This window comes from Molothrus aeneus, chromosome 4 (genome assembly GCF_037042795.1).
Source record: "Molothrus aeneus isolate 106 chromosome 4, BPBGC_Maene_1.0, whole genome shotgun sequence".
In the NCBI taxonomy this organism is placed as follows: Eukaryota; Metazoa; Chordata; class Aves; order Passeriformes; family Icteridae; genus Molothrus; species Molothrus aeneus.
In genome coordinates, this window is record NC_089649.1 from 32,237,742 (window position 1) to 32,378,145 (window position 140,404).

Below are 140,404 nucleotides of genomic sequence, written 5' to 3' on the forward strand. Positions count from 1 at the left end.
GGATATGTGATGCTTCAAGTAATGAAGAAATCATGAAAGAAAATCAGATTATTGTGGATAACTTACTCTTTATAACTCTCTATGCAAACCTGTTAGTACTTCAATATTAAATATCTCCTGGTTTTTCTAGATATGCCAGTAAAGTCTGTGAATAATGATAGTACATGAGGACATGTTTGCAGCAGAGAGGTTTCAAAAAGCAATGCTTCTCGTTCTCTGTACAGGAATCACTTTTCAAGGAATTTCTGGACATTACACTTATTTTCTGGTTAGAGATATAAAAAGCAATTCTACAGTGCTTTACTGAGAATTCTTATCTGAACAGATTCCTGCTACTTTGGGATATTAGTAATTGAGGGGACCTTACTGAGTTTATTATGGAGTCCTCAGCTGTGTATCTAAGGCTGTTTTGTTGTGGTCTCTCAATAATTGGCATTAACAATATTCACTGCAGTGATGAATGGGGTTAAGATAACCTTCTGTAAGGCTCCTATTTATGCAATTTTTTATTACTTTTCTATAGGAGTTTGTACTAGATCAGATACAATTTCTGAGATTTTAGTTGAGGGGGAAATGTAGTTTTGATTCTATATTTCTGGAGTGATTGTGACTGAAATCAAAAGCTAAAACTTGCATTTCACCAAAGTGTGGATTGTCGTGTTGAATTTTTCTGGCACAGAAAACTACAGTTACTCAAGTAATTCCAAATACTCACTCTCAACTGCTCAAAGTCCTTCAAATAAAAACTGGTGTAATTTTTACATAGTCTAGTTTTTATTGAAAAAGGAAGAAAACTAGCTCACATATTTTAAACTTCACCTCCATTTCTACTATAGGGTTAATGATATTTCCATCTTTCTGGAAATTGTATTCCTCCCTCAGCTGAGCTAATAGGCAGGAGTTTTTAGTTTAACTTGTTTGCTAATCATCAGTCATGTAGAAGTAATCTTTTTCTCAAGATCCTTAATTGTAAGTTTCACACTCAATATGCTGAATCTGATAATGAATTATATTCAGGCAATTTAATGTTCTTTATCAATTCTGTGTTGTTGAGGATTTAAAAACTAAAATAGCCCCATCAGAATTCTTGTACTTAATGTCCTAGCTTGAAAACTTTCCATTTTTATGGACTAATAGGGCGGTGTGTTTTCTTGTACTTTGTCAAATATCTCAGAGCAACACCACTACAATTTCAAGAATCTTAAACCATGAAAGTGCTGCCATCTGCTTTGTATCAACATCATTTTATGGGGTTTTAGAACAGAGGACAGTTTCCTGGGAAAATGAATATGCAGTTTTAGCCTGTGAATGTCAAAGTCTAGTTTGACCTACATTATGGCTAATGGTGATGGTTTTCTATTACGTCTGGCAGAAACTTGATCCCACTTCTGTGAATGATGTTCAGAATTTTACTGCACTTCTACATATTGCATAGCTCACTTGTTCAAGATGGAGAATGTAGTTCTTGAATCCCTTGCCTATCCTGTTTCATGAAATAAAGCAATGAATTTCATTCCACTGGGATTAATTGGCAGCAACAGAGTTTCTACAGAATGTTATGCGCTCTTAAACAGTTCTCGCTTTATCAGTCTCTGCAAAACCAACATGCTGCACAATTCCATTCTTATAGCTCTTTTATGCTTGAAATGGAGGAAATATTATGCAATTTTTGTTTATTTCAGTAATTATTCAAGGATCTTTGAGAGTTTGCTGGAAAAAAAATCTTCTGAAGGATTTACTCTTCCCAGCAAATCACACTCTGCCCAGTTTGTTTTGTCATGCCTTTGGGTAAACAACTGAATGAGGATGTTGTTAGAAGATGTTAGAAGATTCTCAAGCAATTCCTCACCACATGGTATGGCTCAAGGAGACAGCTTGATCCCAAGCTGTACAGGAGGACAGTGACTTTACAGTAAAACTAATAAAATAATTTTTTTAAACATAGATCTCAGATTGATTTGAAGATCATAACTCTGAATAAAATTGTGCTAATTTTTTTTTTTACCTGCTAGCCAATTTTTTTCCATATTGTGAGGTAGGAGTTCCCAAGGAATTTTTTTGGGGGGAGGGGAGAATCTCCTCTAAAATATTGTGTGTTGTGCAGAAAATTACCTCAAGAAAAATACCCTCTAACTTCCTTGCAATTATGAGGTTCCACAAGTTGTTCTGTTCTTTGGAAGACACCAGCCTATTTCTCTCAGTGCTGTTTGCTTTCTCTGTAGGTTGCCATGAAGGTAGTACAGCCATCATCCTGCTTCATTCTTATTTGTGACTGAAATTCATTTTTCTTTTACATGTCTATGACAAGAATAAGCTGTTTGCCCCTCTTTTCAGCTCCAATCTGTCTTAAAACATATACTACCAAAGCTCAAATCTTTTATGGTCCATAAAAGGTTTTCTGTCTCAGCCATTCTGTCACTGCAATTATTTTCAACTAAGGGACATCAACTCTTTTGTTGATAACTTTTGTTGACTGTCTTGCTTTTTACTGTGAACCTTGCAAGCCTTGAGTGAGAAGTATGAAATATAAAGTGAGGATGATTTTAGATAACAGAAACTAAAAATTAAACAAAAAGAAAAATCAGGCTATGCTTCAAGGTCAGTTTGCCACTGGCTTTAAAAATAAGTAATAACATTGCTGCAAATCTAAGTTGAGCTCCCTCACCATGACTTTTTTTTTATTTAGACACATATTCACAACATAAATTTCATTCTATTTCTGGACATTACCGCTTCCCAAAACTGTGGTTTAGTTACCCTGCTCCTGTACATCCTAAGAGTCACTGCTGACAGTATCATGAGTGCAGCATTTTTCACTGCTACCACCTTATGGTCACTTGGGGTTCATAAATCAGTTCTACAGGACAAATCAGGTGAAGCAAATAATTCAAGGCTTTAAGGATAACTCTTTTTTTATTATTTCTGAGAATTATATTATTAAATCTCTAAATAATCATGCCTCACGCAAAAGGAAAAATCCTGAAAGAGATGCAAAATATCTGTATATGGTCCCCATGTAATTTCCCTTATCTGTTCTGATCATTTCAGACAGGTCAGTCATCTTCCCTCCTCTCGCCTCTGTGAGCTCACAGAAACTCCTGTCTCTTTCTGCAGTTGTGTCACAGTCTGGTTTTACAGACTTCTGTTATGAAACGTGCACCTCGCTCTTTCATTCTCTCCCCAAGCACTAGAGACACCTTCCCAACTGTCTCAAAACTTGAGAGCCTTGAAATAAGAATTCTTGAAGTCCTGATTTGGCAGGTGTCCCCTTTGTTCTCCTTCCAAGGAAATACCACCATTTTCTAGAACTGGAGTAGGCTGGACAGTTTTCCCTAATCCCTACCATTCCATTGCTCATATAAATCCTTTTGACAAGTGCCAAAGTTTTGGTGAGCTTTCTCTTTGCCTGGTTTCCAATGGTGAAAGAGATGTGACAACCATGGCTTTGCTTGATTGCATTAATAAATAATGTACTCAAAAATTTAGCAGTTTAATATCCTCCCCCAGAACTAATAAAGTGCACACAGGTGATTCTTTTTTAGCTGACAACCCCAGTAGGTTACCTTTTCAGTATTTTTTTTAAATAGTATTTTGTTATTGTGAGGAAAAGAAAAAATGTATAATTTGATTTTTTTCCATGTTTAACCTGATTTTACAGTGAGTTATCTTAGAAGAGACAATCAGCAATTCTAAGTCCCTGCAGAAAAAAAAAACGAAAAAAACTATTAAAATCATGTCTGCAGTCTTTAATGGGTAGATATAAATGTGCTAATCAGTCTAGCTCCAAATCCATCAAAGCAAAAGCACATCAAGTAGCAGAGGTTCATAAGGTCTAGATAAAAATCCCTTTCAAATATTCTGTTAGTCTATGTATATGAATTTACATTCATTAATAGACTTAAATATGCACAAGGAAAATGGATTCAGCTCTGGGCTATTATCATGAAATATTGTGGCACATCTATTAGTAGAGAGTAATTTCAATATCTCACTATCTAAATTCAGTACCTGAATAACTCAGCTTCAGCACAAGACTCTTAACAGTGTTAGCAGCATGATTTAGTGGGTGTGGAGGGACTCTCTTTGTTTCTCTTTACATCTAGGGGCACTTTTGCAACATATGGGTGACTATTGGATTTGAGAAGAAAAAGCACCCTTTATTTCCACATTCCCATCCAGGAAAGCATGTTTGGAATATCTTTTGTTAGAACTTGATGCAATAAAGGATTTATGATCTTGATTATATCTGAGTATTCAGGTTACACATTAAAAATATATAAAAGAGACCCCTCTGTGACACTCACCTCAACTTTTCAAATTCAGGTTGTTCTGGGGTGTCACAAAGATGCTAACTGACCTGAATCGTTCAGAATTCCTTCTAAGACTAGACCTGCAGCATCCTGGCAATCCTACAAATACATCTGCATTGCAGTAATGTGAAAAATCATTCTTTGCACCTAAGTGCTACTTCAAAAAAATGAGGTCATCTATACCTGAGACACATGCTATAGAAAACCTGAGAATAAAAAAATCATCCATTTATCACAAGCCCCTGTAAAGAACTTTGAGGTAATAATTGACTAAAAGCTTATTTTTCTGTCACCAAGACTCTGCCTTCTGTTTTGTCATATTCAATGCCTTTTCATTTTGCCATCAGAGGCCAAATGGTGTGTCTCTTCTTCCAGTCAGAATAGTATTTTCCTGCTCTGAATGGACCAGCTCCCAGGGAGTTCACAGCTACAGGATTATTAGCTAATGCCTATTTCAACAGTGTCTGGAAAGATACAGCTACTTTAGACATTGAGTTATGAGGGCAGCATCCCTTTCACTTTCAGGTTTTGGTGAAATTTCAGGAAAAGATTCTTGGTCAAATCCTTTAATTCATAGACAGGGAATCTGAAAAACAAATTTAATTTTTCAGCCTATGTACATGACCTCAAAATCTCATGACACTCAGAAGGAGTATCATAGAATTATAGAATGGTTCAACTTGGAAAGGACATTAAGAATCAACCCCTTCCACTGGGACACTGAAGGAGAGGAAGAATCTTGTTTGCAGTTAAAGACCAACTTTCAAAAAATCATTTTTTTTTTAATAATATTTAAAGTATTATTCTATTGTATTTCTTCTGACAATAGTAAGAAGCAGCCTGTACTACTTAATGTGGCTATTGCCAAGTGGGTACTGCTCCTGCATTCCTTTTTATAATGTTGTTTGCATATGCATACCGTTTCTCTCTATTAACTACTCCATTATATATTTTCATTCTGTATAAGCAATCAAAAGAGGGCACTGTTAAGTGGTAACAACCAAAAAAATTAACTGCACAAAATTCCATGTCCCCTCAAGCTTTATGTCTTGTATAAGGTAGTGGTTTTTCACTAATTTTCCTTTGAAAAACTGCTATAATACTACAGATCAGAAGAAAACCTAGGAGGAAGGGCCTGAAAAAAAAATGGCATTAGAGATCTGAAGCTGATGGGAGCCACTTTCTGCTGTAATTTTTTTTCTACAAAGCCTTGGTACAAAATAAGTTAGCAGTGCTACTCAAAAAAAAAAATCTACTGATGCTATGTAATGTTGTTTTCTGACAGAAGAGCCTTTTATAAGTGACATAAAACCTGGGAGTTTCATAGTGGAAATGGGAACTGCTAGTTTGTTCAGTATTAAATTTGTAGCTGATTTTCTTTTAAGACTCAAAGTTAAAGTTGCTTTCAAGGCCTTTCAGATATTTTATTTACTTCTTTACTTTTTTTACTCTCATCTTCATCTTAAAATCACATTATAATTTAACATACAGCTTCATCCACTTATAAATTGGCTATCCATGTCCTATAACTCTGGGGATATGTCTCAGAGAAGGGGAGAGCACAGGTCCTGAAGCTTTCTGGGATGGAAAGCTCAAAGGCCAAGAGCTTGCAGACCTGAGAGGGCTCTGGCAGCTTTGTTTTCTGTGTGGCAATACAAACCCCTCCACAGAGAGCAAAAGGAAACAAGGGGGGGAAAATATAAGAGAGGCAGGGGCATAAAAAGGCAAGATAGTATGGGAAAAGGGGCAACAGAGGAGGATGTTTAGGCACTGGTAAAAATCTGGGGGAAAGAGAAAAAAGGTTTAAAATGTAAGGAAGTAGAATAAGAAAAAGAGCAAATGGAAAGGAAAAAGGTTTCAATGGTAAAGTGTACCACTGCTATAAATTTTCTGGGAACTATAAGAGAGGTAAGAAGAACAGTCTGTGATCTGGTGTTCAGGAGTCAGAGCTGAATAAAGGGAAAATTAATCATTCATGAAAAACAAATACTTTATTCAAAGCATAGAATTGTAATAAATAGTCACATTGGTCACTAGATATCTTGTGCATTTAGGGCTGGCACAAGTCTTTGTGTAGAAACCATTTTGTTAAGCTGTTATTAACTTTTGACTGTTGGGCTCTGAGAGGTAATATTAAGAGGGGAATAGGAGACCAGTCTTATGTTCTGTGTCAGTGCCAATGGGCTGTGCAAAGCTCAGCTGCTGACATTATAAATTGCAAGCTGGCCAAATGGCAACTATGTCTGCTCTTTTTGCTTTCTCCCTCCCTTCTCCCCATGCTTTTTAAGGTTAGAAATTGCACAGCAGAAGGATTTATTTATGGAGACCACAGTTTCATACATCCTCATTAGTTTCCATTCCTTCTGAGAATATTCAGTAGGTGCTGCAGAAGGTCAATGTCTTCTGAGAATAGTTCAATGTCTTCTGGCCCCTCTACTAAGTGTCCTGTACCCCTAGACATCCAACAAACAGCAAGACAGTTTGTTAGAAAGGGCTTTTTGTTTCACCTTGAGAACTAGGATGTGTTTTGGAGTGAATATTTGAACATGCATAAATTCCACATTTAACATTCCATATGTGGGGGGCAGGGGTGTCAAAAAGCATAGACTCTTAATTCATTTATTCTTACTGTACTAATGTTACACCATATTTCAAAACATTGTATTAACATGCAGCTGCTGAGCTACACAGTTTTTAATGCTAAGCTTTTTTTGTATTTCAATGGGGTCAAGAGAAAAGGAAGAGAAAATTAAATAGTTATCTTCAAAGCCCACCTTGCATAGAGCCAATATGTGACCTGAAGCCTGCTTTGGGGAAGTTGATGAGTAAAAAGGATGAAAGTTGCTTATATTATTTCTTATGGTAAAGTTAAATTAATTACAGAACTAAATATATGCAAATAAAGAATCTTATACTAGCATTGGTATGTAGGCAGATGGTGCAATAAGTGCATTTTCATAACATTGTTGTATGATCTCAAAGCACAGAATTATCCACAGCTTTGTATACTGGGGTATATGTCTGGCTTGAAACATGTAGACAGCTCTATATTGTTTGAAGAACTCAGAACATAAGGAACCAAGTAAACATTAGAATATGAATTATGTAAAAATATTTTCAGATAAATATTTGTTGAAACTCTTCATCTTTGTTAGCAGAGACATGCTGTTAAGTGCAGTCAGACTAGATTCAGACTCTGAAAGAAATTGAATACTAGGAGAAAAAAATGTTCTATCTTTTATGTCCTAACCATAGGATAGCAATCAGTGAGGTTATAATTTAATTCTACAAAATATGATTATACATTTTCCCTAGAGTCAGATGAGTTCATTCAGATGAATCTTTCATTCTAAGAATGCCTTGAATGTGCCTGAGTATTTCTACCTGAGGTTCTTGCTATTCTGTTCACTCTTGCACCAAAATAAAGCATAAATCAAAACTATCTGCATATACCAGAAGTCTTCATCACCTACATCCACTACCTCCATTTTCTTTTAAAATTAAAGAGCTGTAATTGCTAAATGACATTCAAATTATTATCCACACACCTTGCAGAGACAATAGGATGAATGTCACACTAAAATATCTTTATTCACTTCACAGACTTATACAGATACCTGACCATCATTATAGTAAATTACCAAAGCTAAAAGTCTTTGTCATTTTAATGCACAAGCCTTTTCTTAATGCATTTTTTTGCCTTTTTCAGTCCCAGGACTATGAACTGCATCATACCACCTTCAGAGCACTTTTTTTCCCTCTGTTTCTATGAACAAAGGAGAAGGGGAAACAAGGTTTGAAAATGTCAAGGTTTTGAGGCTTAGTGTAGATAGAAAACATTCTTGTCTGAAAGGTGGTCTCTTGCATGGCTGGTGTGGTAGACACTGAAATCAGGGATGAATCCTGCTCAGCTAAGGACTGGCAATGTGTTGCTCCACTTGTGCAGGTGACAAGGAAACAGAAAACAAGTCTGTTATAAGATGAAGTACTATGGAAAGGTGGAAAGAGCTGCAGAAAAATTTAAAAAGTGTCAGTGTAAGCTAATCTTATTAGGTATGCTTATAGTAATTGACTAATTGGGAGAGAGGATTCATCGTCTAAGGGGAAGCTTGAGGTAATTAAAAGATGTTAATATGCAGTGAATATGATAGTGTGTCCCAGAAGGAAAAAAGAGAAGACTTTAAGAGCATTTTCAGTGCATATTAACATCTTTTAATTACCTCAAACTTCCCCTTAGACAATGAAACCCCTTTCTCAATTAAATGAGGCTTCTGAGTGCAATAAACTTTTAGCAGGTAGCTAGAAATTCAGAGGAAAATGAAAAGAACAAGGTTTTTATCTTGTCTGATTTCAGTCCCTTGACTTAGTTGGAAAAATTTCAGAGACTTTAAACAGAATTTCTGGGATGAGCAAGGAAAAGGAGTGTTATTACTCCTGGCAAAATGTCACATTAATTGTAAGATAAACCTTGGGGACTGCAAATCTGTGAATGGTTTAGTGGAAAGGTTATGATGGGAAGGAAAAAAAAAACTGTTCAAGAAGAGCTTTTCAAGTCTGACTTATCAAATCGTTGAACTGTATTTTTTTCCCTTTTAATGATGTATTGACACCTTCTATAACACTGTGTATCAGTATATTTCCCATACACTACTTCAATGAAGGGATTTAAGGGAGAAGCTGAAATTAAAATTCCTGTGTAAATCACAACCTTCACCTCCTATTCCTTTATATAAGTGAAATTGCAAGTGAAATCTGGCAAGCCAAGCATGGCTAACACAGAGATGGATAGTTCACATAGCCAAACCAGAATTCTTTCTGTTCATCAGTTATGATAACAAGCTTTGGTCATATACTCTCTATATGCATACTTGTCCATGCCTGAGTCAGAATATAGGAATTCAATCTCCTTTTCTTCTTTCCCTTTGAAGCCATATTCAGGTACTGAATTATGAGCCCTTTCCAGCTACCAATGTTTCATATGCTACTAAGTAGGTTACAAACAAAATTGATCAGTCTACATACATAAAACATACATATTCTTGCCATACAAATAACTAATTTGGGATAATTCTGACCATTCTTTCAATAGGCAAAGATGTCATTTTTCTGGACGAGATAGTCATCATTGCTATTCACCAGTAAACTGAAGGAAACTGCAGCACCTCAGCTAAATAAAATAATAAATGTGGATTTAATAGCTACTTCTGGGATTATCACAAACATCTGTTTGCACTGTTGTGTAGGTATGTGTAAAAATTTGTTCCTCTGGAAAATATCTGCTACTTTTATTTTTTTATTTTAAGTATTGGCAAAGAAACTGTACTACATTATTAGGTGCTTCTTATACCCAGAGGCACTTATACCCTATCTAAATTTGTGCAGCAAAATGTGAATTTATGAGTAACTTTGAGCAGGATTCTGACACAGAACTTGAATTTCGCTTTCCCTAAGCAGATGGCAGAAAAATAGTTGCTGTGGCCATCAACCACAAGCACAAGGCTTTAGGCTGATATTTTTTTTCTCTGTTCCCAGTGGCTGTTCTGCAAAATGCATGTTAGCTCCTGTTCTCCCTCTGTGCAGGTCATGCAAGGTTTTAGGGAGTAGGGTGGGAGATTGATCATCTTAACTTCATCAGAAATAGCTGCTGCTTTCCACCATGAGAGCAACAAACACAGTTTTATTAAGGACTCATGTCAGTATTCCCCATTTTTCAGCCTAATGTGGATGAGGAATGTTACAGGAGCAGACTGCTTGGGGAAGTGCTTGCATTGCTCTCTAAAATGTTGGGTGATATCAAAAGCTGTCTACTACAGGGGAAATAAAACACTCTTCAATGCAACAGCCTTTATTTGCATATCAGTCAAAGGAAAGTTAATCAAAATAACATAACTACTTTAGGTTTAACAATATTCAGACAAAGTGTGCAATTATCAGATGCTCAATATTCCTGGTTCATGATCTTTCATTTTAATTATCTCCATTACTGGAAGTTACTCTGTTTAAAGTATATTCTGATGTCAGACACTGTGCATTAAACAGTTATTAGAGATCTATAACTGCAGGATAGCCACTAAATGATATGAACTGTCAGTGACTTGAAGCAGCAATTGTCCAGAAAATACAAGGGAAATCTTATTGAAGGAAATACTGATCAGAAAATGGTTTCCTTCAGACCTTTTCCTGTAAGAGTTGCAAATATAATCATTCTTCTCCAATAGCTTTACATGTTAATGTACTCAAAAGTTGTGCAAGAAGTGGTTTTAAAAAGCTTTGCTTATTAATGGCCCTTTGACTTTTAACTGAAGACCCACATGGATTTGGGATTTTGCACCTTTTGTTTCATGTTTCCTCTGTGGTCTGAGATAATTTAATCACTTGCATGTCAAGTTGGTGCTATTTAGCTTTCAGTTTTAACTAAGCACAAGAAAACTGTTTTTATTTTAGGTTTGAGTAATAGTAAAAATATGTAAACAATTATTAATGTCAGTGTCTTCTTTCCAGGTATTACCTCATTGCTCAGACTAAAGAAATGTTAAGTTTGGCTAATGACATGCACTATTACTCAAAATTATTTTAACAAAAAAGAGATTTTTTAATAACCATTCTACCTTACCATTCTACCTTACCACAAGTATTGAAAATTTTAGAATGTAAAACGAATAGGATTATCTGTTTGTATTCATTTGGAAGATAAATTGCAGTAAATTATATTTTCCTCAGAATATTTGTTAATTAGTGTGAGAGAGATTTTTATATCAGGTGTCCTGTGAAAATTAAATTGCTTACATTTTACAAGTGATTAGTATTCAGCATGGATGCTGAATCTTTTTGCTGTTAGCAAATCAGTACAGTTTTTCATAAACCATATTGTCAGCAGTTTTGTTGTAGTAACAGGTTGAGACACATTGTATTCTGCATTTATGAAACAACTAAATATTTTGTGATTCCCTATTAAAAACAGCATGAGTACAGAAAGATTTTATGCAGACAAATGCTAAAATGCTGAAGCAATCTTAACGTGTTTTCTTTTTTTCCCCTCTCACTTCTGTTAAGGTGAACAGAGTAGTCATGGAGTCCAGTTGAAATTGCAACCACTAAACCCAGCAGCTGGATCACAGTAAAGGATTTGAACTAGGGAGATCAAGACTGGGTCATGATGAGTTGATTTTTGATCACTAAGAAAACCTATAGAATTTGTGAAGGCAAGAAAAGAAGGTTCTGTGGAAAAGACATGTAAGTAACAATAAAAGAGATAAAAAGAATAACAGCACTGCCTCTTCCTTGAGATGGTAATGAAATTACAGAAGTGTGGGCACCATTTTCAGTTAGTCTTGTACATCAGGACAACATACTTGCTATCTTTCTATTGAAATAATGCAATAAAAATCAATGTTCCCCGAGTCCATAAAGCTGATCTCTGAAATTCCTGTACCAAGGAGGCTTCTTTGCTTCCTTAGGGTAATTTATATTATGTCATATTTTAAAAGAATACTAAAAAAAAGGAAATTCCATTAACTCCTTGTAATATTGGAAGGGATTATTCTAAGAAGGAAGCAAAAAAAACCGAAGTATTTCACACCTCTGCCAGAAGCAAAATATATTTAGCCATTTGAATCTTGATCATTAAATCTGGAAGAATGGTTCAGTAAACCCTGATGGTCCATCTCTAGCAGTGCTGACTGTCCAGCATTCTGAAAGACAGACAACATAGGGATTTTTCTTCATGGCTTTTCTTTAGTCTTAGAAAAAATTGGCTGATGAAAATGTCTGTGCAGGAGAGTGCTGTGCTTTTTAAAGAAGAGTCCAAAACAAATCTATTTTCCTCTTCTACAGTTTTGTATTGTTGCCCATCTGTTTGCTAGCTAGAATTTCATGCTGTCAAATCTGATTGTAGCATCAAAGTCATAATTGTATAACCTTCCCCAGAGGAAAAGGACTGCACAAGATGTAATCTTCTTCATTCATCGATCCCTTGCACTGGTGGTGTGTTCTACAAAAGTAAGGAATTTTTTTTAAAAAAAAATCAAATCTCCAGGGAACTCACTGAAACTCAAAAATTTCCTCAGCTAAGTCAGAGCAGCTCATGGCATTTTTCACTTGCAGACCCCAATATAATTTCAAGAAAACCCTAATACTGTTGCTGTGTTTTTAGGGAAGCAATTGCTACCTGTGAATCGTTCCTTTTTTTCCCTACTATTTCCTATTCTTAATTTGCACAGAGAGACCCAACAAAGAATTGAACAACAAACTAGCATAAGACACCTGCTCCTGGTCTGAATGCCCCCAGAAACTAATTATTCTTAAAAAGAAAATATAAACTACACTGCACTGTATTCTTACATTCTTTTTTTACTTGCCATTAAAATAATTATGTGCACCCAAATATTTTAAAACCTAAATTTCAATAAGTTATATTACTCAATATGTATTTTAAAAAGAACTTCAAAGTTAACTCAATTGATCTTTTTTAAGCAATATACTTGATTTAAATGTAATTCTGGGGAAGAGCTTGTATGGTTTCCAACACAAGGAGACTGCAAGGCTTGCTAAACAGCAGTTCTATCTCTAGGAAAATAGATGTGGCATGTAATAAAGGAGGCCATAAGTGGAGAGAAGGAAAAAAGAAGAACCATCACAGGAATGCTGAGATGGTTGTTTTCATCAAACAGATTATCTCAAGCCAAATTGAAAGCAATCTGGCAGACTTAAAACAGGATGCTAGCAAGAATACTTGGTGACTATGAGTAAAAATGTAAGCATCAGTCTTCAGCAGTCTCCAACATTTTATAATGGCTGTTTAGAACTTCTGGGAGTGCATATATAGAGGCTAACTCCAAGTACCCTATAACAGCTCCCTATTGTCAGTAGAGCTTTTCAAAAGAATGGTGAAATTTAGAATAATCCTTGTAAGTTTCACTGGAAACACAGGAACATGGGCTTCCTATCACAGACATCTAGATTAGGTGCCTAAATGTAGAATATATGAATTAGGTTTTTCTGTTTCATTAATTTGCCTTTTTTTTTTTTTTAAATAAGGCACTACAAAGAAGCAATCTTCTCATTGTTTCTTTACATAAGTAATCAGGGACACTAGGAAGCCTCCTACCCACATTTTTTGGCTGAGCTGTGTTTGTTTTCTAATCAAATTGCCTGGATGAAACATCTAAATTGATCCAGTACCTTTACTCTCTAAAAAAGAAAAAGGGTTTAGGGCCCAGTGAGGATCATGTGACACAGTTTCACCTCTAGTCTTGCACAAGTGATGGGAACCCCTCTGAGTGTTGCGCTCTCAATCATTACAGAACAAATGAGTAAATGAGCATCCCTTGATGAAGAAGCTTAGTGAAGGCCTTAGTGAAGAAGCTATGGGAGGGTCACATGTGACCTTCAGAGGCATTGCTGGTGTGCAGAGTCTTTATGACAAAGCCTGAGATCTCTTCAGAAGTGTCACATGAGAGCAGCCCAGCTTTTTGTGCTGGTTGTTTGGGGAATTTACCAACCAAATAGATGGCAAGGATGCTGACATTAAACATACAAAGGAATGCTGAAAGTAGGGATTTCTACTTTAAGTCCACATATAAAGTGGCAGTTCTTTATTAAGGCAGGCCTAATGGCTGTCCTATCATCTCATAGATCAGGAACACTCGCCCTCTGTGACCCACAAGATAAACCCAATTAGGAAACCACACAAGGCTTAGCAGTCTCAGAGCTGTGCTCAGGTCAGTTTTGCTGCAGCAAGCAAATACAAAACTTGTATTTATTCTCCTGCTGGGGGGGAAGGCCTGGCTCTGTTTGAGGTGGCACACATCAGCTGACTAAACAACCCTTCTAACACGACCAACAAACACATTTGGGAGCAGCTTCATGCACATGCCATGGAAAGTCCATGAGCTTTCATGGAAATCACTGGACAGCGCACAACAGCAGGAGCATGAGGAAACAAAGCACACGAGAAATGGCAAAAGTTTTCTCAGTGCCTGTGGTATGCTACACCTCCCAGTGTCCTTGTTCTAGCCATAAGGGAGTCTCAGGGTGGCAGAGGAAATGGGATATGCAGCACATAATCACTGGCCACACCACATGGGGAGATTTTGAATGATCAGCTCCTATGTCACGTGCAATTTTCCCAATCTGGAAATATGGCAAAGTACATTGTTCTAACACACTTTGGAGCATTCAAAGTGCCTGCTGATTGTATTTTATTGTGCCCCTACAGAGAGGGAACTGCCAATCTGCATGGGGCATATTGTACCCAGCTAATTTTATAGGACACGTGGAAGAGGGGCACGTGTCCCTGCTGAATAAAATTTCAACTTAAATGTAACTCTCTGCTTGTTGTCTAGAGATGTGGAGTCACATTTAATTGGCTTGCATTGATCGTTTGAAACTGCTTATTAGTGTTAATGCAGTGTTTTGACAAAACTGTAGCCTTCACATAAATGGAAAGAGGTTGCTACTGGCAATTGTATTCAAATTTTCCATTTACCAATATATCAATTTATGAAAAGCACATCTATAATCTCCAAGATTTGCTGGGGTTTTTTTGACTATATACAAAAGTGGAATCTCAACAAAATTAAAAGGTGGAGACTGACAGAAAAGCATTACTGTTTCTTCTATATGTAGCTCTTAATCTGTGTCCCAAGGGAATACAAATGGCTTTAAACAGGGGTAAGAGTAGTGCAGCACTACTGGAATGGAAGTCTGCACTATCCTTTACAGGTAGTTAAGCATTTACAAAGGTACTTTACAGGACCAAAGACAAATAAATTAGTTGCTCTATTTGCATAAAGGTTTTTTAAACCTGCTGACCATTGTTAGTGCCGTGCTCAAGTAAAAATTGCCTTGCCAGTTTATGAAGGAATTAAATATTTTGCAAATAGCACCTGTCAAAGTAGGGTGAAAAAAATCCCGAGCATAAAACAAATGAAATAACTACTGCTTGACTTGGACTTCCTTTGGTTTCAATCTCAAAACTTTGGATGAAGAAGAGAAACAAAACCTGACTGATCTGACGATTGCTGCTGGTTTATCTTAGGAAAAGCTGCAATAAACAGCTGAAACAAGCAGGGTTTGTTGACTGTTTCCAAGGGAAGGAACCACTCCCATGAAGGCACAAGCTTTGCTAGTGTTCAGTAACTCCTTCATCATGCTGCATAGCAAAACCTTTATATTTAAGTCTTTGAGGTATATACAAGGGAAAAAAGACTTCTTTCCGCCTCGGTGGTCTGGTTAATAGCCATTATCAGAGCTCTTATAATGGTAAACTCTGCTTCAAAATAAACTTTCAATAGCTCTATTTTGACTTGATTAAATCTATTCTATTTTTACAGCAGTCTTGCCTGCTGGGTCCAAATATATTGCACATTCACACCTGAAGATGCCCTTATCTTTTCTTGATCTCTTGTTCACACTTTTAATTTACAACTTTTGAACTATTGAGTAGCAATACCCACGAAGTTGCTAGGTGGGCTGTGCTAAACTTTAGCTTGCAGTTTCATGTACGGAGTTAGACTTTTGCTGAAAAGGGCTTTTAAATTCCACACTGGAAAAACCCATGATTTTTTGGGGGAGTATTATGATGTTTTCAGTCTTTAAAATAAAGGAGCAGAGTTTTCCCAAATTCTCTGTGGCATCTATGCAACACCTGTGAATGGATGCAATTCTGCATTTCAGTGTTTGCTGTGCCACAAACTATGTATGTTTACATAAAAAATTACATTTCTGGCTTTTATAAACTCATTCTTATCCAAAAAAAGTATGCATGTCTTAGCTGTAAAGCATTCAAATTCTGATCAGGCAATAGGTAATAAATATATATTCTCTGTTCTGAGATGTAGCCTAGGGCTTCTGTGTGCCATCATGCTTCCAAATGGAAAGTGTATTATGTCATTTTTGGCCATGTGGATAAATGAAAAGAATTTTCTGAGTTTAAGTCTTCAAACAATAGCTGAAGGGAAAAGGGAAGGAATAGCCCACAAAATTCTACAGAAATTTCCCCCAAATGAGCCCAAACTGCTAATGGGTAAAGCACAGTGTATCTAGTGTTTCCTCTGGTCATTTATTCCACTGACTAACTATACCCATTATTAGAAAGTCATGAATTATTTCTTGTTTGTGCTTATCTGGCTTTCAGCTCCTCATTGCTGCTTCATATTACATCTTTCTCTGTTATATTAAATATCCCATTAGTACCCAGCAGAAGTAACTCTGCAGGAAAGTGCTTATAACCTATAATCAAATTACCTTTTGAACTCTATTTTGAGAAAGTAGAGCAAGCAACTCACTAAAGATATTGTATTATTTTTTAGTATGTTCTCAGCATTTTTTCCTAGTTTTTAACTTCCCTTTTCACTAATTTAAATTTATAGAAAACTGTCAGGAAAGTAGGTCAACTATTCGTGAACCTGACTGTGTGTAAAGATAATCATTAAACTCTGTAATTGACTTAGCCAGAGGTTTGAGGCACTCTAGAGTGAAGCTCATTGGTCCAAAGCAGTAGAAAGATGTTGGACTTGTTTACATGTATCCCAAAATGTTATTTACCTGCTTGCCTCTGTTTGTTGCTCTTATGTTGGCCAGCTGATCATCCTAAAGTTTTGAGAGAAAACATCGATATAAAGAGCATTAAAAACTCTTAAATGCTATTACACTACAGAGCCTTTACAGGACATTTAAAGCCCAATTTTGTCCTTTCTTTTAAATTATGTGTCCTGCAATTTCTTGTTCCTCTTGATGTCCCTTGCTAAGGGACACCTTGGTTTGCACCTTGGTTTTGTCCTTTGGTGATTTGATTTTGGCCAGCATGCCTGATCTATACCTTTGTAAGTATAGATCATTTCCAAGAATCTGATTTCATTTGAATGTCCAGTATGGCTCTTTCCTGCACTAGAGAATTAAAAATTACTGGTTGAACCTATCTGATTTTTCCCTACTCTGTCTTTCTTCCCCCCAGAATAGTATTGTTTACACTTTAGTTCTAAATACTGCATTGCTAGGGAACTGCCAGATTTCCTCAGGAGCTTTTTTTAGATCAGCATCCCAGAAGACTTCACCTATGAAACCTCTGATTTATGAGGTCTGCTTTTTGAAGCCTGCTATTTTTATTTTTTGTACTGCACCAACTTTTCAAGCCAAAACTTTCCCACAGCTGTATTTTGTCCAAACATGTCACAAGTTTCAGACCATTTGAGGGTTTGTTAAACCACATGCAGATGCTATAAAAAAGAAATAAAAATCACGTACATGCAATAAGCATGCAGGGAATAATGACTGCCTAAAGGTGGCAGCTTGTCAAAGGATTTTGTGGTATTTTATTTCCTCTCATGAGAACATTAACAGGAGAGGAAAGCTTTCCCCAAAGGAAAAATTTGTGCATCATTGCAGCCAAGATGCAACTTTTTTAAAATGCATGCAGTAGCACACAGCTAAAACCATATGACCAAAACGGAAATCTTATGCCAAAAGAAACACCAAACTGATTTAAAGCAAAACAAAAGAAGTATTTCAAAAATTGTTGGAAAATTGCCTGCCTCACCTTGATTTTCCATAGCTTCTATCATCCAGCCATGAAGAAAACACCTGAAGAAAATCTTGTGGCTGGCTTACTTTTAGTAAAAATTACCCAGACTTTTATCTTGCTTGATGGTGAAGGATTTGACCTGTAACACTTGTCAGTGAAAGGGATTCCACAGAATGAGAACCAGCAGATAGCTCAAAGCGTGACTGCTGTTGATTGCAGCAGTATTAAAATCTGGCTCTCTGATTTTAATACCAGGTAGATGTTGCATGGATTCCCACCATGGGTTCAGATCGCAGGTTGCAAGTTTGTTTAAAAAAGTACAAATTTCCCACCTTGTTCTGTAAGGACACCAGCATACCTCCTGCTGCGCTCAGTGTGGATGGGCTCTATGCAGAAAGAACTCCTCCTGCTCTGGGCTTTTGAATTATATGCTCTATCATTGGAATGCAACTATTTAAACTAAAACTAATTCAGCACACAGTTATTGATTCATCTTTTATAGTAGAAAATTCAAAGGCTTTATAAATTTATATAGAAATAGAGACCTAGAGGAAGATAACACTACTAGGCATTTGAATGATACCTGAATAAAGCATGAGAAATGTAATAATTGTTGCTTCTCAGAATTCTACCCATCAGTTCCTATTTATTTGTTTTAACATTTTGGGCAATTACAAAATCAGAAAACTAATACTTATTAATTATTAATTTATTATAAATAATAAATATTATTTATTATATCTGGTTTTCCTCAGAGACCTGATGATTAAAGCTGATGGCTAGAAATGTAGATAATCAAAACACATACATTAAGTTGTGTGAGATCAAGACCTTTAGATATAGACCACATCTTTTAAGCAAGCAATAAAGGCTAAAAACTGTATCAGCTTTTTGAAATCCCAGAGCATTTATACAAGTAAAATTCATTGCTAAATTGCTGCTTTCAGGCCACTGGAGATACAGTTCATTATCTGCAAGTTTTATTTCACTTTACTTCAACAGAATGCAGAAACTAGGTATTCATCTGCCTGAGCCCTCTGAAGACAATTTCAGAGCACACCTGTAGGACAAAAAAACTCCATACAGAACATAATGATGGCCCCTGCTGTTTCCTCTAATATGAGCATGTGTCAGCACCAAGCAGTACTGATTGTGTTGCCTCCTTTCATGGCAGAGCCCAGCATTTAAGGCTTTTGAGCCAGGTGAGAAAAATTTCATTCAATGCTCTCATGTCTGACAGGAGTACACAAGGGAGCAAGGGTAGCAGAATGAGCTGTTTCTTTTAACGAATCTGCTTTCCTGAACAAAAAATAATCCCAGACTCAGCCAGAAAGGGAGCACAAAACACAGTGTGCCACTAAAATTCTAGATGCTCAAGCACTTGTCTAGAATTTTTATTATCCCTATCACAAAAATATTTCCTATAATTAACATAGAAATCATCCTGGGATAAAATACAAAGCTAGGCTACATGCATTCTTTGATATTATCTTACTCTTCATTAGATTCTACTTTATATTCTCAAAGATATTCGAAAATTCAAGAATATTGGAAATAAATACCATCAACAGTAAAAAAATTATTTTTATAGCGTTAGTCAGCCAGACACTTGGCAAAAGCATCAAATATTTTTACTTGAAATGTAAAACTGTTACTTAGTCTTGCAAACCTGTAAACTTCTGCTATGTTTCAAAACAAAATAAGGAAACAAAATCAGAAAAAAAAAAAAAACAAACCTGGACCATAGGTCGTAGCTTCCTATGGTTTAACCATACATTCTGCATGGTTATGTTGAAAAGATTTTCTCTACTTGTAATATCCCAGGGCTTTAGAACTGTATGCTTAATATTGAAATCAATTCTCATTCTAGTTCAAGCTGGTCACAGAAATATTGATTTTTTTTTTCATGCACAATTTATTTGAAGGGAACGTAGCAAAGCTCACCTAAATAAAAAATCTTCTGCTAATTTAAGCTCCTTCATGGCAGGGTATCAGCCAAACCAGACATCTTTGCTAGCTCTTTCAAGGAATTTTCCTTTCATACTTCTCAAAAGGTGCAATATTAGATACAGATAAATGTTATACTTATTTGCTGATTGCATCCAATGTGTATCTGTGTAAAAGAACAATCTAAATAGTACCCCAAACAATGAACTCAAAGCCCCAGTGAATTTAGGTCCTAAATGTTTGCCAGCATTAGGAGAATGTTATGATACTGATCACTTGCAATTACCTAGCAATGACCGTGGGATTTCTGAATTTCACAGCTCCTTCTGCTGTCTCTGTTGGTTTGTTTGTTTGTTTGTTTGTTTGGGGGGTTTTGATTTTTGGTTTTTTTTTTTTTCAGGCTGTTTTGGAAATACAAAACTAGAATTGTAAATTAAGGCATTATATAAAGGCACTGGATTGGAAACCATACCTACTTCCCAAAATACGGGTTCATGTTAGAGAATTTATTTTCTCCCCAACAGTGCAGTGGGTATGGATAGTCTTACATTTAATGTCCCAAATTCATTCTTCATTTCAGTGACTCCAACTTTTGTTAGTGTCTTCTTATATTACATATTTGCCCTCTAATAAGCCCTGCTTCCTCATACTGTAACTTTCATCCTCTTCCTCCTCACTTCTTTTGCATTTTGGGAGATGTTATTGGGCTCTTTTTGGGTTTGGGTTTTTTTTTTTTTTTGGAGTGGGGGGAGCAGGGTGTTCACCTTTTTTTTGGTGGGGAGGGGAGTGTTCACTTCGACATATGTTTGTCCCACATGTCTAGTTGTTCCTTTTCTTGATTTTAGGTTAAATATTTCCTCAATTCAGCAATTTCCTTAAAGGGAGCATTGTGGATTCACATGTAAAGGCATTGATGAGTAAGCAAAGTGTAAACAGTTCAGAAGGGTCCTGGTGTCCTCTGAGGATAATTTCTTAATCTGGGAGATAGCCCAAATGTACTGCTGTTCTGCTACCACACATCAATTTCTCTCTGACTTCAAAGTTGACTTTGATAATTCTTTAACACAAAGGTTTCATAGCTGAGTTACGGAAAGACCTTCAGTTCTCAAAACTTTATGTACTATATCTCTTTAGAGTACATTTTATCAAAGTGGGACTTAATTGTCAATGTTTATGTCTGGTACCATCTCATGTTCAAATGTATAAATAAATTCCTAGTGAACATTTTATGAACTTTTCACTTTGGATATTCAGCTATTCATACTTGGGAGGTCTGCCTTTTCTTCTAGAATCTTAAGTGCTATAAAACAAAAATTGCACTGCCCCAAATATGAAGAACAGAGGCAACATGGAAAGAGCCATATTGAAAAATCAAAATACAGTTAATCTTGCATCTTTCAGTCATAGGCAGTTACTATAATGTTCCCAAATGGTATAATGATTTACCAAAGCCATTAACATCATACCTGTAATCATACAGTCATAAAAATACTGTTACAATCTTTAATCAGTCAAAAGACTGGTTGGTTAGGAAGAGATATCATTAGCAAAGTTTATATGTTTGGTTGTTTTTAGAAATGTACTTTCAGTATTTCAGTGGCAGCTTTGAGTCAGGCACGCTGGTGAGGTTTTATTTAATTTAGTCAAAACACCCAGTTGAAAGAAACAGCTGGAGAAAACTGGGGAATGAGGGAGGAAATAAGCAAGTTTGCTCTGACTGTGGCCTTCTTCCACAGCAGCTGTAGAAGGACAGCTGGGCAGGGTCACCAAAGCACCCAGTGGCTGAGGGTACTTTTGTAGGAGAGAGGAAAGTGTTTCAGTGAGCTCAGAGCTAAATTACTGCTGCTTGTACACCATTGTCTTCAGGCAATATACTGTCCTATCCACAAAGAAAAGACAAGTAAGGGAAAAATGGTCATCCAGTAAGGTCTCCTCTTCTGTCTGCCTGTTTCTTGTGGAAAACTGAAACTCATTGTCTGTGTTGCCCTTGTAGCTGCAGCCTGAGACCTAGCAAGGGAGTTATGATCACCCTGCAGCTGGGAGCTGCCACTAGAGGCAAATTTTGTACAATATCTTTAGCTTAGAATAACTTGGCAGAACTGATTTCTGTTTTAAGGCTTTTGGTGGATATACATTTCCACTGAAGAAAAAGCCTTCCAGGTGAGAATATCTAGCTCAGTTTTTCCAAGAGAGGAATATCTCTCCCCTTTCTCCAATGCAAGTGTCAGTAATCCCAGCTTAGCTGCAGCTGTGCTGATAAAAAGGGTCTGGAGAAGGAAGTGAGAAGTCAGAAGGTCCTGCAGCAGAGGTGCCTGCACAGTTAGCCTGGCCCATTAGGTCAGGTGTCCCAGGCTCTTCAGGTTTCGAGAGATAGACCCTATTAAATCACTGTAATTGTGAAATGGGAAGAGTAATCTTTTCCAAAAAAGTAGTCCATTTTTACAGCACTGCTTGAGGCACAAGGGTATGAGATAGAGAGGTAGATAAAGGTACTGTACTGCAGCTTAATGTTTGGAAAGAGCTGCTGTAAATGAGGTCTTTTCTATCTTTCTGAGCTTAGACATTCTTGTGCTTCTCTTAAGAGGTCCTTTAGTTTGCTTTGCTCTGAACTCAGGGAACCTGGATGTGGGTGTTAAATGAGGAATAAATCCTCTGAAGGTAAGAGTTGCCCTGTAAAATACGAATGTCTTATTCTCAGTTGTACTGTCTGCAAAGTACACTGACAGAGCTTTGAATGCAGTGTAAATTAAATATAATTAAGCCAATTATGTTCATTTTCACAGCTAAGTCTTTTGGACTGTGGGATTGATGGACATAATGAAGGATTTAGATTTTAAATGCTGTGTTCTGGAGCCTTATCTGTCCATTAGTTATTCACATAACTATAATACAAACCTTAGATTTTGGTCATCAAATGGCTGAGAAAACAAGAGGGTCATTTCTGGGGCTGTCATTTTTAAGTATGAACTGCTGTAATACATAATCTTCATGATGCAGGTGGCAACATGGGCCCAGTTTTACTCTCAGTGCTTCATCCTGCACTGTTCTGTTTTTTACTAGAAACACAGCAAAACAGCTGACAAGTTAATGAGCATTTTCAGCTGAAAATTTGCTTTGCCTTATGAGCAACTCTTAGTAATAAATGCACCATTGGCATAGCAATTGTCTTGTGGGGCTTCAATTTGATGCATGACATAAAACATCTTTGAAAGCACTCCTAACTAAACCAAGGAAAATACCAGCATTAGGAAAGAGCAGAAGTATATCCATACAGTGAGATCCATACTACTCACTACTTGGAGAAGCATGGCATCAGGCAGACTTTGGCTGAATCCATTTGCCTCATTTAGGCTAAAACTTAGAGATACAACTTTTCTCCTACCTCTACTGCATCTGCCTGAAGCTTATCAGTTGTAGCATTGAGCCAGTTTGGTGTACAGTGTTTGTTAACCTTCAAAGGAGAAGCTGCAGCCTGCAGATAAGTAAACCTTTTTTCTTCAAGCTGAAAAGGAATTCTAATTTATTTCCTTTGTAGCAGATTTACAGCTTAATATATTTTTATTTTAAATAATGAAAATTACAATGATGATGCATGCAGCTATGATTTCTTTACTTTTGTGAAGTTCCTTCTACCTAGCACCTAAGGGGAACTATAGAAAAAAGACTACAAGGTGCTGGAACTTCACTAGCAACTTATTTGAAAGTGTCTAATAATTGCAGTTATTTAATTCTTAGTTCAAAATTTGACTATGAGCACTTTGTCATAGACACATGAGGTGCTCTTCTGGGTGGCAAATGGCAATTATTTGGATTTAGTGAAACATTAATGTATTCTGAAAATTTGTGGTTTGGTGTCACAATGTTTTTTGAATGTTTGGGGGGGGGGGGGGTTTGCCCCCACAGATATGACAATTAAGTTCCTTCAGTTTAGATACTCTTTAGACTGAATTTCAATTTTAGAACTCCTGTAAGTAGAAATAAAAGCAAATACTAACTATCCCAATGAAGTCCAATGTCTTCTCAAAGCTGTTTGAAAATATGCAATTCTGATGATTTATTTCTTTGCTGTGTAAGGAATTAGTCTATCAAACCTATTGTTTTCTTGAAAAGAGCTCTTAAATGCCAACATGCCATAACTTTTTACATTTTAGTCAGGAGGGAAACACTTACTGACTTTCTAATACACAGCCACGTTTCTTCTAATAAGAAGCAAAAATGCATTCAACTAAGGTAGGCCAAAACTACTTTTCAAAATCTAGTCTCTCCTCCTTTTCCTGCTCTGCATTCCACAGTTCAGCAATGCATGTGTTTGTAACTCTAGCTTCTTGATTTAAATACAATTATACTGACAATGGGCCGGAAACTGCTGCTGCTTCTGTTTGTGATCTTATGAATGTGTAAGAAGTTTAGAAGAGGGAAGATCTCAGTGGATTTTCAATAGAGCAAGTGTTTATTTGCAGCAAAATTAACTTTAATGAGTATCCTTGCTAAAGGTCCTTAAAAAAGAGGAAGGCTGAAAAGTGACAACTCCCACTGGGGCTGAGCTTCAGAAAATATGTGAGTGGTATGTACCACATTTGGGGGTTTTCCCTGTTTACTCTGAGGTAGAATACCTTCAACTTTTGTAGTGGGTCAGACTGCTTTTAAAGAAGCAGTTTGCTTGATTTATTACGTTATCGGGTGAAAGGATCTGTTCCAAACACGTGTATGGTTCTTACACTTCTCAAGTAATTATGACTAGATCAGGAGCAGAAAGCTACAGAGGAATCTATACAAGAAAGAAAATTCTTTCTTTATAATGTAAGTTCTCTCTCACCCTGCACTGAAGAGGTAAAGCTTTTACTTTGCTTTCCATTGAAAGAGTATTTCACTTTTTATTACTTTCTTGGTTCAGTTTCTTCTTCTGTTGCATCACCTTAGAAGAGTTTTCAGCTGAGACATTAGCCCTAGAGTATGTAGGAGTTAGATTAACTCTTAAGCAGTTGTTTGAAGCATGTGTGATCTTAACTGATACGCTTAAAAGCTAGTCCCCACCTTATAAAAGAAATATTTTATGTCTAATCCTTTTGATCCATATTTGCCTGTACATTGCCTATTACTGGTGCTGTTTGTTACAGTAGATGTCAAAGTATTTCTTGAGGTTTCCATAGACAACCACCTTTTTGTAAACCCCTCTCTGTTCTGTATTCTTTTATACCAGAAATCAGGAGGCTGGCAGTTCATAATGCCTATTTTGTAGACAACTTTGCCATAGCAACAATGTGGACTTAGATTTTGACTGTGATAAAGGTCTTTCTATTTTTCTAAATTCACCATTTTGTGGATGTGTTCTTGTATGCACCTGTTTCCTTAGTCAGAGAAGCTCTTTTCCTTCAGTACCTGACATAACTGCTCACAGGTTACCAGTGCTTTCTGACTCATTGGTATCCTGACCAGCTGGTTTTTTTGAAAAAAAAGAAAAAAAACTTAAAAGTCTGAAATTCTTTGAGTCCACATAAAATTTAACTCCTCTCTCAAGTTCATTTCAACTGCCCAACTTGTTTTGAAGCATGTGTTGCTGTGCTGCTAAATGTTTAGCCTTCACATCATAAAACAGATTTTAACTTGTGATTGTTTATGTAATGGGGAATACCAGGATCTACTGGTGACAGTAAAATCAAGGGCCAGATAGGAATGTCTCAAAGTGTTCAAGTAAGACAAAAATCTGTGAAAAAACTTTTCCTCAAAAAGAATACATTTTTGAACACTCCTCTTTGTTCTTTCAGATTGCTTTCCTTAGCATTAGTCTTGAAGAGTGGTTAGTGTGTAAAAGTACTGACACGCTGATACTGGAAATAAATTACATTGTGCATTTTTCTATATTTCAATGAGTGTCTGGATTGCTACAAAGGGACTGTATTTATAAATTTCACTTCCCCTTAGTTGAAAAACCTCCAGTTTTTATCTAAACTACAGAAAACATTTGGTTTCAAACAGATTAGACTAAATAAAACTGTGTTTCTCAGACCTCTTGCAGGATTGAAATTTTAGGAAGAGAAAAAAAAAGAGAAGGAAGAATGATTGGGCTATTGATGACAGCTCTTGGGACCTGTCTGTGTTTTGTGCAGCAGCAGCAGCAGCAGCTTTGCTTGGGGCAGAGCCGTGTCCATGCACACAGCCCAGCCTTTGCCTGCCACAGAGCACATCCCAGCCTGCAAGGCAGCGCTGAGTGTGATCCTGGAAACTCTCATGTGCCTGTGTGCCAGAGAGGGGGAGAGAGGGAGAGCAAAGACGAGTAGGGAGGAAGGCAGGGAGAGAAAGGAACTCTCCTGACACACTGCTGAGGGCTCTCAGAGGCAGGCTGTGCGTGCAGCTCTCTGCCTGGTGTGCACTTCGAAGGACAGCATTCACTGACTTTATCCATTGAATCCCTGAAGGACAGATATGACACCCAACTGCTGCTTCTACATGCTCTTGCTTATTGGCACCAAGGGTAAGTGCCCCTGGCTTCCTTTCTTGTTTTGAACATTGCAAAGCAGAGAGCTGATAAACTTCAGGAGCGGATTTCTTTTAAAAACCGTGGTATCTCATGTTATTTTACATTTCTTCATGTCAATTATTTTTCAATAGAATCTAAGTGTAATGCAGTCTCTCAAGGTTACTAGCTACATGTCAGGATCAGATGTTTTTTGCACTTAATGCCTTGAGTGTTACTATTAATAGTTGTGAGCTGAAATTTTAGAATGAGAGAGAGCTTAAAGATTGCATAAATACTTGCTGTAAATATTTATTGAAGGTACCTGCAGAACGGACTTTACTCAGATGCCACGAAATCCGCATTTTAGACTCAGTTCAGTAGTTTGAAGTGATACTGTGCAAGTGCTACTAGAATAGGTAATTCTCAGAGAGCAGAATGTGTTCAGGTAATGGGAATTTTTAGCATGATAGGCAGTATAACATGCAAGAGGGAGACTGAATTCAATTTTAGTTTTCCTTCAGATGCAAATCACTTCAGTGTGATGAGAGTCACACAAGACACACTGCTTACTTTAACTGTGTTTTCTTCATTTCATTTGAGTACTCTGTTTGGAAGTGCTTCTTATGACTTGGTAAAGCTGTCCCTTTGAAGCTGCTGGTGCTGATCTATATGCTGAAAGTTCCTAATGATTATCATTTTCTTTAGTTGTAATTTTTATTGCGCAACGCCAATACTAAAATAGTGTTTCATTAATTGCATAGATGAAAATAGCTACTCTTTATAATATGAACAGTTTTGTTAAAATAATAGGAGCAAAAGGTCCAATTCTGTAATCTTCTTTTGTATTGTGCAACAGCTTGTTCTCCTTCCTGTTTTTAAATGAAATAACTTTGGGTTCATGTGTTCATAGGATGGTGCTTAAGATAAGATTTGTAAGGGGTATTGCCCCCACTAGGAGCTTGGGAAATAGAGCTCCATACACAGCTATTTTTCTAGTTGCAAAACTCCGTTAAATCAGTGGAAAAACTCTAAGCAATTCCTCTATGGTTTAGAGGAATACATAATTGCAAGCTGCATGCATGAAAAAACCAGTGATATTTGGAATTTGGAATTAAGAAAGCAACAATAGTGACATAGTATCAAACCTGTGAGCAAGGTCTGGTTTCATATGCACCTGCATTTTCTGTGAGCTATAATTCAATATTTAAAGTAGTACTTCCAGTTATGCAGAATAAAGGCTAAGTGTTTTCAACAAATTTAGCCTTTCACATTACTGTTTTCTATGCCAAAACATTAAAACATAAAATATGTGCCAATTGTTGCTATAATTTCTGCTGTTAAATTCATCTCTGCTATGGAGTTTATTAAACATATTGGAATATATTAAAGCATACTGCAAGATAGGATAGCAAGGGAGGACTGTAAATTACTACAAACCTACTAATTATGATGACCATTACCTTTTTAGGTTTATACATCATATATAGTGTATTACAATAAAACCACATGGCTCATCTAGGTTTGTTAAAGTGAGGATTGAATTCATAGATTTAAGCACATCTATGCCCAGAGTCTCTGGCACCTGTTAGTGCTCTGTTTTGCACCAAAATTAGCTCCTGTTACTGTCACATCTCCTCACTGGGCACAGTTACAGCTTCACTGCCTTTCAGAGTTTTAGCCAACAATACAAATTATAACCACACCTACAAGCTGACTGATTTCATCTGCTCAATAGACATCAGCTCTGCTCAAGCCTTTAGGCTAGCTGGTATTAAACATTCCTGGAGTAAGGATAGCTGTCCTTAGAAATTGGATTTTTTTTTCTTTTTCTGTGGATGGCTGCAAGTTCAGCTGCATTTTGTCATGGAGATTTTTATGTTTGGTGCTGGTATATTTTTTTTAATTTCTACAAAGTCACGTATCCTTCTAATTCTCTTAAAAGTAAAATAAGGAGTATGTATTGTACAAAAGCTATTAGTTTGATTTACCTGGATGCATTCAAGCTGTGTCCCTTTAGTTTTCCATTCAACAGCTGAAGTTCAATCACTGTTTTTACTCTCTTCCTTGAGATTCTTCATTAAATTTTTCATTTTCCCTCCAAAATCTAAATAATCAAATTAATTCAAGCTATCAAGCTTTGTACGTACTGGCAACCACCTGAGTATCTTCCCAAGTGGAATACACTGTCCCAGGCAGAGCTTTCTATGAAAACAAAGCAGCATCTCTATCATGTTTTTCGTCCACACAACAGCAGTGGTTATAACATGGAGATAAGTAAATTCAGACTCCAGCTATGGAACTGGTGGCTCTGGATGTGTAGCCAGGATGAACTTCTGCCTGGGTGGGTCACCCCCCTTGCAAAGCTAGCAGGTAACTTCAGGTGTGTGGCTGGCATTGCTCTGGCTGCTGCTACATCTTAGCAAAATACTCAGCTGTAACTGCTGCAACCTCTGGAGTGCACGTTTGTGCCCCTAGAGTGCCTTTGATTTTCTTTCTGGGGACAAAGGCTATTTTATCCTCCTGGACCTTGGCTAAGTGACAGGATCTCAAACAATTCATTTATCAATCATTAAGCAAAACAGAGGAGCATTCGTATTGAAAGTGAGTTCCAAAAGGGATTTGGCAGGCTCCTTGTGAAAAACAATTACAACTCTTTCAATTTTAACCCTTTATGCTCTGTGCCTCTGCCTGATGCTCCCAATCCTATTTCTGTTTGTACCTCCAGCTCCTTTAGTCTCCTCCTTCTGTTCTTTCCTCATATTTTTTCCATCCTTTACCCTCACTTTAAAATGCCAAGGAAAACTTTCTTTAAACTATCTGAATCTCATTACTTGTTCTGGTACTTCATGCAGGTGACAGCTGTTTTCAAGGCCAAGATCTTTTATACCAAATGCTTTCTGTCAAATGTGGGAAAGAGACATTCCTGAATCCTTCAGAAAATTGCAAGTTTATGATTGTGCTCCTGTTTACATAGTTTGTAACATATTTTAAGATTCCTTCCAGATTTGTAAATAGGAAAGTGAAATTACTTCAGCCTTTGCACAAGCTGAAATAATCATTTTGTAATAATAATATTTGGTTATTTCTTTCATTTAACTTGGGCATTAATCTGTCTGGCTTTCCTGTAGTTAGAAGAACAGTGTGCATCTTGTGAATCTACATGTGCATAACAGTATATTTACAGAAAACTGGGGATTCAAGCTGCATTTCCTGAGGAAAATTTACTCTAGTATCAGTTAGAGGGTAGTGAAAAATCTACACAATGGTAAAATGAAGCTTTGAAAGTTAGATCCTGCAGCTGCCGCTTGGGCAAGAATGTTTTCACCTCTTTGTTAGCAGCCCCAGGAGCTACCCAAGTTGAAAACTTGAGCGTTTAAAACTTGAGTTGCTCTCTTGAGTGAGAGCAACTCTACCAGACTTGAACCATTTGCTCTGAAATTTTATGTGCAGTCTGTGGACCTTGAGCAAGAAGACAAGCAAAACTTTACTGCATTTTTTTCTGAGGAATATGAGGAATCATTATTTTGCCTACAGAGATGAATTTGGATAATCTTGTATTGAGCAAAGCATTTTCTTAAACTGTACTTTTGTAGTATCCCTGTACAATATCACTGTGCTGAGAGACAATCCTCTGATTGAGCCATCCCACTAGAGCTGATGAGGCTGCTCAAGCCTGGTTGCAGAAAAGTAAAAATAACCCTTTCTAATAGATGTTACTTGCTGCTAGAAACCAGTGTGACACTCAGAGGATCTGTCACCAGCCATCTCAGCATGAGTTTTCTCTTGAGTGCCATGACTTTGAAGCCATCAAATCAGACTTTGAAATGGCTGGTGCAAGGCTGGGAGGCACAGGAAGCTGAGGGGATCAGGAACTCATAATTGTGTGTCTGTAAGACAGAGGAGGTGACAATGTATTGGTAAGGACTGGAAAAGGACAACGAAAGCAGGGACAAAAGGGACAGGTAGATGGGACAATGGAACAGAGAATTGAGGGGAAAGGCTGGTGCTGCTTAGAAAGGGAAAATGGAAATCAGGAGGACTATTAATCCAGGAGAATAGAGACTGAGGAAAGGGATGTGAGAGAGGGAGCCATCAGGGAACAGAAAGTTAATTAAAGAAGAAGGACAGGGAGTTCTGAGAGAAGGGAGTGAGCATCTGAAGAATGAAGTCAGAGGATGGTGAGATCAGAACTAGGATTCTGTATGGAAAGAAGGGGATGAGATAATGGGAAGCAGACAAAAATGATGGGAGTGAAGCAGCTGGGTTGAGCCTGAGCAGAAAAAGAAGCTGTGCTTGGTAGGGTGAGCTCTGTATTACAAAGTCAGAATGAAGCCCAAGATTGTCCTGTGACTTACTGACTTCTTTCAAAATGTCTCCTCCTGAGTAGCACTTCTGCTCAGAGGCTGGTAATCACTCTACCCTCTCAAAAAACAAAGGTCTGGAGAGCTAAAGGATCTGAACTAGTGATGCAGCGTGCTGTCCTATTATAAAATGCTGGAGGAAAACTGATTTCCTCTTCTAATAGTAAATGTTACATATTTCAGAGAAAGTTATTAATTTTGTAAACTCAGTGCTTAGGAATTTAGGCAAGAGACACAATCTTAATTTGTGCTGTGTTCCCATACTGAATTTTCTTCATGTTATAACTGCACAAAAACACATGCTTTGTGTCGTGCATTAAAAGGATGAATCAAAAGTTATGGTAAATTATGCTGCCTGTGTGATCCCTCCTTCATTTACTGGAGAAGATTAAGATAAAATGTGGATGAGGCTGGGGATTACAAAATGAAGGCCATTTCATGAAAGCAACTGAACTCCGCTGTGGAAAACTTTTCCTGTTTTTTTGCTCTAAAAGCCTTACAATTGGATAATAATTATATAGCAGATTTTCTGGGGTTTTTGGTTTGATCATTCTGATGTGGCAGCATTCATTGCATGGCTGCCACTGACATCTGTAAAAGCTGTGCTCTAAGTACTCTGTGAAACTGACTGATTCAGAAAGTAAAAACCTCAAATTAGCAGAAACCTTTGCCATGCATATGTTAATGTCTCAGCTCCCCATCTGAGCAGTAATATCATATTCTAAACTGTAATCTAAGTAATCTCTGAAGACTTAAAAATGGGAAGTCTATTGTAGCAGTACAAGGAAATAATCAGGAATTTAATATGATAGCTTCGAAGTGGTTAAACTGTAGATTAAAGAGCATGATGCCAGTAATACACTAGAAAACTAATCAAAGCATAGATAAAATGCCTTTAGTAATATATGGAGGTGTTATCAGAAATGTATGAAATATAAGGATGTGGCACATAAAGTGGCTGTGGATAAGCAAAGAAGTATTGCAGAGTCTTGTGCTCACTGCCTGCTTTGTCTCCCCCAATGCTCATGAGGGATCCAGCATGCAGCTGATGGTGTGACAGGGCAAGACAAATACACCAGGAAGAGAGACTGATGGGAAAACAAGGGTTTGGACGAGTCTAAGGAGCCACCAGCTGTGGCCTGATGGGGAGATCCAGGCTGAATTCATGTCCTGGTGTGAGGGTGAGCTGGCAGTGGGAGGAAGAGCCCAGCAGCAGTGACTCTGATCCTGGGGGATCTGTGCATGGGAGATGACTTAGCTGAGCTTATCCAGAGAGGATGTTAAATCACCCAGTCCCCTGTAGCACAGCTCATTGTGCTCCACCCAGCTGTTCTGTATCAGTCCTAAGGCTTTATTTGGTCACAATGGTTTATCTCAGTCAAGTCAGTGCTTCCTCCAGAGAAGGGCAAGTGTCAATATGGCACTGGGAGTGGGAGAGGCTGTGCAGTCACTGGGGCTCAAAGGAATGCACAAGTCTGTCAAAGCAGGTGAACATTACCTCTTTCTCCTCTGGTCTGCAGGAGAAATAACTGGCTTGACCTGGGAGAAGAGACTTTCCCATCACAGACCTGATTGTCAATGTTATGCTCAACATAGGGAAAAAGGGATAGTGCTTGGGAGGGTAGAAGTGGTATTTTTAAACTTAGAAATATATTTTTGCCCTGTTTTTTTAGTTTTGTTTTGTTTTTAATAGATAGGAATAGATCAGCACTTCTTTGGAGTAGGCTAAGAGCAGAATCCATTAATGAAACTGCCCACATCATAGTTAAGCCAAAATTTGTGTGTATGGGGAAGAAAATCATTAAATTATTGAATTTAAAAGCCACATGATTGAATACCTTGATTAGTCTGGAGTACTTAATAGCAATACAGTTGACAAAGATAATCTACATTTTTAGAAGTTTTATTCAAGAAGGCCCATCTACTGTAAAAATATGCTTCTTGACCTCATTTTTTTTGACTCAAATTCCATGTAAAACATGTGAATCAACTGTTATGTAGTCTTACCTAGAAATTATAGACACTGGTTTTCAGACAGGAATTCTTTTCTAGTAATCAAGTAACACTGCAAACATGCATTTATAAATCCTGCTATTTCTTCAGTATGGATTCTCAGCACCATGCACAAAGAGTACAGCCACTTTCTACTTTTTCCAAAAACATATCAGAAACAGGTATTAAATAGTTGTTTTTTCTACACCCCTAAGACTTAGATGTCATATGAGGTCTTAAAATGGTTTAGCAAAAATAAAACACCTTGTATATCTTTCTGTTCTATCACTATTTGGTTAAATTTTCATTTTTTCTTTTAAAATCTTTCATTTTTATATGCATTGCTTTCACACTATCATTTAACTAGGTTGGTTTCTTGGTTTCTAGATTGGCTCCACAGAGCGCAGAGCACTCCACTGCTGGCAATGAGAAAACAGTGTCAGGAGCAGACACCATTCTCTTTTAGGTTAGATGAAGTGGCATAAAATGAAGAGAAGCAGGAACTATAGACTGTGTGAAGGTTAAATCCACAGCAATCCACACAAAAATATTGCTTAGCCAAAGTGCATCCAAAACAGAGCCACACTTCTGAATGCTGTTTCTTGTTATATTTTCTAATTTGGATATACAAACTTCCAAATATGTGCTGCTAATGTGACATTTCTTTATGTACATTAATAAATGCATAAAATCTACAAGTTATAATTTAAAGATCTATTGTTCTTAATCTGCATGCACATGTTGATACAACCTGCAGAAGAAGAAACAAGTCAGATGTCTCTGGTCATTGGGTCCAGCAGCTGGATGACATGATCTCAGAGGCTTTTTTCCAACCTAAACAAGTCCCCAGTTCTGTGGTTTAACCACCTAACATTATTCACTTCACGGAGGTCAGAAATCCTATTAACTTGAGATAATTTCTGTTTTATGCACATAACTGGAGTGTCACAACTTTTAGTGGTGAGTTATGTGTACTCATAGTGGAATACAGTTGAGATTGGAAAACTTGTCATATTTAAATCGAAGCAAAGATTAATGAGTCAGAATCCAACAATAATGCATTTATTTAAGCACATTCTGCAAATTGATTTTTACAAAATAGGTCTGAGAGGTCTTAGAAAACATATTTTCTAAAATATTTAACTTCAAAACAGAACAACAAAGGGTTCCATATTTTATAATATCTAAGGAGGGTAGAATCTCATAGGGCAGAGGGCAGAGCCATCTCCCAAATCTGAACTTGTAGTTCTATATTCTATTTAAATTCTTAATAGTTATAAATGGTTCTTAGTAACAAAGGTATATGAATTAATAAAATATATCAGACAGCCCTGTCTCCAGCTGACCAAGAAATAATGTATTTTCATTGTTGCAAGATTAATCTTGAGTGTGCTTCAGAGCTTCACTTCAAATTATGCTGGCTTAGTTCCATTGTAAGAACTATTATTGCAATCCTTTTGGTCTTTACTAAAGCCACAATAAAGGGAGAAAAAAAAAGAAAAAGAGGGAAAAAAAACCCAGATTATGTTTTATATTTCAAATACAGCATTAGGGCTCCCAGACTTTTTCTCTGTCTGGAGTCTTAGAAAAAGCATAACTGAGATTATTTTTTAAAGACTTACTTGGGATTGTGCTACTTGGGAGAAGAGGAAAAATAGTGGAATCTGAAATTGTGGCTGATGTCCAGCTTGCTTAGCTCTAGTGCCTCTGTAGCAAAATAAGAGGCTAGAGAGCAAAAGAAGACAAAGATAATAGAATCTCCCACTGCCACCCTTCAGGTTCTTTCCCTCAGACTGTTTGGGCTGGCTGTTCTCAAAGCTATTTTTCTATCATCAGCACTGCAAGATGCTCATTCTACCATGTTATTGGGGTTTTGTGGGGTTTTTTCTCCATCACAAGAACATACCAAAGTTGGAATAAATTGCATAACTTAGCTATAACTGCTGTTTTGGGGTGGGGGTGAGAGTGTAAATACTTCACAGGAAAAAAATGGAAGACAGGTTTGCCCTTTTTGACAGAAGAAAAGTTAGGCAATTGGTTATGATCTTTTAGATTGTTTCTGCCTTGAGGACAATTAATGATACCCAGGTAATTCTTTTCTGTTCTGTTTTTTTGCAAAATAGTGTGTTCCTACAATCTGAATATCAGCATGTAATTTCCATGTTCATTGCCTCTCTAGTTTCATTCCCCTTTCTCATTGCAGCTTTCTCTTAAGGCTTTGCTGCAAGTACTTTCTGTCTGATCTGCTGGATTTCTTTTTGCTTCCATGCATGAATGCGCATGTACACAAACTTCCTCCTGTATATGACATTGTGTCATGAAGTCACTTAAATCTGCCTTTTGTTTATGGAAACTTAAGAAAAATATTACAAATGTCTGTTGTTTGTAATTTAAATAATTTAGTTTTCACTAGTCAGTGTTTCACTTTTGCTTACTTTATGCATGGCTGACTGGATTAACTCGCTGAAAGCAGCAAGTCAGAAATTAATTTCCTTATAGTAATCTCTACCTACTGTCCTTATGTATTGAAATTCAGAATTATCTAGATGAGGTGAATGACTGTTGCTTGAGGGACACTAGTTTATTGATAAACATATGTCCTTAATTTTTTTGGCTAAAGCATATTTTCAATTATTGGATTGCTCAGATTTTAAAAAATAAAGAACATTCACTAGCATACTACTATGTTATAAGATACAAAAATAATTGTAAGGTACCTGGCAAATACTGCAGTAGAAGAAACCTCTTACCCTAGGATTACAAAACTTCAGCAATGCCATTCCAGGTATGAAACTTCAGAGGTCTTTTTAAATTTTTTTTTATTACATGTGTTTAAATTGTTACCTTATAAATGCTGCTTTTCAAATGAGAGGGGAAAAATTACTTACAACAAACTTCTTTTCTCTTTGGAGCTCAAAGAACCAGGCCAAACACACTTAATAGTGGTTGTGAGAAAGAATTAACTCCTGGGAGAGCAGTTTCCTTTTTTTTGATGGCTAACCCTTCCCTTTCCAGGCCTTCCAGGTGGGATGGTACTGACTGGTACAGTGTATTTAACACATTTGGATTGGTGCCTTCATTTCTACTCAATACCAAACACCATTTGAACAAAACCCCAGTGTTTCGCATAGCCAGCTTTCAACTTGATATTGCCCTGCTGTGAAAAAGAAATTAGTGAAATTGAGGAGTAACACTGAGGCCAAAAACACAGGGGCAAAGGAAAGCTTACCTTGATGTATTTTCTATTGGAAAATCATGTCAGAATATGGAGCCAGAACTTTTTTCTAAACAGAAATAAGAGTCAGATATCATTTAAATTCTGTTTATTTGGGGAGAGAAAGAAGAGGGGAAATGGAGCAATAGAAAGGTTTGGCCCTGTTCATTAATTTGTGTCTTTGTTAGGTATTATGCTGAACTCTCATCCTCTGGGAAAGCCCTACAAAATTTGAGGGTTTGGATTGAACTTATTTTACTTCATATTGGGGCTTTTAGAGGTATTATCTCTTTCAGTTCTTTATGCACTTATTCTAAATTCTGTACAATCAGAACAAAACAACAAATTAATAAAAGGTGTAAAAGTCAAATGCTGTGGCAATGTGCCATGTCACCAGTCTGAGTTGTTCTACTGGCAGTTTCCTGCCCTGGAGTGGATTTATCTGGCAGCTAGACAGAAAGGATCTTCCAACCTTATAACTGCATTAATTAGACTGAATTATCTGTGACATAACTGATAACTTGTGATGTTGTTGTGAGATTGGAGGTGATATTTTCAAAAAAGATAGCACAAATTTTCTGGTTTAGAAAATGCCTCTGAAATTAAAACATTGTGTGATCCACAGCAAGGTATGAAGGTACTTTATGAAATTAAAATCCAGGATAATTACCAGATTGGTGTGCAAGAGTCATTATATATGCATCACTTTTGCTGAAATCCATTTCACTATATTGTGTTTCATAGAAGCAAATATAAACTTAGTTGTGCAGTTCAAGTACTACATATTCCTAGAGTGACATCTAATGTAGTTTGCTAAAGATAAATGTAATGCAGTAAAACTGAAAATGCATTTCTCGTTGCAAAGGTAATAGCTAAATATTCAAAACAATTTCTAGTGTTTTATAGATTAATCTGTCATACTGAATAAATGACACTGTGTCACTTGCACCCAATCAAACCTAGAATTAAAAACACAATGCATATTCAATAAATACATAAATTTAGAAAATGTTATGGACTTCAGTGCTGGACAAGTACCAAAGCAGAGGCACAAATTACAGAAAAGGCAGTTCAGTGTTAACAGTTTGATTACGCTTCTCTCAGTGCCCTGTACATATATTCAAATCCTTTAAGCCACAGACACTTTGTCTCAAGGATTAATGCCAAAGAATCTATTGCCACTGGACCAAGGTCTATTTTGGTATAGAAATTTTGCCCAGGGTGTTACCCCAAGTGTGTGTACATTAACAGCACTAAAGTACAAGTGTATGAACTCTGTTTTGTTCTTGTATGAATCTGGAATCTATTTTCAATATGCTATGTATGGAAAGTTTAAATTTTAGTTTTATTGACACTTAATAATATGAGAATCCTGTTACATTTTGCCAGATATCACTAGAAAGCTTTTCCTAAAAGAAAATTTTAGGAGAACTTTTATAAAATTACATGATGGAAAAAAAGCACTCTCACTGATAAATTCATAGTATGTTAAATGAAATTATGCAGAAGTTAATTTTTATTTCTATCCTTAAACATGATGGACTAACTTCATCCTTGTCTTGGTCATATATTACTCAAAAATCCCATGTTTAGTGGGAAAAAGCTGAAAATTCTGAACAAAACCAGGAAAATTAATCTAAGAATTAACTCCATCTCTTCATTCACTTCTACATATTATTGTAATGGTCAAATTCAGACAACAAATTATTTTTTAAAAATATCTTTTTAAGTTGTCTCTTCTGTCATTTGGTAATTCAAATACATCTGATCAAGGCTGGTCAGTCACTAGTCACTTCTATTCTTTGTTAATAATTAATTAAACATCTTGTAAGGTTAAATAATTCATAGTTGTAAACTTTTATAACCTTGTTCTGATGATTCATCTTTACAAATGAAGATAATAGACCTATGAGACCTGTTCTATGTTATGTTAAAGGTTTTTCAAAACCATCTCACATGCCCTTAATATACCATTCAGCAGAACAGGATATTTTTTAGTCAACTGTCAGCTTGAAGTATTCAAGCTAGCACAAAAATTACAGGTGAAATTGATTTTAACTTCAATATTTTCTGAGTAGATTCTGTTTTATTAGAACAAAACATTCTGTCTCAAAGCAAGAATATTTTCATTCTTCTGTTTCTCCAGCCCATCTCCCACTGTGTCTAGAAGTACAACAACTAGAAAAAGTTATGTAAGAGTGTAAAAGTGCCACTGGTTTTGCATGAGTGCATTTGAAGAACTTGGGCCCTTATAGGTAAAATAATTTTCCATCAGAAAAATACAGGGTGGATTCTTCAGGACCATAATCACTCCTCAGTTCTTGGCATCTAAGGAGACTTTTTAAAAACCAATTGGATTTCCTCAACCCTTTTGAAGTGCTAACTCACTTAAAGTGAGGAAAAACAAGTTAGCTTAATTGGCTGATGGAACTCATGAGTCATTTTGGATTCATGACATTGGAGTTCATGTTAGTCAAATTCTTGAAAACATAAAAATATTTTCCTGGTATTATGATATGCCTTTATTTGAAACTATGTGTGGCACAGTTGAGACTGGTGTGACTAGTGGGTACCAAGCAATGAGTAATGCCTTTGGATGGTTTCAGTGCTCATGGCTCAGTCCCATCAGCCCAGAACTGTTCCCTTTACGGAGTCATCCTCGCTTCTTTTACGGAACCTCCAAGTGTTAAGTCTGTGTTCTTATAAGTGCACGTGTGCCTTATTTGGTTTCTCAAACAGCACTTGTGACCCAATCACTGTATTTCAAAGAATGCACAAAACTAGCAAGCCTAATTAATCAATTCAGTTGGAAGCCAAGCCATGTTGTCCTGGGAACATCTTGTTCTTGGCTTTCCCAAATGCGTTCCTTCTTTCGATTTCATTTTATGACTGTTTAAAGAGGGGCTGTCATGTTCTTTCCCCAGTGATTCTGCATCCATACTACAGAATTAAAAGGCTTATCTTATTTACTAGATGACAACCCAACTCATGCTTATTCCTTTAGCAAAGGAAAGCAGAGTTAACTCAGTTAGGTATTTAAAGACAAGCAGGGAAAATTATCCACCTTCTTCCTTACCGCTCGCGTCTTATAGCAATAAGCATCTCAAAGCAGCCAGTCCGGACAAGCTTAAAAAGTGCACAACAGAAATTCTTCTTTTCTTTTTGAAAATTTGAGATTAATTTGGGGGATTTCAGGGGACCCTAAATACACAACAGTCAGAAATATTTAATTTGCAGTATCACGAACATGCTGCTAAGTAGAACATTTTTCTGTATTGAGACAAGAGTCAGAAAGAATTGTTTTTGCCATTTTGCCATTTGTACTGATACCAGTTCACTTATTTTTTTTCTCTTTTTCTTGAAACATCGCAAATATTTTAATATTTATGCTTAACATTATGAAAAGAAATTTTCTGGTACAGAATAGCTGCAATGTCTGCAATTATCTCTATGTCACAGGAAGCAGAAGATGATTTTCTCTACGAGGTATATAAAAAAGAGGCCTCTTTACTTGGTATCTGTAAAAACAAACCTTCTGATAAGAAAGTCTGTCATGGGTTTATCACTTTTCATCTTCTTTCAGCTGCTAAAAAAAAAAAGAACAAACAAGATACAAGAAGAGTGGTTCAATTTTTTCACAGTGGAAAATCAATCAAATGTAGAAAAGCCAACAACCACATCACAAAGATGGAGCGATAGATCATTATCTTGTCATGGTGAACTCCAATGTCAGTAAAGTCTCTATTTGCAAAACAATAACCATAATTTTTAATTGCTGTTGTTGCATTGCTATCTTTATCCATTTTCCTCACATAAAATACCAAAATTTAATTTCCTCAATCTGAAAGATAATTGTTTGAATATTATCTAGCATTTTACAACAGTTTTTACTGTCTTATCTTCTGTCTACCTTCGTCAGCTTTACCAAATATTTCCCCAGAGAACTGGGGGCTTTTCCAGACATAAATCTCCTGCAATCAGCAGAGTCCAAATTTCTGTCTTTTTTTGCATAAACAAAGTGATGTTAACAAGTCAGTGGACAAAGACCAGTGCTTTCACTGATTTTATAACTGGGATGAAGTTGTTGAGTTTTGAAGCTGTGTTGTCTCCTTTCCCAGGCAGATATTTACATGCCAGGGTAATCCAACATAGCACAAATGAATAATGCAGAGATTCAGAATAGATATCATTAAGGCTGTAAATGTACTGAGAATTCAACACATTGAACATCATGAGGGACTTATTCTTTGTGGCAAAGTAAAGATTTCTAAAATGCAACAGCATTATTAGTTCAGGGATTAATATTATTTGAATAATTTATAATAATTTTTGGAACATGCTGTGAAACTCCATTGAATGCTAGTGTGAGAAGATAAATGCTTTCATTTGAAATTTAAATTGCATGGAGATCAGCCCCTTTAAGCACAAGGTTCAGGTCAGTCTAAATATGTCTCTAGCATGTAGGATAAAAAGCTTGACAAAATGTGTGAGGTTTTTTGATGATCTGTTTGGGATGTTTTCATTTATGGTGTTTTTTTCCATGCAGGTGTCTCTTACCAATGGTTTGGTAGGCTGTAACAGGTAATTGCTCTTAAGGGAGCCTCAGTTGCCTGCTCAGCTTTTTGCTAAGACAGAGACTTAAGACACTAAGTAGTACACATACACTCTTTGCTTAACAGTATGCCTACATAAGCTTTTCTTGCTGCTTCTTTTTGGGTGGAACAAGTTAATCATAATGTTCTGAATACAAGCACAGAGCAGCAGAGAAATTTATGAACAATATGCAAGTGTGAATTCACCGTGTGACTAGGATTTCGCTTTAATTTTGGTACCCATACACAAAAGCCTTAAGGAGCTGATGATCTTTGAGTAATTGCATGGGTTATATACTTGTGGATAAAAGCAAATCAACTTTTCTAAATAATTCAGTGGTGGTTAGCTGGAATATAAGAATTTCTATGCAGGATGCTTCTGACAGCAAGGATAATTCTGTACATATAGAGGATACTTATCTCCATTTTTTGCAGCTACAGCTCTTACATTCCAATTTTCAGAGTTTTAAACATTGTCAAGGGCTTAACTGGAAGTAAGTTCTTCTGGAAGGGATTTTTTATGAATCTTAAGTAATTGATTGAATTTCAGGTGATTTCTCTTAGTTCAAGAGAAAAATGAGTGCAAAAAATCAGATATTTTCCAAGAAGATTCCTTGTTAATCTGGGAAAGTTGTGTGAAAGATTTATACTTTGTCTTTGAAAATAGCCTGGAAAAATAGTTGTGTGTTTCAGAATTAGCAGTTTACTATCTGAACAAGCATCGCATCACAGTTAATAAGGTTTTTAGAGAGTATCTGAAGTGCTCTAAGATCGCAATGAAATTTAAAATAAAATCTGTATTTGATTTTTGGGTTTTTTGGTAACAGTATGCATTAAGTCAAATGGTAGCTCTAATAAGAAAGTGATACTCCTTTTTGAAAGTGTTTCAAAAATTAAATTAGCAGAGCCTTGCAGAAAGGTACTAGGTAGGTTTAGGGAAGCTTTGGAAGTGAAGAACACTGGGTAATGTTCTGTCCTAATGATGCTTTTCTCCATTTCCAATGTATTGTGGGCTGAACAAATTTAATTCTAGTGTAATTTTAAACTCTCTCCATAATATGTTCTTGGGAAGAAGTTGGTCTTGTACAACAAGAAATCTGACTCGGCATCCTGCAATCCGTTACAGAAGCAGTAGTTAAGTCACCCTTTTTTGGGGAAGAAAATGGTGATGGCAGAATTTGTCCCTCAGGTGCACTGGTGGGACTGGTACCCTGGTGCACTGGTGAGGCATCATGCATCTGCAGATGTGGGAGATTGCAGCTGCTGCAGCACAGAGAACTGAAGAAGAGATGACAAGCAGAGTGCTCCAGCTGCCCTGGCTGTCCCTCATCAGCATCTCTCAACCTTTCCCCTCAGCACTGTTTTAATGAAGTCCTGTGTTCTCTGAAATTCCTTCCTACAGAGCACAAGTTCAGCAGAACAGCACCTGTGTATCTAAACTTCACATTGATCTATTCTGACCAATATCTCCACAGCTTTTTGGATCAGACTGACGTCAGCTCTTCTGAAGGATTCATGACTGGCACCTTCATGATGTCTTACTAAGTTTTCAGCAAAACTGTGTCACGGATTTTATCTTAGTTTGCTTGTTTTTTGATCCTTGATCCATTTACACCAAGTAGTTTCTTTAAAATTGGAATATACACAAACATATATAGATCTGACTTTGTATAAAGGGGCCTATCTATCTGGATCTAAAATTTCAGCACAAATTAATGTCGTAGAATGGTTTGGATTGGAAGGGACCCTAAAGATAATCTAGCTCCAACCACCCTTCCAATAGGCAGGAATTCCTATAGCTTATCTTGTATATCGTTATAATAAATACTGAAAAAATCCTTTAAAATGGTAGCCTTAGGTCATTTGTCTTGTATAATTAACATTTTGATCTTATTCTGAGGAAGAATAGGGAGGAATTACCTATTTGAGAATTACCTGTTTGCTTTGTATCAAAAGAAATTTTAATTAGCTAACAATATAAAATATTTTTGCCAAGTTTAACAAGTACTTCATATACTGTTTTTAATTTCATGTCCAATGAATTAAAACATTTTTGTTGCTTGATATTCACATTCAAATGTAAATGAGTACTTACAAAGGCATAATATCAAATACCCTTAAACACATCATAAAATAACATATTTTTTCTGTTCCTATTTAGTCATCTGTGACTCTTTGGAAGATCATGTTTCTGCAGCTGGCACCAGGTGCCCCCTGGGCTACTTTCCATGTGGCAATATCACAAAGTGTTTGCCCCAACAGCTGCACTGTAATGGTGAGGATGACTGCGGGAATCGGGCTGACGAAGAGAACTGCGGTAAGTGGCTGCGGCTTTGCTTTGTGTCTAGCACCTGTAGTCACTGAAACCCAGGCAGTGCTCACACCAAACAGGAGGCTGTGGAGTGCCAGCAGTAGGAAAGTTGCATGCTTTGCACAGGATGCAGCAGGTCTGCTTCAGCTGATAAAGCCACCCTCTTTCCCTAGCAAACCATTTGCTAGGGAAAGAGTGGGCCACATTTTTCTTTGTATATGGTAATAGTTATCAGCATCCAATTTTTTCCCTACTTTGAGCTTCTTTGTACATGTCATTTTGATGTCTACAAAGGGATGTATGTGATCTATCAAAGACTGTTGCTGAGGAGTGTTAGATGTGCATCCAACAGAATTTATGAAAAGCTTAATGTGACTTAATGTGGGAAATATAATTTAGAAGAATTTTCAGGGTTTTCCAGGAATTATTTATGCCCTAATTTGGGAGAAACATGTGCATCTGTAAGTGTACTGTGCAAGCAGGCTTTGGTGGTTGGAAATGTAAAAATCCCACGTACACATAGTTGTACACATGGTCAGGTCACCTGTGCATGCTGTTTTGATCCTTGTCACTCCTAGCCCCTCTGGATGGTAGCTGTGATCTTGACTTGGCTTGTGGGCTCTGGCTTTACCTCTACTGCAAACCAGGAAGGGCTTTGCACGGGCACTTACCTATCCATGCCACTTCTTTGTGAGCATGGCCCTGGCATAGCTCTTGTCCATGCTGAGCAGCATCTCCCATGCAGTGTTTGGACACAGCTCAGAGGTGGCACAGACCTGGCATAGTCTGGAAAGGGGCCTCTATGTTCTGTGAAGAGAGAGCTTCACCATTTGTTTGTGAGCTAAGACCACAGGGAGAGAAAATGGACCCTAGCACATTTTATTTACTGTTACTGCCACCTTACTTACAGCCTGGATATTTCAGAGATGCTCTCCAGAGCTGCTGATCTGTGGCAGATGTGGGAAGTAGGCTTTGTACTCCTTGGTAGTTTTCCTGTAGCCATGGAGGACAGCCAGGTGCACCATGCCCTGCCCCACACTCTGCCTCCAGAGCCAAGCAGCTGAACTGTTTGTCTGTCCCAGACAGGCACATCTGGGATCCAGGCCAACAGATCTGGGTGGGAAGACTGTGAAGAATTAAAATATTAAGTGAAAATTCCATGCTATGTATACTGAAAGAAATTTTGTGAAAGAAATTTCAAAAAAATATGGTAAAGGTATTTTTCACCAGCACTCTCAGTAAAGTCAATGAGGTTTTGAATGTAGTTGTTCTAATTGTGTGTGAAGCTGATTTGTGTACCTATGAGAAGTATCTTATTATTATACCTATGCAATTTCAGGGTCTTACTCCATATGAAAGTAATTTTAAATTCTAATCCCATATAATGAACCTGCACCATTTTGTAGTTTTATACCATTTGTTGGTGCTATAAATGTACTTTCTGTTGTAAATAATCAAAATCCTGAACAAAAATGGCTTGCTCTGTTTTTTCTGTGGTCATCTTGACCTACAGTAGCAGGAATTGCCAATGATGATGCCCTCTCATGTTTAAGTCCAAGGAAAATAAACGGTTGCTTTATCCATATTTCATTTCTGTATAATACCACAAAGACTATCATACAAGGACTTGCTGGAAGATACAGCTTAGTATGATAATAATTAGGATATACATGGATTTGTAATGGAAGTTACAAGACAGTATAGGATCACAGAATTTTTTAGGTAGGAAAAGAAATTTAAGATCATTGAGACCATTAATCAAAGAGCTCTTTGCATCTCATCTTATTACTAGCACAGAACTGAGATATTCTTGGATTATGAATAACCAATTTCAAAAATTCAATTAGAAGTAACATGGGTTGTCAGTGAGCAGGGAGAGTGCTGCAAGTGATTTAATACTGAACCCTGTAGCAATGAATAAAAAAGTCCTTAGTAATGCCTTAGTGTTCTTCTATAGAAATGAACATACAAAACAATTCAGCTGTGATATTGAATCCTCTTCTGGGTATTGTAATTCAAGAATGAGCTAGCCTTGATTTTTGAAAACCTAAATTACAAAAGATGAAAAGTCATTGTATGGATCTACAGGGAAAAACTATGCTGCTCATGTTTTTCTCATATATTGACCCTCTCTTCTCATTTAGAAATGCATTAGTGTAATATTCAGCAGGAATGTTTTCTCAAAAATTGATATTGCAGTCATACTTTGTTGTACAGTTAAAGAGTCACCTCCTTGTCTGAGTATAGGGAATGTTCTGAGATTTTCTGCAATGACTCCACACATAGGAAGTGGGGAGATCTTTGTGGGGTAACTCTGGTTTTGATTATTCATCTTGCTTAAAATACAAGAAAAGAGGCCTCAATGTTCCTGAGACAGAGAAACCAGATGTCTTTTCTTTTTTCCCCTGCCATTCCTAGGATCACTTCAGGATGCCTCCCTCATGCCAGCAGTTATATCTGGCTCCTTCTCCCCATTTTTTTTTTTTTTAATTTTCAACTAGTTTTCAGTTAAAGTCATTGCTCTTGGTTACAGAAAAGAAATTAAAAATGAAATTATGCCAGTGTAGTAATTGTTTCATTCAGTGCCATAGAAATTTTAATCTTATATATGAGGTATTCTAATTAAATAACTCAGTTTCTCAATTCCTGACCACTTTTGCATCAGTGTGGGGAGCTTGGAGGTGACTAGTCAACAGGATTCAACCCAACAAGTGTGGGAGGCAGAAAAATCTATGAAGACCCTCAAAGCAGTTCAAAAGCACCCCCTGTGTTTTGCTTTTTTTTAGTGCATATATTTCAAACAAAGCTAGGTAAACCAACTGTTTCACTAACAGTAATGGTAAAGCACTATCTTAAGTCTATAGTAAAACCAGCTATATAGCATGGAAACACAAAGCAAAATATGTCATTAGATGTTTCACTCCAACTATCTTGTAATGGTTCCTTTCTTCTTTTAGTGAACAAATTTGTCTCATTCCCCATTTTATTTCTATAAGGAAATTATAGTTGTAATCTTTGTAAGATTATATTTGTAAGAAATTATTGTTGTAAGAAATTGTTGCTGTAGTCTCTGAGATTATTTGCACTATTAGTCTTGTTTCAGGGACTGTGTGCCTGGTAACAGCAAAACATGATTATGAATATTTCAAACCAAACCAAATCCACACTGAGACGTGTTATCAAATGTGCTGTGATAACGGCTCATTATCCAGTTTAGGCACACAAAGATTGGCTTTGTGGTGCCCTCTTCAATTCTGCTTCCTCTTTCACTTCCACCCTCCTTTCAACTTCCAAATAATAAACATCAAAATAAGGTCCAGAGTAGTGAAGATCTCGAATTAGGATCAAAGGTAGAGTTGGGAACAGACTCAGAATGCTGTGCTAGTGGTTAACCTCAGGGTGTGGATATCCTAGCTCTTCTTCAGCATTTCTTACACTTCTGGAAAGGAATGAATTATAGCTGATATTTCACACTAGAGTGAAGCCACTCATCTTTGAAAATTCATGCCTTTGCCACTTAGCCTGCTTTCCAAAATCAATAAAATACTGTGTGCTATACCCTAATGGGGAAGAGCTTGAGGCAATGTAGTAAACTGCAATAAGAGGAGGCAGCTGGCAATTTATCCCTGCAGTGATGGGAGGCTCTGCTTGAACTATGGCTGGATAACCTTAAATGTGCATGGAAAATGTAATCTCACCTTTTGAACTCAAAAACATAGTCCACCAAGAGGAAGCAAGCATCTCAGAAAATCTGTCATGAAAATAATATTTTTAAATAAAAATAGTTTAAAGTTTTGTAATTTGTCATAAAGCTTAGGGTTTTGAGGAATTTCCTTTTTTAGGCTCGAGAGAGCAGTAAATTTTACTCTGTTGTCCTGCTCCATGCTCATCCTTGCTGAAGTACCAAGTTCTTAATTAGGCTGAGGGCATTGTGAGGCAATTTAGCCTCTATCAAGTTTCATTTGGAGTTATTTTTGTATCTATTTGCAAAATTCAGAATGTGTAGGGAATTAAGAGATAACAATTTCAGCATCCTTCTGCACCCAAGTTTGTTTAAAGATGAAGTTGGCAAAGCAGAGCAGATATTGCTTACACCTAGTATCTTTGATTTCAAACATAATGGCTTCAGCCTGATTTTACAGGGAAGAGCTTTTCCCATTTATTTACAGCTGGAAGGTTTGAATCTGTAGCTACTTGGCATTTATAGATGTGGGTTAGAACTTCTGTTTACTGCTTAGCCTTTTAAACCTGAGCAAGGGTAAATAGGCATAATCACAAATTCTGCTCACATAATGCCATGGCAGTGTTGACATGGAAATTGTTCCTAAAATAAGTAACAAATATTTCTCTCATTGAAGACACTACTGCTGTCATATGAATGTTAATGCAGTCTAAACAAAATCTCTAGGCAAACTCTTTGATGTCCAGTGGCATACTAAACATGCCAGGTATGTGTTCCCAAGTACAAATTCATGGAAAGAAGAGTTTTGAGATGTCTGCCTTCACAGTGATGTTTAATGATAAAACAAAAACAAAACTAACAATAGATAACAACAGTGATTAATGCAAAACAAAAATAACAGAACAACAATATTTATATAATATTTGCAGTGAGCCTACGTGTGTTTTCTCATTACAAGGTGTGAGTTTCTTTAGATGAACAATCTTGACACACAAAATATTGAAAAAAATATTAAAAGTTATTCATAACATAAATGTACTCCATGCATTTGGAAGAAGACAGCTAACACTGTCAATAATGATCCATGGTTATTTCTGTTTTCAAAATATCTAGAATAGCTTTAGACACAGGCAAAGAAGTTCTTTCATATGCTTCTAATTAAATATTTACATTTTAAATCTTACACTTTTTTTCTTTTTTTATTTCTCTGATATGCCTTCTACTTAGAGGGCTAAATGAACAAGTTTTTTTCCTAGATAAGAGTCAGCTTTCCCTGACTAAAATTGTCCTACTATTGGTTGCAGTGATAAAAGAGCAAAGTTCTCAATCGAACAACTTTTGTGTAATTATCTCTGCTGGATACAGCACTGAGTCAGTTGCCATTTTGTAGTCATAACATACTAGTTAAAAATTAGTATGCAAAAATTCTAAATGCAGGTAAATTTTGAACCAGTGAAAGACTGAATAGATGTTTTTCCTGCCTGATTTTCTAAGAAATTTGTTGCAATATTTTTTCTCTAATTCCATATATTCTGCTTGGTGATTAGCACAGTTTGATCATCAGAATTGTAAATTAGCTCTGCTGTTAATATGATGCCAGTTTTTGGGGAGAAGCCTCCCAGTAAATTGCAGTGAAGGTTACCAGGTTACCTCCAGTTTCTTGTTTCAAAACCACCCATCAACTGTCAAATTTAGTTTGGAGAAAATATAGAAACAAAATCAGACTTCAAAAGGTACTGGGCTTTCCTCTGGACTTTACATCCTACCTGGGCAATTTGAAAACATATTTTATATGTCTGGAAGATTGAGATTAATCCCTATTGCTCTGTCACTAATATAACTAATACTATGTGTCAGCATCCTGTAGCTACAGGTTCTGAAAATCCCTTGTATGTAAAGTAAAGCTGGACTCATTGCTTTATAAATAATCCTGCTGTCAGATTTAAAAGTTTTTTTCCTAACTTCCATTAGGGTTTGGTAGCACACAAACACGCAGTTTAAATCTATACAGTTATTGGATTTGTTATGTTCTGTTCCAATTTAAAATGCAAACAGCATGACTGATGTGATATCTGCAGTCACAACACCTGGCCTATGAACCAAAGCCGAGCCCAGTGAGAGCTGGCCTGGACTGACTCCACTAAAATCAACAGAAAGATTCCCACTGTCTTCAGTGAGCAAAGAATCATACCTTCCCTAAATTAGGAAACTAATAAAATGCTCATATGCTTCAAAAACCCAGTTTGTTACTCGTGTACCAGCCTTCCTCAATAGATCTGGAAAAGATTGGAAGCACTCTGCTAGCAGTGGGGTTTTTTCCTTTAGATGAAGAAATCTAGGCTGTGCAACCTGTCAGAGAAATAATATAGGTATATTATGGTATGCCTTTATATATTATTATACCTATATATATATTATTATAATACAGGTATATTATTATATTATACAGGTATAATATACAGTCTCTTCCCATGCAGTCTGTGATATATAGATTCCATAAATAAATGCCACAATCCTTTTTATCTCAGACTTAATTGGTTGAGGAAGTACAGTTTATTCTTCGTTTAAAATTAGTGTTACTGTCATATCACACTACTGAATAGGTCTTATGCTCCATCTCAGAACTTGTTGTTAATATAGGCTCTTCATTTATTACTAATAAATCTCTAGAGGAAGTCTTTATGTGCAAGTAACACAGGTATAAGTCCTACTCAGAATAAAAAGTATTTTGACGTAAGAATTGTAAAAAATGCAAGCACCAGAATTCTTATTAATTTCAAAACAAATATCACACATGTTGGCCCTAATCCCTTGCCCCTCTGCAAACCAGATTGTTTTGCCATGAATGGGGCATTATAAAACAGCAATTATTATTACACATTTGGCTACTCTTTACATAAAAGCAATAGTAAAAGGGAGAATGGAAGAAAAAATGTGCTAGTGTTTAATTCTATCTTTTTTTGTAAGCAGTATCTTTAATTATGTAGAGTAGTTAATGGAACAAAGTAGCCTGAGCTATTTTGAGAGCACAAGTTTCCTCAGTGGTTAAAAATTTGGCTTCTGGACAATTTTGCTGATAGTTCTGTAAAACTGTTTTTTTGGCAGCTAGGCAATGGTTGCAGTGTGTCTGCATTTGTTTTTTAATCACAGTGTCATAGGCACATTTTTCCAGTCTAGTGAAGCAAGAACAGGCATGCAGATTTAATTTGTTTCTGACTCCAGAGGAGTTTTTTGCTGGCTGAATGTATTTACTATTGTGTTGCTCTCAGCCCCAAGAGTTCCCTGAACAAAGGACAGCGTTCCGCTCCCCAGCTGTAAATTCACTTTTAGACGTTCATCACACACAGAGGTTTCCTGAAGAACTGGGGCAGGGAGTGGCTGTTTGAAGTCTTGCACCTATTTGCCTCTAAAAACACAGACCTCATCTGTTACTGTGTGCCACACAGTCACCAGGGGACTGGCTTGCCTGAAGAAATAAGTTACTAGAGAGCAGATCTTTTTGTAAAAGAGACCAATAAAAACTCAAAAGGATAAACATACTAACAACCTGTATAGTGTAATGCTGATTTGTATATGCTTCTTCGAAGGTCTATAATTGTTCACAGAATTATTGCAGTTCTGTAGGCTCATTAAATCATCTTCTAGATTTCCATAGCAGAAATCTAAATTTCTATGGGGTGCTTCAAAACATCTATACAAAAGATTTATATTTTAATATTACAGGATTGCTCATAAGGGATGAGAAATTTTATTTTTGTCTCAGCACACTCCAGAAGACCTTGATGGTTTTATATTTCTAATTAATACTAGTAATGAATAATGTAATAGTTGGTCCTGTGTTTTCCTGGCATGGCATTTTCCCAGCATGGCATTTTCCCCATCATACTTAAAATACAGGATTTGAATGTATGAGGTGCTACTCAGTTTTGAGCCTAGATAGCAAATTCTGCTTGTGAAGCATAAAGTAAATATTTGACAGTCAATAGTATACTCAAAATGTATCAAATACTTGGGAAAACAGAATTTTCAAGCTTCAAATTTTTTTGTAATGGCCAAATTTTATTATCGTTGCCATCCATCCACAGTATATGGCACCAAAACAGGTGCCATAGGTTCACAATAAGGTTTACTCTAATGTGCAAGTATCAGCACATGGAATAGCTTTGCTGAAATTTTAAGGGTTTTTAATCAGTTTTGCTACTGTGATTTTCAAATATTGTTGGTAATTAAGAGGAACTTGCATTTCATAAGACTTATGTCTCTCCTGGTCTCTACTGTAGTGGCTTACTGTCAAAGGGACTTTTAAGCAACTAAAGGTTCTATAGATGTATTTATGCTGTTAGATTATTTTAATTTTAAAAATATAACATATTTCAAGAAAATCAGAACATAAAATCTAGAAAACTCTATGCACATGTTTCACAGGAATAAAGATTAAACATTGAGAAGATGTTAATCTTCTGGAAATTTTAACCTGCCTGTTTTCTTAAAAGTTGCACTAGATTAATTAAGTTGTCCTAAAATCATAAAAAAACATTTTATTATTAAGTATGTAATCTAGTTCATCCAGAGAACTGTAAACCTTATGCAAATTTATTTGTTTCCTGTCTGGTTTACTATGGTTGCATTGTCACATATAAGATATATGTGATTTCAATTAATCATCAGGTAGAGGAGACAGTATATGTGCAGTGACATGCAGATTGCTCTGGGGTAATTTACCTTTGAATTGACTGATAAGGTGTCCAGCTTTAAGTTCTTAATTTTTTCTGCTTGGATGCTTAAACTGAGCCAGTGAAATTCCATCCCAACTTTGCCCTTCCTCCAGGCACCAGAGCCCTTGGTTTTGTGAAATCTCTGTGTGGTTTTGGTCTCGCTGTAAGTTATGAGGCTGTATCAGGATGCCTCAACACTGTGGGAAAGGGCAATTATGTTCCTTAATTCGTAAATATTTTTAAAGGAAATGCTTCTTGTCTGAAGGACATGGGTCTTCCTTGTACCAAAAGATACTTTTGTGAAAAGCCTGAAATAATTCTTTGCAGCGAGAAAAAGTTTATTTGAACAACTGACAAAAAGAAATATGTCCAAAGGTTCATAACCACCAACAGCAAACTCAAAGGGTGACACAGTGTCTCTTTAGAGTGTTTATGCATTTAGCTGATAACATTTCTCTGTATAATACCCATGAAGACATGGCTGAGAGAAGGGGGAAGTCATACAGATAGCATCCTCATCATGAATGCCATACTAAGTAAGAGATATGTCTTTAATTTAGAAAAGATGATACTTTCTTGGATCTGACACTGAAACGATTACTCAAATCTGTAGTTTGTCAGGATTGAGATGCTCTTTCTCATTCCCGTCAGAAGTGGTAATTGGAAACTTTCAGTAAGAAAGAGCATATTAATCTCCAGTCAGATAAATCCAGTTTGCCACCACTTATTTCACTTATCCCATGTAGAGGAAGATTTGATGATGCTTTATTTTCTCAGATCTCTTTTTTTTTTAACAGAACCGCAGCCAAAATAATCTATTTTAGAGCTGGCTCAGGGTAAAAGTAATTTCTCATCTGAGCTGTACAGCCTCAAATGATAGATTTGGGGTTTCAAGATCAGTATTATTACCAGTCATTTCTTAAAGTGTTTGGAGAACCTCACCTTGAAAGAGGTAAAAACAGGCCACAAACCTTCATCTAAACCCTAAATGACCAAAAAGTGATTTACAGTTCTGCCACTGAGTGTTTCACCAAATGGTCATACTAAACATAGTTATTGGCACCATACATTCTTTCAGGATTTACAAAACAACTTGAATAAAATAGAGACTGTCCCATGTTTGGGCACAAAGTTTGGCCCAAAGCATATATTCCTGGAGGTCAAGGGATGTTTAGTAACTTGTTTTATTATATTCAGATATGTCTTTTTATTTCTAGTAGAAAGCATGCCATAAGAAAAGCCCATTATTTAAAATGAACTCACTAGAAACACCAAACAGCTGGAATGATTCCAGTACAAAATAATCCATCTTCTCTGTGAGTCTTTCCCCTTTTTTTTTTATGGCCACCCAAAAATACACAGCTGCCTCTAGACTTCCTCAAAAATGCTGAGGAACTTCCCTTTTGTAGCAAACTGCTCCATCATTCCTGTTAGTGTGGGAGGCACTTCTCATCCTTTTTCTCTGCAGATGTGAAATGCATTGATGTACATGCTTTGTCACATGACAAGGCATTTTAAAAGTACAAAAATGTGGAATAAAATCTCATATATCCACTTTCTATGAACATAATAATGAATTAGAAAATCCAAGAGTACTTTCATACTATATTCCTGATTGCAAAGCATTCATTTGGTATAATTTATACTTCAAGAATAATCTCATTTTTAAACCTTTTTCCCAAGTTTCTATTTAAAAATCCTACTTTCTCTGTATATGTTGAATTCCCACATATTGCTGAGTCCAGTCATACAAATGAAAGTCAATGGATGGGCTCCAGTTAAATATTTAGGAACAGTGGTAGAGAAAACCTCATTGTGGTCCCATCTACAGGGCAGTAGGTTTTAATGCACATGCCACTTGACAAAGGGTCTATTCTCATCACTTCATCAATTACAGATTACCTGCTGCAGGCAGTCCTAAAACTGATCTTCTTTTGAGCATTTAAAGCAGGCAGGACAAGGTTGGCCAATACCTTTCATTTTGTTCAAAATGCATTAGGCTGCTTCTGAATATTAGCTTAATGATCTAGAATAGCAAAACTACTCATGGATCAGAGCATGCAAGGTGCTCTTGAGGAAGTTAGTAAAATGTTCTTAAATGTCTTATCAGGTCTGTCTTTTCTCTCATTGGAGCAATTCTTGAAGACAAGCACTTATGTTTGCTTTGAATCTTTCATCTTTTTAATTTATGCATAAGAAACAAATAACTAGATGAAGGATAGTTTGCCTGAAGTTACTTAATATCTCATATTATCATTAATCAGTACCTATAACACACCTTTTCAGCTTAGACAGCAAAGAGGTAATCATCTCTCAAAACCAGCTTCATCTGTAGGCAGGTGTCAGAAGATGCTTTCAAGGTCGTTTCCCTGCCTGTCTGAGAAAACAACTGAGTTGTAATGTGGCATGAAAAATGAGAAGCCATTTCAGAGCAAAGTAAATATTTTTATTTCTCCCTATCTATTTTGAAGCCTATATATATATTATAATAATGCTTAGTTAAATATAAAGATTTATAGAGAAATGTCCATGAGGAATTGTATTTAAGTATAACTAAACTATTAACCTGTGAAATAGCAGGGGTAAAGACTATTGCCAGTACATAAAGGTGAATCTAAGACTCTAATTACTAGCAAAGCAGAGCCATCCTGAGAGTTCTCATAGACATGTTTTGCAGTAGATATCCTTGAAGTGTGCTGCTTTCAATTGTCATGGATGCTTTGGTTCACCAGCTAGTGAGTGCCATCCCAAGGAGCATTTCTGCTACTGCTGCATGTTCATTAAAGGAGATGCTTGAAAAGCTGAAGAGAAGACAGGCTCAAATTAAGAAAACTAAAGTCAGATCCAAATTAAGAAAACTAAAATCCAATCACAGCTTTTGAAGGCAAGTTCCCTTTCCCTTTCCAGCCTATTTGGAAAGTTGCTACCTGATCAATCAATTTACAGGTCTTGGATATACAGTAGATTTTCAAGAAACAAGTTACTAATAGATCTGTAGCTATTTCTAGCACCACTATATCTTGAAATGTCCATTCTTTGGAAGGAACTAAAAGGTTTGCTCTTACATTTTGCTCTAACAGCCATTAACTACTCAGTTCCAGTACATCTGTGCACAGTGACCAAAGGGGTAATATGGAATCATGCTTTGTTTAAGATGCATATTAAGCTTAACATGAACATTCTGACTTGAATATGTTACACCAAGTCCCTTCTTCTCCTGAAAAGCAGTGTTCCTTTGGCCTTCATCGAGATTTTCAGGAAAGAAATTATAGGCTGTGATAGTCCAGAAACCCTTCTGTACAAACTAGTCAGAGTCATAGTAATCATTTCAACATTCCTGGACAAAGTGGCAAACCTGCATGTTTAAGGAAGTATGAAAATATTGTTCCCTCTCATTTTTAGGCTCCTACACAAATAAACATTTCTGAAATCACAACTATGTTTTTTCAGTGTGACTGTCACAGCAAATGTTATTGAAGGTAGAATAAGCTGTTACTTCTATGCAGCTCATATAATTTGTAGACATGTAAGATTAAGCAGCTGTATAAACTTATCTAATGGTATGTGAAACACTCTGGAATAAAGACCTGTAAAGACCTTAATTAGACAAAAATTGATGCAATTACATTAAGTGAAGACATTTCTACCTTCCATTTATATATTGATATCTTCTATTTGTGGTCTGTTTATGTTGTGTGGTTTTTGTTTGTTTTTTTTTTTATTAGAGGACAACAATGGATGGTCTCTGCAATTTGATAAACATTATACAAAGGACAAATACAATAAATTGAAATCTCTGTATGCATTTCAGACAAAGACACCTGAGTGCTGTAAGTAAATTACAGATATTATTTTATTACTGATGATTCCTAGGAAGAAATACAGAGCAAATATATTCTTAGCAGGAAATTTAGTGCTGTTTCATTTTTAGTTAAACAGCATAATATCTCAAATGAACAAATGCTAATTTGAAGCTAATTTCAGTTCCATTAAGGATGATTCATTTTCTGCAAGAAAAGGGTCAAACATATTTTAATTAGCATATGCCAATTAGGAGGACAATATAAATGTTTATCTAAATATGCTCATACTGCTAGAGAGACCATAGAAGTGCCATATATTTCAGAGTGAAATGAAGGCAACATTGCTCCCAGTTCATTTCTTTGTACATCAAATGAAATTTGCAAATCCCCTCCATTTACACAGGTCTTTGCACAGACTTTTTGGTTCTGCTGTCTACTATATGAGCAAAGACTTCCTGACCCTTTCTTGACCTATTTTCACCCATGGAAATTGTGTTCCTTCTAGTAATAAGATTGCTGAATAATCTAAAGAAGTGTTGAAAAAATCGTATTCCAGATTCTTGTATATCGTGCCTAAGGTTCAAGAGTTTTTACAAGGTCTTTCACAGCAGTAATATAATTTTTGTGTCCCTTTATATTTATTGTTAGATTCTTCCAAGGTCTAAATCAATTTTGTAAAAAACATGTGCCTTAATTGTGTTTAAAAGAGCCTGCTATATCTGTTTTTGTGCTTGTTGTTCTTTAATACCATATTTCTTTTCTCCACCTCCCATCACATCTCACATGCCACCCCTTGCCCTGACCATGTTCTTGCTCTCTGCAGTGGCTGGTGATGTGCCAGCAGAGTGCACCTGCCAAGGCCTGGAGGTTTTCTGTGATGCTGCCAAGCTACGTGCTGTCCCATCAGTCTCTTCAAACATAACCATATTGTAAGTAGAGAAGTAACCTGGTCTCTTGCTCTGTTCAGGTTTGACTGTCAATCCCACAACTTTTTCACAACTACAGCCTTATAATTATCATCAGCTGATGCTTGGGAAACACTGTGTCTCTCTGTTGACAAGTACCTTAATATTTTAAGTACAGATTTTCCTTACACAAAAGGGGAGAAAAGAAACTAAGGAACCAAAAAACTCTGTGAACTGATCATTTCATGTTTGCAACAGTGACTTGAGCTACAAACAATTTCAGGATAAAGGAAAATCTACAAAAGAAATGCTTCCTTTTAAGAAAAAATGCTTAGAACCTGTTTCTTTTTCTATGATCATGCCAATATTCCTAGTCTGTGTTCCTGTCAATAAAGTCAATAACCTTGAACATAGTGTAACTCCCTGCTGGAGCAAATCTATTTAGTTCTCATTTGATGTTTCTGAATATGCTGTTGTTTAAAAAGATTTAATTGGTCTGACTCATCATGCAGATATGTATTTGTAAGCCAAACTCTTTTTTAAGAGACCAGAATATGGTTGATGTGCTCTTGATTTGCACATTGCTGTTTGAGAAGCAGTTTTAGATGTGGTGAGCAGGGAGCAGCATCCCATGTCCTTACCTGAGGTGCTCCCCTGCAGATCCAGGTCATGGATCTTTCCTTTTGGTACCAGCCTGTGTTCACATGTGGCTGAAGTTCTCCTTGTTGGGTCCATGTTCAAACACTGCAACCATTCATAACAAAAACTGATGGGAATGTCAAACATCTATTTCAACTGGCTTCTGGCTCAGGGTCAGAAAACTATTATTTTGCCAGTTTTTCCTGGGGACATGGATTTTTTTATTATAATATATTTTTCTTACTGTTTAAGTAGATACAAACATACAGAAAAATGGAAGTAGCATGTTCAGATGGTTTCATGTTGTTTTCTTTATTTAGCAGAGTGAGAGCTGCCCTTATTAAATAACAGAAGTGCTGTAGGAACCTGGGACAGTAGTTTTACTGTATGCATTCATTCCTACAGGTCTCTTCAGAGGAATCTCCTGAGGAAACTTTCTGCTGATGTTTTCAAGAAGTACCAAGATCTTAAAAATCTGTAAGGGAGCGCTATAACATAAAATACCTATTTAGTGTCTTAAATTCATCCTTTCCTTCCCCCATACGTACACACATGGAGCTTAACATTTAAGTACCAAAAGTCTTGTTTGTCTCACCCTTTGGTACCTCATGTGTACCCTGTTTTGCTCAAGCACCTTGATTTGACATCTGTCTTTTTGCAAGGCCATAATTTCTGCATATTCAATGGTTTATGTTTATAGACTGGTTTATACCAAAAAAATACTAAATTTTAATTTTGTCTGAAGGATGCTACATTTATAATAAATATGCCAAATCGAATTAAAGTAAGTTAATTGATTTATTCTGGCAAAAAATTTGGAAACTCAAACTTTCCATTATCATGGGAAGTTCATTCCCATGGCACATGGTTTTACTCCTAATTATGTCTGGTATTGATTTGATAATGCCCAAAAAGTCAAATTATCATGGCAATATAATACTGTGTTATGTTTTCCAGGGTGTAACATACATACCGTTCAAAAAACATAGCCTAAAACAAGTTTTCTTTATATAGAAGTAGTGAAATAAAAAATAAATGCAGAAGTCTGGAGTAGGGCTTCTATGTAACCTATTCAAAGTGTTCTTTCATGGGAACTGTGCTACACTGCAGCACCATCTTGTGTTCTGAAAGTTAAGTCCCATTATGTCCCTTAAATTCCTGAAAGGTAAGTTTTCACTAAAATAAATAAATCCATACCTATCTATATAGGCATAAAAAATTTGATTCTAATATCAGCTTCACACCCTTCTGATAGATAATTTTACATTTTCCAAAACATCTTGAGCAGTGTTTGGCAGAAACCCATTTTGTAAATGCCAATGTCCTATTTCTTACTGCTTTCCAGCAGGAATGCATCTACATGCTTCATTAGGTGGAATTTGATTTAAAGGACCTATGTTTAAATACTATTTAAAGAGAATAGTGTTATAATGCCTTAAAATTATTTGGAAAAGATTTGGCATTTGCAGTTGATACTTTTCAATTCATTACTTCATCAAAGTAGATAAAGAAATCCAGAATTTTAAAAAACAGTATCTATAGTTTATAGGAGATCAATAAGTTTTGCTGTATAATTTTAAATAACTTCCAAATGCAATATTTTGAGAATTTTCAAGTACCCCCAAAAAATTCAAAAATTAAAATAATTTTACATTTACTGTGCAAAATTTTGGTTGCAGCAGAGATCTTGGTAAACACAGCGATCACACAGGTGAGCACTGCAAGGTTAGGACCTAATCAAGGAGATTGCAAACCACCACTCCACTGTTCTTCTTTGGCAAAGCAAGCATCCATTGGAATGGTTTTTGTAATTTTGCTCTTTGTGGGAATTTCTTTGAAAACAACCTTGCAATCTTTCCAGCTATAGCTGTGAAATGGTTTTTGGAATTTGGAAATGGAAAAATTGGAAAAAATGGAAATTGTCAAATTCAAGGTGTAACAAATATAGCAGCTTCTTTTAAATTATCAAATGTGCATTCAGTTTAGCTGATAGATTTTAATTGGTTACTTATGTTTGCTTTAACTTCACTTGTTAAGAGAATAAATTGTTTTGGGTTTGTATCCTCTTAGGTATCTTCAGAATAATAATTACTTATGTTTGCTTTAACTTCACTTGTTTAGAGAATAAATTGTTTTGGGTTTGTATCCTCTTAGGTATCTTCAGAATAATAAAATCAGAGCCATATCTGAACGTGCTTTCAAAGGTTTATACAACTTGACAAAACTGTAAGTATTGCTTTTAGAATACTGAAGGAAAAAACAGCAGGCAGAATTCTGAGAATCTCTCTCTTCCTGATTCCATATTAGGATCTTGCAAAGTGGTCCAAAACTTTAATCCAATGACTGAATGGAGAAAGCAAAGACAGAATAAGAAGTATCTGTGCAAGTTTATCTTGTAGGACAGTATTTTGAAAAGATAAGCTGGCTCCATACTTCGATCCTATTCCCCAAATCCTCAGGATGGAAGAAGGAGACAGTATGGTAGTTACACTGCAGGAAGTCAAAGAGAATGAAAAAAGAGTAAAATGAAAGCAAGAGCTTGTGATGGGTGAAAATTCTTTAACACAGTGTTTTGGTTTGCAAATACAATTCAAACTAACCAGTATAGGTGATGAAAGGAGCATTTTTTTATTTATTTTGAAGCAACTTGTTGAAAGGTGTTTCTAACTTTTAAGGGAAATGCTCAGTGAAAGATACAACAATACATAAATTGCACTGTTTGGTTCAGAACTTTTACTGCAATGTTTTCAGAAGGAAAGTTTTACAAAGCCGTACCTCTTATTGTTTCCATCACACAAGTGTGGCTGAATAGCTGTTATTACAGCTGCTGTTATTATCTTCCCAGACCATTTATACTACCCCTCCCCATTCATTTTCAGCTTTTCTTTTTCCATTATTCTGGTATCTACATTTATGACTAATATCCTTAGCAAAGACTGAATGGGATCCTGGAAACTTTCATGGAACAAATCACTCCACAGAAGGAAACTGGAAAGGGTCTAAAATAAGACACAGTGAAAATATTTAGCTGGCTGTGCTTTCTTATAGATAAGACAAAGTGCTGTACATAATTGCTCTTAAAATCCTCTCTAGAGAGAGTCCTGCCTTGATCTCAAACAGTGGCATGAAAATTACCAAAGTAAAATAAAAGATGTTTAAAAAATACGAGTATTCTAGTATATTATCAAGGAAAAATAATCTTAAAACTCATCTTCATGTGTTTATGGCTAAATAATCATTCCATTCATTCATCTTTGATTGGTTTTGCTTTAGATACCTGAGCAACAACAAGATAACGAATTTGGAGCCTTTTGTCTTTGCAGACCTTCACAGACTTGAATGGCTGTATGTTGTTTTTCTATTTGTATATTTATTTACTCAATAAATAATTAATTTTTATCTATAATTAAATATTTTGATTGCTTTTATTTTTGTGCATAGCATTATTTTGGACTAGCTAATAACTAAGGAACTCCTGTTAGACTGTGCAAGGTAAAAGTGCAATTGGCTTTGGTGAGAGCAGAAAATAGCTCTTGAGCCTTAATGGCTTCAATGATTGATAACTTTTAACAATGGTAAAAAATGTTTATTAATAATTGCTCGTTACAAAAGAATATGTTAAGTAACCTAGGTACTATAAAACAGTAGACAAATATTTTTTGGGCAGGTCTTTTCCTGTAAATAGTGCTTAGAATGTCCAGACAAAATTACTGTCATAACCTGAAATATTGGCTCATTACTGCTTTTCAGAGAGATTTTGAATAAGTTATTAAAAATAAGCAAATACTGTCTTACATTCTCCGGCCTGCTTGGGACTGTTGGATTGCCACAGAATACTGTTAGGTTGGGCTACTTTGTTTTTACAGAGAATCCTTTCAAAGTGTCTTGATCAAAGGATTTAAAAGCCTCAAAGGAAAACACTTTTTTCTAAGTTGAAAATTTTTTTTCTCTGAATTACTTTTTTTAGTAAATTTTTCTGAAAGGAAATTTATATCTTAAACCATCAAGGAATAGTGTGTTAATTTTTATAAGTAGTTTGACTGGACTTTTGAAGAAATTCACTACACAATTTGTTAGCTTTTATTATCTCTTCAATTTAAGACTGAAGTCAATAATCAATCTGATACATATTCTGCTGTAATTTATAGGATAATTGAAAACAACAGGATAAATCGGATCTATCCATTAACATTCTATGGACTCAAATCTCTTATTCTTCTGTAAGTATGAAACAAGGTGCTATTTAAAAGAACAGGATAGGAAGGGCATACACATATGAAAACATTTTTACACCGACTGTGCTTGCTCACCCCAGAGTGCTGGCAGTACCCCTGCAGTTTTCCCTTAACCCAGGCAAAATGTGCTATAGTGGGAGGATTTTGGCAGCAGTGGACACACAGTGTCTGGAGAAGTATAGAGAAAAGGGTGAGGAAAATGATAAAAGGTGTCACTGAGAGGGCAGGGTGGAGGCAGCTGCAGCTCTGGGTTCCAGGTGTCCTCCAGAGCCATGGTGGGACAGGAGGAATCCCATAGTCCCTGCCCCCGGTGACACCCCAACCCTGCTCCCCAAGACCCTGTCTATGATCTGCCACTGCCCTCTCCAGCCTAAAAGATGAGGGACCCTCTTCCCCTGCATGCCAGAGGGAAACCTCCCTCCACATCCCACTTCCTCCATCACCCATAGAAATTACATGTTCTGACTGAACAGTAGATTTGTACTGGATTTCTATATTTCATTTCAATAGCAGTGAAGTGGAGTGAACATCTTTCCTTTATCTGGACATTAGCAAGCTAAGGATCAAATATTGCTGCACAGAATGCCACAGAGAAAATATGTGAATGTTGAAGAAAATAATACTACTTTCAAAACTATTCAAGATTGGAATGATTTTTTTCAGAAGTGCATAAGAGAATTTTTTCTATGATATAACTGTGTAAATATAACCAGCTGTACTATTCCTTTTTTTTTTTTTTTTAGAGAGATGATGAATAATTCTCTTGCTCGTTTGCCTGACAAACCTCTGTGCCAATATATGCCAAGATTAAACTGGCTGTAAGTCTACCTTATTTCACTGGAAAAATATTATTTTGTTGTCTTTGTATGGCAGTTCCACACCACTTTTTCTTATGGGGTGCTGGATCTTGCAAAGTGCCTGCTGGGTCACTGCAGGGCTGATGGCCTGAAGTCATCAGTTGAATGTGCAGAAGTATTCCATGTCTGCCTCCCACTCTCTTCTGTGTAGTCAAATTCTGGTAGTAGTTTTCTTCAATTACCTTAGAATAAGTGCCTGAGTTTATTTTCAATGATTTAATGGGGTTCTTTTATATCCCAGAGACCTTGAAGGCAACCATATCCATCACGTGAAAAATGCCACTTTCATGTCCTGCAGCACTCTAACTGTACTGTAAGTAATTGGATATGCTGGCTAGCCAGAGTGAGATGTGCTTATGCTGAACAGTCAAGTGCTTCATTACAGCTAATATTAAAGTTTCCTGAGTATGGTGGTTATTCATCTCTTGAGGATATTAAATTAAAATGTTTGGTTTGAAGTGAGCACCACACAGAATATCCACTGTTTATATTTTACAGCAAAGTTCAGTATTGAAATATATAACTAGACTTCACTGAAGAGACTTTGGCTGATACTAAGATTTAGAAATTTTCATTATAACCTTTGTATTGGAGTCAAAGATCTCATAATGAGAACCAGAAAACATAAAAATACATAGCTTGTTGCTTGTTTTGATTGGCGGGTGGTTTGACTGGTTCGTCAGTTTTAGAATTTTCTCCAAAGTTTCCTCAGTGATGATGCACCCATCTTCAGAAAATCCCTTTTTGGTAGATCAGTAGGCTCCATGGTAAGTGTCATTTTCATTTTTTAACACTTCTGCAGTACCCATGTTCTTGGCTTTCTAAGCTCAGCGGCAGATGAAATAAGGGTGAATGAAAAATTGCACAACCGTGTACCTGTGTCTGAGACATGATTAGGTCACAAGTCTTTCAGCCCTCAGTCCTTCCATGGATGTACATGTGTGTATGTATACATATGGATATATGTAGAAGTACATGCATGTATAGGCAAAAAAAAAGTTATTTATCAAATGATAAAATGGCAAACTTCTAGATGCAATTAGCTTGTTAACTGAATTGAGCAAATATTTGAAGATACAGAGAACTTTTAAAGTTTATAAAATCTTATATTCAAAATTAAATAGACACCAAGAAGAAGAAACATAAGTTTGTTTTATTCTTTCAGAGTGATGAGACGAAATAAAATCAGTTCCCTAAATGAAAACAGTTTTTCTTCTCTCCAGATGTTAGATGAATTGTGAGTAGATTTCTTCTCTTATTTATAAAAACACACAGTTTTGTGATTTATATTAGAAATAGCATTCATCATAAATTCTATTTCCGATAACATACTCTGGAGATGGCATCCTTCCTTAGGGTATTTTTTAAAGATATGTTGAACAGGAAAGAAATAATCAATAAAATACATCATCTGTATCAATCATATTGGGGTTTTTCTCACATTATGTTCCCTGAATATAATAATATTAATTATTCTTGTATCACTACAATCTAGGTGCATGTGTGCCTTCAGTGTCTTTTAGGCCGGTTTGACAGTTTTGGTTGGACTGAGACTATATTCCTCTGTTTCTAGGATTTCTGCACAGTTAAAGTAAGATGAAAGGTAGAAATAAAAACAAAAGTAAAGATATGCAGTTTAGTCCATGTGGAAACATTCCCATCATGAAAAAATATGTTTAATTAATTTGTAAGTTTCTACAAGACAAATTAATGGTATTTTACTTTCTTTTTGATGGAAATAAAATAACGATAAATTATGTATCTAACAGCATATCTGAACTAATGAGACAAAGCAAGATCTGATAGATCTAGCTTCCCACCTTGTTTTAACATCATTCTTTCAAAATCCAGATTTCTGATAACCTTTAGAATAAATAATATATTTGGCAAATAAAATTGTATATATTGAAACTGCAAAACTATTCAGTAAAATTACTGCGTGTAGTAAGAACTTACTGTAACCTGTGTGTTTCTGCAGAGATTTGGCTAGCAACAAGATTGAATCACTTCCTCCATATATATTTAAGGAACTAAAGGAGCTTTCACAACTGTAAGGATTCTTGTTTATTGTTATACATAACTGTATATTCATCATTTGATATGATGCTTTCAATCATATGTGTCAGAAAAGAGAAGAGCACATTTATTTGTATGCATAATTTAAGTTCTGCCTAAAAAGCACACCAAAAGCAGTTTTATATAGCATTTTGTCCAGAATAATTTTGTCAAAGATGTGCATTTTCATGTCCCAAAAGACAGCATGTCCAAATTCTACCTTCTTCTAGATCTTGTTAGTCCACACAAGATGAGCTATGCTAGCTACATCATGAGAAATTAATAATTTCGTGAAAACACTTAACATGATATCAGGATTTAACTTTAAAAGTAGATTGACTTTATTTTTAGAACAAGTTGTAAGGAATGTGGCCAAAGTTATTTTTGTTGCATTTACAGGAACCTTTCTTACAACCCCATCAAGAAAATACAAATAGACCAGTTTGATTTTCTAATTAAACTCAAATCCCTGTAAGTATCAAGTTTTTATATTTTAGCTATATTTTCTTTGTGATTTTGCACATCTTACTCAGTAGGACATGATCCAGAATATGTTTTGTAAGAATTTGCCCATGCAGAGTTTAGGGGGAGTTTTGCAGGTGCATTAATACAGTAGCTCTAACTTGAATTCTGCCAGCAGAGCTCCTCCTAAAAATGTGAGATAGTGCAGCAACAATCTTGCAAATCTGAAATTATCCTGCAGTAGATTTAAGTACCTCTTCACTGGTCACTTCAGCTCTGAAGTATTGGTTCTTGTCAGACATCACTCCAAAATCATAGAATAGTTTGTTTTGGAAGTGACCATTAAATGTCATCTAGTTCAACTCCCCTGCAATGAGCAGGGACATCTTCAATTAGGCCAGGTTGCTCAGAGCTCTGTCCAGCCTGACCAGGAATGTTCCCAGGCATGGGGCATCTACCACCTTTCTAGACCACCTACTCCAGGTTTCACCACCTATTCATAAAGAATTTTTTCCTAATATCTAGTCTAAATCTACCTTTTTTCATTTAAAACCGCTACCCCGTGTCCTATTGCAACAGGCCCTACTAGCAATGGTTGTGGAGATTAAAAACCAGATGTTTTCTTGGACAGCAGTGCAGTAGGAGTTTATGGTTTGACCTGATGTGATTATGTGTGAGCTGTAGCCAGCAGTACACATACCTTTGTTGATCAAACCAGCTTCCTCACAGTGACTGCAATCCCCTGGCCAAATTCAACTAAATTTGGTACAAGGCTAATGAACTGAAAATACTAAATCTATATAAGTGTTATGAAAATAAGCATCTGAGCACAGAAAATAATAGCCAATTACCTCCTTAACAGTCAAGCTACAGCATGGTTTTATCATTTTATCTATTATTTAACACCAAAGAAATCATACAACTCAGTGGTGATGGCCTTCCACCTGTTGTAGTCAAAAAAACTGTTAAATCTTGAGATAGAAACAGGCAACTGTATTTTGGCTGCTTGTAGAATACCAGTTCCCTCTTCATCTGTTTGAAATAGTAGAAATAGTTGGGGAAAGCACTCTCTAGGATTCATTGTAGCACTTAAATAAAAGTAGCACAATTCCATGTTGGGGCTTTCTCACATCTGCCAGCAAAACTGCCCACCAATCCACATCAACTAACCAGTTCTCCATTTTTGCCTAAATGAATTCAGAACTCACAGGAATATTACATTCAAATCTTTAACAATAAATCCAAATAAGGCTCCCCACAAGGAGAACCAAAGACCCCTGAACAGGTGCACATCTAACCAGAGAATAGGAGGGACTGGAAGGATACAGAACCTGAAGTTCTAAAAAACATCTTACAGAGTTAAATTTTATTGATCTAGCACTGCAGGGGAGAAAATATTACTGCTTTCATACATATAGGTGTAAAATTTAAAATAAGGAATCCCACCTATGTGTCACAAAAAAGCCAGCATTTTTCCTTACATGCTGTGTTCTGTGTCCCAGCTTCCTGCTGGTTTTGACATAAAGAAGAGACTGAGTTCTTGGGTTGGTTTGTTTGTCCAATAAAGCACTCCCTGGGATAAAAGAGGGAAGAGATGTGTAAAAATATTACTACTAGACCAAGTTATTATTTCCCCAGATATGATGAAAGAACATCATTAGAGTAGTATTTTGAAAGGGCAACATATTAATAAGACATTCATCAATTCTCATGACTGAGTGCAGCACTAAGAGTTTTCTTCATGAATCTGGAAGAACAGTGAGTTTATTAAAATTATTTGCAATTCCTTTTTGTTCCACTCCAGATTGTACAAAGACTTTTTGGTCAGGTTTTGAAGGGTTGACAGATTAGATGCAATAAAGTTATTCTCTAGTTTCCTATAATTATAAAATCTCAACTAAATGCTCATAAAATCTGGGGGTTTGCCACTGATTTTCTATGGCCTTTTACTGAGAATGTATTTTTACAGCAGCTTGGAGGGCATTGAAATTGCAAACATCCAGAGGAGAATGTTCAGTCCCTTGAGAAACCTTTCCCACATGTAAGTAGATTATTTTAGAAAGTTTGCTTTCTTTGGCCTGAATTTTACAATTACAGAATACTGGATAATTGAAAACAAAGGTGTATGAAAAGCAGTCCATGAGCAGTTGTCAAATTTTGATCATTTTTGATTCACTTTCCTTCTTTCAAAATATGTTTTCTGAGCAGTTACTAGATAGTTTTGATATTCTGACAACCAATCTAGAATGATCTCTTTCTGTCATCTGTTTCTCACAACCAGATATTTTAAGAAATTCCAGTACTGTGGGTATGCTCCTCACGTGCGCAGCTGCAAACCCAACACTGATGGGATTTCCTCCCTCGAGAACCTTTTAGCCAGCATCATACAGAGAGTGTTTGTCTGGGTTGTATCTGCCATTACCTGCTTTGGGAACATTTTTGTTATCTGCATGAGGCCTTACATCAGATCAGAGAACAAGCTGCATGCCATCTCCATCATGTCTCTCTGCTGTGAGTACTCCATATCGACAATATTATTTTAGTCTGCTTGTAGCATGTATGATATTTGTTATTATAGTACACTGATATATTTCCAGTATAGGATTAACTCTGCTTTCGTGACTCTGCAAATGAAAACACAAAATGCTGTGGTTTATATACCAAGAGGTCTCATTAAATGCTGCCTTTGGCAGCTGGGACATTCCAAAGGTTTCATGTTTGATTTTCATGCCGTGGGAATTCTGCCAAATTCCCACTTTTTTCAGCAAGAAGAAATAAAATTCCAATATTTCAAATGCCCAAAAACCTGTATTTTACTCTGCATTTCTCAGTAAGCAGTGATTTCTGCATGTAATTATTGTGTTCAAATATTCTATTCTTTGCACAAACAAAAGTTGTTTATGCAAATAGATAAAATTAATTTGTCCTAGCTCCCCAATATTAGGAATTGGGGTGATTTTTTTTTTATTTCAGTCCTGCAAGCACGACAAGTTTATGGATGAACTACTTGGCAATACAATCACTACAATCCTGAGTCTCTCAACACAGGAGAGTCTATAAGGATTGCACAAATGCAATTAGATGCATTTTGAGAGGTAGTTGTCAACATTGTCTAGAATTATCACAACATTTCTAAATACAGCCTGTCAATGATTTTGAAACTTTGTTTTTCCCATAAGACAATCTGAATAGTATGCAAAATTTTTAGCAAAATACCCATGAAGCCTTCAGTTCTGTGTTGACAGGTCATCTTCCCTTACTAGTCTTAGAAGACTATGCACATGAACTTTGAAGTAGCAAAAGGTGGAAAAAATAAACTTTGAATTCAGCAGAGACGGCCTACTCATAGAAAATTATCTTAAGCCAAATGTTAATATAGAAATAAATAAAGAAATAAGACCTAATTAAAAAGGGTTGCAAGAATATTTCTATAAATAAAGCTGTATATTTTTCTATCTGCAAAACAATTTTACAATTTAAAAAATGGAAACAAGTATGAAACATGAACTGTCAGACGAAATGAAAAGGAAAGCAAAAAAAGGAAAAAGTAATATAATTACTTAATTACTAAGTAATTACTATAATTAAGTAATTATAATTACTTAATTGTAATTCATAGTATGTAATTGTAATTCATAGTACTATTCCAGATGTAATATTGATTTGATAGCTATGTAATATTGATTTTATATCTAATATCTATTTTATATCTGTATCTATGTAGTAGCTTACTTGTAAGTAGATACTTATATATTTATTTATGTGTGTATGTGTGTGTCTGTTTTCCAAGATACATGTACAGAGAGAATGGGAAATTCAGATGTGTAAATAATGATGTTAAGCACTGTGCCCACAGGTGCTGACTGTCTGATGGGGATATATTTATTTGTGATTGGAGCTTTTGATCTTAAATATCGTGGAGAATACAACAAGCACGCTCAGTTGTGGATGGACAGTATCCACTGTCAATTGGTTGGATCGCTGGCTATTCTGTCTACAGAGGTGTCAGTCTTACTGTTGACTTATCTGACTTTGGAAAAATACATCTGCATAGTTTATCCTTTTAGGTGTTTGAAGCCCAGAAAATGCAGGACAATTTCCATTTTGGTTCTTATCTGGATAATCGGGTTTGCTGTTGCTTTTATCCCACTGAGCAATAAGGAATTTTTCAGGAACTACTATGGCACCAATGGCGTCTGTTTTCCTCTTCACTCAGAACAATCAGAAAGTTCAGGAAGTCAGATTTATTCTGTTGTGATTTTCTTAGGTAAGTTGCTTTTCTTCTTTATGTATTACTAGAGATGCAAAGGAGCCAAGTTTTCGAACAATTAAGATAGCTGTGATGTTCACATCTCCTTGGATTTAGATGCTTCAGCAAGCATTTAAAGACTATTTCCAATATAAATACTTCACTGTGTTAGATGTGTGCCTACTTATCTTAAAATGCATGAAGGGATGAGAAAGTAGAAAGAAATTATTGATCATTATGTTCTTGAATTAATAGACTATGTTAGGGAAGTAAAGCAATGGTAAGGCTAGAGAAGAACTATTTAGTTTTAATCAGATGGCAATCTTTTGCCAATTATCAGTGAATAAAATTAATACCTGAGTAGAGACAAAAATTCAGTCTTCAGGATGAGGACAGACTCAGATTTTCTGGCCACTTAATTCCATGGGACTAGCAGTTTAGATGAAATATTCTTCTTTATTATCCAGAATGCAAATAGATGATGTAGAATTGCAATTATTCTTTTAAGGTATAATTAATTTTAACTTTTAAACAGGTGTAAACTTGGCAGCTTTTATCATCATTGTGTTTTCCTATGGGAGTATGTTCTACAGTGTTCACCAGACAGCTATTATGGCTACTGAAATTCGGAATCATATTAAAAAAGAGATGATCCTTGCTAAACGTTTTTTCTTCATTGTATTTACTGATGCACTATGTTGGATACCTATTTTTATTTTGAAACTCCTTTCTTTACTTCGAGTAGAAATACCAGGTATGTCCTTTCTTTTATGAGGCTGTTTCAACAGTGCCTGCATGAAATGTTCCTTCTACTTCAGAAGAAAAATAATTTAATGAAATGAACTATGTTGCTGAAATCAACTTAATGTTCTATATCTATATATATGTACACACAATATCATGAACTATATAGTTTTGCTATTTGATTAAACTCTATTACTATAATAATGAAAGATTAGTCACCTTTGAGTTACAGAAAAACCTCCAAAATTCAAATCATTAAAGTGTGTCTGCATATAATATCTATAAATGTATAAAATATATTTTAAAATTAAGGCTGAGTTGCATTGGCTTTTCTCATCTTAGGACTTTTGCTGGTTCTGTTACCTAAATGTCTCAGGACAATATAGTATTTTCTATCTTGATTTAATAACCTAACTTATTCTGAAATGACTTTATTTTACAAGCTGGTATTTATAGTTCAAATCATTAAGTCACATAAAGATGTTTATCTTCTTCATGCTGTGAATATACTCCCATGTCAAAATAGTGTAACTTAAAAGACTAAAATTGCACCTTAATTTTTTCCTTCTCTTTGCAATACCAGTAGATGCCAGAAAAAAGCCTCTTCGTGTGGGGCTTGTTAACCCTGTTAGAAAGGACATGTGAGCATGAACAGAACAATCAGCAACAGCGGATTCAGACTCAGTATACAGATGTATGTCACAATATTACATTGGCAAGAAAATGCTTCAGCTCAGATGATTTTGCCTTATGTGCTGACCAGGAGGGTTGGGATTTGAAATTTTCAAAGTTTGGACTTGCATCTCAACTGTCCGGAAGTAACGCTGATTATGTTAAATATTTAGTTATTTAAAATATTTTTAAATTGTTCTTCAAGAAGCTATCAAACCACCTATGATATTTGAAAGAAAATATCTTGAAAAGTAGAAACAGGTGTATTATAAGTCAAGAAACCTTGAAGAAATCTTGCTGAATCACAGGGTGATCTTGGGTTCAGCAAATTAATGTCCTGCGATAGATGAACCAGATTAAAGAGTAATTACTCAATTCGTGAAACTAAAGACATGACAGGTAGCTGTCCAAATTGACACAAATTGTAAACCTCCTTTGATAGCATTTGCTTTGTGTTGGTGATACATTGTGATAGTTTTAGAACAAAGCACCTGCTTGTTTCCAAAACTGTAGCCTATGTGATGGGTGCCAACAGGGATGTCTTTATATTGCAACAAAGTTGTAAAAGTGGAGAGGGGCGTGGAGGGGTGTCCTGTAAGGAGAAAGTCAATTAAGGTTTTTATGCCTCCTGGAACAGTTCTGTAACAATTTTATAAGTCAAACAACACAAGGGAGGGCACCCACTGGCATCTTTCAGCACTTTAATCCTGTCCCTTCTCCACCTGCCCCACAGGTAACTTATCTCCCAAACAGTAAAGGACGAGAAAGGGATGTTGTAAAGATGCACAGACTGACATGGGCAGACAGTGAACACAGAAACTCTTACCACCAGGAAAAGGCAATTAGGAGGATGTGTACAATGCTCTTTTTCAAGGGGAGGAATAAAGAAGTCCTGGTGCAGAAGAGAAAACTAGGCTCTGAAGGGATACAGGGAATGGAAGATAGTTTTGCAGGACAGAACATCAGGGGCATGATTAGCGCTGCATGTCATCAGTCCTGGGAAGAGGATGGGGAACAGAGATCACAAGAAGAGATAAGGAGGAAAGCAGAGACAGAAGGTTTTGGGGCAAGAAAAAGGTGCTTAGCCAGAACAAGAAGTCTGTCAGGGCAAATAGGGAGCTGTGGCATAGAAAAGAGGGATAAATGGAACTACTGGGAGAATAATAAATGTCAGCTTTTGCAGGGAGTACTGAAAACAGAGGGAGATAAGAAGCAGTGCAAGTGTAACAGAAAGAAGAAAAAGAAAAGCACCTGTTGTGCCAGGAGCTAAGCCTAACATATAAATATATATAAATATATTTATATATTTATATAAATATAACTAAATATACACTGGGGTGCATATTACAGCTGCCTCTCTTTTTCCCTCCCTAAGGTACCATAACTTCTTGGGTGGTGATTTTTATACTGCCAATAAATAGTGCTTTGAATCCTCTTCTCTACACTTTGACTACACGACCTTTCAAAGAAATGATTCACCAGGTTTGGTACAACTACAGACAGAGAAGATCCAAAAGAGGTAAAGGCAGCCAGAAACCGTATGGTCCATCATTCATTTGGGTAGAGATGTGGCCAATGCATGAAATCACGCCAAAGGTTATGAAGCCTGTGCTTTGTACCGACTCTTCTGATGCTTCAGTGACTACACAGTCAACAAGACTGAATTCCTACACGTAATGACGGCTTGAGTCCTCACGGTGACATCAGCACTGTTAGCGTCACATCCGTGGGCTTGCTGCTTTACAGCCACAGGAAAATGAGGCAGGTGTGACATCAGGGCTCACCTGAACCACTGCGGGAAGAAGAGGGAGCCATGTGTCTGTTTGCAGGTAGAACTGGCATTTTACCATCTCACAGCAGCACCTGACATTTTGACAATTCATCCTAGATCAGAATGAGAAATCAGATGTTTGGGGATTTTTTCTTCCAGAAGCCAAGAGTGTGGAAAAAACATGAATTGTCATTTGAAACATCTCATCCTGAAAGCAGATTGTTTGAAAATCATCTATTTATGGGGAAGTGTGTGTGTGTGTGTGTGTCTTCTTTTTTCTTTTTTTTTTCTTGTAAGTTCCCATTTCAACAGGTGATTTTTTTAAGAGTTAAAGGTTTTCTCATTAAGAAATGTATTTTCTTCTCAAAGTTTCTGACTGGCTCTATTTAGGCTGCATCATCTCTTAAAAGCTTTAAGGAGCAATAGCTGTAAGAAAAACATTCAAATTTCATAATTAGGTCAGTTAGCTATAATTGTCAAAGCCAAATAAGTGAAAATTATATTTGTTTTATAAACTTACAGACTTTTTCACTCATGTAAAGGCAATAGTGAAGTGGTAATGATATTTCTAATGCAGTTGCCAGGTTGGACAAGGCCTTGGTCAGCCTGGTCTACTGGAAGGTGTCCCTGCCCATGGTAGGGAGAGGCTGGGACTAGATGATCTTTAAGATTCTAATTCAGGCAGAACTAGAACTGTGGTGATGAAAAAAATAAAAATAAGGGGTTTGGTTTGTTTGGTTGTTGTTTTTTTTTTTTCCCAAGTGAGTGTCCCCCAGCTTTAACTGGTGGCAGTTTCTCCCTTCTTACTCTGGAAAGACTGGACTGAGTATCCCAGCACCTTGCTGCTGCTCTTTCCCTCACTTTTCTTAACAGGCTACCAAAAGTAGCTCACCACAGCTTGCAGACTTCAACAAATACCAGTCTTTAGATGTCTCTCTATGTACAAGGGAGATGGTCAAATAGAAAATTATCAGTCTTAATAGGTGTCATGACATCTACACTTTAATCACTTTGTACATGACTGGATGCATTAAAGTAATTTAAAGACCACAGCCATTCAGCTCTTTTTGAAGCATTATTTTACTTCCCAGAATTACAAGGGTAAAATAAAAAATATCCCATCTGAATCAATCCCCTAGAGGCAGTTCCTTCACACATTCTTAATGAAGAGAATGTTTTCTATTATGAATTATTACAACTTCCCTTCTTCTTTCAGTACCGTATTCAGTCTGATGGCCTAGAAGCCCAAAAAGGTAAAAACAGCTTCTTTTTTGTATTGATTTGAAACTATTTAAAATTAAATTAAAAGATACTTCCAATGTTTGCACTTAACTTCTTAGCAGTATAAGAAGTAAAATTTTGAAAAAGTGTGGCTCACACTTCAACTGTTTACAGAACTTTGGATTATCTTTTGATTTGAAACTGAAGATTGTTAAGCACCTTGTTCCCACTACTGTATGTTCTACTGAAATAAAATATTATCTGCTAAACAAAACTTCTTTTCCAAGCTGTTCAGCAACATTTCGGCTTGTTGGGGTTAAAAACACCTGAGCAAAATCCTGCCACATGGATTGTCTTTAACTAGGACAATTAGAACTCAATTCAATAGAAGTTCCTTACTCATGGGCCAAGCCCCTCTCAAGGGCTGCAACCGCCTTTGGTGAAATGTGCAAGGATCCCTGACCTTGCCACTATCCGTTTTCCACTACACATGATTATGGTTATATTCGCTGTCACCTTTGTTTCTATCAGTATCACAATAACAGTCAATACTTGATAGTTTTTGCGACTTCTTTATTGTTTGGATAAGCAAGCTACAATGGGTCTTTCTCAAAGTCCTATAAGTAAAAATAAGGCCTGCTAATAAGTCATGGCAGTCACATTCTCCTGCAGCCTGCCCTTGCACCTCAGCATTACTTTTTTCCACAGTGCCTGGTTAAGGTACAGGAGTGTGAGGACAGCTATTTATTACAGATCAGCCATCCTTCAGACCAAAAGGTTCTATTAACAGTAAGCTCTAGACTATCAAACTAGTCACTGCTTAAGGCAAAGATAAAAAACCAAATACTGAAAAAGCTCTGAGGTGCTTCCCCAGGGATGGGAGAATACATGTCACAGATTCTATTCCAACTAATAGAAGCTTTTATTTACAGTTCAAAATAATCCATCCTATCAGTAAACAATGCTGCTAAATGTCTACCCTACAGAGATATATGGTTCATCATAAGGCACTTTATTACAACAAAAGGTTGGGTAAAATTGTTTGCAGTAATAAAACATCTTGCAAAAAATAATCAGCAGCTTTATAGACATACATTACAATACTGCTAAAAATAGTAAGGTTTGGGGTATAGGGTTTTTCTACAGCTTATAAATAAGCCACAACTTGTCTCATTATCCCATACTTCACATGAAAAAAAAGAGGGTGTAACAAAAAACTGAAGTTAGTTGAAGTTTCTCTGGGGTTGGCAGGGTTTCTGCTGGTGACAGCTCTTAAAAAGGAGGGCTGACACTTTTTTATCATAGGACACTGCTTCCCCACCAGTAAGGAGTTCTGAACGTAGCACACATACTAACTTTGTATCTACCACATTAGCACGAAAGAGAGAGAAAAAAAAAAAAAAAAGGAGAGTATGAGATCACTTGAGCTTCAACGAAGAATCTAAAAGTCAAAACTGATTCCCTAAACAAAGTTTTTTTATTCGGTAGGCTAACATAAAACATCCATACGAGAGCCCCCAAGTATTTGTGTAAGAACTCTGGGGGAAAACAAAGCTCCACGTGAGGTCCCTGAAGGCGGCGGTCGAAGAGAGCCCCGCCGCAGCGCGGGCCGGGCGGGCGGCTCGGCGGGCAGGGCCGGCCTCAGCCGCTGGGCTTCAGCGACTCGTAGCCCTCCCTCAGCAGGTCCCGCCACGTCCTGAGGAACCGGGCGTTCTCCGAGCACTTGGTGGCCAGCTCCTCCACCTGGGCCGACACGGCCGACGTCGCCTCCAGGATCTTCGCCAGCGAGAAGGCGGCCTGGAGGGACGGCAGAGAGGTTGAGGGTCACCGGCGCCCGGCAGCGTCCCCGAGGGGGCCCCGGAGCCCGCCCGAGGGCAGCGCGCCGCACTCACGTCGCCGATCTGCATCTCCACCTCCTCCAGCAGCTCCCGCGTGTCGCCGCCGGGCAGCTCCGGCGACCCCGACCCCTCGCTCCCGCCGCGGACCCTCCGGGGGTGGGCGCCGGGCGATCCCTCGGGCACCGCGGCGGGCGGCAGCGGCCCTGCCTCGGCCATGTCCCGCTCGGCTCTCCCGCGCCGGGAGCTCCTCCCACCGAGCACCGCCCACGGCCCGCCCAGGTCCGCTCCGCCGAGCGCCGCCCGGGCCGCGGATGGGCGGGCGGCCCTGGGAGCTGTAGTCCTGCCGCCCGCACGGGGCGGGGCCGTGGCCGGGCGCGCAGGCGCGGCGGGGCGAGGCTGGCGCGGTGAGCGCGGGGCGGTCGCGGGAAGCGGACGGTGCCGGGCCCGCTGCGATGCTGTTCCACCACTGCCCGGCCGCCGGCCGAGGTAACGCGCCGGGCCCGGCGGGAGGGCCCGGGGCCTCGGCCCCGGCTGGGGCGGGCTGGGCTGGGGCGGCCGCTGGCGCTGCGGGTGGAGCCGGCGGCTGGCGCGGCGCCGAGGAGGAGCAAAGGTCGCGGCTGGGTCGCGCCGGTGTCCGGCCGGGCGCGGGGCCGGAGCAGGGCCGGCGGGCGGGACCCCGGGGCTCCCCTTGCCCGGGGCTCCCCTTGCCCGGGGCTCCCCCTGCCCGAGGCCTCTGTGTACCCGAGGGCCGGAGGACAGCGCTGTGCGTGAGCGCTGCCCGCGGCCCGGCTCCGTGATATTGACGTGGGTTATTCACCTGCAGCGGGGTGCCTAAAAACATGGGCGGGACTCTAGGTGTCACCTGCTTTAAAGGGTGAAATAAAGCAGCGGAACGAGTGTCCTTGCTTGGGAAGTAGTTGTGGAGACAGCATCCCGACAGCTGTGACTGAAGAGCTGCCGCAAAGTTTCTCCTTGGGGATTGCCTGGGTCGTGCAGGCGTTTCCCATCGCTTTCCGAGTCCCTGAGCTCTCAATAGCCGTGGCCCAGGCACTGTGCGCTCGCTGGGCAAGAATCTGCCTTCTATTATCAGAGGTGTTCGGAGCAGAGTTTCACTTCTTTTGCATATGTGCAAACGAATTGGTTTGGTTTTGTTTTTTTTTTTTAATATGCTGTGTGATTCTTAGTACCATCACTTATGGTCAAATAAAAAAAGATCCTGAAAGTTAAGTTAAAGTTTCATTAGATGTATATATATATATAGATATATATATATAGGTATATATATACGAGTGTAGTTATTATCAGCCTTACTTGTTCTCAGATCCTGCCTGGTTGCAGGTAAAGGATAACTAAGAATCATGAGGTGATATGATAATACCACCTTTTATGTTATATTGCTTAGGAACGGAATTCCTGTTAAGGAACCAACATGGATAATGCTTGCTACCTTGCATGTAGAGATCTCTGTCCTAATTGTCACCGGGCAAGGTTGTGACACAGGATGCTTGTGCTGGCCTTGCCAATTGCCATTCTCAACTAAACATTTCAGTCAAAGCACACTGGTGATTTTACTTACATAATTTTGCAGAAATACTCCACTTTAAGGATGGTATTCTTCATCCCCGAATAAAGCAAATTCTTTAAGGAAGGAATATTATTAAGGAAGGCACATTAGTTCACATACCTTTTAACTAACTCATTTTCAGACTAATGATACTAGGTTTTTTTAATACAAATCACACACGTTGATTACTTGTTTCTAAAAGAGGGAAAATATGACATGTAATAGCCCTCTGAAAAGAGTCCTGATAGGTTTGATAATTTGAAACTTTATTTTCCATCCATTTGCTTACACAGAAATTCTAATTTGTTTTCACAACAATTACTGTATCTGCAGCAAAGGTAATGGTTACCTGTATCTACTGTTCCTAGCTTTGGCTAAGCACACTTGGGTTCAGGTCTGTGCTTTTACTGCAGACCATGGCATGTACTTTAGGTGCACTGCCTTGTGTTAGTAGCCTCAAGCTGTGTGTCTCAACAGGTGTTGAGATGTCAGAGCTAAACTTGCATGTCCCGTTTCTACCATTGTTTGGTCACTTTTAATGCAGTTTGAAATAAACCTTTTGAAGTTCAAAATCAAATCAGAACTTAAAGTGTGTTTGGCACCTGTGTATATTATCCTATGTCAGCTATGCATGGCTGGCCTGTGTACTGAGTAAAGAATGCTTAAAGGGGAAGCTGCTAATAAAAAATTACACAGCATCCTCCTTACTTGAAAATTTTAAAATCTGTGTTTATGGTTCCTCATCTTCACATCACCTGGTAGCCTTTGGGAGGGGGAAGCTGTCATATTTGTTGTGCTTCTTGCATCTCTGAAACTTTGAAAAATTTGAAAAGCTACTGATTTGCTAAAGTTGTTTCTGGTTTTTGCAGCGCGTCAGTGCTTTCATGCTCTGAAGTTGGTAAAGAAGGATTGCCTTCAATCGCTGCGTGTCTCACGATGTGCCTCCACTGCCGCTGTGCCTCGCATAACCACACACTACACAATTCATCCTCGGGACAAAGACAAACGATGGGAAGGTAAAAACACTGCCTTCTTTAAAAGCTGCTTTATTATTATTATTATTATTACAATTGTCATTGCCGAGTCTTAAAGACATTAAAATGTGTTGCTGGTTTTTTCTCATTATGGAAATTCTCTGTACTTAAATACAGTACTAATATTTCAAATGGTATTCTTCATCAAAAATGGAATTTTTGCTTGCTATCTCACAATGAGTGTCTTTAGTGCTATAATATAATATCAGAAGAAACTTTATGCTTGTTTAAATAAAGAAAATATACAAGCAGCTTTTGGTTTAGCGATTATCACAACAAGATTTAGTTCTGTTCAGTATGTATCTGCTTGATTTTTTAAGTTGTTCTTACCATGAGCGTTTGGTTTTAGTGAGAGAGAGGTTGGAAGAAATTGGAGATTGGCTTATGTTATTATCATTTTTTCTATTGAAGGGGTAAACATGGAAAGATTTGCAGAGGAAGCTGATGTTGTGGTTGTTGGAGCAGGCCCTGCAGGCCTTTCTGCAGCCATTCGACTCAAGCAGTTGGCTGCTGAGCACAGCAAAGAAGTGCGTGTGTGTCTGGTGGAAAAGGCTTCTCAGATTGGTGCACACACATTGTCTGGTGCTTGTGTCGAGCCAAGGGCCTTAGAAGAACTCTTTCCAGACTGGAAAGAGCGAGGGGTATGTATGAGCATGTAAACACCAAAGTTCAGTGCTAGATTGTAATGAACTTCATATCTGACTCATTCAGGTATGAGTTAGTACCTGGTACCATTGGTAATAAGTACCATTTTAAAAAACATTAATGGAACAAAACAAAAATGGGCACCTTCTTTTTAGTCTGTTTCCTGTAGTTCAACAATGCTAAAAGTTTTCTGTCTACACAGTTATGCTGTGGCCCTTGCTCTTTTCTGCAGTAGTCCTACTGCACATACACAATATGTCTGGTGCAGCCTGGGGTGCCCTGCATTTGCTGCCTTTGTGCAAAGTCCAGCTTCTGTGTAAAAGGAGGAAGATGTTTGGCCCTTACCAATGACAGACGTGCTGGATCTGTACAATAGCTCTTCCTGGAGATGACTGATACTGACTTCTTTGCAGACACCCTGGTGTAGCAAAGGCCTAAGATGATTTTAGGAGAGAGGTCCCAGAACAGCTGTCTGACTTGCAGTCAGCTGCCTGCTATCACCTGAGAGCTGCAAGTCAGCTGTCAGCTCTTTAGTTTGCCTTATGGTGATGAATCTGCAGGTTGAGCTGCCTTCTTTAAAAAGGTCTAGAATATTGATGTAATACAGGCCTGTGTACAATAGATGTTATTTGCAAAGCCTTTTTTTTTTTTAACCTCAGTAGTTGTGTTGATTCTTGCCTGATGACTGCCTCATAAAGTACTTTTATCTTCTCTCTTGTGATGCCTTCCTAAAGAAGTGCTATACTAAACCTGTACTTGACTGCCAGATTGATTGTTTGATTTTGTTGTTTCTGTTGGATTGGCTGAGAAAACATAACTCTTTACTTCTTCTATTTTATTTTTTATAGGCTCCACTTAATACTCCTGTAACTGAAGACAAGTTTGGAATTTTAACAGAGACATCTAGAATTCCAGTGCCAATCCTTCCAGGTAAAGTTTAGTTAGGGAAAAGAGAGTCAGCTTCCTCTGTGTCTTTTTGAACTTCTTCATGAATCAAAAGAAGTTTGATTTGGTGTAGTGCAGCAAGTGTATGTAGACTATAATAGGTTACAGTGATACACTCTGTGTAGGTGATGGCTCTGATAACACATGAGACTAGCTTGAAGGTAGTAGCTGTAGAGGTGACAGCTTTGGTTATTTTGCTTAGTGTCCCATGTGTTATATGTGTGTGTGTCTTTTTTTGCCTAGGGCTCCCGATGGTTAATCATGGAAATTACATAGTACGTCTGGGCCACCTTGTGAGTTGGCTAGGTGAACAAGCAGAAGCTTTGGGTGTTGAGATATATCCAGGCTATGCAGCAGCTGAGGTACTAATGACATTGTGTGTGTTTGTGAAGAGTGGCTTTGGAACCTCCTTCAGTGCAGTCATGATCATTTGTACATGTGCAACATTCCTTTTAACTGATATGTATTGTGAAAACTGTGTTTCTCTGTCTCAATTCCCTGGCTCAGATCCAGCAAAGTGCACACAATACATCAATAAATACATAATCTTCATGTTTGACCATTTAAGTCATAGTGTTTAGAAGTTCTGCTGTAGAACTTTTAATTAATAGATTCAAAGTACAGTTTCATTACAATGTTTTTTGTTTGTTTGTTTAAATATTTCCAAAGGTACTTTTTCATGAAGATGGTAGCGTGAAAGGGATAGCAACTAATGATGTAGGCATTCAGAAGGATGGAGCACCTAAAGTGAGTATCTATCTTCCCCATAACTAGGGGTCTAATTATGAAAATTGTGGTACATCTGCTTCTACTGCCATCAGTAGTCTTGCTGCAGCATAAGAAAAGGTGTAAAATTCAGTACCTGTCTTCCCTCTCTATTAAATTTGATTGATTGCCCGTGTTCTCGTCTCAGAACATTGTAAAATTCTTCTGAGATTAGTAGAAAAAGCCTTTTCATAAAAGTTGTCTTGAAGAAGATTATGTAAGGGTGTTTTGGCATATGTGAAATCTGGAAACAACAGAAAGAACTCCAGGAACTCCTGGAAAAAGGTCCAAAGGTGAAATAGAAAGTTTTAGTCCATCTGGTAACCAGCATCATGTAAGAGAGTGTACTTCTGGCTGGTTTGGTTTCCTTGATATTTACAGCCACAGTTGCACTTGCTAACAGTCTGTCTACCTTGTTGGGACAAGAGACACACTGAGTCTTTATGCCTCTATGCTGGTTGTCATGTTTCTGCATCCAAAAGGATGCAGTAATCTGCCCTAGGTGTCAGACTTGGATTTTTGTTTTGTTCAGTGGAATCCAGAATGTGCCCTAAGTCTGCTGTTTCCCTGTAAAATATGTTGGGAAAATGTGGCACCTCAGATTTACTTGGAGCGACTTTCACACAGAATTATTTGACTACATAAATTAGGAGTACAAGTTTTTCCTTAACATTTACTTTCCTTTTTTATAAAGTTTTATATTCTAGTTTCCTAGAGTTTCAAAGAGGTATTGACTTGCACATAAAGTGTGGGCTATTTTTCCCCATTTAAGGCAGGGAGTGAGAAGAAAAGACTCTTTCTTGTTTTGAGAGAATAAAGCCAGTGGAGGAGTAATGTATTTTTCCAGTGTAATTTTTTTTTTATCTGCTGTAGGGGACAGACACACAGACAGCTCTCATTTTCCAGTGCATGCTTTGTCCAGAAGGTGGCACAAGTAACGTGTGCAGCTTCATTGGGAGTTTGGGTTTGTTTTAAGATGGGAAGGAACATTTTAGATGTATTTCTTAACATCCTCAAAACAAAGATAGATTCATTTTTTTTCTCTGTTTGTTCTGGGAGAATGCATCTCTTAACTTCTTTCATGTACATAATGAGTATGCCTCTACTGCAGCTTTTTTTACTGCACTGTCACTCAATTCAAGTTTTTTAGCTGTCAGTTTTGTCAGTTGGTACTACCTCCAGTGCATAAAGGCTCAGGTAAATAGGTGTAGTTTGTATAATCTCCAAGGCAAGAGTATCTTCAACATGTTTATACAGAGCCTAATCAAATAGACTGTGGTTAATGAATAGATATTCACCTTGCAGTCAGCACCAACCAAATAAAAATGACAGTGGTAAAAAAACGTTGTAGCAAGTTGCATATTAATTCTTGTGTAGATACTGGAGAGGATTGTTAAATGTGAAATACAGCTGTGTCACATTACTGAAATGTTTCAAATTAATGAATTTCTAATATTTACAATGTGGAGTTGTAGTTTGTTTGTTTTATATAAAGCTACTTCAAAGTGGACACTATATATTCAAGAGGTGACTCTTGTTTAGAATTTTGTAAAATTAATTCAAGTTCACATTGACAATCAGAAATTCAGAGAGTCCAAGAATTGCACAAAATCCTGTGACTCCTCTTTAAATGTAATTCTCAACTAGAGGGAACATTTTCATTTGTAAGTTACAAGCAGATTGCACCTGAGAGACAATTAAAAACCAAAGCAGTAAACTTCTTTTAAACTTATGCTGGCTTACCTTGAGATGGTTTAATTGAGTACTCTTGATGAGATCAATCCAAAACTGTTTTCCTTGTCTTTTTCAACTATAAACTTTCTGACTGAAAGCAAGGTTTTTTCATTATGAAAAATTTGTAAACATAATCTATATTCTTGTCCAGTGTGCTCACAGATGCAGGTCATGTACTCATACAGCAGTATGCCAATTCCCCTTACCTGGTTCTCAATCCTTGTTGGAATTTTTAATTAGAATTTTTTTATAGTTGTATTTTATTTAGTTTAATTTTATTGTATGTTTTAACATGCCAGATTGGGGTAATGACATGTGGTGGGTCCTTTTGGGAGCAGGGGTGATTCAGGTTTTTCAGATATGGTAGTTCTGTCTAGTCTATGACATTTGTGTTGGGGCACAAAACATTACAATGTAATGTGACTTCATGAGCAAAAATTAAAGTGTGATGTTACAGGTAAAGATTCTTTGTCAGAGTTCCTTTGTACCTTGTGAAGGAGCAGATCTGATTTAAGTATTCTCTGACCTGGAAAGATTCTCTTTTTCAGTGATAAATAGCAGTTCACTGTGGGGCTGCTCTACTGGAATCCCCTTCCAAGACTTGCCAGGGGTGTGTCATGGTTGGGTGGAAAAGACAACTGAACTAGAGCCATAATTTGCAATGGTCTGTGGTGTCTGAGCTGTGTCACCAAGTAGTGTAAAATCACTTTATTACTCTCCATTTTCTTGCTGTGAGTTTGGTGTGGCACAGACCTAATTGCTGATGAAATGCTGTACTTTTGCAGGCTACCTTTGAAAGAGGCTTGGAACTCCATGCTAAAGTCACAGTCTTTGCTGAAGGTTGTCATGGACATCTAGCCAAACAGCTGTACAAAAGATACAATCTAAGGGAGAATTGTCAACCTCAGAGCTATGGCATTGGATTGAAAGAGGTACCACTTTCATCATTTTAACAATTAGAGAAAATAGCATAAGACTTAAAGGTAGATTCTGTTTGCTTTCTAGCTAATTTTTGTAAGATGTAAGAATTAATTTGAGTTACACTTTGAAAATTCAGAATCTTTGCTGTTCTGAGGCTGATCAGAGCAGATGTTCTCTGAATGTTGTGACTGTTCCACTTCAGCTGCTGCTTCTCTTGTATCTGTTATAACTAGAGGTACCTGTGAATCTGCTCTGTTAACACTTTCAAATTACAGTCACTTGTGATATCTGTTTTCTGTGTATCTGCTAAACAAGGAAGGAATTTGTGCTGCCTACTTTTGGGGGGGCTTTAGTACATGAGGAAGGAAGAAAATACTTACTGTGGACTTTTCTGTATGTTAGTAAAAAAGGAGAGAGGAGAGCTGTTTCAGATGATGAGTTGTGGTCTCTGAAGCACCTTCTGGATGAGCCTTTCTTTAAAAAAAAACTCCCTTCGTTGGGCATATAAAATTGGGATAGGAATGAGGTTTCCTTTTTAAAATATTCTTTACTCAGCAAATATCACTCATGAAAAAGAGCTGTATTATTTTAGAATATGTTCAGAGTTTTGACTGTAACAGAATTACTTAAATATTTTGTAGCTGTAAGCACGTACTAGTTAAATGATTAGTTTACACTCTGTAGAGAATAACCATTCTGTAAATATGACATAATCTTAGTTATAGTCTCTAATACTGAAATTGTCATTAAAGAAGGGTTTTCCTGTAGAGGTCCCTTACTTCCAGTTGAGACTGTCTGCTTTAGCAAATAGTGCAGTCCAGTAGCAGTGGGTCTGAAGTAGTTGGTGCTGAGGAGCTGTTGTCCATACTTATGCACGCCTCAGGTTTATTTTTACTTTGGACTAGCTGTCATCTGGTCCCATGGACTGAGTGCCCTTTCATGACTGGAATGTTTTAGATGGACTTTTAGGACCCTGTCTTTGAGTTTCACATTGAATGAATCCAGTTCATGCCTTGGCTGCTGTATGATGTGAGTCAAAACACAGTAAGTGGGAGGAATCAGAAGTCCCACTCAAAAACGTGCTCTTTAATCTAAACTGGAGCATTACTGTAGGTGTGCTCTCAATGCTTGAGCTGATCTATGGTGCTCAACTGCCCTCCTGTCATTAGACTGTGCCTGGCATGTACCTCCATGGTGCAAAGATGTTTTGTGAAATGAGCAGAAAATTGACTCAATCTTGAAAACATGAAAATGCTTCTCTCAGTTCACCATGGGTCAGTGAAGCACTGAAAACGTGTAGAAGACAGCAGAGACAGGATAATTTGTTTGACAGAAAATATTTAGATCAACTCTTTGTCCTGACCTTGAAAAACTGAGAAGATAATTCATAGAATCATATGAAAAAGTAATACTTTCAAAGAAAAAAGGCAACATAAGCATTGCATTCTGTGGCAGAAGTATCTGTCAAAGTCACTAGTATTAGGAATCTTGGAATGAAAATTTTGGGTGTAGTACTGGAGTCTCAGTCACATTTTCTGATACACAGCATTTTAAGAGAGGTATTGGGAAAACCTTAAATAGTAATCCAAAAAACTATACTGAACAGTTGGTATTTTGCTGTATGAATTTTTGCATTGCTCATAGGAGTAAATTAAGTTTCTTCTATATGTAATGGTGTGTTTGTCTCTTAATATATTATTGCAAGGCCATTACTTTGCAATCTGAAGTAATTTTTTGGTCATCCTCATTTCAGTTATGGACTATTGATAAAACAAAATGGAAACCAGGAAGAGTGGAACATACTGTAGGCTGGCCATTAGACAGACATACGTATGGAGGATCCTTTCTTTATCACTTAAATGAGCCTGAGCCTTTAGTTGCTCTTGGATTTGTGGTAAGTGAAGTTAGTTTTTTCATTCTTACATGTTGTTTGATCTTCATTTTATGCAGTTTCTTTTCTCTGTTTTATTGAGAAAATGTAAATACAAGAATAGGAGCAGACCAAATTTAGTCCTGTCTCAATCTGAAGTGTGGTTATGCCCATACTAGGGAAGGCTAATTTGTCATATTAATCTATCTTTAATCCAATGTCTTTTATTGAGACCAGCTAGAAAACTTATTCATAATTTCTTTGCAAACAAAGCAAATTTTGGTAATGGCAAAACCAAATGACTAATCAAAACTGTGCTCAAAAAATTCTTGTAAGTTAGGAAATCTAAATCACATGCACTTTTTATAGTTCCATTTCCTAATCCATGTGTCAAACCTGTATGTAACTCCACTTTTTGAGAGAAGTCTCTAAAATGGAAGCACTGCAATGCTACTAGCAATGTCCCTTTCATTTCTGAGCTCTTCACTTTGGTTTTGGTATTCTCGACCCCTGTTGGCATTGCCCTCTTTAGCAACTCCCTTTCTGAATTGGGCAGGCAGCTTCTTGCCGCTTATCAGAAGTGTGAGATCTCTAGAGATAGTCTGGTGTCATTCTGGCAGCCAGGTGATGCAAGGAGCAGGGATTGGAAATTCTATCACCTACAGTTCAAAATGAAAAATTCACTATTTACCCTATGCACGTGCTTCAACACGGATGTTGTACGACCCAAGCATACAAATTGGACTTTCAGCAGCATGGGACTGAGCTGACACTTCTGTCTCCTAGATTTCAAAACGATTACAGAGTGTGTGGAAAAATTCTATTTTTGTCTAACTGTTTTGTAAGAAGCATTGAAAAAAATTCATTAGTTTTCTCAGACACGCATACTTGTGTGTTAAGTAATTAATAAGTACATACAGTAGATACTCAATTTCTGTTTGATTTTAGAAGGGCTGAGAGCTCTGATTCTTGCAGAGAATGGTAGGTAATCAGTAACATTCATATTCTCTCCAGAGAGGAAAAAATCAACTTCTGTGTGAACACACAATCACTTTTTTGTCTTTGAACTTTATACCTATTTCAGTCTGAGATGATTCTTGTAGTAGGGTTATTTTACCCTTATTTTGGAACTTGTTCATTAATTTTGTCTTGTCAGCAACGCAGATGCAAGCACTGCTCTAAAAGAAGTGAGCTGCCACAGATACCAAAGTCTTGATTGCTGCTGACTCATGATGTATTTTGTTACTTATCCCCAATAAAGCTCACAGGAACCAGAAATAATCCCTTTCTCAAAAGATAAAAATTCAGCAAGAGAATTCTTTTTAAGAATATCTTAAAGATGGGAAATGCAGAGTATATATTTGGTCAAATTCTCAAATGTATAAGTATCCTGAGCATCCAGCCCACTGGCAATCAATTTTACCCCATTTTCTGCTTTCATCATTGCTCCCCTGTGCTTTATTACAATGGTTCACCTAATTGGAAATTATAATTGAGTACTAAACAATTTGAAGAACTGTTTAAAGTATGAGAGCTCAAGGACGTAACAATCAAAAAATAATTGTTTACTCTTTTTTCAGCTTTTTTTGGGCAGAGGTATGAAATGCAAATTTAAAACAAGTTTTGCTGCTTATCCCACCCATTAAATCATGCTTAATTTAATTCTTTTTGTACCAAAGACAGCTGAAGGGAGGTTACAATGCAATTAAATATTTTCTATATTTCAGGTGGGGACAAGGCCAGACTTGTAGCAGCAAATTTTTAGATTTGCTCCTGCTGTACCATTAATAAAATATATTTTTGGCAGTAGATTAAGTAGAATGATCCTGAGGTTGCTTTAGAATAAAATAGATTTAAAGACTTGATGTGGTAATATGCAATTGCTTTGATTTCAAATTTTTGTTGAAATTTCATACCTTGTTTTTATTGATGTGCACTTTTTTCTTTTTTTAAGGTTGGTTTAGATTATCAAAATCCCTATTTGAATCCATTTAGAGAATTTCAGAGGTGGAAGCATCATCCTAGTGTACAGCCTACTTTGGAAGGTGGAACAAGGATTGCCTATGGTGCCAGAGCGTTAAATGAAGGTGGTATCCAGGTAATTTTTTTTCACAAAGCTTTAATCTTTGAATTTTCTAGACCATAAATTTAGTTCTGTAGATTTGGTTTGCATGCTATACCAAATGTTTTGCTGGACAGAAAAAGCTTTTTGTCTTGCTGGGTACTGGCTGCTGAGATTAGCTAGGCTTAGGCTCTGTCATACTGAAAATCTTCTGACATACTCACTTTACTTTCTAAATGAAATACAGAATCATAGAAACATTTAGATTGGAAAAGACCATTTACAACGTTTAGTCCAGTAACTAGTCCACCACTGCCAAGTCCACCACTAAACCATATCCCCAAGTGCCACATCTATATATCTTATCCAGGCATGGCAACTCAACCACTTCACTGGGCAGCCTGTACAAGTGCTTGACAACCCTTCCTGTGAAGATATTTTTCCTAATATCCAATCTAAACCTCCTCTGGCACAACTTGAGCCCCTTTCCTCTCTTCCTGCCACTTTTGAGAAGAGACTGACCCTCGCCTCAGTGCACCCTCCTTTCAGGTGGTTGTAGAGAGCAGTAAGGTCCCCCCTGAGCCTCCTTTTCTCCAGGTTAAACACCCCCAGCTCCCTCAGCTACTTCTCATACAACCTGAGCTCCAGGCTCTTCATAAACTCCATTGCCCTTCCCTAGACACACTCCAGCATTTCTATGTCTTGTGAGGGGCCCTAAACTGGGCAAAGGATTCAAGATACAACATCACCAGTGCTGACTGCAGGGAAATAATCACTGCCCTGGTCCTGCTGGCGACACTATTTGTGATCCAAGCTAGGATGCCATTGGCCTTCTTGGCCACCTGGGCACATGCTGGCTCATGTTCAGCTGGCAGGACTCCCCATGTCCTTTTTGCTGGGCAGTTTCCCAGTCACTCTGCCCTTGGCCTAAGGCACTGCATGGAGCTGTTGTAACCCAAGGACAGGACACAGCACTTTGCCTTACTGGATGTCAGTATAATCAGCCTTGGTCCATAGAACCATCCTGTCCAGATCCCTCTGCAGCAGATCAGCATTCCCACCCATCTTTGTGCTGCCTGCAGACTGACTGAGGGTTCACTCAATCCCCTTGTCCAGGTCATTGATAAAGATATTAGCCAGGTCTGGCCCCAGTACTGAGCCCTGCAGAATCCTGCTAGTGACTGGCTGCCAACTGGATGTAACTCCACTCACTAACATTCTCTGAGCCCAGACATCCAGAGATTTTACCCAGCAGAGTGTTTGTCCAAGCTATGAGCAGCCAGTGAAGTGGAATTTATATTGCAGTCAAGAATGTTCATCGCAAAGATGCCATTTATCTTTTGTTTTGCCTGGAATCTTGGGGAAGACAGGGTAGTAGCACTGATCTGTTCTTTTGGGGTCTTCCAAATTACTTATTTATCCCAGCAAAAAGAACTCCTTTTCAGTGCTTGAACCTTAAGTCACTATTGATGCTGAAACTGTAATGTAGTTTGGCAGGTAAATCTTTACCTCTTCAAGTACGAATACCTTGAGTTTCTTTCATGCTCAACTTTGAATTTCTGCTTTCTTGGGAGGTGGAATACTTTGTTCATTTTGTTAACTTAAGTAGTGCAAAAGGTAAAATTTTGAATATGTATTATTCAGAACTTTCTGATTGATACATTTCCCTTTAAATACTGACCTTTCTGACTAAGGTCAGTTGAAAGGGCTGGAAAAGCTTGCAAAAAATGGTCTGGAGTTTATATTTAACAGTTTTAAAGTACATTCAACCTGTTAGCTTCTCATCTTGAAACACATGGTGTGGCAGTATGTTCTGTACTCCCAGATCCATCTTCCAGATACTCCTTTCAGTTTGGACCTTAAAACTAGCCTGAGTGTCCATGATCTGCAGCCTGTATGTGGGGCCATGCCACTCTGCCCTCTGACTACTTTGCCTTTCCTTTTTGAACCTCTTCTCAGTATAAACGTGGCTTCACGAGGTTCTTGCAATACAAGCAGAATTTCATCACAGCTTCACTCTTGTCACAGTCATGTGGAGTTAGGCTTTGACCCCAGTGTGCATTCCTGGCAGTGAGTCATGTGAGTTCAGGAAGCAGCTTCTTGATTACACCCATGCTGCACATTTAATCAATCTGAGCGTTGATTTTGTCCACTCTGCAGTGGAAATATGTCATATCATATTGTAACACAGCTGTGTTACTGGCTTATTTCAAAAACCATTGCCACTCCACTATTAGCACAGACACCATGGAAAATACCAAGATGTTCTAATCTAGACTTTTATGCAAGAGGGGCTTCTTTTTCCACCCTGTGCCCTGGTTTCTCTGTCACACATAGTCATTGAATTTCTGGCTTTGGTGAAGTAGCCAGAGTGTGACTTTAGTTGCACCCTCCTTATACTCAAAACCTATAGCTGAAAAAATACAGTATTTTTAAGTCACTTACAGACATTGTGCTAAGTTACATAGTAGAACTACATATCTTGCACATCTCTGCCTCATCTTTGAACATCTTTGTTGGATTTAAACCAATATGTCCCTTACTTTCCATTGTTCCTAATATAAAAGCATGTTTTGCTTCATTGGCTTTTTGGTGGGTTTTTTTAATTTCCTGTAGATAGATTTGATTAGGTGATCATGAAGTCACTCTTCTAAAAGACTTTTTTTAATACATGGCTTCAGTAAAAAAAAGCTTTATTGATGATTCACTTAGGAAGAGTTTTAAGATTAGCTCTTCTTTTGCATGTGTTGCTTTGATTAATAACTGTAGCAGTGTGACTCATTTGTATCACTGTAGTCCAGGAATATTTTCTTATGTAAGTCATTCCATAGCTCCAGTTTTTGATTTTGGTAACAGAATTGCATCAAATAGGTGTATAGAGTTACCACCAACTTCAGCTTTTTTGTTATAGATAACCTAATGACCATGATCTTCAATCTTTAGCACAGAGTGAAGGAGGAGAGAGAGTGCATGTGTTTTTTAATGTCTGTGGAAGAAGGATGAGAGTTTAGTAACTTAATCTCTGTAGCTACTATTTATAATATTTATTAAAACTGCAAAACAAAGCACCTAAATTCCCATGCACTCTCTATTTTGTCTCTATTTTATCAAAAGCTTTTGAAAGGTTTAAGAGTTTTGTGGAGAAAAAGGTGTTGCAGTTATTGAGCAGTGTATGCTATGAATATCGGGGGGGGAAAACCTGACAACTCATTTCAGTGTCAAACATTAGACTCACTTAACAGATTTTAAGCCCTGGTCTGGAGCTAAGGGGAGGAAGAACATGAGGTTTCCTGTCTGCCAGCAGGAAAGACTCTGCAGGGAGCAGGTGTCTCCCCTTCTCTAAAGCAGTCATGTTTTGCTTCTGTATCTCAGAGGCATGATGTGTTTCTTCCACTGACTATGAAAGCAGGCACCAAGTGCCATAGTACTAATAATGAGAATTACTACCAAAGCTGCAGTATGTGCTACCTTTTGTGTTACATGACTCATCCTTAATCTCATTTATTCTTTAGCAGTATGGTGGGTCACTGTGCATATTACATGAAACAGTGTTTGCAGAAGAAAAGTACTTGATCACCATCTTCCTATGCAATTCAGAGTCAGTCAAGAAGTCTTTCTATGCTTTTGTCAGTGCTGCACCATTGAATCCTAATAGATAACATAGGATGGCTGTTTTCTGAGAGAAGAGAGAGAACATCCCACATACTTAATCTCTTTGAAATAGTGTTATGTAGCTGAACTTGGAACTTCTTTTCCCAGAAAACTAAGTTGTAGTTGTGTTTTCAGCCTGAATTACCTTTTCTGTGAACCAAATCACTAGGTCTCTGTTTAAACAAATTGCACAAAACACAGAGGAAATGCTGTGTAATATAACTTTTTAGTGATTGCTATATGACTATACAAAAGTAAGCAGTCCTGGATGACTAGTAAAGAGGTAACAATTGACCAAGCAGAAGAAACAAAACTTTTGATTTGGGTTACCCTAAATTCCAAGGGATACATTTTTTTGACATTTTTCATGAAATTCAACTACTTGTTTAGTATTTAGGTTACTGCAAAATTAATTCTTTCAGACAGTTTTAATAAAAGCAGGATGCTAGATTAAGATGTGCTGCTCAGCACTAAAGACTTTAGGAAGAAGGGTATGTTCAAAACTTCAGCAATTTGTGACTTAGGCTTTGATCAGAGCTTTCTGCTCAAAGTTCTGCAGTCAGTCTGCACTTCGAAGCTGTTTCCAGTGTAAAATCTTAATCACCTTGATAGCTGAGGTATTCCTTAGTCAATATAGGTGTATAACGTAGTATATTAATACTATTGACCTGACCAAATCATCTTGGCTGTGTTAGGTTTGTGAGTTGACCATACTCTATGACATTATGCTTACAGAATGGGAGTAAGATGGTGATTTTGCACCAAAATATATTTGCTGGCTGTGAGCAACTTCTAAAATAAGGAGATGGGGGGCAGGCATGATAGCATTGTGCAGTTTCACAGAAAAAGATTTGTGGAATACAGCCCTGTGAGGTGAGATGAGTACAATTTACTGTGTGGAAATCAGGGAAGCAGATGGGAGTTTGGGTTTTTAATTTTAAAAAATTTACTTGAGCTTGAAGGAGGAACACCTATCGGTGGGTGACACTACTGGAGTTTTGCTGCAGATAAGGCAGCTGTGGAGAGGATATAAGGAAAATACCACTTTCATATTCAGCACAAGTGTCTGTATTCCAATGTGCATACTATGCTCAAATTCCACGAGTAAGTGGAATAACTGGTGTATGTTTAGAGAGTACGTATGCCAAGTCTGAAAATGGAGAGGACACTCAAGCCTTATGCCAGTTTAATTTCAGAATGTTATTTTCACTTCAACAAAGAAAACCAAACAAGAACAAAACCTTTCGTTCTGTTTTCCTTTCAGTCAATACCCAAACTCACCTTCCCAGGTGGATTATTAATTGGTTGCAGTCCTGGACTCTTGAATGTTCCCAAGATCAAAGGAACACATACTGCAATGAAAAGTGGCATGTTGGCTTCAGAAGCCATTTTTAGTCGATTAACCAATGAAAATCTCCAATCAAAGACAATAGGTAAGATCATTTTACTTTGATTTGTAATTACCTTGTGTTCAATTAGAACCACCACCAACTAACAGCAGTAATTAATCAAGCTGAACGAATTAGTTGGAAATGTGAATAAGTCATGAAATGGGTGTGTTTAAAATATATTTTATTGTTTATTTACTATTGATAATGTCAAATTATTTATTAAAGAAATTAATATTTGCTGTTATTCATAAGTATTGATCCTACTGCTAGAAGCTCTAATGACCATCTGAAAAGTAAGCTTATGCTTCCTGTGTAAGTAAACAAGAATAGTTTTGTTCCTACAAACACAATAAAAAGTAGTGCTTTATGATTCAGAAAGTGTTACTGAAAGCCTGCTGAAACAAGAAAAAAAAAAGGGAATAGATTAGATGAAGCAAAACAGCATGAGATTTTTCAAATTTGCTCTTACTGTTGTTAGGATCCTGTTTTCATCCAGTTCTTTTTTCTGTCTTTTAATCTTTTAGTTCTCTCAGTTTGAGAATACGTGTATTTTATTTTATACATAATACAAGCACATTGTAGTAATCACCTGGTCCTGACCACCTTGTAGTGATTTGTTTAAGCCTTAGTTGTCCCCTTAAATCTGTTAATAAAATCTGTAGGGAGAGTGAGAGAACTAGAATTTTGGTCACTCTGGAGCTAAGACTATATCTAGGTGCCAAATGATGATTATTTTAGAAATCTTCTCTCTGTACTGGAGGATTGAGGCCTAATGAGCTCTCATTCAGCTGAAACACACCATACACAGAAGGTGTGCTGAACAATTAAAACTTCAGCTAGACATGCTAAAATGCTTAGAATCCATCTGAAGCTCTAAACACTGTTGGTGGGTAGTGTGCCACTCCTGTTTGATTATGGACAGGTTTTATATGCTGTTTTCCAGTCTTGTCAAGACTGGACTGCTACAGCCCACTTCCTTCTCTTTGCAGAGATAATGGACTTTATGGGAAATATGGACTGAAGCATGCTTTTCGTATGTAGACAGGGCTTAAAACTCATTATTTAGAGCATTTATTCCTATACAGTAGTAATGGAGAGTGGTGAAGAGAAAGCTCTCAAATAATCTTCATTTGAAGAAAGATTATTTTTAAATATAATTACTTGACTTTACACTGTGGTAGATGTATCAAGTGTGAAATGTCTAGTATTTGTAAAGAATACAAAGAGTTTAAATCAAAAGTTTGCAGTCAAATACATCTCATGAATGTGCTAATTACAAAGGGAGAAATTATCTAGTATTGGCATTATCTGTTGGGCCATAGCTGTAGTTACTGAAATGGGACTTTGGTTGCAAAACTTCTTTGGAAAAAGCTTTAGAACTGGACATTAGAATTGCAAACCTGGCTTTGGATCACAGGTGGACTGTCCTGGTCAGCACTCAGGTTCTGTGAGTGAGTAGCTGCTTTCCCACAGAGGTGCCAATGGAGCCACCTGTCTGATTATATTTTTCTGAGTTTTGAGACAATTTAATGCTGCTTGTGGCTAATTTAATAGAGGCTACAAAGGAGCAGTACATGTCTGCCAACAGAACACATCTCTTGATTCAAGAGGCTGAAATATGTTGTCTAGTATATTCCTAGCTTACAGTTCTGAAATTCTCATTTTGCTGATTTCATTGCTAGCAGTTGCTTTTATTCAGCATTTATTCTTTTATTTCAAGGATAGTCTTGATGTACTGTAGGTACCTAACAAGTAATGTACTGCCTTAGGACTTGATGTGCAAGAATATGAAGAGAACCTGAAGAAGTCCTGGGTGTGGAAAGAGCTGTATGCAGTGAGAAACATCCGACCATCCTGCCATACCGTACTTGGTGTGTATGGAGGAATGATATATACAGGCATATTTTATTGGATACTGAGAGGAATGGAACCATGGACATTAAAACATCCAGGTAATTCTCCTGAAGAAGATTCTAAATTTGTATGTCAATCTTTTCTGGTCTGTTTCGGCTAGTGCACATCCAGTCCAGTCATGAGGCCTTAAAGTGTACAAAAGAAATAGATGATAAAATTGAAGCAGACCCTCGTATCAGCTACCACACAATGTAAATTAAGACATTAAAACATTGCTTAGTATAACTTGGTATAGATATTTGTCTCGTGAAAAAGGCTGTCTTTTATGAAGTACTTCATTCTGATGACAAGGGAAGTTAAAACAGCTTAGTTAAATTGTTCTTGAGTAACTGCAAATTACAATAATTCTATACTGAAATTTATTAAAAATGTATTTAGGACCAGATTATGCTCAGCTCAAGCCAGCCAAAGACTGCACCCCTATTGAATACCCAAAGCCCGATGGAAAAATCAGTTTTGATCTCCTGTCATCTGTGGCTTTAAGTGGTACAAACCATGAAGATGACCAGCCCCCTCATTTAACTCTCAAAGATGACAGCGTCCCTGTGAGCAGGAATCTGGCTGTATTCGATGGACCGGAGCAAAGGTTTTGTCCTGCAGGTAGGTAACAAAAATGTGTGTGTCAGCTGTTTCTGCAAGATGAAAGACTAAGTACTTCAGGAAGGGTCCACCTGACCTCCTGCTTACTTCAAGCATTCCATCCCAATTTTCCTCCAAGAAGGGGGTTCAGTTGAAGGTCTTAAAACATGTTAGCAGTACTTTTGTGATGAAATAGCTGTTAAATGTGTTAGAAGGGAATTAAGTCACATTAATAATATTCTTCCCTTGTTACACTTGCTGGTAAGTAGAATATACATGCAGGGGGAAGCTGTTCAGCAAAGTGATAGCTCCCTTCTTGTCTTTGCAGGAGTCTATGAGTATGTTCCTCTGGAATCAGGAGAAGGATCAAGGCTGCAAATAAATGCTCAGAACTGTGTCCACTGCAAAACATGTGATATTAAAGACCCAAGTCAGAACATTAACTGGGTAGTACCTGAAGGTGGAGGAGGACCAGCTTATAATGGAATGTAAACTAACAGATCAATTCAGTGACTTCTGATCACCAACAAATATGTTGGAGTATTTTATGCTGCAGCATAATTAATGTACAGCACTGACTTGAATGTTAAAAGAGTTTGAGACTAATGTGCCATTCTGAATTTTACATTTGACTGTTGCATTAAATACAAAGTTAGTGCCTTCTGGTTAAACCCTAGCCTTATTTAATAGCACTTCTTTACAGGAGCTGTATGGCAGGCAAAAGTTCTTATCAGGACTGACAAAGGAGCTTTGGATCTTGGATTTACTGCTGAAGTTCAGTGATAGCAGGAGCCATATCCAGAAAGAACTGTGCGTATTACGGTGGAATAATTTAGTACCCACCTTTAAAAAAGTATTTTCTCTCTCTAGATGGAGTGATTTACATGTAATCATACCTGGCAGTCAGGGAAATAAATCAGTCTAGAAAATTGTCACTGCTTTAAAGTGTTACATTTTACATCAAATTTTCAGTTTGGGGTGGGGTTTTGTTTGTTTTTTTTTTTTTTTCTGATGATGATAACAGGGAATACCTCTTGTAAAGTGGTTCTAAAAAAAAATCTGCATCTTCATTCTATGTAAGGAATAAAAATGCTGTTAAACATCAGGCCTGCTCTAATAGGAACTGTGAAAATGCCTACATTCTCTTCATGTGAAACCAAGCTGCTCAGGAAGCACTACTAAGCTGTGAAAACCACCATTGCTTTATACATTAGAAAAATACCTGAGTTGCAAAACACAAGTTACTACAGCTTAAAAGAGAGAAAACCACATCAACTTTGAACAGTTTGTCTTTATTATTAGACTTTTGTGTTGTAAACGCTGAAAACTGCAGCAGAGGGCAAGTGAAAGAAGCAACTCCATTTATCCTTTTGCATGAATTGATGCATAGATTGAAATGTTTAGGGAAAAAAGAATTCAAGCAAACATTTTAGCATAAGCTGCTTTCTCTTTCTCCTTTTGGGCTTTTATCTTCTGCTTGATTTTGAGTGTTTCCGTCTGGATAGCTGCTCAAAAAGAAAATGACAGAGTTACAGTAATCGCTTTACATTAGGTCTCCTCATAGGTTAACACCAGGTCACTGCTGGAACTTACCTATGTTATATTTCATAAAACTGCATTTAATCTTTGATTAGGTCAGATACTAGCAGCAAAAGCCTTGTCCCTTGCTTTGTGTCAACTAGTATGTCAACCACATAGAGGAGCATGCAGCAAGAATGGTGTGGGTGCCAATACAGAACTTAGGAGATAAAAATGTCACGCAATTAGAGGAGGAAATTAAGCTAGTAAGAGCCCTGTGAGATACAGACATAGTTCAAGAGGAATGCTGCTGACCTACATAAGCAGGTTTTCCAGTGCAACAGAAGCATCACTGCTGTATAAAATCAGGTTTTCCACATCAGTGGGTTCTGTGCTTAGAGAACATCAGTGTTTAAGAAGCTAGCATTTTAGGCATCACACTGGTATTAATTCCAACCGAATACGACCCTGGATATTTTGCTAAATTCTTAAGGGAATTTTTAAAGAAACAGCTTATTTTACCTTTATCTTCAGGGGCTATTTCATGAGCCTTTTTAAGATCAGCCTTAAAAAAAAAATATATAAATTAATGATCTGACAGAACTTTAAATTTAAAAAGACAAAAAGAAGTGATCATTACCAGTGCTTGATCAAGATCTTTTATTCCCTGCCATCCTTGAGCCCGTCTGTAGAGAGCTTTAGTATTTGCTGGATCTATTTTAAGAGCCTGTAAATTTAATAAAATTGTCACATTAACATTTCTTATACTTCACAGCCTCCCATCTCCACAAATGGCACAATTCACACCAGCAGACAATCTTCACAGTTGGTTTGAGGGTAAGCTGTCAAAACATTAACTGTGTAAAAAGGAATGCTATAATGCAGCACACTGAATAGCAAGTAATCAGCTTCAGTATGGCTGCAGCAAAAGTGGTCTTTTGTGAAGGATGAGCACACACAAGGCCCAAATGGAACAGCTGCTGTGTGTGTATATATAGATAGCTGTCAGGGCTGAGGAGTTGCTGCAGTTCAAATTATCCTAACCTCAAGTCTCACAGGGCATCTCTCTATTGCAGCTCCTTCCTTCGCACCAAAACCTCCTCAAATGGCATCATAAATAAAGAGATTTCCTGTAAAATTTTTTTCACTGTGGGCTAGAAAAATACATGCAAGCAATCCATCTCATCATGCTTCAGGAACTTTGCCAAGTTCCAGTCATTATGCCTTTTTTGTGCTGAATGTTTTCAATAATGTGTATATGCCAGCTCTAATATGACAATATCAAAATAGGAAATACAGTGGCTGGGCAAAAAGATTGTTCCACTATTTGATTACTTTGATCATTTTTTCAAAATACCTCGGATAATTTGGTCAGCTAGCTGTTACCTTATCTTGCCTGTGAAGATCACATTTTTACTGCAGTTAGTTCTATAGTGTGTCTTTAATTTAAAGAATATAGCTTCTCAGTGTTTAGAGGAAATGTCTTCACAGCAATGTGTTGCTTTATTAATTTAATTTACTAACCTTAAGTAAATAGACAATACACCCATATTTTCTCAATCACTTGGGTATTGTCTGTTAATACAAAGGAAGTGTTACTGTGGGTGCTCCTATTGCTCTGCCTGCTATAAAGCCTTCAGCCTCTTCTGTGCTAAGAATTAGTCTGGATTGTATACACAGAAGTAGCATTCTTTGGTTTTACCTTGACCATTGTGCTTACAGCTATTTCAATGCAAGGTTTGTTTGAACAGGTTCAGTTGTTCATAATTCATTATTTACACCAAACAATGCATGTATTCCAGACTGTTAATTTAAACTGCTTTTGGCCTTGTGAAATCATAGAAGTAAAAGTGTACAGTTTCTCATTAACAATTACCTAGAACTTTACTAGCTAATTTTAGGAAACTGGTGTTCTGATTAAAGCACTGACACAGTTATGGAACATAAGCTAAATGACTTACAGAAGTCTATTATAGCTATGGAGATGCCTTCATCTAACAATTGTTTACTCTTGAAAAAAGGAAGTGCGATTTTCTTCCCACAATGGCAAGTATTATTAGTTATAGTAATTTCTACCTATAACACTTTTGTTTCAGTTTTTACCATTTTCTAGGTGACAGCACATTACACAATATTGTGTAATGTGCTTTCCTCATTCCCCATTTGTCCATTCTAAATATAGGTTTATGAAAGTTTTCCACCGTCAGCAAGCTAGAAAGCAAGGCAGCATTCTAACGACCTCACAGATAAGGTGAGACTCCTGCTTTCAGCACAAGGCCCTAGGAGATGCTGCTCAGGATCCTTTGCTAACAGATAAGAGCATTCTTTCCTCTGTTTCCTTCATATTATTGGAGTTTTACTGAATTATTTAAAGTTTCCTCAAATTTACTAAATTTTCACTATGCCCATGTCATGGTTCCTTTTTTTTTTTCCTTTAATTCTACTGTTTTTTTCCAGTTTTATCATTACCTTGTTTCTTTCTTGCTATTCAGTCATTTTATTTCACTATTAAGCCTACCTGGAAGGTTAGTTATTTAGTTAAAGTCTCTGCCATGAATAAAATACAAGGCCATTAAATCTAGAGGCAAGTAAAACATTTTGCTCATATTTGTCTTCCAGAGAAAATTATTCCTCTTTCACTGAAAACAGTTTAACTCTTTGTAATGTAAGAAGTAGCTCTACAATCCAAACTGACAATGATGTGCATTTTTCCTGGCAGTAAGCAACAGCCCTCTTTTGTTTGTTTCTAATGATTCATTTCAATTTCAGAATCTTTTTTAAAAGCCACATATTGGAAAGTTAGTACTAACTTCACCATGAGCTTCTACTTGTTTACTTTCAAATCTTAAGCTTGTCTGAAGACTTTAAAAAAGCTTTGTGGTCTTGTGTCTATACAGGCCAATTCTTGACCAATATATTAAACATTACATTTACCTCTGAACAGCTGTCAATGGCTCCCTGCCAATCTGACAGTTTTAGTTTGCAAGCACCAATGTTTAGAACACAGGTCAAAGCAACAGTCTTTAACTTGGGTTTGTCTGCCTCCTCTGCCACTTCTTCAGAAGCTTCTACATACCTGCAGAAAAATAGATTCATACACAACATGGATGAGTGTTGCAACTTCCATTTTGTCCTGCCCTTAGCTATCTCTCCACAGATATGTGTGAACCAACCTATCCACACTACTTCTAAAGCAGCTTCAATTCAACTGTTACAAATCCTTATTAAACTAAATACATAAACCCCACCCTAAAAAACCAATCAACTCGCACTAAGGAATGTTTTCCTGTAACTCTTAGTCTTCCACTGTATTGGCACATTCTTTTTCTTAGACAAATGCACTATTCCACTGCAGGAAAACATCAGAATTTATCTCAAGTTTATTCTCAAAAAACATGTTGCTCATCAGTGCTAGAAAATCAACACCACCACTGCATCTTCCACATTCACGAGAAGCTTCATCTCTTCTTGAGTTCCCTCAATAATCTTTTAATTAGCTTAGGCATTTGTGGCTAAAATCTGAAGCTAACTTTACTTTGTAAAGGAGTGTGGTTTATGAGCATTAGTAACACCACCTTCTTCCCACTGTCCTCCTTCATGACTTTTCCTGAACTTCAAAACTGACATTGGTTCAGGACAGAGCCACAGCAGTTACTACATCTCTGTTTTGAAAGCACATTTCTTAATTTACAATGTGCTAATGCTGTCCAGTTTTTATTTCCAGTGGCAAAGGTCTGCTGTGGTTACAAAAGTTTTAACTCCTTAATGGTCTATTTGATAGAACTTCTCTGAGTTTTATTTAAAAAACAAATATTGTAGTTGCATACATTCACATTTTAAGCATGCTATGAATTAATGTAGTCTTTGCAGATCAGGGCCTATGGAAGTTCACTTTTTGCATGCCCTGTCTTTTTTGTTGTTCATATACAACCTTTGGATGACAAAAATTAGCAATACTTAAAAAGTAAATTAGAAGCTTTGTGCTTCTAAATTAGATGCAGTCCCAGTGCTTGTTCTACTTGCTGAAGATGAGAACAAGAAGAAAGAGCAAACATCTAAAAGGTAAGGAGAGTTATAACACAAATCTGTATTATGTTCAAAACAAATGGAACACATGTATAATATTTATAAATCACACCAAAACATTAAAGACTGCAACCATTCTGGACAGAAGGTTAGAGCTTCCAAGTTAAAGAAATGAGTGAAGTTAAGTATCAAGGGAGATAATAGGAAGTAATACTTTGTTTTAAAAAAAAGGTGTCAATTCTAACATGTAGAATGTATTTTTTAAAAAATGCTAAGAAGTAATAAAACAAGAAAAAGAACAGAAGATTATAATGGTTACTGTAGGTGAAAAGAAAAAAAACATTTTCAGATGGCGTGCCAGGTGGATTGTACCTAAGCCATGGGATACCCTGGCAAGAGCTATTCTTTTCCTATCAGTTCTAGTGAAGTGCCAGCTAAAGGCCACCATCCTGCATGAAGTATTAGATTCTAAGCTGCAGTTACAGGCCATGTCCATAAAAGCATGGCCTATAAGGAAAAGCTGGAAAGATCAGATTCATTTAGTCTAGAAAAATTACTAAGATTTCCACCTACAAGGACAAATAAGCACCAAGGCAGCTCAGACAGGAAGAGCTTTCACTGGGTGTGCTTAAAAGTCAGCAAGACACCTAACTGGAAGGGACACCTAACTTTTACTGTACTTTTTAGCTGCCATTGCCCAATTTTGCGATTTGAAGACAGTATTTCCTATATTCTTTGTGTCTTCTGCTATGGCCACAATCTTGTATACCTGGCATTTACTTAAGAATGGGGAGAGAAAATGGACAGATACAACAAAGGTCCTTCAAGATCCATTACAGCCTTTTTTATGTACAGTTTCCAAAAGGTTTGCATAGAAATCCCTTTTATTTTGGGGTTTCTGTTTCTATAATGGGCTTTTTGAGGGCAGGTTGAGACACTGCATCTTGGGTTAATATCTGCAATTAAAGGATTCATTTTATGGTTCAGAAAGGTGACATTTATTTGAAACCCAGTCTGCTAAAATCTCAGCTGAAGCATTAAATATGCCTGATTTTTTTTCTTACATTTTTGTCATTGTTGCTTAACCAGTGATCATTAAGAAGGCTGGGATAAAGGTCAGTAAGTATAACTTTATTTTTAAGAGATGTTCATATACTTAAAGCAAAAAGCATGAAAATATGAAAGGAGCAGTATGGAAGCAAAAGCAGAAAGACTAAGATTTTGAAGGCAAGTCTGAATTATTCATGAAGTGAGGATGATGGTATGGACCCACAGAAAAAAAAAAAACAATAATGAATGAGTAAGGGCCACATTTGTCTTTTGAACTTACCAATTTCCTAAAGCTACTGCTTTTAATAAATCATAGAAAATCATTTCCCTTCCTTGCTGTCCATTAACTACCCTGGATACTACTATGCTTTTCTTCCCAGGTATGTACCAGCACAGTGGCAGTATTATAAAGAGTATTTAGGCAGTTCTCAACAATACTTCTTACCTAGCAAAGAGTAGAAGACTTACTTGATTATGTAGCTAAAAATCAACCAGATGTTTTCAAGATTCAGAAGGATCTTTGTTTAAAAAAGAAAAGAGCACTGCACCAGGCACCTTTTAAAGGCACAAAACATTGCTTAATAGTGGTGTTCGTTTGGATTACAGGAACTACCTGATTGAGGGATGAGAGCCTTACCGTAAACTTTTACTGTACTTTTTAGCTGCCATTGCCCAATTTTGCGATTTGAAGAAAGTATTTCCTATATTCTTTGTGTCTTCTGCTATGGCCACAATCTTGTCAACCTAATAAAATAGATGGGAAATATAAAGAATGAATATATTTATGAAGGAAGTCATGAATTAACTAATGTTTAACAGTACGATCCCAGGCCCATCCTCTTTCAAGGTTTATAAGATCTCAGAACAGAAATACTCCAATTTTAAACAAAATACTAACTTCAAACCACTTCTGTAATATTCTCTACTTTATGTAACACAAAGATCTGAAAGATGAAATTCCTAGTGGCTTTCCTACAGTATAAAGGGTGAGAAAATACTAGAGAAGACAGAGTAGTGCAATTCTTTTCCCTAAATGCTGCTACCCACATAGAGCTATATATAAAGGTGTTGACCATTATTCAAAGAAAAGAAGATAAATTTACAAGCAAAGTATTCAACCAAGACTGCCTTATTCCTGATGAAATGTTGTCTTCTGCTTCTCAAAACAGTATCACTCACATGAACTCTGCACACGCTCAAAGTGGAAGTCATGTCAACACAATTCTCCTCTCTGGACACTTAACGTATCAATGGAAGGAGAAAAGAACTGCCTGTCTTTATCAAGTCCATAATTTCACTTCCACAACTGTATACACTTCAAGTTACTTCTCTAGTGGTAATTATAAATAGTTTATCATTACAGCTGTTTATTCTACCCTACTAGAATCAGTAACCTTGGCAAAAACTGATCAGTGTGAGATCAATGTCACCATGGTTTCTGTAGTTGGTTTACATGAACAAGTTTTAAGTTAAAGGGGACAGACACCTGCCAACTTCAATTCTGCACCACATCAAAGACTATCCAAAAACATTTTCATAAGTTGAAGTGCTTCTCAACAGCCAAGGAGTTTGTTTGCTAGCACAAGTGGATTTTTACTATTTCAATTCTCTATTTGGAATCTACTCATGCAGCCCCCTTTTCTTCCCTCTCTCACAAATGACTTACACAGTTTGTCTAGTTCACCTACATGAGAAATTAAAACCCTGCAGAAGAGCTGCTTTCACCAGTCTGCTCCTGCCCCTAACTCCCAACAACAGATCTTCTGCAGGTTTGAACAACCTAAAAAGTAAACAACTACTGGGAATAATGAACAACTACCTCTGATGTAGTAAAAACCTTTTTAAAAGGCCAATCCTTTATTTCTAGTAAGTGGGGCAGAGTCTGTTAAAGGGTGACTATTTTAAAAAGTGTGTAGATAACAATATTAAGTTAATTGTCTGCAGGATGGAGTTGTAGTAATTGCAACCTGACATTACAGCACAAACAGAAATAAAAAGAAATCAAGAATAGAAAATAAGTATGACAATTTTAAGTGAGGTTTTTGTTACTGGGGGAAAAAAATGGGCTGAAATTAGCACTGAAAAAAAGAGATCACAATCCCTTCCCACACAGCCTTCTCTTTCTTAAAATGGAATGTCACCATTTAACCAGGACCTCGATCCATTCTTAAGAAAAAAAGCTTAACGAACATCATTACAGACACCACGTAACTCAGATCACCTACAAGTCTTGAAATCTGTAAAATACCCAAGAGGAAAAATACTTACATCTTTCAAGTCTACATCTGAATCTTCAGGAAAATCTGGATGAGCATCTCCAGATCCATCCTGGGGAGTAATTCCCCAGTCATCTCCTTCCTTTAGCTCTCCACATTCGGCGATGACACACAACTGAAAAAATGAAGTGTAAATAGTAGTATTGCTTATTAAGACAATTTTTAAAAAGGCAGTAACTTCCAAGTGCTCTTTGAAATTTTTGAAAGTCCATAAAAAGGCTTTTTCATCTGTTGTTTGGGTGCATTTATTTCAGAAACCCATCACATCATTAGCCTATCCTCATCAAAAGGCTTTTATCACACCAAGTGTTGTGTTCAGAGGATCAGCATTCCTAAAACACCATACCCACGCTTCACGGGGAGGCTGGAAGAGGAACTGGCAGCAAGCTGAAGTGCAGCAAAAAAACAAGACATGGAAATTCTACTACATTAGAGAAGATGGTTCTTTCTTCAACTGCCAAGACTTTTAAAGTTAGAGGTATTAATTCATCCAACACCCACAAGCTGCTATGACCTACACACCAATTGCTTTTTCAGAAACATGACTTCTGACATAAAAATTATAAGAATTACATATCATTTAGGTGGGATTGTGAATTCCACCTTTTCATTTCATCGCCCATCCTACACTTCTGGCAAAGGCTTCCACCCTCACAGCTGTGTTGAACAATAAATGGTTTGTGCAAGGAAAATGTACAATGCAAGAACAAAAGCCTCTTAACAAGGACAGTAAAATGGAAATTACCAGTTAGTAAAAATAACTAACATTTAATAGTTCTAAATATTACACCAGGAATTTAGAAGAAATTATTATACATCATATAATGAAGTAATAAACATCATCCCTCAGTGCTTTGCATTTTGCTTACCTTAGCAGGATTTTCTCCTTTTACTTCAACATTTTCTAGTAATTTAACTACACCCATTCCTTTGATCACTTGGCCGAACACCACATGTTTCCCATCCAGGTGAGGAGTAGGCACCGTTGTAATAAAGAACTGAGAGCCATTAGTACCAGGTCCTGCATTTGCCATGCTCAGCAGACCTGGTTTGTCATGCTGCAGTGGGGGGGAAAAAAATCACCATCAGCATTTAAAACATGTTATAAAACCATATGGAAGGTTCTGTAAGGCTGATCATAAGCATAGCCAGGACAGCCATAGCAACTTGGTAAACCAATTACATACAGGTGCCAACTAATTTTACCCACCATGACTGAAGAGGGCAAATGCTCAGCTCAGGGTCTTTACCTGCCCCCTACCGATCCAGCAAGCACAGCCACATGTTAATGCTGTAACACCTGTCTGCTTCTACACTCCACCCCCTACACAGCTGATGAGTTTACACAGATCACCTGAGAAAGGAGTGAAGTTCCTCACTGAATTATTTAAGACCACTGGCCTTAAGAAATGAGGTTAAACACTACTGAAACCAACTTTAATGTTGAGCTGCTAAGATGGGTATGTAACGTGAATTTTATAAGGGCTACTCACACAAAGTCTGGTGTAGAACTGTGGAGTTTAGAGGACTGTGGTCTTTGAAATTCACGATTTGGTGATTTTTGTTTGGGGATTTTGTATCTCCTTCACTTTCCTAGAGACACAGCTTTTAGTCTGTTGGGATTTTTAACAATATAATTGTTTTGCCACTTAAGCCACGAGGCCTCAAACTAAAAGAACTTAAACAGCCTAATGTAAGAAGATACTGTTTATCCTGTTTCTTGCAAGAACTTTTTCCTTTTTTGAACTACAACTTTTCTTGTCTTAGCACATAGATTATTCTGCACTGTAAAAATCTATTTTTTCTTATGTGTTGTGAATGTCTTGTTTAAATGGCACAACCCAGCCATGAAGATGTTACTCTCCCCAAGTTGGTCTGGTTATTAAGTGCAAGCAACTCCATTTAATATAAGTGAGGATGTTATACCTAGACACTGGTACACATCTAAAGCATTCATGCTGTGGTACTGTTAAGAAGCTTGATACTCTGGGAAGGATGATAGCACAGAGGACATAGAAACAGATTTCAGAGCTCAATGAGAGGTTGATTAGTTTGAGATAACAGTCTGAGCCTGGTGTATTTAAGCATCTGCTTTTTCCCTACATTCTCTACCAGTTTCAAGAACCTGCTGTTTTGAAAATTGTTTTCCCACACAGTGTTTGGATTTCCATAGTGGCAGGGAGACCTCCCTGTCTGAACTGTTCATCTGCTCATAAGGCACAGTAAGCCTGAATCTCTTCAGTCAGGATTTGGCTTAGGAACTCTGGGAAAAGGTTCTACAGCTAAGAGCCAGAATCACACCCAGCCAACAGAAAGCTACTGGATTCTTGGCTTTATCTGTTCTAACCTTAAAACTTGCCCTGGGAGTCAGAGATGGCAAATGACAGAGGAACCTGTGTCCCAGAGTAAGAGAAGGCAGCTGGTAGGATTGCAGCCTCCAAAACAAATATCTAACACTTTGCATTGTAGTTGCTGGCAAACAAGTTAAACAGAAAGGTTGCCCCACAGCAGTTTTGCAAATACCATTTGAGGCTGGTCACTGCTTCACTGCCTAAGACCTGTAAACCTTAGCTTCCCACCCCCCGCCTAGTTACAGCTAGTGCTAGACAGCAATGGTTTGTAAACAAAAAAACAAGTCACAGTAAGTTCTGGTGTAGCCTTATACCTGCAGGTTTACCTTTTGTCTGTAAAGATGTGGGGGGACAAGTTGGAAATTACAGAGAGCAGTCTGGTGCCTTCAGTCTCCCCACTTATACCCAACCCCATTTTGTCTGGGACCAACTATCAATTTTAGTCCCAAATTATGAGAGTCTCTATAAAGAAAACTGTTGTCACTCATGAATTTTCTTGCTGTGTCTTGAAAAACACTGCAGACAGATGGAGTGTCTTTTTCATTATGGTTTCTGTGGTCATTTTGTAAGCTTATAAAGCAAGCAAAAAAATCTGGACAAAATCAGATTCCCTGACAGATCCAAGGCTTGCAAAACTATGCCATAGTAACAGTGCTTGGGGTTGTGTAAGCTGGGTGTTCCCCAACAGCAGGGCCATTAGCTGGAGAAGTGGCATCAAGAAAAGCCTAGTGGGATTGATCTGAGATGGTAAGCTGACTACTGACAGAAGTTTTGCAGTTTACTGCAATTTGCAACAGTCCATGCACCCAGCACAAGAAGAAACAGTTCCAGTGTCCTCAAACATCAACAAAAACAACTCTTTGTTTTCTGAGATAGTGGGTGAGAACACTGCAGGGCTGCTGGATTAAGTGCAAGAGCCAGTGAATTTCTACGTAACAGAGACATTTAAACTCCCAGCAAAATCCTAACATACTCGGCAAATAGGTAACAGGAATCAAGCTCTTAGACTCTGTACAGGATCCAAATGGGTTCTTCAACACATCTCTGGCACTTTGACAACATTTGTTAGAGCTGAGAAGTACAGAAATGGGAATCATTTGTATCATGTTCATAATTACCTCCAGATCTCAAAGAACAACCAAAAATGTAAGGACACAAAGTCATCTTCAGGGATGTGACCCTGTGACAGTACCAATGAACAGACACTGTTAGCAGCAGTGCTGTGGGCACAACCAGAGTGTCAGACTTCAGAGAACACAACTGGAATTATCTTTATGATGAACACTGGAGTCACATTTCCAGTTTGTGCTCCAAACTTAAGTCCTTTCAGTCCTGTGAGGAGTGGCTGAGGGAGCTGAGGATTTTTGAGAAAAAAAATGTTCAAGGGTGACCTCATCACTCCCTACAACTACCTGAACACAAGGTGGGGGGGGGGGGGGGTCAGTCTGTTCTCCCAGGCAATCAGCAACAGGATAAGAGGAAATGGCCTCAAGTTGCACAAGGAGAGGTTAAGGTTGGACATTGTGAGGAATTTCTTGACAGAAGGGCATGGGCTGCCCAGGGAAGTGGTGGAGTCATCATCCCTGGAGGCATTCAAGACCTGACTGTATATAGCACTTAGTGCTATACTCTAGCTGGCAAGGTGGTGTTTGGTCAAGGCTTGGACTTGTTGATGCTACAAGTGTTTCCCAACCTAACAGACTCTGTGATTTTGTAAGTCTGATACAGGATTTTGTTATCTGATTAGTGGAGGATTGCTGTATTTTCTTCTCCTAAAATACTGTTTAGGGGCAAGTACAGCTGCAGTCAGGGCTTTGCTTTAACCATGGGACAGTGATATCTGTAAGTTTTCCAGTCAGTTTTGCTCATATGCTACCACACATAACCTGATATGTAAATGGTTAGTGCTCATGCTGATAATTATTATTACTGCAGCAGGAGTAACATCACTGAAACATCACAACTGAATAGAATCAGTGTTTTCAACGGAGTACCTGATAATGAAAGTTTTCATCTTCAAATTTTTCACCATATATACTTTCTCCACCTGTGCCATTTTGGTTTGAGAAATCTCCACCTTGAACCATAAATTCCTTAATAACTGTAAAAGAAAACAGTTATAAAATCTATCAGCGAGGCACAAAAGCACAAGGAAAAAAAAAAACTAAACAATTCAAAGATGAAAAGCAATCCTTGTCACCAGCACCTAAATGGAACCAAAATACATCTTTTATTTACCAAGTCACCTAAGTACTCCTTTTCAGTTATGTGGATATCACTTGATATTTAAACCTTTACCTGAAATTCATTTCAACCTATTTACAACTCAAAGTAAACTAGTTTTGCAAAATTCCTACTAAATTTATAATTTACTATTATCAGTGCATGGTAAGAACACATAATCATTCAGAGGATCAAAAAGTGAAAAACTTTCCTTCAATAAAGTTGTTTCTTTAACAAGTACTTGAAATATTTTTTAATATTATTTAAATGGTAGACAACTTTTGTTACCAATAGGAAAACAGAGGATTTCCCAGAACTTACTCCTGTGGAAAGGACATCCTTTATAATGGAGAGGTTTTCCAGTGGTAGGCCCTGTTCCTTTTTCTCCTGTACACAACGCACGGAAATTCTCAGCAGTTTTAGGTACAACGTCAGCAAATAATTCAAAGACAATGCGTCCCACTGAAATGACAAAGAGAGAATAAGACTTAAAAATGTCTTGTCCTTGGCATGGTGATGCATTGAGCATTATATGTCAAAAGAAATTAATGTTTCAAACTTTATTATTATTATTTTTATTTAGATTACTATTTGATTTCCATCTTGGGGTTACTCCATGGCAATTGCTTGCGGAGTTACACTGGGTTTTTAGCAGCGTTATTACTAACAGTGAATTCCCCTGTCAAGCATAATGTAGCAGGAATAAAGGCAGATTCTGCCAAAAACTAATGAAAATGCCAAACACATTTTCTGCCAAAAAAAAGGTGTGTGGGAAATCACACACACATATATTAATGCCAAATTATGAATTTTAATATGCACATTTCTTTTATGTCAATTTTAGTATATATGTAGTTTGTTCAATCAAAAGTAGATACAATACAAACAGACTGTTTTGTGGAGACTTTTAATCCATAAAAAATCTCCTGCTAAACACATCCCTTACCCCTCACTCTCTTAAACCTGAATTTTACTAAGACACAGTGATACACTTTATATGCATATGAATAATGGCTGTTTACAATTGGAGACACCACAAGCAATTGTTTAACAATTGCTGTACATGCTTTAACTGAAGGGAATTAGACTTGAGTAGCAAACAGATGCTGTAATTGCTGATAAATGGATTCTGTGCTGAATTGTCATTCCTTCACTAACTGGCTTCTCACAGAGCTATTTCTCACTCCTAGCAGCCTCCATCAGTTGACGCTCCTGTTTTCTCATCAGCCTCACAGTCAATTAATTAACATAACTTCACTCTACCGGTAGCTAAATGTAAATATATTGATTCTAATTAATACAGGAATGAAAACAAATTAAGACAACTGAAAGTCAATAAAAGGCAAATCATCTCATAGACTTTCTTCTTTTATTCTTCTGATTAACAGAATGAATAAGTGAAAAGCAGTATCCTGACATGATTTAGGTAGTCCCTTTTTTTTTTCCATGTAAAATTTTTAAACTTTTCAAGTAGCATCCCAGCTAATTTGCTGTTGTTTCCTTATTTCGATTTTGACCGTTCGCCCAGATTTTTGAGTGACCTCTGGCAGCACTGGCGCTGCCAAGAGAACCAGGGCTGCGGTTTCCCCGAGCTTTCCCCGCGCAGCCCCCGCTGCCGGCCAGGCTCGCCGTGCTGCGGCAGCTGCGGGGCCCAGGGATGGGAGCCGGGGGGCAGCTCCAGGCGAGGCCGCGCTCGGCACGGCGCAGCACGTGGAGAGCGGCGCGGGAGCGGCCGCACACGTGGGCAGCGCCGGGAGCCGAGGCCGGGCAGCGCCGACTGCCATGGGAACGCCGTGCCCGACCCCCGGCATCGCCCCCCGGGCCCCCGGCCGGGTGCCTGTGCTGCCATGTTGCCTTTCTCGCCATGTTCCTCGGGCCTTTTCGCTCTGCCGGGGGAGGCCCGTTCGCGGCGGGGCACCCTCCTCCTCCCGCTGCCGGGGCTGAGCGCTCGCAGCCCGCAGGGCAGCGCCCGGCCCGGCCCAAGGTCCCCCCACGTCCTGAGCGCTGCGGCCCGGCCCGGCCCGGAGCCGCTCCTGCAGCCGGGCCCGGGCCCCGCGCGGCCCGCACTGCGCCCCGGCCCGGGGCGCTCGCCCGGGCTCCGTCGCGCCCCCTCCCCACCTCGCTCGCCCCCGATGTCCACATCGAAGAAGGCGCGGGGGTTGCTGGCCTTGCCGGGCCGGGCGACAGGGGACGGGTGCGACATGCCGCAGCTGCCCGCTGGCGCGGTGGCTCCGCCCGCTCGGCCGCCCGCGATCCCGGCCGCCCGCGGGTCGGGGCCGCTCGGCGCTCCTCCCACCGGCGGGGGCGGGCGGGCGGCCGGTCCCCTGGAGCTGGGAGCCCGCGGGTGGCTGCAGCACTGGCCCGCCCCTGGTCCTGCCTCTCGGCGGCCTTAAGTGACTCGGAGATAATCCGCTGAGAAGGAGCATTGCTTTCTCGAGGTTACACACACGCACGAGGCCTGGAAATAGGGGGAAGGAGAGAGATTTTAGGTTTTGCCTGGGTTTGTATTTTATGAGAGAAATGGCAGGCTGTGTGAAAAGTGGTGATCCGTGGTAAAATGGGCAAATTGTCCGAAGTGACTATTATCCCATAAAGATTTAGAAATCCAGAATAACTCCAGCCTTCCTAAGGTCTGAAAACTAAATATTTTTCATCTCAAAGGATGAATGTCACAATAATTGCTCCAAGGCAAACAATCTCTTTCAGACATTTGTGTTGACTAATGGACGTACTATCAATACACTTGGTTTGGGCTCCTCAGGGTGTTCCTTGATTCCCAAGCAGATGAATGGTGCAACATGGCCATGTCCTGTACTCAAAGGCATCATGGAGACAAGGTACCTGTGGCAAAAACAGAAGAGGCAGAAGAGTTCTGGGGTCTGACTTCTGCAAAGTTAGAGTCCTTCTGGGAATGCTGCTGATCAAAATAAGCCTCTTTATTTCTTGGACTCCTCTAATCCATCCCAGAAACCTCTCATTCTTTGATTCCTTATGTTCTCCAAAGGCTTTCTCCTGTAATTCATGTCTATATGTCTGGACTTGAGCGCCATCAAGCTGGTTTTCATCTCTCTCTCAGCATGTTCTCAGTATTGGATGTGTCAGAGGGCAGTTGTAATTCCCAGATTGAAAGAAAATATAAAGTAGCATTTATATTAATCACTGCAGTCCATATACTGCATTGTAATCATTCCCACACATCTGTACAGATGTTGGGTGGGAGAGGTGATCAGCACGGAGCGCTGTTACACATTGCATCTGGGAACCCTTAACAGAAGGAAAAGCCATCTGCTACCATCTGGGAACACTTAGTGAGAAATCAGTGGAACCACACTGAGGCATTTCTCTCTCTGAGCCAGGTCATGCAGCTGTGTCAGGGATTTCACATGCTCCACGATGTCAGAGGCCACCAAAGCTTTGAGTCATCTGTAATTCACGAGGCATTTGGCCACAGTCACTGGCTGAGATATTTTTATCATTATGCTTAGCCTAGATGAGGTGCAGTGGTGTGGTCTCACACCAGCAATGTGCACTTGCCACCCTGTAAGCCAACCATATCCTGGACTACATTAAAAGCAGTGTGGCCAGCAGGGCCAGGGAGACTATTCTGCCCTTCTGCTCTGCCCTCGTGACCCCACCTGCAGTGCTGCACCCATCTCTGGGGTCCCCAGCACAGGAAGGATGACAGCCTGTTAGAGAGAGTCCAGAGGAAGGACACCAAGATCATGTAAAGGATGAAGGGATGATTACAGGACCTCTTCTATGAGGAAGGGATGAGGGAGCTGAGATTGTTCAGTCTGGAGAAGAGAAGGCTCTGGGGGAGAACTTAATGGAGCAGCACTTCAGGGAGCCTATAAGAAAGACAGGGACAAACTTTTTAGTAGGGCCTGTTGTGATATGGCAGGGACTAATGGTTTTAAACAGAGGAAGGGTCAGTTTAGATTAGATAAAAGAAAGAAAGGTGTTACAATGAGGATGGTAAAAGACTGGAAGAGGTTGCCCCAAGAAGTGGCAGATACATCATCCCTGGAAACATTCAAGGCCAGGATGGGCCTTGAATAGGTCTGCACTACCTAGCCTAATTGAAGATGTCCTTGCTCATTGCAGGGGAGTTGGGCTAGAAGACCTTTAAAAGTCCCTCCCAACTAAAATATTCTATGATCTCAGTGAGTCAGTTGCTAGCCAAGTGAGTAGAGTCTATAAGAGATTTCTGTAGCAGACAGCAGAGTAAAGTGTGTGTTGTTGGTGTGTGTCCCCCGCAAGAGCTGTTGGCAGCTTCCTCTCAGGAAGAAGCAATGATTCATTCTTCCAGGAGTAGACTTATTCAGTCCCTACAGGCTTTTTTGCTGGTGAAGTTGGAATAGTCTAGATTCTAGATGAGTAATTCTTTTTACACTAGTTGCTTGGAAGTCCCTATGTGCAACGTCCTTCAGCAGTACAAAGAAAGATGCATCTCATGATAATTTGGAGATGTGAGCTGAACAAGAGAGAAATCAAGTGATTTTCTCAGTGTCAGTAGGAGATTCTGGAAAATATGTGATCTGAATTAATATCTCCCAAGCACTGCAGTAGCACAATTAGTTTCACATTAATTTATAGTCATTCACAGATTGTAAAAAACAAGCATAATGTGACTTCTGTCAAGAATTTACTGAGTGATTTCATGTTCAAATTCATATATTAAATTATACACTGAATTTATATACAAATAACTTCTTACAAAGTCAGACTTCCATTATGCAGTCCTCTAAAATCTGTTTTCAAGCAGTAAAATCTCCCATGATCCTCTAATCCTTTGTGATCTTGTAATTTAAAAGTATTTCTTATCACCAAAATACCTCTTTTCTTTTGACACTTCCAATAGTTTATGTAGAAAATGCATGTAAAACAGTACATTGAAAATACTCACTATAACTGAACTGTCTGTTAATATTTTAATTCACATATTTATTTTTCCACACATACAGGTTTGGCTACCCAGTAAAGTAGATCAAGTATTATCAATGGATAAATGAGCTGTGACCCCTAAAATCCTGAAGCAAATGGCTTCAAGTACAGGTCCCCCTTCTACCAAGTACATCATACTTGCTGGAGTATGACCCTCCAGCCTAATTAAACTCAAAGATCAGCCTGTTATAAAATCCTTGGTTTTACCTCTTCTTCCTTCACTGACTAAATAAGCAAGCAATCATTGATAAATACAGAGAAATACATATGTAATTCTAAAACTGGGACTCTGATGGAATACACAACAAGTGGATTTATTTCATAATTATTCTAGCCCATCAATTTGCATTCATGAAATAATAAACTGCAAAATAAAGATTATTTATAGTTGCTGCAGATTGTGTTAAGATGGGGAAATGTGCACACATACAGACTAGGATTTTTTTTCTTTTTGTTTTTCTTGCTTTTTTTTTCACCTTTAAATCTTATTTGACACTGTAAAGAAAATAGAGGCTTAAATATGCTAATTCCACTGGAAAGTGAGTGCTTTGACTCAGTGCAGGACTGCCTTGTCTAAGGATATTAAAAGCCATTTTGCTTTGTACAGAAGTAATCATATGTGAGGTTCTCATTGGACTGAACTGCAGCTTCAGAATATGGTGCAGTACTGATGGGATCCATCTGACAAGCAATTCAAACACATACCTCATCAGCTTTTCAGAACAGCTATCAAGAAGCTCCCAACATGCAAACATTCTTGAAAAGGATGCTTTCACTGCTGGCTGTGAAAGAGAGCAGCCACTCAGCCTTCCCTGTGCCCTGTGACACACAGGGTGCAGCATCATGTGCTATTCCCATGTGACCTGGCACATCAAGCATGTCACCTTCATGAGAGACACACGAGACAGGAAAAATAAATCTGGTTTTTCACCGTCAGGTTTATTGTTATTCACCTGCACCAAGCCTTTTTCTGCATAAAATTGAATAAAGAGGGCCCAGATTAAACTGATACTGAGCAGTTACTAACTAGTGCAGATTCCTCTAAGCTGAGTTAAAATGCAATGTTAAACAATGAAAGAACTACATGTTCTTGTCTGAGGATGTTTTAAAAAGAAAATTTTCCACACAGAGATGACATGACAGAAACTGAAAATAAAGTCATGTGTTCACTTGTCACTAACTTTCAGAGATGCTGATCCCCGAAGAAATGGTTAAGATCCAAGCAAGAATAAGCAGACTTTTTTTGCTATATATTTTAGGTCTGCTTAAAACATGTTTTAGATGCAAATATTCAGATTAGTGCTTAGGAACTTAGGATGGGAGGAGGCATGGAAGAGGGTGCCTGTGACTTCTTGGTAACAGTAGAAGCCATGGCTTTCAAGGAAAGGCCCAAGGTGTCAGCTAGCTGCTGGTCACTGCTGCAGCATTGCAGGCTATCCGTTTTGCTGCTAAATTTCTGTCCTCAGCTTTGATACAAATGTATGTCCTGATATTATTGCAATTTCATGTAAATGCCTGTTAATCACAGTTACCACCAAAAGGTACTGAATTATCAATTATAATGACTGCAGTCCTTCTTATGTAAAAAATGGTTTTGGTCTGCACCTAATGTGGGTAGGATGGAGTTCCAGGTCAACTACATCTGCATGGAGTTAAAGACAAGAGTGCAGCCAACAAATAGGAAGGCCCATGGCAGATTTCACCATTGAAAATCAAGGACACAAGGATTTCCAGATAGACTCTGGATGGAGTCCTGGGCAGGAGACTTACAAATACAATTTACCAATGCTAAGAGCTTTATTGAAAAGAGGAACCAAACCAGGTTCTAAACAAGTGTTTGAACATTCACAGGTATGTACATTTTTAGGCTCTTCTGGGGGAAAAAATAGTGAGTGTACCCTTGCTTTAGGAAATTTGACAAGATACTTATGTACAGGAGTGATTCCAGAGGACCGTACTTATCACCTTCACATAATCCAGTTCTCTCCATATTACTTGATATTTATATATTGGTGATTAAAAAAAGACATTCCTCATCTGGCCATTCTCTTTGCTTTTAACACCAAAGACTATTGAAAATTAAATGTTTCATAACACACATCAATATTTCCCAGTAATTTTGAAACAATTAAATTAATATTTCCCTTCAAACTTTCTTTTGTTTCTAACTGAATATGTGTTCCATGTAAAAAGGCAGTGAAACTGCTTATCTGTATTATGGCAGCACCTTTGTGGCTCTGTTCAGGGGCTGGGGAAAGTTGCTGCAGCAACAGCTCAAGTTATGTAATGCTTCAATGAAGGATGAGTAAGCTGGTTTGCAGGGGGCTGCAAGCCCAAGCTTTCCTTTTCTGTCAGTTTCTGTCTGTGCATGGGAAGTGAAATACATTTTACAATAGGTTTTTAAATCCTCTATGGAGAGTAATTTAGATTTAATGTGCTAAATAGTAATAAGAACAATATGGAGAGAGAATAATTCGGGGTATTTCTTAATATCACATTTTACTTGGCATGTTTGAATAGGCATAAAAAACTGGATTTTATTTATTTTACAGAATCAAAAATGTTGCTGATGCATTGCAAAGTGTAGCAAGACTTACCTGTGTTCATGTAACCTAAACAGCATGAATTACTGCACTAAGCAGTAAATCATAAACAAACATCTCAGATTACCAAACTTTTTGTTAAATCTTCAGAGTTTTCCTGTTCTGGCCTCTCACTTCTCTTTGCAGTAATTCCAAAGGTTGGTTCTGACAACAGAGGTTTAGGAGCATTTTGGAATTGTACATTCAGGACTGAGCAGAGTGGAATGAAAGCATCCATAAAGAAACTCAACATTTCATCCAGGTGTAAGTGATGGGGAAGCAAAGTGTGACTCAGGAGACTTGGCTTTTAATCCTGCCTGTCCTGGCTATTAAACCTGGCTACATTTTCAGGAAAGAATTTTAAAAGAGATTTATGCAGTATGAAATATTGATATGCTTTTCCAAGCATTCAGTGATGCTGGATTTGAATGATCCTTTTTATGTATTGTCAGTTTCCTAACAAGGTCTCATCTATTTCTGCATCGAGAATCTGGCTCCTTTTCTGACTGAAATTTAAACAACTAAATTGTCTTTCTCTGCACATAAAGAGTCTGACCCTCAGGCAGAATATCAGTTTTTGATTTTTAAATGCCATTTTTATTTCCTGTATTTCCTAGAAGAGTGAGGGCTGTAGACACACTATCTTGCTGTAAATGATCTTTGCTTGACAGTGATATGGCTATTTTCTTTACATCTGCTCCTGTTTTGCACTCTGAGGTTAGTGAAAAATCAGAGTGCAAAATCAATCACTGGCATTGGCTTTGCCAGGGGTTCTTTATAGCCCACCTCTCTTTGGGGTGTGACAGTGCATTCTGATTGTGAAAATTATGTTGCAGTGCTTTGCTGATTGTGCTGTTTTGCCTTTCTGTTTTATTTTTTCAGAAATAGCCTTCAGAACACTAGTGTCTTAATGTGTTGTTATCAATTTCAGTAGTGATGGTCACACACATTAACAGAACACACTGAGAACTAATTTTGCACTGAGCATCAGCCAACATGTAGGGTGCATTTACACTGCTATTTGTGAAGAGAGTATCCCAATTGTCTTCACTGACTTTGTTTTGCTTCACATTTTGGAGTGGCATCCAGCCATATAAAATGGATCATTTTCAGATGAAACTAAGCCACATATTTTTCAAAAATGCATTCAGTGCTCTTCAACCACTGACATGCATTCTGCTGCCAGGACCAGACTGCAATCAGTCAAAAATAAATGGACTGGTGAAATGTTTGTGTAAAATGTAAAATGTTTGTGGTGTGGACACTAGGAGATGACTGGTTGTTAGCCTCTGATTCTGTCCCCATTGGTCAGCACTCCTTGCTACACTGAGGCACCTTAGAGGGGCAGCCACAGTATTTGCAACTTTAAAGTTTCTCAGGACTGTTCCTTGAGAAATGCAGTCCAGTGATTACTTCTGGATCTGGATGCCTAGATTCTCATTTGTGTTGATTACTGTGTTAACTATGATGTCTTTCATCTTGTCCAGCCCCACCCTGCTATTCACCTTTCTGTGTGCTATCATCATCACACCCTCTCTCTTCTGTCCTTCAGCTTTGTTTGAGTAGATTGACTCTAATAACTGGGGGCAGTAACAACATCCAGGCTGAAAGATTCACATTGGGTATTCAGTCTCACAGAGGAAGTGGTGAAAGCCCTCCTGAGAATGGACCTTCATACAGGATCAGTTGAGCCTTACAAGATTCAGTCGGGTGTTATCAAGGGTGCAGTTGATTAGATTATCAGGCCAGTAGACAGTCACCTCTTATTTTAAAGAGAAATCAGCTTCTCCAGACAGTGAAAGGCTGACTCTGAAATACATTCACCACCTCTTCTACCACTGCTGGATGCTGAGTTTGCAGACAACTATTGTAATGATTCTTTACAACCATTATAATAACCACTGTTCCCCATGTCTCATCTTCCAGTTTCCTAAAAAGAGCAGGAAGTAAATGTGATTCTGCTTTTCTTGGGGTTTTGGGGGGATTTGTTTGGTTGGTTTTTGTTCCACCACGGTATGCAGTGACTTAGGTGGTTGAAAAAGAGCATTTGAAGTCATGTTCTCTTGCTAGGTACATCGAGGTGTCATCCTGCTGCTGGGCAAAGCCACACAAACAATCCTTTCCCTCAAATTAAACAAACATAAAGCTCCAAATGATACCTAAATACTGTAGCCTCATCTAATTATTTGTGAATAGGATAGATCTGTGTGAAAATAGGCACCATTCCAGCAGACCTATCTTCCTGCAAAAATATTGCTGCTTGCCTGTTCAAAGATTAAAGTAAAGGTTCACACTCTCCAAGGGAATCACAGTGCTTCTACAACTGTATGCTAGGGATTTCTCTATTACAGATATTCTAGTCCTGACTAGGGAGAAAATCCCATGAAAATCTTCCTGGACCAGTGACAGATTTGCTCCAGTATGAAGCAAAACGAGGGATGTGAGCTTCCTGAAAGCCAATGGATTTGTGTCAGTCTGTGGGTTTGGCTGGTGTGAGAAGGATGGGAGGACACTTGGACACCACATTCTGCTATCAGCCCAAGTAGGGAGCCCTTTCTGACACAGGCAGTGCTTTGTTCTTGCTTCACTGCAGAAATACAGTGTTGTAAATCACAAATACATCATTTACATGTGTGCACTCATATGTATGCAAACAGCTGTAGAGAAATGTATTGTAAAAGACACATTATCCATGTGTGGATGTGGATGAAAAACTCAACATACGCTGGCAATGTGTGCTTGCAGGTGAGAAAACCAATCAAATCCTGGGCTACATCAAAAGCAGAGTGGCCTGCAGGTCGAGGGAGGTGGTTTCCCCCCTCTGCTCTGCTCTTGTGAGACCACACCTGGAGAACTCCATGCAGTTCTGGTGTCCCCAACATAAGGAGTTGTAACCATTGGAGCAAGCCCAGAGGAGAACCACAAGTTTAAGAGGACAGGAGCACCTCCCATAGGGAGACAGGTGAGAGAGTTGGGGCTGTTCAGCCTGGAGAAAAGAAGGTTGTGTGGAGAGCTCTTTGCATCCTTCCAGGATCTGAAGGGGACTGCATGGAATCCAGAGAGTGACTGTCAGGAACTGTAGTGATAGGACAAGAAATTATGGGTTCAAACTGAAACAGGGGAAGTTTAGCTTAGATATTACAAAGAAATCTTTTATTGTGAGGGTGGTGAGGAGCTGGAACAGGTTCACGGAGGTTCATGGAGGTTGTGGATGCCCCAACCCTGGAGGTATTCAAAGCCAGACTGGATAAGCCCTTAGGAAATTTGGCCTAGTGGGAGGTGTCCGTGTCCATGGGAGTGCAGTCTGTGACTAGATGAACTTTAAGGCCCCTTCCAGCCCCTTCACACGGGTTCTCCGGTCGGATGTATCGGCGCACGCCACTCCCCGCGGGCCGTACCCCAGCACAGGCGGCGCGGCCCGGCCGGGCCCTGTCCCTTTAAGGCCGCCTCCGCGCCCTACCACGTGCTGGGGCTGGGCGGGGGCGCCGCGCAGCCAATGGGGACGGCCCGAGGGGCGCGGCGCCACCGCAGCCCCGGCCCCATCTCTGTCTGCCGGCGGCGTGGGGAGCGCTGCCTCCCTCTGCCCTGCCCTGCCCGGTGCACGGCCGGTGTCAGCGCCGCCGCCGGGAGCACCCGGCCCCTCGGTCAGGTGACGGCTGGCGGCCGGCAGCGGCGCGGCTGAGCGGCCCGGCGCTCCTTTCGCCTCCTCTCGCCTCCGCGGAATGCTGGGCGGCTCCGCAGCGGCTCCGGGGATGCTGCCGCGGCCGCCGCCGCTCGCCGCCCGCTGAGCCGCTGCGAGGGGCGCGGCGGGGCCGCCGCCGGGCGGGAGGGCGGCATGGCCCCCACCCTGCTCCAGAAGCTCTTCAACAAAAGGGGCGGCGGCGCGGCGGCCCCGCACGGCCGGGCTCCGGGGGAGGGGCCCGCCTTCAGGTGAGCCGGGCGGGCGGCGGCGGGCGGGCCCGGGGGCTGCCCCGGCGAGGCGGCAGAGAGGCCGGCGTGGGGCGCAGGTGTGCCGCAGCCCCGCGGGGTCCCCCGCCGCAGAGTTTCCGGGGGAACGGCCGGGGAAAGGGGGTGCGGCGGGAGGCACGGCCGCGCCGGGGTGGCTCTTCTCCCGCCTTTCCCTCCCGTTGGATCTCTCAGCCATTTTCTGCTCGAGTTGGCGGTGGCACGCCCGGGAGCCTGGGGCGTTCGCCCCTCGGCAGCGCTGGGGGAGAGGCACCGGGCCCCCTGTCTGGCGTTTGTGCGCGGTTGATGGGATAACTCGTGCCCGGGTCTCATCAGCACTGGACAATTAAGAAACGGCTTAATTGTTATGACCTAAATACACGTGCGCAGTCTGGTGACCCGCTAAGCATTAGGCACCTTTCACTGCCCCCTGCTTTTGATACCGTGCGTGCTGAAACGTGAGGCTCCGTAGCTATGGATGCTTCGGGGTTTAAATGCATAACCTCTATATAATATCGATTCTCTGTGTAATATTGAACTTTTAATGTTTTCTGAACCTTCGGGGGCAGCGTTTTGCTCAGGCTGGTGCTTTGGAGCTTTGTTCGTGTGACATCTGTGCTGCTCACAAGACCGAGCGGCCCGGTGAGCACAGTGACAATCACATGCGTGCCCCGTAACCCCTGTGCCTGTTTTGCTGTGCGGCATGAGTTGGCTGGTCTTGTGATCAGATGGTACACGGGGCTGAGTTGGAATCTGGGCTTTAAACGCTGAAACTACTAAGGATGGTCAGGGAGAGCAGTGGGCAATATTTTGATCCACAAAATGCCATCGTGCCAAGTATGAAAGATCACAGTTGTGGAACCATTATAATTCCAGAGATGATCTGTGCAGCATATTGCCATTTGTGGGCTAAAGTTACAAGATAATGGAGAACAGTAGTGTAAGATGAAAATGACAATATATTTGGGTTATAAGGTGATTCCTTTGAAAGTGATTGGACACAGTCTTGGAGCTGCAGTCAGAGAACAAATCTGGTGAATTTTGTGAAGCTGCAGAGTCGATATGTTGCACTTGTAACTGCAGATTATTTTTCTGTAACTGCCACTTCTTTTAGCACTTTTTCACCTTATGAGTTAAATATCTCCTTTAATGTGGAAGAAAACAGTTCCAGACTAACTCTATTATTTTGCATTGTACTTATAAATATTCTGTGTCAGAGACCAGTGTTGTGAGTTCTGGATTATTGGATTGTAATTGGATTATCAAGTGTCTCCATGAAGGCAGATTCCTTGCACAGTGTGTTTCCCCCTAAAATCAGTAAGATTATTCTGTCTGGAGTATTTAGTGAAGTTAGGGATTGTACTTTCTCCTCCTTTCTGTTTTTTGGATAAGATATTCCACACTTGGTTTTCAGCTTAAGTAACATTTAAGTTATGTGATGCTTTGCATAAAAGCTATTATAATGAAAATACTTCTGTAGGTACCCTTCACTCTTTTTATCCTCTATTTTTCCTCATTCCCTTTCTATCTGCCTTTTTTTGATGCACCTAAGGTTAATAAAATTTTTGAAGTATTTTACATGTGAATGGAGGGGTTTTTTGCTTGTTAATATTAAGCTTCTTCCTTACAACTTTTAAGTATGCTGTAATGCTTTTTCTTTCTTTCCAGTGATCTGTTCATGATCTGCAAGAGCATGCTTATAGGGTCTGAGAAGCTTTGCTGCAATGCTTTTAATAGACTTTCTGTTCAACAGTAATCTCTGTTTGAGTGGAGAGATGTGATTTGATCTAAGTAAAGTAGGAAACATAATCCTTTGGTAGCTTCTGTATTAAGCACATACTGCTGTTCAGTATGGATACAAAGTGGCAGAATCATTTTCTAATGACAAGGCTGTCTTTTTAAGGATCTTTAGTTAGTTTTATTCCTTCCAGGTTTTGGTTAGTGAGGTCCCTCCATGCTCAATATGTCTGACAGTGTTTAGCTCAGCTCAGGGGTCCTGTGAGACCAATAACAATCTGTATCCTTGGACTTTCAATTGTTATGAATGCCTTGAAAGCTTAAGTGTATTCACACACCCTCCTTACCCTGAAAAAGAGAGGAATCACCAAAAATCTCTTTAGTAGATAATGCTCCTCAAATTAATGTGATTTGACAACTTTTTCCAATTATGTTGTTGGAAAAACTTTGTGTTTTCTAGTCTTCCCAGGAACACCAGAAAAAGTTCTGTTGCAGGGGGCTATCAACCAGGCTTGCATTTTGCCTGTAACAGGCACTGCATGTGCTCATTCTGTTGCACTCTCTCCTTTAATGGGAACTACATCTTGGCCAGAGGTCCACGCTCCTTCTGCTCTGAAGGAAGCATCAAACTTCAAGGTCTGTGCTGCTTACCAGGATGAGCTGGCAGTGCCTCAAAGAGCAGGAGACATGGAGCCTATAGGTGAATGTGGAGCCACAGGAAATGATTTCTTGGGTGCATGAATATGAGCAGATTAATTTGGCTCAGGAGTGCTCTTTTAAAGAAAACCTCTAAATTGTCCCACTAACTGCACTTTGGCTCACAAAGCCAAGGGGCTTCAGTACATAAACTGGATTCCTGTTGGAATGAATGGAATTAGAAAGTGTGTTCCAACCACTAATGGGTATTCAATCCCTGGGACCATTCTACAGCTGGTCAAAAGTAAAACTCCAGAGCACATGTAGTGTGGGTGTCAGGTCCTTAGCAGCAATTAATGCACTCTGTGAAGCTAGTCTGAGCTGCATTACATGTTCACATAAGCACAACCTTCACCTGCAGGGTGAGGAGAGTGTAAACATGAGATGCAGATGCTAATATAGAGCTATTGGGATAGTAGGACTTTCTACTGGCCCAGGCCTCCCTTCAAGATAATGGAAGTATGAAGTGCTAGAAGGGTAGTAGTTAGAATTATAGAATAGCTTAATTCCTTTTTTACAAAAATTATAAACCAGCTGGAGAATAGATGTGTATTAGTGAGATATTACATTTGTTCTAAGCAGTTTTGTATACAGACTTGAGCTTCTCTTTTTTTACTGCTGCTTCTTGCTTCCCTTAACTAAAAATATATATATCTATGTGTGTAATACATATGTAAAGATGGATGTGTGTGTATACACACATCCCCTTCAACAGAGGCACTTGAGTGACTGTAATTGAAGATATTTCTTCTTAGCCTCTGAGACTCTGGGAAAACCCTAATTACTTTGTGTGCAAGCAGTGTGTATTTATGTGGCTGAATTCCCCTAAAACTTCTTATTTCCTTATCAAATGTTGCTTCCCATATAAAATTGGTTTAGCATAGTTTGTACAATATTTTGGAGTGCTACCAGGGTCATGTATTAAGCAGAATCATAGATCAGCTTGTGTTGGAAGAGACCTTAGAGATCCTCTAGTTCCAACCACTGCTGCCTTAGACAGGGATACCTTCCACTAGACCACACTAATCAGAGCCCCATCCAACCTGGCCTTCAACATTTACAGGGATGGGGCATCCGCTGCTTTTCTGGGCAGACTCTTCCAGTGTTTCACCACCCTCACAGTAAAGAATTTTTCCTAATATGTCATCTAAACCTGTTCTCCTCGTTTGAAGCCATTCCCCCTTGTCCTGTCGCTGCATGTGTTTTAAAATTTCTCTCTCCATAATTTTGTAGGCTCCCTTCAGGTACTGGAAAGCAGCAATGAGGTTGTCCTAAAGCCTTCTCTTTTCCAGTTTGAACAGCCTCAGTTCTCTTAGTCTTTCATCACAGGAGAGATGCTCCATCCCTCTAATCATGTGTCTCTCCTCTGGACTTGCTCCAACAGGTCAATGTCCTTCCTCTGGTGGGGACCCCCAGAGCTGGATGCAGCACGGCAGGTGGGGTCTCACAAGGGTGGAGTAGAAGGGCAGAATAGTCTCCCTGGTCCTGCTGGCCACGCTGCTTTTAATGTAGTTTGGGACATGTTTGGCTTCCTGGGTTGCAATGCACATGGCTGGGTCATGTCCAGCCTCTCACCCACCAGCGCCCCAAGTCCTTCTGGGCAGGGCTGCTCTGAATCTGTCCATCCCCAGCCTGTGTTGATACCAGGGTTTGCTCTGACCCTGGTGCAGCACCTCGCATTTGGTCTTGTTAAACCTCATGAGATTGCCATGGGCCCACTTCTTGAGCTTACCTAGGTCCCTTGGGCTGGCATCCCATCCTTCAGGTGTGCAGACAAGCACAGCTTGGTGTCATCTGCAGATTTGCTGAGGGTGCACACAATTCCATCGCTGATATTCCCCAAGGGACACCATTTGTCACTGATGTCCATCAGGACTCTGAGCCATTGACTGGTGCCCTCTGGATGTGGCCATCCAACCAGTTCCTTGCCCACTGAACAGCCCATGAAGTTTTAGGGATTGCATAGAGTATAAGCACATAGTATCTCAAGAGTAGAATGTCTCAAGTGCTAAGCATGTATTTGAGTAAGGTATTGGGGGATGACCTTAAGGAAATTGATCTGGGTTGCAGATAGTTTGATTTTACTTAAACTGATAGCAGTTTTTCTGTAATTGTGTTTACCCGATTCTAGAAGAAATTTCACATCTCTGCTTTTCTGCATTTTTCAGCATAAAGTCTGAGGTTGTCCTTAAGCTGTGGATTCAGACTTCACCTTAATTTCAGTCTTTTGTAGTTTGATTTGGTTTTGGGTTTTTTAAATGAAAATAAATGTCTTGGAGTTTTTGGAAGACTGCTTTCACTGCTGAATATGTAATTTATGCATTGCAACCTGTGATTAAATTTCTTTGATATTAGTATGTGTAGTGAAGGTCTGTTGTAAAGTAGGGAATAACTTCATTTCAAGTATTTGTTTTGTTTTTTTTTTTTAAAGGTTGTGTTATTTCAGCTGTGTCTGAAACTTGCATGCAGTCTATTTCCTCAGCTTTAAGTATCAGCTGCTCCTTCTGGTGTCTATAATGGAACGAATGTCATGTTGTAGCTGCAGGATATCTATCTGGTAACAGTTTGTTAGCTTTGGTATATGAGATCATTTGTTTGGCAGCTGGTACTAGTGATTCCTTTGGTCATAGTACTGAAATGCTTGGTGAGCTCCTACTTGCTAAGCATTATTTCACAGCATTTATTACCAGCCTGGCAATGTTCCACCTTCTGAAAAAGGAAAGAAAGCAGTAGTGAGCTTGGAGTCTGCTTGTATGTCAGTTTGTTCAAATGAAACACTCCTCAGAATGTTCTTGTGACCTAATATGGGTTTTTTCTTGAGCTTCTTGCAGTTTTGTAGAGATCCACACAGCACTTACCCTACTGAGCACACATGTACATCTTCATACATGGAAATACCCATAAACATCTGGCTGTAAACCTTTTGAAAAGTATTTGAAAAAAATTCACTGTTTTACGTGCTGTAAAAGGGCAATCCAGCCCAAGGCCAGACCTGAGCATGGGGGCAGGACAGGTCAAAGAGCAGATCTAAACTGTACACCATTTCACAGACAGCTGAAGATGAGCCTCAGGCTGCAGTATTACACCTTTGCACTGGTGTTAGTCTTTCATCCATAAAGTGAGCTAAAGAATAAGTTCTGCAGAAAGAGATTTATTAGAGTCTCACTCAAAAAACCAGCTTAGACAGGAAGTCATTGAAAGTATGGTCTTTTGACATGGAAACCACACTTCCAGCCTGGGGCTTTTTTGGAGGAAAACAAGCCCCAAGTCCTCTGGTTTTGAGCTTAGCAGGAGCTAAGGCCATTTCTGCACTAGTTGTTTGAATTTCCCCTCCCCTAAACACTGCTGTCACTGAACAAACCCTTGGTTTGCTCTAGCTTTGCTCTGAGTCTAGCTCCATCTCTCTTAACGTTGCAAGAAGACACCCTGTTTTTTGTTTTGGTTTTTGTCTTTGTCACAAATGACAAAAAATGTGTGGGAATGCACAAGCTACTGACATTCTGAGAGGGATGGCTGTACCTTGATTATTTAGTTCCAGGGAAAGATGCATTATTGCTTTGCAGTCAAATGAGTTTTGCCTGTGGGTTATCTTGTTTCTGATTTACAAGTAACTTATCCATGGAGTTCCATGTGTTTATTCTAAAATTGGTGTGCAGTTGGATAGTAGATGCTTGATTCCTTATTCTTAGGACACTTCTGCTGTTGACATGTCCAAAACTGGGTGAGTACTGTGCCACATACCGTGTTCAGTGGAAAGTGATTTGGGGAATGGTAGCAGCAGAAAGCCTTGGAGGTATCTTTCCTTGGTGGCACAACTTAAAGCAGGAAACACTGCAATTTAACACAGTGATGCTAATGCTGTAGGGGAATAGCTGTAAATGGCTTGATGTGAATGGGAAAATAAAGCTGCTTGGGGGTGAAAAATGTGGACAAGCATTCATAAAAGCTGAATTTGTGGAGATACGTTTTAAAAACTGATGGAAGTCTTTGTTGCCAGCAGCGGGTGGCTTCATGTAAACTTACATAAACTTTGTAACTTTTCTTATGTAAACTAAGTTCAAGTTGCAAAATAGCTTTATTAAATTTTGGGGGAAGGAAGATGGAAGAGTTTTCACAAAAATGTTTTAGTCATTAGTCATCATATCATCCCACTTTGAGGTTGTGGGATGTAGGTGTTTCCAGTGCATGGTAGGGGCCTTCAGCTGTTGCTTTGGTCTGAACAGTGAGTAACAGCAGACCAAATGCCCTGAGATAGTAGATGAGACAAAGGAGTTGGGGTCAGAGGGGACAGAAAATGGAGTAATTTTTCTCATACAGATAATCCTTTGTTCTGACATTTTGGTATCATTGAAGATGCTGAGGACTTCCTTTGCAAAGAAAATTCTTTAGATTAATACTCACTCTATGTGCTACAATCCGTGGTGATGTACCTGTTCCTTTAAGAATTCCTTCTGACTCTAACAATCATGTACTTTCATCATGTACTTTGCACCTTAGTGATGTTCGTGGATAGCTTCTGAAGAGTAAATTCAGATTTGGAGTCATGTGTTGTGTTTTATATTTGTCTAGAGTTACTGCTGAGTGCACCCTTGATTAAGAGCACACTGTTGTCTTGTATGCAGCTTAGATGAAGCATTGTAAGAAGAATGTTCTTAGGCTGTCCTAATTACCAGTATTTGCTGTGTGAAGGTTTCCATGGGTACATTTCTTAGGCAAAAGATGAGGAATGCAGTTCTGTAGGGTGGTGGTGAACAGGCTTGCTAGAGAGAATAAGCAGGAAAAGGAGGACTTTGAATGGGGTACTCATGTGAACACAGCAAATATCTGTCTGCACTTTTTCAGTGTGCTTCCTGTGATAGTGTCAGATTACTGCTGATCTGACTAACAGGCATGGACAGGGCAGTTCACCTTTGCCTGTCATGAATCAGCTCCTCTGTGTGTGCTCCACCTATGCTGCTTCTTAATCTTCATGCTCAGGTTCTTCTCTGTTCTGCTCTCTCCCCACTGCAAGTGCCCTTCTCAAGTCACCCTATGTGCCTGGGTTTGTCACTTGAATACCTCAGTAATGTCTTGTGTTAATGTGCAAGGCTGAGATCTCAAGACAAGCTCCTGTGCAGGCTACAAGACAAAGTGTTCTGAGACACTCACTGAGCAAACGAGCGTAGGACTTCTGGCAACAGTGCTCGTGTCTTCCCCACATCCATTATGGTAAGTGCAGGTGCATTTACCTGACCAGCAGCTGAAATGTCTGTGGTCAGTCAGCACACTTCTCATAGGGGTGAGATTCTTACAATTGTACTGATAAAGGGGCACGAGGGCTTTACATCACACTTGCTACTGTTAGAACTGAGTCATGATTCTGCTTCCATGGACTTTGCTGAAGTGAAACTTGAGCTGTGTGTGATGTAATTATTGAATCAGTGTGGAGCTTTCTCTGCAGGATGCTCTCACTTCAGTGCAATACAGCTCAACTTTTCTCCTCCAAGGTGCTCAGTGAAATTTTAGATGTACTAATGAAATCAGCTGTATTAAGTAAACAATTGACAATATTTATTCATTTTGCTAATAGAGGTGCCAGTAGTCTGAATTTGGTATTAGCACTTTCAAATTAGAAATCTGAACACAGTAGTACTTAATTTTTTATAATGGAATTGAGAAGTTTCTTACAATAACTCAGCTTTTGTTTTCACTGAGTTTACCGACTTTTATGAAAGAAAACAGGCTTGAATGAACTCAGTGCTCTGAATTTCTGTGCAGAGTATTTGTACTGAATTCTGAATCTGGATGTTATCCAACACCTGGAATTGCTCAACTCTTGGGTTGGGTTTGTACAGGAGTACAGAAAAGCTGAGCAGAGTACATTAGATAAAGTTTTTGAAGGAAACCCCAGAGAGAAGGCTGTACAAACTGTTGAATACATAGTCCTGAGCAAGTTATTATTTAGTTATTATTATTACTATTTCACTGAATGTGGATAATTTTACAGAATGTAATGTTATTATGTTAAAACCCTCTGTGGTCTGGAAAAGATAGTTACTGGAACTTTTTGAAATCTGCAATTCACAGAAATTAGTTTATGTTCAGACAAATTTTTGTTGTATCTTCTGTTTTTTTATGTGGGCACATGAGCTTGTCCAGCTATTGCTTAACAGTTGAGTGCTTGTGTCTGTTACATTTGCTTGCCTTTCCTTCACATTCCCCGAAAATGACCTTTTAAAATCTTCACATTTAACGCCCTGCTCTCTAACTTGCGCTCTAAAATGGATTGTAATTTTTAGGACAAATCATTCTATAGGAAATGTCATGAGCCTTTTGTTTCTGAAGTGTCCTGTCTTGTTTAACAGCTTGGGTTGAACAAGGTGGGTGGAGACCTGTGAGGTGCTGGGAAGGAAGGTGCAGGAGCAAGGAAGAAGAAATTTGATGCAGAAACCACTTTGCTCAGCTGTGGAGCAGCAGGGTTAGTCCATGCATATGAAGGCTTGGTCTTGGTGAATGGCTCCAATGTTACAGGATGCTACTGCATTCTCCTGTTCAGTGCTGGAATTGGGTATTGCCTGGACATTTGTCATTTCCACAGTAGCACTGATAGAACAGTGTTGAGACGCTCTCAGTGGTGTCTGTGTAAAGGTCAGGGATAGAACCAGCTCTTCTTACAGTAGTCTGTGTAAAGCTGTCACACCACATAGGAATGGTTATGGAGGGCTAATCCTCGGCTGTGTTGAGAAGGCTGGAATAGAGAACAGGGATTTAGTGGCCACTTCAGTTCACTTAGCAGACAACCATAGTGACATGCATCTTAGCTCCTACTTGTCTTGGCTTTTAGCCTGGAGGAAGGTTGCTCTCCCTTGTTAGCCACTTCAGGAGTGCAACCTCTGCACTCCCAACTGTTAAAAGCATTTCTAGATCACATCAAGTTAAAGAGTTGGAAAAATTAACCCTTTCTCCTTATAAAGGTAGTTATGAGATTTGCCTGTGCATATAAATCGTGCTTACAAAGCACTAAAATGATTTCAGACACAATTCTAACTTAGGGAGTGCGTGAGTAATACCTAATGACTTTGGTACTTGGGAGACTTGGGGATGGATGTCAGTCACCTGCTCTGGACTAGATCACAGTACAGTTGAGTTCAAAAAAGTTCAGGTACTAAATTTCTTGTGCTCAGAAGTTCCTGGAAGCAGTCTTAAAACAGGGATATATTTGGGAATGCTTTTGAATGGAACTAGGGAAATAACATCTATTTGAAAATAGCTATTTCTGTTTGTCACTTTATCATAGCACTTGGTGTTTATGTACAGCTAGACTGGATAATAGGTGTGCAAAGAAGATGAAAATGCAAACAGAACAATGTACTTTGTAGTGAATGTGGGTTTTTTGAAACAGTCAACTCAATGAACCCATGTGCACATTGATAATGTATCTGTCCAATTTCTTCATTTTTAAGCAAAACACATCTGTGTAGAGTGCCAAAGATGACTTGAACCTCTGATTAAAGAAATAATTCTGTATTTGGATTGAAATGTGTTAGCATGTGAACTAGAAATTTGATTGAAATTTGATTTGATGTTGGCTTTTTGTTCACATTACTGAAGCACTAAAAGTTGACTGTAGTCTTCATCAGAGTTGTATCCTTGGTCCCTGTTTTCACAGGAAGTGAAAAGAAAGTGAGTTTTCTTTGTATTTAAATGAAGTTATCCTGAATCTGTAGTTGTTAGGATGGCTTCTAGAGAGTCTGCTCTGATAGACTTCATCTCAGGAGTAAATCAGGTCTCTTATAAAGGATTTTCTTGTACACTGTTTTTTTGGGGAACACTAAAGGAGCTTGACCAGTTTTTACCTTCTTGTGAGGAGGAAGGTTTCTAATTTGTCTAATAATTGCTACATAAGCTTGCTGACTGAAATTTGTTTGCATCTATCAATGTGCAAATCATTCTTATTGCAGGACAAGGATGCAACTGAATTTTCTGTGTGATTTTTATTTTTTTTCCTCAAACATTTCAGGATTGATGGACTGATACTTGGCAGCCAAATGCTAGCTGGGTGCGGTCAGGTGTAATTACAAACAAACCTGACTGGATAAACTTCTAAGTCTACTATAATACCAGTGTTTTTGAGAAAATGTTTGAGATCCTATGTGAGTAGTTTAGAGTGGTTGGCCTGCTTAAAGGAGGGGAGATTGTTTCATAACTTAATGACTATTTATACATTCAAAGTCCTACGCAATTGGTGGTAAACAGAACGTAAGTCTTTAGCATAGTGGCTTGCAGCAAGGGTAGGTTTGCCCATGCCAGTCAGCTGCAGGACTGTGGTTTGTTTGGTTGGTTTTGTGTGTATTTTTTTCATTGAGAAGGTATATGGTATGAGTGATTTAATTGCCATGATCTTCTGCACATGGTCCCAAGGTGTTCCTCCTTCCCTTTCCAGTGAAACTTGAAAATAAATCTATGTAAGCCTTCAAGATTCAGTTCTAGTTACTAGAAAGCTACTCTGTGTGTTGTCTACAACAGAGAGTTAAGGAAAGTGTTTTGGATGAAATAGACAAATTGTGATAACAAAAACAAGAGGAGCAAAATGTATTTTTGGCCATAACTAGTGAAAAATGCCGGAGCTGACGTTATATCCGTCCATGTTATCACTTCATTCAATCTAAGTCAGGATTTCCTGGCATTCATCTAGACCGAAGCAATGGACTTTGCTGTTCGTGCTGCAGCGACTTTGGGTGATCAAGCATGGCTACTTGTGTATGTGTTCTTTCCCATATTCTTGCCAGTTGGGTAAATCAGTACTTTCTCGTAAATATTCAACTTAGTTTTTCTTCCTTCCCTTCCTGGTTATTGCAGACTAACTTTTCAGCTGCATTCTCTGTTTTAGAAGGATCAAAACACATCTTGTTCTTACAACAGTTTAACATAACCATTTACAGAGGTCTTACCAATATTGTGTTAGCTGGTCAAAAAAACTGGGCTGCTTCAGCTCTCAGCACTGTTAGAGAGCCACATGTGATATCTTTTCATAGAATAGGAATTTAGGAGGTAAATATTAATTTCTTTTTAAGTGAAGTGATACTGCTGAGTTTGTGCTTTTGGGTTAGATGAAACTGACCCCTTCTGAAGCAATTTCCCTTGGAAGAGGGCCATGGGGTCCTTGGATAGCACTTGCCTCTAGCCCTCCTTGAGTGTGTTCTTTTGTACAGTGGGAGTGCGTGTTCTGAACAATGATGAGAAATGGGGATTTGCAATCTTTCTGTGCCCCTGGAGAGAGTACCCTAAACTTCTGTCTGTAAAGCTTGAGAAAGTGCCACATCCTCTGCAGTTCACAAAGGCCTCTTGTGAATGTAGCCTTTTCATAGTAGAAGTGGAAGAAATTTCTAAAGAAATGGTTGCTGTTAACATGCGGGTGTTTTTAGCTACTTGGAGTGAAGGTGTTTGTGTGTGTTACAGCAGAAAAAATTCATTTAGCTAGAAAAAATTGGGGGGAAATGTTCAACACCAGGCATTGTTTATCTCTCTGTATCTATATATTTACATATGTCCAATAAATAACATTTTTTCTTAGTAATTTTTTTTCATATTCTGAAAATAATCCTTTGAACAAAGGTTTAAAAGCTGTATACAGAATCTTCCTTAAATAAAAAGAATAAAATATAGAATACAGGGCTTTATAGAGGAGGGAGAAGGAACAGGAAAGAACAGGCAACCAAACCCATGCCTCAGGATACCAACCCTAAGGTGTGGTGATGTCTGACTTGGCCTGCTCACTTATGTAGGAGATACTAAGGTCTGAGATCTGTCAGAATTTTTATACAGCACTGCAATGGAGTAAGAGCCAGTACAGTGCTATAAATACCAGATTCTGCCTTGCACTGTTGCTCAGAATTCTCCTTCAGACAGATGTACAATGTGTAGTTCTTCCTTGTGTTCAGGAGAAGGTGGGGAAAGGCAGAGGCAGGATAAAGGATTTCTCTTAATCTCATTTTCTGGCAGAGGCAGTTCCCAGACGTGCCTTGGCAGTGTCTGTATTTAGTAGCTGTGTTCCTGGCTGCTGGCCCAGTCACATGGCGCCGCTGGAACAAGTGCCACGGGAATGATGCATTAGCTGGGACCCAGCGCTGCGTGCCGGAGGAGCTGGGGTGGCCTGGCCAGCCCGGCCACGCAGCACAGGCGCCGGACCCAGCGCTGCCTGCTCCCGGATGGCCGCTGCTGTTTGGCTCCAGTCAAAGCTGGAAGCTGGTTATTGCAGGTGCCTTGAAAAAATAAACAGGGAAAGGAGCACAGTCAAATCCTAGAGAGTGTTAAGTTACAAGCAAATTTTCAGTTCTTTGAAATGATAAAGATCATCGCTCTGGAACAGCTTCTGCAAAATGCTTGACTTACTTTGGGTCAGCTGAGCTCTCCTGACTGTTGGAAGCTATGGAGATGACGGCAGAAAGTGGGATGCAAAGGGGAAAGTTGATAAAACTTAGCACAGCTTTCTGTGTGGATGAAAGAGCTAGGTGGTGGACCAAGGGTGCTAACCTTACTGCAGACTTTATCTTTCGTTGTTTAAAGACCTAGTTTAACAGAAACCACACTTTTCTTCATTAAGAAAGAAGAAAACCATTGTAAAACACAATTAAATGCATGCCTTTTTTTCATGCAATTACAAGTCTTTAGCTCTTCTCTTTGCTAATGAGGAATTCCACTTCTGGAGTTAGCAACTGAGAGTGCTGTATCTGTGCTATTTGTGGTCCTACTTCAAACAATGTACTTGCTGGGTGTTTTCTTTGATTAGAGTTTTGTTGTATTGTGGGTTTTATTTTTTTATTTCTACATTATTACTGAGATACTCTATGAAAGCTAACTCCCAAACTTCAGACTTGTAGATAAGCCAGTGAGCAGTGATTCCTGATAACTTAGCTCTAAGTTGAGTTCTGACGCACTGGTTTAATGGGCTGCTCTTTATGTTTGCGGAAAGCTGATGTCTGCACTTCATGGCGACTCCAACTTGCGTAGATCTGTTTGTTAACTTCTATCAGCAGTGTGTGTGTGTCTTGTCATTTTTTGTGCATGTCTGTGATGATACTGCTTTGTAGCAACAAAGATGATGAAAAAATGCTTCCAGCCTTACAAAAATCCAGCATATTGTCCTTGCCTAAGCAGGGAATCTGTGGAATTGTAGCTTTTCAATGAACAAATATATCCAATATTGTTTTGGATTTCATAGAGGAACATATAGAATTATCCTAAAAAAAGTGACCCTTCTGTACAGTGATTTGATACCTAGAACTTTATTTTTCTTCACCTGAACTTTTTCTTCAGGAAAATGTGTGTTGAGAGAGAGAGCAGTGCTCCAAATAATACCTTCCTTCACTTGTTGCGTGACTAATCTGCAATGTATCCCGCCTAACTTGTGTGAAACTAGTAACTATGTATCATCCTTGAACAAGGTAGTTCATCTGAGGTTAATAGAGCTTTGCCATATTAGGACTACTTTAAGTCATTGTGGAAAAGGAATGTGGTGTGGCATCAGCACAACTCTTCTATATCTGAGGTTTCAGAACGAGAAGAAACAATGCAGGGTAAATGAGGCAAATTAGGAGGGAGGATAGAAACCTGTGTTCCCCATAAGCTATTCAATGGACTAAAAGAGGGAAAATCATTATTAAGCAATCCAAAAGATATTCCACTTCTTTAAATACGTGTTTTGGCACTAATCCTGAATGTCTGGGTCTAGGCATTTTATGTGTATCAATCTTGCTAAGTGTATGTTTTGCAAAAAGAAATGCTCATTGAAACAGCAGGTATGATTCAAACTTTGTTTCCTTAAGCTTCTCTAGCCGCTTCTAAAAGCTGTTTGGAAAAATAAAGCCTTGCAGGGGTCTCAGAAAATATTCTCTTATATTAAAAACAGTGTTTAAGTTTTAGTGGACAGCTGTAACTTATACAGAAAATTATTCTGAACTACATCGCATACATTTATTTCTCCTCCCCCACCCCAAATTTTCTTGCTAAAGTCTTACCTTGAGTCGAAATCGTTTAGGCAGTTGTCTTGCAGTGAAGATGGACAGGAAATGACCTTCAAACAGAGCAGGTGACATGCTGTCACATAGCCTAGAAAAAGAGCGATTAAATTCTGCTTCACAGAGGATTATATCTGCAGAGCAGGACACTTTCTTCGATTTTCTGTGTTATCTACTTTATGGACTGTGTGTGTTTTCCATGTGTGGATTTATGTAGTATTTTGTTGTTGTTTAGAAACTATTCTGTGGATTTGCCATGTTAATTCCCCAGGTACTTTAGGATTTGTATTATTCTACAGATGATTGCATTTACAGAAGAAGTACTGTTGTGAAGCACATCTATTTAGTGAGCTTACAGGAGTTCCTTGTTCTAATGCCTGATGGGAATTTGGTAGTTTGATGAATATTCTAGAATTTCGGTTTGTTTGGGGAAAGGGTAGTACAGAAGTGAAAGCTATGATTTCCTGATCTTAGTCAAAGTGTATTATTTCACTTATTTCATTCACACTTCAAAGATTACTGGTAGCACTGGTGTTTAAAGTAGTCTTCCTCAATGAGGTGAGGTCTAGAGTTGTCTTCTAGATCATTTAAGTCACTTGAGAACAGGCCAAAGATTTCACTTGTTTGCCATACTTGGGAGGAGGAGTAATTGTGATCAGTACTTGTCATTTCTCTGGGGATTGAAGTGGAGTTGGTTTTTTTTATTGCTGTAGGTTTCCCTCAGCAACAGAGCAAGTTGTTCAACCTAACCTTGCTCTAGTTTTTTGCTTTGCTTCTATCCAGATTTTGGAGGTTGGGGTTAACTGTGATTACAAAATCATTTTAAGGGTGCTGTGCTATTTAGCAGGTAGCACGTAGCACTGGGTTTTGAAATCTTGCTTCTAACTCTACTGCTTGTCTGGTTGACCATTAACGAAGTTATTTTCCCTTTTTAACCTGGAAGGGAAATTGCAGTACAGCTGTTATCTTATAAAATGTTTAAAATTTTACTGATGGGGAGAAAGCCCATCATAATTCATGAGAGATGTGAATTATGAGCAGATATGTCTGGATAACTTTTTTTAGTGCAAAGATGGGGAAGAGGACTTTGTTCTGCAGTAGAATTACCAGAGTCAAGGAGAACATCCTGTGTGCAGCTTTGGTCACTGCAATACAAAAAAAGATATTTAAGCTATCAGAGAGTGCCCAGAGGAGGAGGGCAACAAAATGATGGGGAGAAGGCCTTGGGGAGAAGCCATGTGAGGAATGGCTGAGGCCACTCAGTTTGTTGAGCCTGGAGAAGAGATCAGGGCAGGCACTGATCTCTTGTCTGTGGTGACCAGTGGCAGGACCCAAGATGGCCTGAAGTTGTGCCGGGGAGGTTTAAGTTGCATATTAGAAAAAAGTTACTCACCTAGAGGGTGTTTGGGCACTCAAACAGGTTCTGCAGGAAAGTGGTCACAGGACCAATCCTGACAGAGTTCAAGAAGCGTTTGACAACACTTTGGGGCACAAGTGTGACTCTTGGGGATGCTCCTGTGTGGACCCAAGAGTTGGACTCTATGATAGTCTGTCTTCTGTGGTCTGATTCCTTTGTTCTGTTCAAAAACTTAAATTTACTTGGTCAGGAGTATTTTATTAGATATTTTTGTCATCAGTACTGTTATTGAATTATTTTAAGAGGCACATGACTATAAATTCTCATCAAGCAACTTGAAGTCTACAACCTTTTCTCATTGTTTTCTTTCATACTTTTTCAAAAAACTTTTCAAAGTACTAGTGCCAAGTTCTTGTCCAAGTATAAGGAGTTCTTGTCCTTAGAAGTAAAAGCATTACAGTGCAGAATATCTAGCATGTTTCTTGGTGTTGGTAGTTGGGTTTTTTAAACTGGTAACCATATGGCAATGATGACAGATTCTTACTTGCTCCTAAGCTATACGAGGTTGCTAGGGGTTGTCAGATGACACTTGCTCACATGAGAGCCATTAACAGGGTGTTGTAGCCAGTGTTAGAACAACCTTGCAACTAAGGGCGAGTCACTGCAGAAGCAACTATGCTTTTTTTTTTTTTTTTTTTAAAGAGGCCATATGGTTCAGTCTTGTGACTACATAATTGCCAGCTACCTAAATCACATACCAGGAAACAAACATAGCTAAAGTCAATATTAGCTGTTGTATCTGCTACAGCTTTGCACCAGGCTTAGTAGGAAAACCTCTGACAGCAGCAAGAGCAAGTCCGCCATGGCTTCTGAAACCTGAAAGTCATGTCTGTTCTGTCTGGAATAACTGCAGAAGTACATTAGCAACAGCTGTCCTTTTGTATTAATGGCTTATAGAATATATGAAGATCGTTTTGCCTTTTTTTCCCCCAGCTGGAAATTCGGCAGACTGTGTTCCTTTATAGGGAAGAAAGCTGATGGTAAATTACCATTGTTAATGGTTGATCGATAGTGAAGAAACTTGCTTGAGGCTGTTTCTCTTCAGCAGGTATTTAGTTTCTTTGAGAGCTTTACAAGAGGATTTGTAGCTTAGAAAATGTGTGGAGGTACACCAAAAACTGCAAATGGCACTGGGGGACGAATAGAAAGAACAAGAAACAACAGTGATGTACCACTTGGAAATAATCTCTCTTGTACCAAATTGGATGAAAGAATTAGAAAGTCTTTGAGAGACGAAAGTGTCAGCTGTGCCAACAAAGTGACTAGACTGCTGCAAAACAGGTATGCATGTAACTTTTTTGACATATGATTTTTGATGAAGAAAGGACATTTTTATGTAACACTAGATTTATAATCATGTGCTGAAAGGCTCTTTTGTAAATAATTGAAAAAGTTCTGTTAGAAACTTATTCTTGATGATGATGATGACTGAAACTCCAGAAAGTCTTTCCTTTTTGAAACTGAACTGACATACTTGACCGACATACTTGACTCTGATGTGTAAGATTTATGTATATGCAAACTGAGGCATAAAGGGTAATGGCCTTTCTTTTCAATTAAGGTTAAATAATCTTACCTTCTCTTTCTAGTTTCCTAATTAGTTTCCCCTGTTTTACTTTTTTTTGCCACCTCCTGTGTTAGTGGGTCAAGTACTAACTGTGGAGCTGACAGGAGAGAATGCTGTGATGTGGGGGAAGAACAGAGAGGAGAACCCTCTGCTTTACTTGTAAATTACCTCTAATTCGAGCATTACATCAGAGTAATATGAAGGGGGAATAGTATTTATTTAACTTTTGTGTTGTCCTTTTTAGACATGTGCCAGCATGTCTCCAGTGTCTGACTCTTTAGAGCTATGTAGCTGTGTAAAAATATGGTTCAGGGTGGCTTTTTCCAAATTCTAGCACCCAAGGGTCTTAGAATTAGTATTCTACATTCAGGATTGCTGGCCTAAGAACCAGAAAAATGTAGATAAATATACATAGATGTTTCAGTCTGTGTGGTTCTCTAGCCTGTAGATGTTGCACTGGAGGAGTGAGGAGTTAGTCACTTTCAAAAACAGTTTAAGGTCAGCTGAAGTAGTTTTTGAATATAAATGAATAGGTCATTCTTCAGTTATTGCATGCATGCTGATAATTATAAAGGTGAAGCAAAAGCTTTCTTTGTAAACATTAGAGTTTGGAGATCTATATTAACTGAAAGTATTTATTCAGGGCAGAATGTGGCAATTTTATTTTTTTTTTTCCCCCCAGAACAAACAAGTTTGCTCTCCCCTAAGTAATAGAGATCTTACCTCCATGTTTCATAACTGTAATTGAAGAAATGTTGAAAAGAACAAGGGAAAGTAGCATGTGTAGGAGAAAATAAAGCAAGCTTAAGCTTCTCTGGGGAGGGACAAAACTTTTTAGGATATCAGTAAGCTGTTCCAAACTTGTGGCTTCCTTTCAAAAATTAAAAAAAAATCAGTAGCATTTTAGTATCTGTGCTAGACCTGGTTCTACTGTCATATGAGCACAGCTTGATTTGGTTTATTTATTTTGACTTGAAGATAGTGTTTTTAGTTCTGGTGTCTTCCACCTACGGTAAAGGTACAATCTGAAGGTGAGGCTGGGTAATCTGTGCTGCTCAAACAGACTGATGGTGTTGAAGGAGCCACTTCTTTCTTTGATTTTTGGCATCATGCTCTTGTCCTTTTTCCCCTTGTTCTGGCCTTGGCCTTTTAAGTCCTTTTGGAACTGGCTCCCCTTAGGGAGTCAGCTCACTAAGCAGACAGGGAACTGACTTGGGAACAAGAAAACTCAATTAAAATCCCAGCTAGCCTCAATACTTACTTGGAATGGATTGGGAGCATTTTCTGTGTGCCCTTTCCTAAAGGTATATAGGAACTAACTCACTTCCATGGACGAAATGAGTTAGTGTAAGTCATGCTGCCACCAAGAGGTGCAGGTTCTTCTTCCTTTCTACTTTCCTTCTTTCAGGTGCCTTCTACTTCTTCCTTTCTCCACCCATATTTCTGGTCCACTTTCATGTGCTTGGACAGGCTTCTGTTGCTGCAGAGAATTCAGTTTATGGGAGGGTCCAACAATTACCAGCGCAGACATAAGTAACAGAAAGGGTCACATAGTTACGAAAAGGGGTGAAAAGACTTGTGGGGCTCTTACTTCTGTGGTTAAATTAGAAATCACGTTTAGTCAGAACAGCCACATTTCACCTGAAATGTGAACATGTACACAAGATCATGTTAATTCAGCTGATTTTTAAGAATATGCAGGACCTGGAATTGCTAAATAAGGAATAAGCTGATACAGAGGTAAGGAAGGAACATTTTGGGGTTTTGGTTTTTATGCGTGTGAAAACAGAGCTGACCAATAAGTCTGCATCCTGTCTGTATTCTTCAACACTCTGCTTTTAGAAGATGACTGAATACTCCTGCTGTCCCTGTTTTGGGGGAACTGTTACATAACCTCGCTTAAACAATAAAGGGTGGAAGTACTGTAAGCAGTGCTCATCAGCTTTTGTGATGGGCATAAACATCCCAGTCATCTGACTGGTCTTGGGCCTACTGCTGGATTCCATGTGGTAGTAATGAGGCTACATGGACTAGTATGCCTGTATAAATTGCCTATAGATGTGCTTGATGTTGTCAAATGAGGATCTCTTCTGTAATGGGTAGGTTTGCTGCAGGAAATGCATCTGTAAGCAATGGCATCATTAAAACATAAGTTTGATATTTGGTTAGAACTATAAGAAGCATTATCTGAAATTACTTCCTTAGATTTGGGTTGCTGGTCACATAAAGCTCTGTATGATAGATTTAGTTTAATTTCTTAGCTTGTTGCTGTCTGGTATTAAAGAATCTGTTTGTAGTTTTGGCAGATTGCAGCAATCTTTAGTTCTAGCATGTTGTGTGGAAAAGACTTAAGTTGGCTTCTACTTGAACATAAAATCCAGTTCATGTCTTATACAGAAGTCAGCACTGCATGAACAACATGAGGTTTGCTTTAGTGTGTAATGAGGGAGAGTTTATTTGTTCATAAGGAAAACTGAATTCATGCAACCCAGCCTGCATGCAACCCTGCATCAGTGGGCAGATGCAGGTCCAAATTGATTCAATCTGTGTCTGAAATGAATCTTTCTCAGTTTAGATTTGTAAGTCTGTGGTCTGAAGTATGGACGCTGCTGTGCCAGTCATGGAGATAAATAAGGCTTTACTCTTGCATAGAATTTAAGCTAAAGCCATAGAGATGTAACTTTTCTTTGTTGTTAAAGAAAGGAATGACCTGCAGACTTTTTAAGAAAACAGCATAGTTACTTCAGGTTGTCTGTTGCAGCAAGTAAGTAAATAGATAGCTGTGTAACTGAAGAGATATTGGGGTATCTGCTACTGAAGAGTATCAGATTCACGTGGCAGACTAGGATGAAGTGTATTGATGGCTCTGACTTCTCTTGCATTCAGTATAACTGGATTTTGTAATACCATTGCATAGGCAGTGGGCTGAGAAACCAGTAACAGACTTCTTACACAGATGGTGTAGTTGCAGCTCTCTGTGTAAGCAAGGTGTGTAGGAAATTTGTTGGGCAACTATCAACCATGGTATCAGGTCTGGTCTCATGTAGGTTAGCATGATGCTCTGACTGTCTTTGTAAGGGAAGGCTTGAAAAGAAATCTGCCTGGCACTCTCAGCAGTTCTAGAGGGAACATGTTACATACAGGTCAAGAAGTTTCCTCACTGTGGATGGCAAAACAGCCTTTAGCATCATTCCACGATGAGAAACCTTGTATGTTATGTACATAGAGCATACTTGTATTAGAGTAACTTATAGTGGAGATAGGTATCTGGCTTATTCTGCCTCAAGATGTTTAAAAATAGACCTCCAGATAGAGTTCTTTCAGGCTTGAAAAAGGTGCCTATTTAGGCTTTTTTTTCTTAGTTACATAGAAATAGCACAAAGAAGAAATTAAGCTGGCTTTACTTAAAATTATTTTAAAATCCCAAGTCTGCAAGTGTACTTCTAAAGCAGTTGTTCTGACTCTAGCAGGATTTGATAGTGTTTATCTCACTGTTGATTTATGGATGTTGACAGAGCATGGAATAAAAGAAATAGCTTCATAAATTCTAGTCTTTCATCTGTATAGGGGTTTTATGCTCTTCTTTCCATTATCCACCTTCCGTTTCTGTAAAGCACAGTTTGGGGAAATTCCAAAATGTAAACCCCCTTTTGGGTGGAAGATCAGTGTGGCCTTGACTGAAGTCTGTTGTGCAGTTTGTTAAACCAACAACTATTAATAACAGTTGTACTCTCACCCCCCAGGTGCAGTCCATCCAGGTCAGGGCTGGGGCAGTGTGACTGAGCATCAGTCCGCTGTGGCACTGCTTCATGCAGTAGTAGGTTTTTTCCATTGATTTCAGCTTGTCAGCTACATAACCTGGAAGTGTTTTCTGTAGCTAAAGCTGAGGCCAAGCAAATCTCCATGCTCCGATGTGTAGACTGACTCCTTTTGGAATTAGAAAATGAGGTTTCTTGTCATTGCCACGATAATCTCTTTGGCTTCTCAGCCTCTGTGGTAGTGCAGCGAGGCAGGTCATGTGCCATGTTGCATCTTTGCAGAATGGACAGATTCTGGCTTGAGAGAATTATTTGGCTTCAGATTGAAGTTCAAGTATCTTGGTTTCATGTACTAAATTATTTTCATTGTAGCTGGACATCGTCTTAGTAATCAATGGCTGCTCTGTAACCCCTGAAATGTCTCTGAAAAGGGAGAAGAAAAATGGAACAACAAAAACCTTGTCTAGCCATTGCAAGGCTTAAACTTTGGGAAAATCTTAACTTGCATTGTCAGGAATACATTAAAAGGAATTAGATTTGTGTTGTTTAGAGAAGGAAGAGAGAGGATGTAAGCCTTGTGCTTTTGAAAGACTGCAGTAGAGAGGATAGTAATCCACTGTGTTTTATTGCCACTGGGAGTATTGCATAAAATAGTACGCTTGCCTTATAATAAGGATGATCCAGGCTGT

The 140,404-nt window shown here is 38.4% G+C and overlaps 4 protein-coding genes across 5 annotated transcripts; 2 read left to right on the forward strand and 2 right to left on the reverse strand.

Moving 5' to 3' along the window:
- The first annotated feature begins 25,997 nt into the window (after window positions 1-25,997).
- On the forward strand, window positions 25,998-72,990 carry RXFP1 (relaxin family peptide receptor 1). 2 transcript variants are annotated; one of them, XM_066548216.1, is made up of 18 exons: window positions 25,998-26,251; window positions 42,557-42,712; window positions 54,829-54,933; window positions 55,730-55,835; window positions 56,856-56,927; window positions 58,605-58,676; window positions 59,724-59,795; window positions 60,599-60,670; window positions 61,429-61,503; window positions 61,784-61,855; window positions 62,708-62,779; window positions 63,521-63,592; window positions 63,997-64,068; window positions 66,029-66,100; window positions 66,341-66,570; window positions 67,916-68,326; window positions 68,844-69,062; window positions 71,100-72,990. In XM_066548216.1, exons 1-18 carry the CDS (start codon window positions 26,203-26,205, stop codon window positions 71,399-71,401), a joined length of 2,301 nt encoding a protein of 766 aa, XP_066404313.1. In that variant the 5' UTR covers window positions 25,998-26,202; the 3' UTR covers window positions 71,402-72,990. The 2 variants fall into 2 exon arrangements, with proteins under 2 accessions (XP_066404313.1, XP_066404314.1); XM_066548217.1 differs by having other exon boundaries at window positions 66,032-66,100.
- A 282-nt stretch (window positions 72,991-73,272) lies between these two features.
- On the reverse strand, window positions 73,273-74,779 carry C4H4orf46 (chromosome 4 C4orf46 homolog). Its single transcript, XM_066549047.1, has 2 exons — window positions 74,609-74,779; window positions 73,273-74,513 (listed from the first exon to the last, which is right to left on the reverse strand). Exons 1-2 carry the CDS (start codon window positions 74,768-74,770, stop codon window positions 74,358-74,360), a joined length of 318 nt encoding a protein of 105 aa, XP_066405144.1. The 5' UTR covers window positions 74,771-74,779; the 3' UTR covers window positions 73,273-74,357.
- Window positions 74,780-74,949: 170 nt separating this feature from the next.
- On the forward strand, window positions 74,950-94,564 carry ETFDH (electron transfer flavoprotein dehydrogenase). The gene is made up of 13 exons (XM_066548218.1): window positions 74,950-75,040; window positions 76,988-77,134; window positions 77,564-77,793; window positions 78,646-78,727; window positions 78,986-79,104; window positions 79,412-79,489; window positions 82,027-82,173; window positions 83,916-84,056; window positions 85,987-86,130; window positions 91,010-91,178; window positions 92,906-93,088; window positions 93,429-93,650; window positions 93,958-94,564. Exons 1-13 carry the CDS (start codon window positions 75,007-75,009, stop codon window positions 94,119-94,121), a joined length of 1,860 nt encoding a protein of 619 aa, XP_066404315.1. The 5' UTR covers window positions 74,950-75,006; the 3' UTR covers window positions 94,122-94,564.
- Window positions 94,565-94,902: 338 nt separating this feature from the next.
- PPID (peptidylprolyl isomerase D) lies at window positions 94,903-109,354 on the reverse strand. Its single transcript, XM_066548219.1, has 10 exons — window positions 109,192-109,354; window positions 107,395-107,535; window positions 106,845-106,951; window positions 103,369-103,557; window positions 102,492-102,614; window positions 100,861-100,967; window positions 98,082-98,223; window positions 95,788-95,874; window positions 95,670-95,712; window positions 94,903-95,134 (listed from the first exon to the last, which is right to left on the reverse strand). The coding sequence occupies exons 1-10, from the start codon at window positions 109,274-109,276 to the stop codon at window positions 95,046-95,048; spliced, it is 1,113 nt and encodes a 370-aa protein (XP_066404316.1). The 5' UTR covers window positions 109,277-109,354; the 3' UTR covers window positions 94,903-95,045.
- Between the last annotated feature and the right edge of the window lie 31,050 nt (window positions 109,355-140,404).

Bases quoted from the DNA above. Each gene is read 5' to 3' on its own strand.
- RXFP1 (XM_066548216.1), top strand. From the start codon at position 26,203: ATGACACCCAACTGCTGCTTCTACATGCTCTTGCTTATTGGCACCAAG. The intron at 54,934-55,729 runs GTAAGTAAATTA...TGCTCTCTGCAG, and splicing joins GACAAAGACACCTGAGTGCT to TGGCTGGTGATGTGCCAGCA. The intron at 64,069-66,028 runs GTAAGTATCAAG...GTATTTTTACAG, and splicing joins CTAATTAAACTCAAATCCCT to CAGCTTGGAGGGCATTGAAA.
- C4H4orf46 (XM_066549047.1), bottom strand. From the start codon at position 74,770: ATGGCCGAGGCAGGGCCGCTGCCGCCCGCCGCGGTGCCCGAGGGATCG. The intron at 74,514-74,608 runs GTGAGTGCGGCG...CCGTCCCTCCAG, and splicing joins TGGAGATGCAGATCGGCGAC to GCCGCCTTCTCGCTGGCGAA.
- ETFDH (XM_066548218.1), top strand. From the start codon at position 75,007: ATGCTGTTCCACCACTGCCCGGCCGCCGGCCGAG. The intron at 75,041-76,987 runs GTAACGCGCCGG...TGGTTTTTGCAG, and splicing joins CTGCCCGGCCGCCGGCCGAG to CGCGTCAGTGCTTTCATGCT. The intron at 79,105-79,411 runs GTACTAATGACA...ATATTTCCAAAG, and splicing joins CAGGCTATGCAGCAGCTGAG to GTACTTTTTCATGAAGATGG.
- PPID (XM_066548219.1), bottom strand. From the start codon at position 109,276: ATGTCGCACCCGTCCCCTGTCGCCCGGCCCGGCAAGGCCAGCAACCCC. The intron at 107,536-109,191 runs GTGGGGAGGGGG...TTGTCATTTCAG, and splicing joins GGACATCGGGGGCGAGCGAG to TGGGACGCATTGTCTTTGAA. The intron at 100,968-102,491 runs GTAAGTATTTTT...CTATTTTATTAG, and splicing joins CAGATGTAGACTTGAAAGAT to GTTGACAAGATTGTGGCCAT.